Source organism: Amblyomma americanum, chromosome 6 (assembly GCF_052857255.1).
Source record: "Amblyomma americanum isolate KBUSLIRL-KWMA chromosome 6, ASM5285725v1, whole genome shotgun sequence".
NCBI classification, from domain to species: Eukaryota; Metazoa; Arthropoda; class Arachnida; order Ixodida; family Ixodidae; genus Amblyomma; species Amblyomma americanum.
Window position 1 is genome coordinate 56,083,739 of NC_135502.1, and position 144,179 is coordinate 56,227,917.

The 144,179-nt window shown below is 46.5% G+C and overlaps 4 protein-coding genes across 16 annotated transcripts; 3 read left to right on the plus strand and 1 right to left on the minus strand.

The window, feature by feature from the left end:
* Positions 1 to 47,774: 47,774 nt before the first annotated feature.
* Positions 47,775 to 117,687, minus strand: row (zinc finger domain-containing protein relative of woc). Of its 11 annotated transcripts, none has more exons than XM_077626956.1 (20): positions 117,530 to 117,687; positions 115,835 to 116,234; positions 112,795 to 112,995; positions 110,256 to 110,459; positions 108,317 to 108,391; positions 104,025 to 104,121; positions 103,845 to 103,942; positions 103,348 to 103,495; positions 103,063 to 103,231; positions 89,240 to 89,555; positions 83,761 to 84,106; positions 80,139 to 80,324; positions 75,718 to 75,860; positions 73,391 to 73,561; positions 70,509 to 70,685; positions 65,959 to 66,190; positions 60,746 to 60,968; positions 58,412 to 58,596; positions 54,706 to 54,960; positions 47,775 to 48,310 (listed from the first exon to the last, which is right to left on the minus strand). In XM_077626956.1, the coding sequence occupies exons 2-20, from the start codon at positions 116,174 to 116,176 to the stop codon at positions 47,847 to 47,849; spliced, it is 4,032 nt and encodes a 1,343-aa protein (XP_077483082.1). In that variant the 5' UTR covers positions 116,177 to 116,234; positions 117,530 to 117,687; the 3' UTR covers positions 47,775 to 47,846. The 11 variants fall into 11 exon arrangements, with proteins under 11 accessions (XP_077483082.1, XP_077483076.1, XP_077483085.1 ...); XM_077626950.1 differs by having other exon boundaries at positions 80,124 to 80,324; XM_077626959.1 differs by having other exon boundaries at positions 112,795 to 112,983; positions 117,530 to 117,671.
* Positions 117,688 to 126,288: 8,601 nt separating this feature from the next.
* LOC144093507 (uncharacterized) lies at positions 126,289 to 130,057 on the plus strand. Its single transcript, XM_077626964.1, has 3 exons — positions 126,289 to 126,440; positions 127,306 to 127,510; positions 129,128 to 130,057. The coding sequence occupies exons 2-3, from the start codon at positions 127,315 to 127,317 to the stop codon at positions 129,313 to 129,315; spliced, it is 384 nt and encodes a 127-aa protein (XP_077483090.1). The 5' UTR covers positions 126,289 to 126,440; positions 127,306 to 127,314; the 3' UTR covers positions 129,316 to 130,057.
* Positions 130,058 to 130,932: 875 nt separating this feature from the next.
* On the plus strand, positions 130,933 to 134,151 carry LOC144094717 (uncharacterized). Its single transcript, XM_077628631.1, has 3 exons — positions 130,933 to 131,118; positions 132,025 to 132,235; positions 133,277 to 134,151. The coding sequence occupies exons 2-3, from the start codon at positions 132,034 to 132,036 to the stop codon at positions 133,462 to 133,464; spliced, it is 390 nt and encodes a 129-aa protein (XP_077484757.1). The 5' UTR covers positions 130,933 to 131,118; positions 132,025 to 132,033; the 3' UTR covers positions 133,465 to 134,151.
* Positions 134,152 to 135,618: 1,467 nt separating this feature from the next.
* Positions 135,619 to 140,697, plus strand: LOC144093505 (uncharacterized). Of its 3 annotated transcripts, none has more exons than XM_077626963.1 (3): positions 135,619 to 135,772; positions 136,893 to 137,073; positions 139,174 to 140,696. In XM_077626963.1, the coding sequence occupies exons 2-3, from the start codon at positions 136,902 to 136,904 to the stop codon at positions 139,359 to 139,361; spliced, it is 360 nt and encodes a 119-aa protein (XP_077483089.1). In that variant the 5' UTR covers positions 135,619 to 135,772; positions 136,893 to 136,901; the 3' UTR covers positions 139,362 to 140,696. The 3 variants fall into 3 exon arrangements, with proteins under 3 accessions (XP_077483089.1, XP_077483087.1, XP_077483088.1); XM_077626961.1 differs by having other exon boundaries at positions 135,766 to 135,898; positions 139,174 to 140,697; XM_077626962.1 differs by lacking the exon at positions 135,619 to 135,772 and adding an exon at positions 136,257 to 136,277 and having other exon boundaries at positions 139,174 to 140,697.
* Positions 140,698 to 144,179: the final 3,482 nt, after the last annotated feature.

Here is a 144,179-nt window from a genome sequence, read left to right on the forward strand (position 1 = left end):
AGCACGAATTGGTACTGCTTGTGGTCGTGCATTAGCAACGCGAGCCAGAACACGCCACAGTCCGTGGCACGCGAGACCTGTGAACGGGCAACAAAGCCGTCTTCCTCGCGATGGCAAGGCGCCGGTTCCCGACAAGCCGAGGCAGCCGCGGCCGGGTTACAGAGCCACCGCCGGGCCACCTCCTACTCTAGCCCGGCCATGATGCAGCATAGTCTCCCCTGTCTCGGGAAAAGAAGGAACCGTCTCTCTCCACCTCGCCTGCAAACAACTCCGACGCTGGGCTGCGTCAGCTGGACACCCTGACTGCGACGGGAGAAACAAATGCCCCAATCCTGTTCGGTACTGAAAACACCGTGGCACCATTTTGTTCCATAAACGGTTCCAACCAACCAAAGAAGCGATGACGACTGTGGGCCTATTGACAAGTTCACTGCACGGGCCTCATTCTGATGCCAGAGCCCGGCCCTAGCCCCAGCCTCAAAGGCCGAGCCACCTAACGCCAGCCTAAGGCGTGAGTGAGTGGATGTGAGTAGGAGTGTGAGTGAGTGGGTGTGAGTGTGAGTGGTCATGAGTGTGAGAGTGAGTGAATGGACGTGAGTGTGAGCGGAAATGAGTGTGAGTGAGTGGGTGTGAGTGAGTGAAGATAGGTGGTGGGTGAATGTGAGAGGTGGGCTGACGCGACAGCGAAGTTTGGCGGTTATCTTTTGCCTTAGTTAGTTTCTTCTTGTTAACACCTGAGAAACCGGATTAGAAACTGGAAATGAATGGAAGTAAGTCAAGTTAAATTTGTCCTCATTGTGAAACCGATGAATTCAAGACGGATAGGAACTCGCTCTGCACATGTGCGGCGTCGGGTAATTTTGTTGTTGGCCTCAAATAAAGATGGCACATTGCACCATACGGGAGAGTGGCCAAGGCACAGGCGGTGAATTGCAGGAGGCAGAAGCGCTATGATGGAAAAAAGTATTAATAGGTTGTTGACAGATTGGAAGGAGGAACCATAGGGGACCTATTAACTAGGAGATTGAATGCGGGACAATGCTTTGTGAGAATGCGGATATATTGCATTTAATGTTTCGAGTTCGCTTTCACTGGTCTGGAAGAGAAAAAGAAAGTCTCATAATGGGAGTCGCTGTTTCTCTATAAAGAAATTTTGCACAGCAGAGCGCACACTTCTGTTGCTTCGTCCAAGCAAATAAGCGCCAATCGAAACACAGGCAGACCCAGCTGTTGAAACGGAATTTTTAATAGCGCATTCTCAGAAAGAAGAAGCGGTGGCAGAACAGCAGGTAGTGATCTATTGTCTCAGGTTTGGCACAAAATGGGCAAAACATTGAGGCCACCAGAGCAGATCTGTGAAGGTAGAAGTTTAACAGTGGAACCCGGCAACGTAAACGCATGAAAGAAGCCTCTAGTCTGCGCGAACGCCGGCCTTTGCTACTTCAAAGATGCAGGAGTTGCTGATATTCGGGAGATGATGTAAGTACTAAGGCAGCAAATTCCCGAAATATTGTGTAGCTGCGAAACCTCATGGCAGCTGTATATTAACGGGTAGGCAGGACAGCAATAAGGGTTGATAAAGGTCCATGCGCCCTATAGTACCCAAAGCAATCGTACCGAATTTATGTGGAGCGGGATCAGGAACTTAAATACGCGCAATTCCCGAGACTCTATGGATGTTGATAACGAAGTACAATAAGACAGAGCCCGTCATAACCATGTCTTGGGAAAGGTATTATCTAGTTTACGTAAGGCTAAGATTACTGTCAAAAATTCGGCCAGATAAATTGGAGTGAATTCGGGAAGACTTAGCGAAAAGGACCGATCCGATAAAAAGGAAAAAAAAATTCCCACACCTGCTTTTTCGCAACGCTGCGAGACATCGGTAGGAGTAAGGGTATAAGAGGGAATGGACCTCAGGTGGGCCTGTAACAAACCGTGAATGAGAGAAACGGGCATTTGATTTGCATTTCTTGGGAAAATACCAAATACAATCTTGACAGGAGGAGAGTTGTTGTACATTGGGAGGAAATCTGTGAAATGAATGTTTAAGTGATCAAGGAGAGACTGCACGAGGCAAATCTGTGGAATATGCAGAGAGACCATATGTCGGGTTTTTCTTTTTACAACCCTTCCCTCGTCTTTCTATTATCAGCACGTTCCGCAAGTCTGTTTATCTTTCTATATAGTCTTCCGTATTTCGTCCAACGTTGTGCACAAACAGAAAGAAAACTTGAAACGGTCAGATACAAACCTGCAGGTTAAATACGTAAGGAGAAGAAAGCAACCCTGCCTTACAAATATGGTCTATAGACAGTCTGTAGAGTTCTTATAGACTCTATTGCCTTCCTATGGATATTTCTTTTTGTCTATTCAGAGTCTCTAGACTGTCTATAGAAATTTGTATTGCCTATAGACTGTTCTATAGGGTTTATTTTTTTATTTATTAACATTTCCTGCAGTGCCCTGAAGGTATAATTGCAGGGGGATAAAAACATACAATCTTCAAAGATACATCTTACAGCATACGACATGGGCTCAACCTCTGGTACAAAAAAGTTATGTAAAATGAAAAGAATCGTCAATGTGAAATCACATCAGTCAAAGTAAGAAATGGAGAAAGCGAAATATGAAGAGCGGGAAAGAGTTTCCAAGTACATAAAGCACATCAGAGGTCCGACAACATTGCACGAAATTTTGCCTCGGACTGGCATTCGATCACAGAGTGAGGCAGCTTGTTCCATTCATTGATGGTATGTGGTAAAAAAGCGTTTGTAGGCATCAGTACGACACGTCATTTCACTTATCTTCTATTCGTGGTCGCATCTTCTTGGTATAAAATGTGGTGGAAGCAGATAAGTTTTAGAGCTAATCGCAGTTTTATTGCAGTAAATCCGGTAGAGAAGTTCTAACCTAATTCGCAAACGGCGCTTTTCTAGCGAGTCCCAGTTCAACCCCTGCTTGATGCAGCTACTACGGACATTAAAAGAGTCTTTGTGACAAATCGCGCTGCACGATTCTGTACACGCTCCAGCATAGCACAATGGGTCCAGATTTGAGGATCCCAGACTGCGCAGGCATACTCCATAATAGGTCTGATATTTGTGAAATACAAAATTTCCTTAACCTTCTGAAGAGCATCTCGGAAATTCCTCTTTAAAAAGTTCAACATTCTTGCTGCCTCTGACGATATATATTCGGTTTGTTTTTTTTTTCCATATCAGGTCAGCAGAAAAATAAACACCAAGATATTTGTAATCGGTTATTTTCATTAAAGGTTCGTTGTTTAAAAGTTAGTAAGACAAAATTGAAGTGCGCCTGCGCGTAAAATAAATACAGTCACATTTTGCAGTATTCAAACACATCTTCCATTTATCGCACCAGAGTTGAATTCGGTCCAAGTTTTACTGAAGATTATCTGAGTCACATGGTGCTTTAATAGAACGATACAAAACACAGTCGTGCACGTATAGCCTCACCTGGCAAGTCACACTTTCCACTATGTCACTGATATAGATTAAGAACAGTAAAGGCCCCAACACAGATCCCTGCGGGACACCAGGAGTGACCGCTGCAATGTTTGATAAGCACCCATTTACTAAGACGGGGTGCAGGTAATCTTTAATCCCATTGAAACAATTTGCTTTGTATGCAAAGAAACGATAGCTGATGGAGTAACAGGACATGAGAACCTGTGTCGAAGGCATTTTTAAAGTCTAAAAATACGCAGTCTACCTGCTCGCGGCTGTCGAAAGCAGAGAAAATGCCATGACTGAATTCGGTTAATTGCGTTGTGCATGAGCGGCCAGACCTGAAACCATGTTGGGAGTCGGTGAGGAATTTATTGCTTTCGAGGTGTTTCATCACGAAACTGTAAATGATGTGCTCCATTAATTTGCAACAAATACAAGTAAGGGAGATAGGCCTGTAATTAACGACACTATTCTTTGAGCCACCTTTGTGAATAGGAACTACATTAGCCATTTTCCACTCAACAGGAAGAGAGCTGGTTTTAAGCGATTTGTTGAACAAAATCACTAAATAGTGAGCAGTCACATCAGAGCAGGCCTGCAGGACATACGAAGGAAGACCGTCGGGCCCACCTGCAGAACCAGCTTTAATGTGGAAGTACTTTTGCTACACCATTGTGCGTAATAACCAGGTCAGTAGTATCACTGGTTAGTGCCTCAGACACTGGAGGGAGATTGCCAGAATAAGGCGGAGTGAAAACAGACTGGAAATAAGTGTTAAATGAGTAGGCCTTCTTATAATCATAATCCACCAATACACCGTTACAACCTACTAAGTTTGGGATTCCGACGGGCTCTCTTCCATTCCATTTTAAAAACTTCCACATTTCCTTAGAATTAGTTTGCAGCTTATCTCCCAAAGCATAAAAATAGTCACGCTTGGCTACCTTATTCTTAATTTTTATTTCATTGCCAAGGCGCTTTAAGGAGTCATAGACAGAGGGATCACTGCTTCGTTTGTACCTGCATAGGAGGCGGTGTCTTTTTTTTGATAAGCAAACGAGTTTCGCGAGTCACCCATGGCTTATCAGCTCGCCTTTTACAAGACATATTTTTACTAGGGATATACTGAGCAATGAATTTTTCAAGTATGTGTTTAAACATTAACCGCAGCTCATTGCAATCTAAATTTTCGCTGGCCGCAAATAATTTAGGTAAGAAAGATTTAAGCTGAGTGCAGATGGAAGTATAATCAGCCTCTTCATAGAAATAAACCTCTATGACAAAAGGACAAAACCCTTAACCACAACGCAATCAATCTCCCGCCTACGTACGCAAGATGCTTGGGGCGATTACTGCGACGCACTTAAGCTTTGTGCTTTGGGCTTTGCGCCCAGTGAGCAAGGCTTCCGTATGGAAGCCGAAACGTCTTCGTTTCAAACAACAACCGTTTGGTCGGCGTTCCTTTTTCTTCATACATGAATCTTCTACCCGACCAGACGAGTTTTCGTCAGACTTTAGATTTCACTACTATGAGGTACTCCGTAGTGTAGGGCTGGGGTTCTTTACATGCGCTGACATTGCACAGCACATGGACGTTTTTGTATTTCGCCTCCAACGAAAGCTGAACACCAATGCCGCTGAGCTACCGCGGCAGGTTTTTCTGTCTTCTGTGCGTAAATTCTTGCAGAAAGCGCACAAAACTTGACGCTGAGATGCAGTGCAGTTGAAGCCGACAGTGCAGGGTTTTTGACAGGGGGCAGCAGCATATGCGAGGCAAGAAGGGAGAATCTTACGCGGCGCATGGATACTGAACCGGGACCACAGATCAGAGCTCGCACTTGTTCATTCGGCTGCGGGTTTTCCGGAGGAGACCGTATGTCGGCATATCTGCAAAGATAAAAAAGAAACCTTCACCAAGGGGAACCATTTATGTATTTAGCATTCGGAGGCTCACGCTGTACACAGGCTGTACAATCGGGAGCGAATGTGGCGTATACCACCTCAACTTCGACTACGCTGCCTCCTCCGCCCCTTACAGCGGCACTTGGTTTCGATACAGGCTTAGGGGCTGCCGCTTTCATGTGCAGCCATGTCAATTTTGTCGTTTCAATAAGTCGCCGTCCTGCTTATCGAAAACGCAGAAAACTGGACCCTGTGATACAGCGCAGCCGAAACTTGCAACAGTGCAGCGTTTGTGGCGGCAGGGGGTGAACGATGGGAACCTTGCACGACCCTTGAATACCGGGTCAGTCATCCCGGGCTGAACACCAGTACCGTGGAACGAAGGATGAGGATAGGGAAGTTGGCACATCTGTAAATAAAAAAAGGTGATAGACAAGCAAGCATACCAAAGTTGCGCAAACTCACCATGACACCAAAGTGAGCGCGACTGATGCCTCGAGCCGGGGGGAGGGTGAAAAAAAGTTTAGGGAAAGCGAACTGCGTACCTTGGCTGCAGCGGAAACACGATGTGCCGCAGATCGCAGCCAGCATCCGTTCTTCGGAGTTGCTGGACGAAGCTGGCGAGAACTTCCGAGCGCCGTGTACGGCCACAAACCACATGTCGTTCAAGGGCGTGCACATCTATAGTGACTTGGCCGCAACGCCGTTCGGACCGGGTTTTTGTTCCGCGACGCAAACGGCAGCGGCTCGCATATCTAAACCCTTTTGAGGCAGCGAGCACAAAAGTGCACATAAGCAGTTTTCTCGCTGGCTCAATATCTAGTCCTAAAGCCGTACGCACCCCGAATCCTAGCTCGCCGCGCTTCCGTCACGGACAAGAAACTCGATGGCGACCGTCCATGAAACCTATACAATACTGCGTGTTGCTTGCCAAAATTCAATGCTCGCGGAAACAACGCAAGTAAACTTTAAATTCGCTCTAACAGCACACAACAGGCATCACGGACGCGTCACCCTCGCCGCGAGGCCTAGCATCGCACTCACCTTCGATGCCGACGGCCTGGTTCGCAGGTTTATTCCTGGGCAGCCGTCAGTCGGTCGTGAGTGTAACGACTTTTAGGCATCTCCGTGGGGCGGTGAAGATGACGACAGCCCACTGGCAACGGGCACGAAGTGATGTCCAGAAGCACCGCCGCGAGTATGGTGAAAATAAGTTCTCGTGGCTTGTCGCAACACTCTAAATAAGAACGGTGGGGTCTGAATCGACTGGCGACTTGGTTGTTGGGGATGATTTTCTTTTCTGACGCCCTTAAACGGGACACTGCTCTGAGCGGGGGAAAGAGAAATGAGAACTGGGAGCATTGGAGATGGCCGAGCCAAGCAAAGCCGCGTGCCAGGGGGGCCCGTGCGGACGAGCGACGAAGCTTGGTAGGGTAATCCAATGTCACGAATGCAGCAAACGGCACAAATGCCGCGGCCAACCAGATGCGGCGTTGACCACAGTACACGAGCGCAAGGAAGGGATCGAGTTCATCGGTCCCTGCTGTCACGGAGATGCACAGCGAGCTGCCCGCCACGACAGAATAGGTTGAGCAGACAAACAAGCGTAGTAGCAGGAGACGCCGGAACCACGCAGTTCAGGAGCAGACCATCTGCAGTCAAAGCATACCAGGGCGCATAACGTGCGGCAAAAAAATACCTGCGTTTAGCGTACATGAGAGTGCATACGCTTATGGCACGTAGACAGCGTCAATTGTTGTTCTTTTCTAACCGTACGTTGCGACTAATTTCTCTCGCTCTCGCCGCTGAATGCCCAATTATGAACGAGCCATAAAGCTGTACTACGGCTCAAAAGTAAAACGGGGCGTCGTCCGACCACGTTGACATGTTAACAGTGGACGCAAAACTACGTTCACTGGTGTCGCTTCGACAACCGGGAGCACTGTAGCCATCTGTAGCCGGGAAAGATCAGTGTGGTGTTGTTGCCAGACTTGACGTGTGCGAGTAACCTGAAAAGTCCGTGGTCCGCCGCCAGAAGAAAATGCCCTCGCATTTCTCGCGCGATTCGGTCCGCGGACCGTGCGCGGACCTCGTAGACCAGAAGCTAGACCCCACGTGACCGCTAGTCCGTGGGCCGAAACAAGTCCGTTGTCCGTCGTCTGGATACACCTTATGGAGCCGCGTTGCTGCACATGGTAGGGGCACGACGAACGCCGCGGCAGCAGCTACGATAGGATCCAGGCGAAGGACTTGTAGGGATGTGGTAGGACCAACTCCGAGGAGCGGAACAAATCCGAGTGACATGAAAGTCCGTGGGCAGACAGACAGTGTATCTGGCAAGCGATTTCAGTGAGGTGGAACCCCGGCAGGCGAGAAATCAGAGCCTCCGGCGCTCCAGGTAGAGGAGCGACAGGCGGCCCACTAGCGGAAGCTACAGCACCGGAGAGCAGGCGCACCACTGGCGCTGAAGGCTGAAGAGAGACTGGGGTCTCTCTGGAATCGTCACTTTCGGCCACTTGCGCATGCGCGTTACTATCGGCGACAGTGCTTCGTAATACTTATCAGCAGTAGAAAGTTTCCCTTGGGTGCGCAGGCAGGGAACAGCGACAGTGCACTTCGCCGCGCCGCTGCTTCCATGGACAGACGGGCGTCATGGCATTTCTTGCGTCCAGGCTTCTTTTTTGTTATTGTTTTCGTTGTTGAGCAATTTTTTTGAAAATGACTGTAAGGTAATGTGCATTCCTTTTGGAATACTTTTTTTAGGAACGTTTTAGGTGTGTTGTCTGGTACCGCACACTTAGTAGTACCAATTTTTAATAATAGGTTGTGCACCCCAGCTTGAATTACTTCGGGACTAGCCAATTCATGCTCCGAACGGTGATTAAAATGATAATACCAACCATCATTGTGGTTAAATAGTGGAAATAGCTATTAGTCATTATAGACGGCGATAGGATCAGTGCATTGATAATGAATGATACAGAGTCATGAGAAGAAGGAAGTATCGTTTTCCAAAACTTAGACGGGTTATTTTTCATGAACGTTGTCAATGTCGTGCTAAAGTAAAAGTGTTTAGCTTTTGTGCGGGATTATCGGCAATGAACGGGCGGATCACGCTGCCCGCTCAGCCCATACTGACGAGCGCCACGTCCAAATTCCTCTTTCTAGAACTGACGCGGCACGGAAGCTCCGCCTACTTGCTCGGCAGTGCACCGAGTCGCAATGGAATGAGCCACATTTAAGAAATACGCGACTGTACTCACTTGATCCAACATTAAGTCTTCGAGCGCCATCACAGCTTCGCCGTAGAGACGCCACGCTTTTATATCGACTTTGGTTGGGTGTTGCCTTTACAAAAGCCTATGCCTTCCGCATAGGGATGACCGACACCCCAACCTGTTACCACTGCGGCCATGAAGAATCCATTGGCCATATATTGTGCTCCTGCCCGTAGTACAGTCCACAGAGGGCATGCCTTAGCCACGAACTTGACCAACTGGACGACCAACCGATATCCGAAAAAAGAATTCTACAACATCGAAAGGACCTACCGTTGCAGAAGAAGGCCGTGCAAGCGCTTTTGCGCTTCTTACAGTCTACCGGCCTGTGTGAAGGACTTTAACTGGAACGCCGTGTGTGTGTGTGTGTGTGTGTGTGTGTGTGCGTGTGCGTGTGTGTGTGTGTGTGTGTGTGTATGTGCGTGTGCGTGTGTGTGTGTGTGTGTGTGTGTGTGTGTGTGTGTGTGTGTGTGTGTGTGTGTGTGTGTGTGTGTGTGTGTGTGTGTGTGTGTGTGTGTGTGTGTGTGTGTGTGTGTGTGTGTGTGTGTGTGTGTGTGTGTGTGTGTGTGTGTGTGTGTGTGTGTGTGTGTGTGTGTGTGTGTGTGTGTGTGTGTGTGTGTGTGTGTGTGTGTGTGTGTGTGTGTGTGCGTGCGCGCGTTCCTTTTTTTTCGTTTTCCTCTCTGTCATCTTTCTAACCCCAATCCCCCATCCCCAGTGTAGGGTAGCAAACCGGAGACTCACATCTGGTTAACCTCCCTGCGTTTCCTTCATTCTCTCTCTCTCTCTTTTAGCTTTTGTAATTTTTTATTTCAGTTGAGATCTGAGTGAGAAAACAGTAAATCATGGCTATCGTTGCGTGACCGGTTACGTTTGCGCATGCGCATGTTGCGTCTTATGAGGTGAATTGTCTCTTTTGTGAACCAAGGGTGATTTGGTCTGTGTGGCCCATGAGTTGCTCTAGTAGAACTTTCTGACAGCCTAGTTGGTACATCTCTATTAAACGCGTGCGCTAACAGGACGTACATAGGAAACTTGGAGACAGAGGAAAGAAGCGCACTTCTTTCCTCTGTCTCCAAGTTTCCTGTGTACGTCCTGTTAGCGCACGCTGTTTAATAAAGTTGCTCTGTCCCGCACACGCTCGAATTCCTGCGTAGCTCCCGTCAGGGGTGTCGATTCACGACGTCCGTGCGTTCACCGTCGTACTCAATGTCTTCTGAGCCGGAGAAGGTATAAAATTTCCACGGGATCTATAGGACATGAGCCAAGAGGTGAGTCATTCGTTTCCTGCTCGTCGGCTTGAATCTCCGGGTCTGCCCACTGCAGACAGCCGAGGCGAAGAGCCAGCCACCATCGCTTAGCACGGTGAACCCAGCACAGATTTGAGCAGAAACAATAGGCGAGAAAAGGAACGCGCAACAGCGACCAACACGGCCAGTCTAGAGCCGCCGAAGAAGAAATCGGAAAAATCGAACGTAAAGACCTATATTGACACGCCGCGGTGGCTCAGTGGTTAGGGCGCTCGACTACTGATGCGGAGTTCCCGGGTTCGAACCCGGAGTTCCCGGGTTAGAACCCGACCGCGGCGGCTGCGTTTTTATGGAGGAAAAACGCTAAGGCGTCCCTGTGCGGTGCGATGTCAGTGCACGTTAAAGATCCCCAGGTGGTCGAAATTATCCCGGAGCCCTCCACTACGGCACGTCTTTCTTCCTTTCTTCTTTCACTCCCTCCTTTACCCTTCCCTTACGGCGCTGTTCAGGTGTCCAACGATTATGAGACAGATACTGGGCCATTTCCTTTCCGCAAAAACAAATTATATAACACCTATATTGTCTCGCCACATGGATGCATAATGCACAGCCGTCTTCATTGGTCTCTGGAGGCGTTTCGTTCACTTTTCGGAAGTTAGAACCCATTAGGTTGTAACTTCTAAGACGCGCGAAAATGATCCCCAAGCTTTAGGTCCGCTTGCTTAAAGTGCAGGAGATGAGAGGCACGAAAAACTGCGCCCAAGCTCTGGCACGTACTACATGCATGCATGGCGAAACTTGCGTGTCTAAAGCAAGGTCTTGTTACTATTTCACCTAGCCGGGCTAGAGGCGCCCTTTGTGACTCCCAACTGGCTTTGTGACGGACACAACCATTAAACATTGTTTCTTTCAGGCCACACACTGACTTTTAAATTTTCTTTTGTTCCACTGACTGTTGTATTGTGGAATAATCTAGATGATTCACTTCGCTCATTTCTACCGGAAGAGTTCGCTGTGTAGTTGACTATCAATATGACCTGTTGATCTGTTCTGAATATATATCTATACTTATTTATGCTCTCATTTTGTATGGAATCTGTACCCACTCCTGCTATGTCTCGCGCATTTATAAATAACAAAAATTAAAAGAACAAATACACTCGGCTTTTCCTCCTACCGTCCCATGTACCGTGCGCTATAACGCTGTCGCTTTATTGTACCACGTGACAGCGTGTTCCGTGCTCGCGAACGCGTTCAGGGTGCCTCGATGGCCAGTGGAGGCGAGCGGGACATCGAGGCACCATAGAACGATGGATGGATGGATGGATGGATGGATGGATGGATGGATGGATGGATGGATGGATGGATGGATGGATGGATGGATGGATGGATGGATGGATGGATGGATGGATGGATGGATTGATGGACGGACGGACGGACGGACGGACGGACGGAAGGGTGGGCGGGCGGGCGGGCGGGCGGGCGGGCGGGCGGGCGGATGGATGGATGGATGGATGGATGGATGGATGGATGGATGGATGGATGGATGGATGGATGGATGGATGGATGGATGGATGGATGGATGGGACGGACGGACGGACGGACGGGTGGATGGATGGATGGATGGATGGATGGATGGATGGATGGATGGATGGATGGATGGATGGATGGATGGATGGATGGATGGATGGATGGATGGATGGATGGATGGATGGATGGATGGATGGATGGATGGATGGATGGATGGATGGATGGATGGATGGATGGATGGATGGATGGATGGATGGATGGATGGATGGATGGATGGATGGATGGATGGATGGATGGATGGATGGATGGATGGATGGATGGATGGATGGATGGATGGATGGATGGATGGATGGATGGATGGATGGATGGATGGATAGATAAGGCTGAACGCTTTAAATCGGGCGGTGGCTCAAGTCACCTAGCCATGACTCGTGAAATTTCACTCTTCTCTTGATTTTAGCCACCAATCAGATAACCTTCGCTTCGGTGCTTCTACCCGCTTAAAATGTATTTTTCCTTCACTGTACTTAAAGCTCATTGCTTTGAAAAATTATCCCTGCAGCTTTCCATTGTAGAGTGAAGCCCTTTACAGAAAAGTATCAAGTGTTCAGCCGTTTCCTCCTCCACTCCACACGCACCGCATAACGTGTCTATCTCGTGGTGCCTGACTCGATATGTCTTAGTCCGCAAAACTCCTGTCCTGGCCTCAAACAACAAAGAGCTTCCCCTATAATTATCGTAGATATTTTATTTGGCAATTTCCTGCTTAAAGGTCCTGTAATGTCCCAATCCCGATTCCGTCAGCATCCCTGTTTTCCACAGAGCTCTCTCTGTTTCTTTAACCTTTTTCTTCACCGATAATCGCTTATTTTCCCCTCTACTGCTGTCCAGATATTTGCTTGTCAATTTTATAGTTCGCTTTCTTCATTTCGTGTCAAGATTCCTTATGTATACAGGCATCTGAAAACTTTCCTAGCCCACTGCATTTCCACCATTTTTCTCAATCGATCCTCAAATCCTATCTTACTGCTAGCTTCTCTGCTCTCGAACGACGCCCATCCCATATCACCCTGTGCCCCCTGATTTGGTGTACTGTCATGTGCTCCCAAAGCCAGCCTCCTTACGCCGCGTTGTTTGATTTCTAACCTTGCTTGAACACCTAGTCTCATGCACAAGACCGCATTACCGAAAGTCAGGCTAGGAACCATCACCCCTTTCGAGATCCCTCTAACCACTTCGTACCTATTGTAATTCCACAATACCCTATTTTTCATGACAGCTGCATTCCTACTAGCTTTAGACATTACATATTTTTCATGCTCTGTCAGATACTCAGCACCCCAAGATCAAGTTCACTGCTGCTGGGAGAGGAATGTCATTGCGCAAATCATTGCCTATGGACAGAAGCTGCAATGGCGGTCCGGGAACAACAGCGGGAAAACTGAGAGGAGCGAGAAAGTCCTATGTGTGCAGCTAGGACCGCTGCAATGCCCGCAAGTTCATCACAGACAACACCCCGGAGACCCGGGACGTGAAATAGCCGAGCCGAATCATATAGAGCGCTGCAGTCTCGAGTTAAAGATGTTCATGTTGGCGCTATCAAGCCGTTGCACGTCATCACCCGGCCTGCTAAAAAGCGAGAAGGGCGTTTTAAAAACCTCCACATGTTAAAAAATACACCCATCCTCCCATCTTCTGTTATTCCTTTCTAAAAAGTTAGCAACCCATTAGCACGCGGAGTATTAGATGCGAACGAATTTCGCGGCAGTGGCATTTCTCATCACGAAGTATAGGCCTCTTAAACCCCTTATCACTTTTATTAAGTGGCGCAGGTGTTATACTTTTTATTTCTGCATGAAAGCAGGGAATCAAGCTTGAGAAAAATGGTTGAGCACAACACATGCTTCTAAGACAGACAACACACATGGCTTTCCGTGACGTCTCACACCATGCAAAACCAGTTATTTGGTCATATCTAAATGCAGAGCTATAAGAGTAATGTGTCAAAAATATCAAGCAAGAAAAGAATCATTTATTCAATTTATTGCAAGTGAAAAATCACAGTTACGCCACTGTTTTAAAAATCAACGAAGCGCAGGCAAGAACATGGCTTTTTCGCAAGGCGTTTCTCTCGCCGCCGCATATTTACATACATAAGCGCATGAGTTGTCAGTCACACAAAGTTCTGAAGTTTGCAGGCATACGGTGGGTGTAGCTATCAAAGTGCATAGTTAATTGGAGATACATCGGAGAGACCTTTGCCCTGCAGTGGGCGTAGTCAGGCTGATGATGATGGTGGTGATGATGAGTTGTCACACAAAGTTCTGAACTTGAAAAAACTATAGTAATGACTAGTGTAGTGCAAAACTGGCCTACCCCTAGCACGCACTTTCGGTGTCTACCACATGCCTTACCCGCAAATACCGCCGCAAGATCCGCCAGCAGTCGTAGGGTATTGTGTCCAGGCAAAGACGGCCTTCGGCGCTTTCTTGGCAAACAACCCTCTCCCTGACCACACCGGCTGCGCTCATGAAAACGTCCAAGTCGTCCAGGTCGGCGAGCCTGCTGTTGATCGCGTCATTGGCTTCTTTTTCGTCCACTGAAGCCATTTCTTGGACCTTGGCGACGAGCATGTGGTCCGAGCCCAGAAGCTCGAGAGCCTCTGCTCCGCTTTTTTCCACCGCACAGCCGGTAACGTATTGCGCGGCGCGGACCAGGAGCGTGCTGTTACATGCCACGACTTCCTGGATGAAGTTCCAGTATTTAGCTAAGGATTTCAGGCGATAAGACTTCACCGAAATGAGTGTGCAATTGCCTTCAATGTGCTTGGCGAGCGCCGAAAAGAACGCCGGCGAGGGATTGCAGCTGGTCAAGTTGTAGGTGAGCGCCCGAATCATCTTGCTTGAGCAGATGATGTCCGCGAGAATTCGGGCGGTGAGCACACTCTCACACCAGTGCTCCACACCGAGCGTCGTGATGCTGGTGTTGTCCGAGAGTGCGTCGAGCAAGACTAGTGACTCGTTGCGGCGCGCGAAGAAATTCAGCGTAACATCGCTCAGCAGCCGCGTCTTCCGCAGGTACTGTGCGAGCAACTCGGCTGTCTCGGCGTCGATGGCACCTTTTCCGTGCACCGACAGGGATGTCACAGAGTTGAACGTCGAAAGCTGCGCTAAACATCTATGAACTTCACCAGGGCGTACCCTGCCGTCAAGCACGAGGCGGACGTCTCGAATATGCAGTCCCTTCGGGGCACTCTCCAGGCTCCTCTCGTCCATGCGAATAGTGTCGATCTTCACCCGGCTGCCGGTGTCGGTCTCGCAGATAAGGGGGCACAGCTCGGGAAATTTGTGCGGATTCTGGATGTTCACCTCTTCGATAAAATCGTTCGCCGCCAGTGCCTCGAAGAACACCCGCTGGTCCTGCACGCGATAGGCATTCATACACACCGTCAGCTTCCGCAGTGATGTCGCCTTGAGCAGCATGTGCACAAGGGGCTGGATGCGCCAGTGAGCGCCCTTGTACGAGTCGTCCCCCGTGCACGGCACACTCACCAGGTACGTGAAGAGCGGCATGCACGAGATAAGTGCCAGCTGCTGCACTGCTCTGCTGTGGGAAACGGAGAGTGCCAACGCCCAGGCCTCACTGGTGGTGATGAGAAAATGGGATAGCTCTAAACTGACCAGCGCCGTCAAGCCTTCCGTTGCTCTTGCGATCGCAGCCACACTCAAGGTGTGCTTCCGGCGTGATCCGACCAGGCGCAGCGACTGGAGTGAGGTGTTTGCTTTGAGAGCCTGCGTGAACAGGTCGTGCTCGGTCGCTTTCAGGCAGCTGACGCCAATGCTGAGGTCGGTAATGGTAGCATTCGTCGTCAGCTCTGGCGCGATGTCCGACATGCCCGACATGTTCCACATGTCCGACATGTGCGACTCGTCGATAAACTGCTCAACCGCAAGCCGTTCCGACTTGGCGTTTCTAGCTACAACATTGCAGAGCGCGGACATGTCCCTGGAATAGTCGTCTACGTGCAGGATTTGACTGGCGAACTCTTCGAGGTGGCGTAGGTCGCACATCGCAGCCAGCGGCCGCTCGTGTTCGGTGGTTTTTGGATGGTGCACGCTCAACTTCAGGCTCCTCAGGCGACGGCTCTGGCGCAGGCAGTCGCAGAAAAGGTCAAAGTACGCGGGACACTGGAGCACGCCCCATTCGTCCACTCGGATGGCGGTCACGCAGGAGTGTGTGACGAGCAGCCAGCGAACGAGAAGGATGGCGCGCTGGAGGCGGCATGCGCTGTCCGGCTTGTCGCCGGGCACGAGGAAACAGATGACCTCCAGCTCGCCAGGGGTGTTTCGTTCCCTCAGCTGAACGTTGATCGCGGCCAGGACGCGGTTCCACTGTTTCAGCTGGCGCGGCAACTCACAGGCGTGACGGCTGCCTCGAGCGCATTGTGCTCTGAAGTTGGCTCCGCTGTTGCGCAGTATCAACTTGATCTCTTGCAGCCGGGCATAGGCTTCGCTCGCCGAGGAGAACAGCACCGGGCCACAGAGCTTCGGGCACAGCTGGTACACGAAATTCGAGTACATCCACAGATCCCAGTCCTTTGGAGCCATAGCCTGCAGCAAGGAAACATGTGTACGTTAGAACCGAGCTTCCTCAAATGCAATGTTTTACGTTATCTTCGTTCTTTATTGCGAGAGCGTTAGAAGCACCACAGGACCGAAATGCGTCTTTGGTCATAAAATTTGCCCATTGGCTGGAGGGAAGTGGCGTCCCCCAGACCGGCGCGTTCACAATGGGTGAAAAGAAATCACGTCACTAGGCCCTAGTATTTCCATTTGCTGTAAGGTAGGGACGTCGTCAGACCAGAAGTGACGTGACTTCCGGCAAAGGCATAAGCAGCTTCTAATACCATCGCTTTCCCAATCATAATGAAATTAGGTATCCCGGTGATCTTTAATGGGACAGATTAGAGTTGACATTTCTCTTCCTGCGTTAGTCAAAAAAGTAGCTGATTGGTCGAGAGGGCAACGACGTCACAACGTCACGTGACCAACTACGCGAAAATTCAAAAATAAAAAAAAAACTGCACCACTCAACCGGAAAAGGGCGAAAGAAGCTGGTTGGAACATGCTCTCCGCGGCCTCCGCGTCAGTGTGCAGCTAATCTTCGTTGAGTTTAGACGTGGTCAAGGCAGTTCCAATCGGCACGGATCCACAAGCTACTGTAATTCGCTCGATACAGCCGAGGGGAGTGGACTTGCTCCCAAGTACCTCTACAGCAGCAGTTCTAACACTGTCGCATTCTATTCACAAGATGACGTAATTAAGGGGTCCAATATTTTTTTCTGAACTCATTAAAGAAAAAATAGATTAGTGGGAGTTTTTTTTTAGAAAGGATATTGCGCCATAACTGTCTCACTGCTCGGTGGATACCTCAACAGCGTCGTGAGGGAAGGAAGGAGGCGAGGGAAGCAAGAGAAAACGAGGTGTCATAGTGGAGGGCTCCGGAAATAAGCTTTGTCACAGGGCATGCATTTGATGAAGGGTGGTAATTTGGGCCTGTTGGTTCATCACAGGAAAGGAAAATATGTAGCACAAAAACTCATAGACGACAGAAGAAAGACAAACACAGCGCTGACTGTGCATTTCTTTTCGGTATGCGGACAGTCAATGTGAAATCCTTGCGGTGTATTTCAGTATCCCAGGTCAACAGCCGTTTACTGTATCTACTGCATATTCCCCGTCAGGTGTGCATGACACTCGGCCACTTAACTCTCTTATGTCTAGTAGCCGATTTCAGGTTTTATTAGTTGAAGACTTCACGTCGCACCCGTGAAGTGGTGGTTTAAAACAGCTTCGGCTCTGGACTATCTTATTGGGTTTGTGACAACAACATTATCTGCAACAATTCAGGATTTCCTACATTTGTACATGGTCAATGCCGCTCTGCCGTAGACTTAACTTTTCCCTCCGTATACTATCGTCTCTGTTACGTCTTAGGCGCCTGTTGACTGTTCAACAAACAGTGATCATCTACCGATTAATTTCAACGTTGCGTGTAAATTAACGCTTTCCGAACGACAACAGCGCTCCTTCATAAATTACAGTCGCTTTAAAGACATCCTAAAACCAGCTCTCACAATCGCTTCAGACCCAAGTGCTGAGACAAGTGCCGAATGCAAAGCTACACATATATATGCTCACTGTTGGAAAGGTTCAAGGCAAAAGTGAATTTTTTTTCTCAAGGGAACCAAGGGTGCAATCGCCAATAATTGGCGGAATTCTGAGTGCACGCGTGCATATAGACGACGGAAAGCAGTCTGGGAGAAACTTGTGATAAATCAAGGCCCAATTAAATTAGTTGGAATATAAGTGCGTCGCAGCAACATTTAGTCGCACTGTGTAACGAGCACAGGAGGAGTAAAATACAAGTCATTACGATTTTCGTCCACAATCAGGAAATAAAAGAACTTTGTTTAATTTCATGAGGAGTAGAAAAGTGCTTCTGCAGGCTGCCAACATTGAATCCCTCGTTCAGTCCCCTGCTAACATCACCAAGGCCTAGAGCGAATTGCGTGTGGCCTAGAGCGTCGATTTACATCTGCTCTTTTTTCTCCAGCTATATTCACATGCACCTCGAGTGATTTTATTGAGGTCTTTATGCCTGAGCTATCGCAAATTGTTCTGCGCCTATTCATAGCGGCTCCTGGCCTCGACAATTTCACTTCATCTAATATCAAAATTTTGTTTAACGAATCTCCTGAAGATCTATTGGCTAGGTCAGGCATGAGAAGGCACACACTTCGGCTGATTTATAAAATGTACGTCCGGCCAATTTTGGCTTTCTGCTGAGTTTTATTCTCAGGAGTTCCTGTCTATAAACTGCGCCCTCTTGTGCTCTTGGAGAGCGAGGCTTTACGCCTCTGTCTGGGGATTCCAAAATATGTCTCTAATGCTCTTCTGCGCCTTGAGGCGCGAATCCCATATTTATCAGCTATAGGTTCCGCCTTTTGATAATTCACACATTTTTAAAACTGTGCGACTCACCTCTTCACACCTCCAGTATATTATTACTTAGTCACCCTGCTGCCTTTTTTAACGCCACCTGGTCTCATTTGCTTACTTATCAGATATGTTTCGTGAAGTCTATCCTTGATCACTTAAACATTCATTTCACAGATGTCCGCCTAATGTATACCATCTCTCGTTCGGTCCATATTGCATTTGATGACATTTTCCCATCGAATGCAAAGCTTCAGCCCTTTCCTCTCCATCACGGTTTGTTGCAGGGCCACCTAAGGTCCTTTCTCTCACCTATTCTTATTGCTACCGATGCCTCGCAAGATCGCGAAAAGGCTAGTGTGGGCATTTTTCACCTTCATTGTATTTGTCCTTTTCTCTCCGTCTTCCTGACTTCACTCCAATTTGTCTAGCCGAATTATTAGCAGTAATCTTAGCCTTGCGTAAATTAGAAACTACCGCTTCCTAAGCCATGCATTTTATGACGGACTCTGTCTATTTACTCTTCATTATCATCAGGCATTAATTATACCGCTTCATCTAAATTCGGTACGGCTGCTTGAGGTACCGGGGCACATAGGCTTTCACTTAAATGAGGTTGCAAATTCGTTAGCAAGGCCTCTCTCCGCGGCCCAATTATTGCTGTTCTGCCAACCTGTGCATATGCTGCTGCAGTGAGGTTTCGCAGCTACACAATATTCCAGGAATTTGCTGCCTCGGCCTTTACATCATCATATCAGCATCTTCTGCATCCTTGGAGTAGCAAAGACAGGCGTTCACGCAGACTGGAGGTCTCTTTCACGCGTTTGCGTTGCCGGGTTCCTCTGCTAATTTTCTTCCTTCACAGATCTGGTCTGGCGGTTTCCCGACTGTGCCCTTTTGTGCCGAACCTGAGACAATAGATCACTACCTGCTGTTCTGCCGCCGCTTCTCTTCTTGGAGGAGGCGCCTATTACAAATTTCGTTCCACCAGTTCGGTCTGCCTGTGTCCTCTGCGGTTGTTCTTTCCATTGGCGCTTCTTTGCTTGGACTTAGCAACGAGAGTGTGCGCTCTGCTGTGCAAAATTTAATTCTAGAAACGCAGCGGCTCCGATTCTGAAGTTTTCGTTTTCCTCCCCGCTCTCAGTCAGTGCGAAATTGAAACATTACATGCGTAGTACTCGAATTTGCACTAATGCATTGTCCAGTCTTCGATCTCCTAGTTAACAGGTCCCCTGTCGTTGAGTCGCCCAGTCTGTGAGCCTGTACCCTATAACTACTCCTTTTCCCACTCTAAACACTACTGTTTCCAGCAATTCACCGCCTGTGTCTTGGCCACTCCCTCGTAGTGGGCATGTGCCATCTTTAATTGAGGCCAACCAACCAACCATTCCGACCACCTGGGTATCCTTTCCTTAACGTGACTTTCCATTCCTGTCAAAAAAAAAAAGCTAAAATCGCTACACTGAAGATTTTAGTGGTTAATGGCGAATTTCAGGAAATATATGCAGGAACTGATAAAATTTTCCTTTCTTACGCCGCATCTTCTGCAATGTGCTTGTAAGCTTGGCCTTAATTTCAAGTTTGTAACAAAGCAAGCAAAGCAGGGGCATTGAGCTTTCAAGGAGGCAGAGCAGCACCTTCACTACGGGGGACATTGATAACGACGGTGCGTGCTTAACTAGAAAGAAGTATATCCAAAAATAACTTTGAAATGTGTTTTAGTTCACACAAAGTTATACGTTACACTTAACCGGAGGAAACTGCTTTTTAACGCTTATGCTGGTTATGAGAAAACGAAGTTGCTGAACCTGAGAAAAAGGCTGCTTCAGCTTTGCTGTATGAATCCCGCCAAGACATGTATACTCATTTAAACAACAGGAAGGATGTCTGAAACGAGGAGGTCTGACTTAGAGCAGCACAGAGAGAGAGAGAGAGAGGGGGGGGGGGGGGGCAACCTCGTTTACTTTTTGAAGTAGATCGCACTGTCCTGTAACTGTTTGCAGTTGTCTCGAAATCGGCAATTGCGAAGTGTAGTCAGTTTTTTAATGTTGTTATTGGTGACAACCACTATTGTGCTCTTTTTCTGAACTACGTAATTGTAATTTGCGTGCATACGAGAAGGATAAACATCGAGACACAAACTGAACACCTTCAGCGTGAAGACCTTCAACTTATATGTAATGACAATTGGCGCACAAATGAGCACTTTTAGATGACAACGCCTCCTGTTGTTGCTGAGTATACGTAATGCCTTCCCTTGCTCCGCTGCGGCAATAGTTACGTTCAGCCTTTGTCATAAATATAGAGCCCCAATGGATTTACTCATGAGTCCGGCTGCGTGTTTCGTTTCGCATGCTCAGCGATGATATGGTATAGGGGTCGGACTTTTTGGTTTAAACCGACAAAAAAAAAACGATAAGTACGCCGAATTTAGTTCCTGAAATTCTGTTTTAACCGAAAGAGGTCAGTATTCTTGGCATACAAGGCATAGCTAGCTGGCTTCTAAGTGTGAGTTACGCTCAATAAAAATTAACCAAGTAGGGAAGCCAGGGCTGTGATGAGGCGGTGGTATGAAGGCGTAAGCCTTTCTTGGCTCACGAGTGGCTTGGACGGAAGAGGTAGACGGAATCTGTCGACGCAAGTTTTCCGGGAAAGTGTCCGCACGAATTGTCAATCATAAGTTGTATGGTAATGAAAATAAAATGTACAAATTGATTAAGCAACAGTTTATAAGCAACATATATGTAATGATAGTAGTTATAGTTAGCAAATAGCGATACATAGTGATAATGACGACAACTACTGATAGAGTGACAGTGCCAGAGATAGATACTGGTAGTGTTAGTGGTAGAAAGTGATAATATTGGTAGGTAGTGGTAATAGTGATAGTGATAATGATGACAGTTACTGATAGTGACAGTGCCAGAGATAGCTATGGTAGTGATGGGAGTGATAAGTGCCGATAGTGATAGTGCTATAGATAGTGATGATAGCGATGATGATGATAATGCTGGTAATGATAGCGATAGATAAAAGGATAAAAATTAAGGAAAATTAAAAATAACAAAAATACTCAACACCCATGTGCAATACTGTAATTTTTGTTGGGGCACGCCGCGCAGTTGTGCAATTTGAGGCATTTTCCCGCTTATTTACGCACCTTTGCAGACCGGGAAGCACCACCACCTCGCCGTCTGCTATGTAAGTATACTTGAATACATATTGTAACCACGCGAACGACAAGGGGCGAAGAAGGAAACAGTCCTCTTTGTCCCTTGCCATTGCCGCAGTTACAATATGTGTTAAAGTGTACGAACCACCAACTAGCTTGCCTTTCCATGTTATATTTGCTATCTAAGCACTGTTTGTTCACTGTCATCACCCGCTTAGAGCAGTTAGTCGGCTAAGTATAGTCTGCATGAAGGACATTGCATATAGGACATTAACACGAAACTGTACATGGTCGTCATCAAAACTATTATGTTCGGGCTACCGCGGTGATTGAGCCGCAGTTTCCTCTCTGCCATCAACACCAAGACCAGGTGATGCCCCGCCCTCTCGCTCAACCCAGCGCGACAACCCAAAGAAAACCTGCAAACCTTGTTCTTTGAAGTAAACTTCCACTTGAGTTCTGGTCTGCTGGCCATCTCATTAAACTGCGTTACTTTATTAATGAAAGCAATTACAGCCACCGAGCTGGATCAGTGGTTATGCATGGTGCTCAGCTGCTGAACCGAACGACGCGGGTTCGGTCCCGGCCACGGCAGTTACATTTAGATGGAGGCGAAATGCTAGAGGCCCGTGTACTGTGCGATGTCGGTGCACGTTAAAGAACCACATGCGGTGGAAATTATTCGGGGCTCTTCACTACGACATCTTTCATAGACTTAGTTGTTTTGGGACGTTAAAAACCATAAATCCACGAAAAAGAAAGCAATTCCTTTTACAACGACACCTCCAAGTACAAGATTAGTGGTAAAATATGTTAATTACTGGCAAACGAACTGTTGATGCTGAAAAGGACCGAGACAAACTCTAAGTGACTTTTGACCACACAGAATTGCTGCATTAAATCACCTAAAAAGTGAGTAATTATTTGTCGAAAAAAATTTTCGCCGAAAAAAAACCGAAACTTGCGTTCTGAAATGAACAACGAAAAAAATACAGCCGAATTTTCAAAAAAATAAAAACCGAAAAGGCCGACACCTATAAATGAAGGATAGTTTAACTATGACTTTACACATTTTTTTTAAATAGGCTTTTTGAGTTAAAACAGCGCTTCATTCGACATAGCATTGTCCGCGCTAAAGTGCATCAGAATACAGCTAGGGCGTGCTAACTAGCGGGCTGGATAACTTATAGTGAATAGTTAACTTTTTAACTATAACTGTGAGGCATGTAGTCCACAGTACGTATTATCCATACCAGTTTTTACAATTTCAAAAACATGGCACCCTTGGCGCCATGGCCCAACAAATTCTGCCTACATCGCGCCAAAATATATGCGTTTTCGAGAAGCTTGCAGGCAAAGTAACCTTACCAGTGCAAGTAACTAATCGAAATAGCTTACAGTAATAGTTAAAAAGTTATGTATTCAATATTGGTTAACCAGCCTGCTAGTTAGCACGCACATATTACCTGTATTCTGATGTACTTCACTACTGACACAATGCTATGCCGAATAAAGCGATCTTGTAACTGAAAAAGCCTATTTTTTGAAAATTGTGTAAAGCTTTAGGTGCAACACCTCGTATACCCTCCCAAAGGCGAAAGGCACTCGCGTCACCAACCCTCCCAAGGTTGCAACTGCCAAATGAGAGCCCAGATGGCTACACTACTAGGAAGCAAGTCTCTTTTCACTGCATATTTAAGGCAAAGGCTGCACGCTGAAATGTAGTCTACGCATTTCTCGTTGCCGAAAGGCTGTTCGGTGACTTACCGTCTCTGGTGTCGACGATTGTCCTGGACGAAAGGTGTTTCTTGGAGAAGTCGGAGGTTGCGACCGATGAACGTTGACTTCAGCACTGCTCAGCTCGTCGTCGGTAGATGCCAGGGCTTACACTGGCCGGTGTCGTCCTTTTTATCCCGACCAGCCTCCAGGAGAGAAGTGAGGACCGCAGCTAGGTGGGTATCCGGATGCGTCAGCATGCCCTAATTTCCGCTGGTGATTCACGTCTCTCTCGAGTTAAGCGTTATCACTGAGCGCTGAAGTCGAAGCCAGCTGATTACAAATGGCCCAAATTTTGCGCTGGAACATCTCAGATTTCTTTTTAAAAAGCCCTAGTCTATCCTGCCCTTGCGATAAACGCTCTCCTTGAGTGATTTTGGTGAAAAAGATTATTTAGCATCGTGCCGCCATCTCAGTTCGTAGTTGAAGGTGGTGTGACAAAAAAAAAAGAGTTTAAAAAGTCAAATCTCTTACATATCACTGCAAAGATTTTTGAGATAACTGTAAGAGACTACAATGAAGGGAGCGGTGCCGCAATGGAGACAGGAGTCTACCGCTGACCATAGAGGGAAGAGATTATCTCCTTCGATCTACCACTCCCCGCTTTGTCATGCCAGCAGGGTCATGAGAATCGGCCGACGCCGTTCCTTGAAAGGGGGTCCTTTGGCGGGGAAAAGCCGCTGCGTTCTTCAGTTGTATCTTCCCGCTTTTTATCGGAGACCAATTTCCCCGTGTCTGAGTCCGTATCCTCGTCTTCTAGCCGATAGGATCCCTTCAGAATTTAAAAGGAGTCTTTGTTGGATTCGATAGTCTCAAGACTTCTTGATACCGGAGTCCTTTAGAATAGGGTGACGCTATCGCTATCGGTCATGGGCATAAGGGTACAGCCGGGGGGGGGGGGGGGGGGGGGGGGGGGGATAACGTTGGAAAATAACGCTCTCCCTCTGGTTATTGTCCTGATACTGCGCACCGCACTCCCCCCTTCCCTGCTAATCACCTAAGCCCATAATCAATAGCGTCACCCTATTCTATAGGTCCCTACTAAGGCGGAACTCACACACGGCGGCCCCGCCCGCAAGATAGTGCGGGCATAAAATGGCTGCCGCGGACACGGGACAGGGTTAATTGGAGAGATATGACAGATATGCCTTTGTCCTGCCATTGGCGTACTTGGGCTGGTGCCGATGCTGATGAGCAAAGGCGCATGCATTTCTGCAGTGGTCGTTTCCAGCAATGCTGCTGCTGAGCCAGCTGGCGCCAGTACGTTAAATGTCAAGTAGAGCCCATAACCGAGACTAAAGACTGATAAGTAGACTATAAGTAGAGACTGACGATGAACATAATGATGATGAGAGACCAGCCGCGCGATAGCTTAATGGTCACAGTGTATGGGTTCTGAGCACGAGGATGCTCACCGCCCACCTTTCAATGCAGGCGAAACGCAAAAGATTCCCGTGTGTTGTGCGACGAAATGACCGAAAAAAAGGGAGTGGGGGGTGGGGGGGAGGGGGGGGGGGGCTCATTTAGGCTCCATCTTCTGTGGCGCAGAAAAAAGCCGGTGTTGTGCTGCCAACGGCACGGCGGGGCCGAAAACTTAGGAAAAACTAGTCGATTACTTATTCTCTATTTGTACATAGTGTATATTACCCCGTATACCCCTTTCCTTTCTCACTATCGCCCCCCATTTCTTTCCGTCTCCCTGTCCTTTTATTCCCGCTAGTCGCAGCTCAGGTGCTTCACGTTTCGATGGCAGATGCCGCGGCTAGCAAAATATTTCCTTCCATTGTTATTTTATTGACATACACTAACAACAACAACATAGTTGATTACAAGAGGCTCCCATAGATAGCGCCAGCCACATCAGCGGCAAACCGGAAACCGGGTTGTGGGTCACACGAGTAAGACACACTAATAATAATAATAATTGGTTTTTTGGGGAAAGGAAATGGCGCAGTATCTGTCTCATATATCGTTGGACACCTGAACCGCGCCGTAAGGGAAGGAATAAGAGAGGGAGTGAAAGAAGAAAGGAAGAATTAGGTGCCGTAGTCGAGGGCTCCGGAATAAATTCGACCACCTGGGGATCTTTAACGTGCACTGACATCGCACAGCACGCGGGCGCCTTAGCGTTTTTCCTCCATAAAAACGCAGCCGCCGCGGTCGGGTTCGAACCCGGAAACTCCAGATCAGTAGCCGAGCGCCCTAACCACTGAGCCACCGCGGCGGGTCTCAGACACACTACTGCTACGGCGTACAGACACGTTCGTACAGTCTGTTTAAAGCGGGGCTTTACATGCATGCCGTATGGTCTTTCACATAATGATCGTGATTGTGAAAGAGGAAACTGTCCTTGTCACCGTGGGTACAGCGTTGGCAAGAGGAGCCGCTGTCGCGTCATGCTACTCGACGAGAGCTCTGCGCTCCTCCCCTGGCGGCAGAATTCTGAGGCGCTGATCGGGCACCACCATTACCTCTGACGACGCCGCCGCTGCGCTTTGACTGACCAATGGCCATCTCTGAACAGAATTACGTAGCAGTGTGCGACGGAGGAGAGAGCGAGCATGAAAAAGCCGACGGAAAGGACCCCTAATTTTCGCGCGCGATTGTGGGTTCTCCTTTGCGTGTCCGCCAGTTATAGTTACGCGCAGTGACCGAACGCTCTGCGAGTTCTTCCTTGGACGATTAACAACTGGACGCCCCACTCCAGTTGTAATCAACATAGTGCTGTGCGCGTGTGTTTTATTGCTCCATCATGAACTAATCACGCGCACAACCTGTGCACATTTCTCAGTGTGTAAATAGTTTGCGTATATTACCTCTCCCCCTGTCCTCTCTTTCAGTCCCCTCACCTCTTTCATCTCATTTCTCCATTCTTCCTGCTATCCTTTAGTTCCGCTGCCCCAGCTCAGGTGCTTCACTATCGATGGCAGATGCCGGGGCTAGCAAAAATCTTTTCCTTCCTTTTTATTATTATTTTAATAAAACCACTTACTAGTTTGCATGTACAAGTGCACTATTTGACTCAGGTGTTCGTGACGAGAGAACGTAAGAGAGTTCATGTACTCTCCTAAGAAGGTGTTTCGTAAGCTATTAAGTGCCTCCTTCAATTTTTTTTTCATGTCCATATTATGCTCGCTGTGCTTTCTTCCACCTTGTGTACTGCTCACACCTTTCTATTAATGTTTTTCTTTTCCATTTCAGTGCCTTTGGCGTCAGGCTGCTCACCCCAAGATCGCAGGTAGAATATTGAAAATTGTTTTTTTTTTTGGGGGGGGGAGGAAATGGCGCAGTATCTGTCTCTCATATTGGAGGACACCTGAACCGTGCCGTAAGGGAAGGGATAAAGGAGGGAGTGAAAGATTAAAGGAAGAAAGAGGTGCCGTATTGTAGGGCTCCAGAATAATTTCGACCACCTGGTGATCTCTGAGGTGCACTGACATCGCACAGCACACGGGCGCCTTGGCGCTTCGGGTTTCGATGTGGGCGAAAGACGAAAGCGCATTTCGTGACGTCAGTGTCCGTTAGAGATCCCCATTCGGTTGAAGTTGGGATATTTAGCACGGGCGTACGGCTGGTGCGACCATTATAGTAACGCACTGCCGTTCGTATACCGTATGTCTAGCCGCTTCTGCCGTACGGGTGTAGTTACCAGAGATGGCGTACTTACAATGCAGATACCTAAAAAATCGCTTAATCCGGAGCCCTCCGATACGGCGTTGCCCACACTCTACGCAGAGCCTTAGGGCGTCAAACTCGCAACCCGCTAACCCGCCGCAACTCTGATGCGCATCGACGGTGCACGCGGCGCTATTGCGCGGCCGTCCGTCGTCTACAGTCCGTAGTCTCTAATCTGCAGAGCCGCGTGTGTCCGGCTAGCTCCGATATGTGAAATGGCATCTGCGCTTTCGCAGTTTTACGCGCTGCCAATTTACAAAGCGTGTGCCGAGTAAATGCACTTATATTGAGGGCCCACCGGCGCGCTCTCCTGTTGCCGCAGGCGATGGATCATTAGTATTACTTTCTAATCACAACTGTAGCGCCCGATATTGCACCGATATGCTCGCGGCCTATAGGGCGCAGGGCATACTACCAGACTCCATCAAGACGCTATTGTGGCCGCAGGGCAGTGCGCGCACTCGTGAGCGAACTTTGGTGAGCCTCTGTGCATTCCTCGAACGCACGGGCTTGACGTCCCGTCTGTTCTCCGTCAGGTAGTTACACGCAGTGACCGAACGCTCCGCGAGTTCTACCTTGAACGATTAATAACTGGACGCCCCACTCCAGTTGTAACCTACACAGTGCTGTGCGCGTGTGTGATTTAATTCCTCTAAAATGAACTAATCACGCGCGCAACCTGGACACATTTCTTATTGTGTAAATAGTTTGTACATATTATTCTCCCTCTGTCCTCTATTCCTGTCCCCTCACCTCTTTCATTTCATTTCTCCATTCTGCCTGCTGTCCTTTATTTCCGCTGCCCCAGCTCAGGTGCTTCAGTATCGACGGCATGCAGATGCCGGGGCTAGCAAAAATCTTTTCCTTCCTTTTTACTATTATTTTTAATAAAACCACTACCACCACCACCTTCGTAGATTTCCGTTGACAGCAAACACGCGTGTAAGCAAATGCTTCATTTGAGGGAAGCCCGCTTCCCCTTCCCCACCTTTAGGCATCCACGGCGCCGCTTCGGTCATTGCTATAACTTCCAACCATTGAACATAATCGTCGCACTGTGTAGACGTCGGGCGTGGTGGTGGTACCCTTGACATATTGTTACGGGGAAATACTATTTACATTTATTTACAAGTGTTGGGGGTTAGAATAAAGGGTTCCTAGCAGGGAGCACCAACACGAACAGGGAGCTGCATTCACCTCTTCTTCTTCGTTCGTCCTTTCACGCGAGAGGCCACTTCATCTTCCACTGCCACTTCGTCGTAACAATATTTTGGTGAGGCGGTGTTGGACGCGGGTTATGTTATCTAAAATCGTGGGAGCACTCTTGCGTCCAAGGGAAGGGGGATAGGGGACGAGGGAGGGGGTGGGAGCACGATGTCGCCGTCATCGCTGCGATCTTGTAATCCTGGGCGTTTACATGAATGCGACAGAAGTCGACTCCAATCCACTTTTTGAGGGAAAGCGCAGAAGCGTCCAGGGAGAGGGTGCAGCACGAGTCACACCTTTCCGGGGGCTGGAGTCGACTTCTGTCGCGTTCATGTAAATAATAATAATAATATTTGGTTTTTAGGGAAAGGAAATGGCGCAGTATCTGTCTCATATATCGTTGGACAGCTGAACCGCTCCGTAAGGGAAGAGATAAAGGAGGGAGTGAAAGAAGAAAGGAAGAAGGAGGTGCCGTAGTGGAGGGCTCCGGAATAATTTCGACCACCTGGGGATCTTTGACGTGCACTGACATCGCACAGCACACGGGCGCCTTAGCGTTTTTCCTCCATAAAAACGCAGCCGCCGCGGTCGGGTTCGAACCCGGGAACTCCGGATCAGTAGTCGAGCGCCCTAACCACTGAGCCACCGCGGCGGGACTTCATGTAAACGCCCTGGATCACAACAGCGTAGCGACGACGGCGACCACGAGCTCCCACCACCTCCCTCGTGCCCTATCCCCCTTCCCTTAATTGGACGCCAAGAGTGCTCCCACGATTTTAGATGGCATAACCCGCGCCCAACACCCCCTTCCCAAAATATGTCAAAGGTACCACCACCATGCCCGACGGCTACACAGTGCGCCGATTATGCTCAATGGCGGGCAGTTCTAGCGATGACCGAGGCGGCGCCGTGGTTTCTTAAAGGCACGGAAGGGTCATGCTTGTCTCGCGGGCTTCCCCCAAATGACGCATGCGCTTACAGACGTGTTTGCTGTCAACAGAAATCTACGAAGGTGGCAGGAATCGTAGTATCGGTGCAGTATCGGGCGCTGCAGTAGTGATTCGATAATAGTACTAATGATTCATCGCATGCGGCAACAGGAGAGCGCGCCGGCGTGCCGTCAATATACAAGTGCGCTTACTCGGCCGACGCCGTGTACATTGTCAGCGCGTAAAACTGCGAAGGTGGCAGATGATGCCATTTCACATACGAACTAGCTTTGTGTCGGACACGCGCGGTACCAGTGCGGATCTGTAGACGAGAGACCATATACGGACTGTACACCACGGACGGCCGCGCAATAGCATCGCGTGCACCGTCGATGCGCATAAAAAATGTGGCGAGTTATTTTGACGTTCTAAGGCTCTACGTAGAGTGCGGGCAACGCCGTATTGGAGGGCTCCGGGTTAAGAGGTTTTTAGGTTTCTGTATGGCAAATACGCCATCTACAGTAAAGGCGCGCTCACATTAGCGGGAAAACGCGCAACGCCGGGCGTTTTCCGCGTGCCGCTTTCCGCCCAAGCCGGTTTTTCTGCCGCGGACAGCCTGCTCTGCCGTCCCGCGGAGCGATGGGTTCGGTACCTATTTTTCCCGTGCCGGTGGCCAGAACAGCCAATGGGCGCCGACCGTGAACCGTGACGTCGGTCCCAGCTCAGTGACCCCGTCGGCGGAGGCGGAGGCTGCGCGCGTCCGGCCGGCCGGCCGGGCACTCGGCGGCTGCTTTGCCAGGGCGACGGGAGGGGAGCTAGCAGGGTGCGCTTTCCAGTCATCTCTAGTGTCACGTGACTATCCCCTTCTCTTTCTGCTCGTTAGGGTCCTCCCTCAGCGCCTCCTCTCTCCACATTCCAAGACAACCGCAGCGAGAAAACGCGCGCAGTGTGAGCGTCATTCTGAGGAGCTGCGAGGCAGCGTCGACGTTGACGCTGTGCCGGTGCGGGAAGCTTCCCGCTAGTGTGAGCGCGCCTTAATACGACCATACGGCGGACAGTAACGGCAGTGCGTTTCTATAATGGTCGCACCAGCCGTACGCCCGTGCTAAATATCACCATCTTCAACCGAATGGGGACCTCTAACGGACATCGACATCAAAAAATGCGCTTTCGTATTTCGCCCAAATCGAAACGCGGCAAGATTCGACCTGCGATCTTGGGGTGAGGAGCATAATGCCAAAGCCGCTTAAACCCCGCGGAATAATAATAATAATAATAATAATAATAATAATAATAATAATAATAATAATAATAATAATAATAATAATAATAATAATAATAATAATAATAGGAAAAATAAAAAGCAACAGCAAGGTGTGAGCAGCATACACGGCGGAAGAAATCAGATCGAGCTGAGCAAGCACAATATGAAGCTAGACATGAAAAAAAAAAATGGAGGAGCTAGGCTCCGCCTTATAGGGGCTCCGAAACACCTTCGGAGAAGAGTACATAAATTCGCTCTACCACTACATTCTCTCGTCATGAACACCTGAGCCAAATATACTTCTACACGCTAGAGAGAACCCGCGATCGCGCGCGAAAGTTGGCGAGTCCTTTCCGACGGCTTTTTCATGCTCGCTCCCTCCTCCGTCGCACACTGCTGCGTAATTCTGTTCAGAGATGGCCATTGGTTGGATTCCTTCAGACGTCACATAAATACCGTAGCCGTGGCCAGGCAGCAGTGTCGCTCCAGAGGGTCGGTAAGCTTCGCCTTCCTGGGAATTCGCGCGTGAGGCGCGCCGACCTTTGAGCGTGCAAAAGGTGACAAGAGGGAAAGGCGCTAAGACGCTGGAATTCTAATTTTGACTACGGATAACTCAGCTTCAACAAAACGAACTCAAAAAAGTTATTCGTTGAGGATATTTGTGAAGCGGCGTCCTTTAGCATCCCAGGAATATCGAACCTTTTAGAGTTCCTTCGAGCCCCTTTAAAGGGGCTGCGCATGGGTGTCTCAACAAAGATGCGATGTGCCTAGGATGCACGCTGAAATGTCGGCGCTCCTCCGCCGGCCCCTCGCACTCGCCCCCTCCGCCGGCTGCCGACGCGCGCGAACCAGCGCTAGCAGTCCGCTGCTGCTGCCGTAACGAGCACTACATGACTTAACGAGCGCGGATTCGGGCATGCGAAATCTCCCGGCAGAATTGAGAAAAGTGGAAAACTTGAAATTCAGCATGTACGCGGACGACGTCAACCTATGGGTCACCCAGGGCAGCGACGCGAACATCGAGGAGCGCTTACAAACGGCAGCAGACACCGTAGTGTCCTATGCGGCTGAAAGGGGCCTCTCGTGCGCTCCCCCAAAATCGGAGCTCTTTATCTACAATCCGAAGGCGCTCAGGCACAAACGCCAGATAAACATCAACATAACAGTAGAGGGCCAAACAGTGCCAGAAGTCGAGCAGATTAGGATCCTGGGGCTATTTCTACAAGCGGACGGGTACAATGATACAACGATAAAGAAATCGAGTGCGTACGCCACGCAAGTCATGGGTCTGTTCAGGAGAATCTCACTCAAGGGTCGAGGCCTTAAAGAACGAAGCCTCCTGAAACTAATGCAGGCTTACATCACTAGCCGCATATGCTACGCCACACCATTCCTAAACATCAGATCGGACGAAAAGCAGAAAATAGACGCACTCATCAGACGATGCTTGAAGAGGGCTCTGGGACTCCCCATCTCGACCTCTACTGAACGCCTCCTCGAAATGGGTGTGCACAATAATTGGACGGAGCTAGCGGAGGCTGTGCGCATGGCACAACTGGAAAGATTCAGCAAATCTACCACGGGCAGAACCATCCTTGGCTGGGTGGGGCTGCAGTCAGACAGGGGGACATGCCAACACGCGGACATTCCACGAGGATGCCGCGAACACATAACAGTGCCCCCGCTACCTAAAAACATGCACCCCACATACAACGGGGAGAGGAGACGGAAGAGGGCCGAGACTCTCGCAAAAAACGCGGACAAAATAGGGCCGAAAGGAGTCGCCTACGTGGACGCGGCTAGCGGAAAGTTGGGGGCGGCGGTGGCTGCGGTCGTTGACGGCCGCGGCGTACCCGTCGCCCTTCAATACATCCTTTGATGGCACGTGCCAGTTCTGTGGGGAGGTGTCTGACACCTTCCACATGGTTTGGGCGTGTCAATCTAACCCATCTATCCCCCCCAACCCCAACCCCACCAGAGAGGACTGGGAGGCGGCCCTGCTCGGCTGTCAAGACCTGAAGAGCCAAAAGGCCTTGGTTCAACGGACGCGGGCGGCGTTGCTTGCCAATGGGGCCCCGGAATAGGGGCTCCACCTAGTACTGTGAGGGGAAAGGGCCAATAGGGTCCTACCCCAATCACCTTTCTGTAAAAAATTTATTGCTTATAAATGTTTTTCACCACCACCACCCGTCGCCGCCGCTTCCGTTAGAAGTCGAAACATAGACACGGCCGAAGACGTTGCAATAGCGCTCGCTTGCGTTGGCACGGAAGCCAGCACGATCATTAGCGACCGCAAAACAGCTGTCTGGAACTTTGGAAAAGGGAGGGTCTCGAAGGAGGCAGTCAAAATCTTGGAAAAGGGAAAACTCGATAGACGAGTTCGAATAATTTGGACCCCCGCGCACGAATCCGTCCCCGGCAACGAGGCGGCGCACGAGCTAGCCCGAGCACTCTACTTCCGGGCAGCCGCAGAGCCGCCTGGTTGCGAAGGGATGGACGAGAGGCTGCAGACATACAAAGAGATCATAGAGCACTATAGACTTGGTAGACGGTCCCTGCCACCAGCGGACCGAGCGCTAACAAACAGGGAGGCAGTCGCATGGCGGCGCCTGCAAGCTGGGAACTTCCCGAACCCCGTCTGGCTATACCACACGCAAGTGGAGGAAAGAGCCGACGATAAATGCGCGACATGTGGAGAGAGGGGTACTTTAGACCACATAATCTGGCAATGCCCTGGCTCCCCGGGCGCCAAGGAGAACATAAGAAGTAGAGAAGCCTGGGAACTGATGCTGCGAAGCGAGTCCCTCGCCCACCAGCAGCAAGCCATCCGCCTGGCGGCTAAAGCCGCGAAGAAACACTGTCGCTTCGCCTGTCTTTAGTCGCGGAGACCCCGGCCCCCGTTCTCCAGGCCTGCGTGCCGGGGATGGGGAGTAGGGGGTCTCCTACATCGGTGGAAAATAAAGTTCTTACTCACTCGGGCGAAAGCGCGGGACCGCAGATCGCCGCTAGGCGCGGAAGCTTTAAAAAATGCATTGTAAATTATCGGCTCGCTCTTGAGGCCTTGTACGCGGTATGAACGCTCATTGGCCTGTACTCTACATAATGCGAGCATTTTATAGAAAACTTCAAACACCCTTTTCAGGGACCCTTTAAGGGTATGACGCGATAGTGTAAAAGGGTTAATTCCCATAGAAGCAGGTCAGTCTATACTTTATATTCATAGATCACTGGGAGTCCTCATACCTCTCCTGGCGCAGAGGTGCAGCGGTTTAGCGATGCGCCAGTGCCCTGCGATGGCAGGTCCTCCCAGCGGTGGGCCTCGTGCGGCCCAGGTTGCTCTTCCCGAGCGACCAATCATTGATCTAACTACCACCTGCCACGGTGGACAGGCTGCGATGACGTCGCAAGGTCACGTGACCTAGGTGGCCCAAATGCCTCCTAGGTTGCTGCCAGATCAATGCTCGTGATTTTTCGTTCACAACGACAACGCCGGATTTTCAGGTGAACGGTGCCTTTAAATGGAGTGACCGGCATTAACCTCGAGCCTCGTCATAAAAAGTGAAAACAAGAGAGTCGGTTCCACCCCCTCCCCACCTCTCCTATTCCGTGATCACACCACGTGATACGTGTGGTATTATCACTGCCGCACACGCGCAAGCGTGGATCAGCGCGGCATATTGACTGTAGACCAAGACGCCGGCGCCACAAAGCGCAGACGCGGGCACTAAAACATACCGACATACCCGGGTTAGAGCGGAGGATAGGGAAAATGGGGGACCCCCTTGGTAGTGTGTGTAGTTGGGGTGAGGTTTATTTGGGATAATAAAGTGCGGCCAGCCTCTGAGTTGGATAGGCGGGATATTTGTGCCGTAAAAGTAGCTTCTGTGAGTTCCTCAAAGGGGCTGTGGACACCGAATTTGAAGAGTCCGTCGTTTGATGTGCTGTGGGAAGATGCAGAGCCGTTTTCGCGCAACTTAGCAGGAGTGCATTTACCCGGTCTCTCTCCTTCTGTTTGAGGGGCAGGCATGCAATTGGGCATACGTGGTGCGGCTTATGACGTAAGCGTGCAGGTGAGGCGAGTCGTGTGTCGCTCGCGGAGGCTGCAGCCCGGCGGTTCGCTATGCGGCGAATCAGACGGGATGTCTGTTGACCGTGTGTTTGGAGTGTCCTTATGACTTCTCAGTGCGCACCATGGGAGTAAATAACCAGCCGAAGCACGCGGATTTTGTCTACTAGTGGGATGGGTGGGTACTTAAGCTGAGGGAGATGGGTGGATTGACTGAATCGTGTTGTTTGCGCCGGTAGAGAAAGAGCTCGGATTTTGAAGGGGAGCAGGTCAGGCCACGCTCCCGCACATATGAGTCGATGGTGGTTAGGGCCAATTGTAGGTGTTGTTCTATTTCGGCATCACTGCCGCGGTTTGCCCAGACCGTGATGTCGTCGGCGTAGAGGCTAAAATGAATGTTAGGGATCTGAGCTAGCTGTCGAGGTAGGTGAAGAAGTGCTATGTTGAAGAGAATAGGGGACAGGACGGCTCCCAGGGGCGTACCTCGTGCTCCCAACGTAACACCTGTGCGGTGGTGGTCGCCGAAAGTAAGCGTGGTTGTGCGGTGGCTAAGGAAGTCTCGGATGTAGTTGTACATCCTCGTGCCGACTCCCAGGGTCGTAAGGTTTTGTAGGATAGCTGAGTGTGCAACGTTATTTCGGAATATTTCCCCGGAAACGAGGTCGCCAACCTTTTAGCCCGAGGTTCTTTAAACCGTGTTCAGGTGGCCTCGGATCGGGGATGGCTCAAACTACAGACACACACACTCCCCTCACCCCTGACCCTAGCCCACTATCACCCCTCCTTCCCCACTCCTGCCTGCATCTTGTGCCCAGAATCATTCGCCTCTTCCCTCCACATCCTCTCCCTCTGCCCGGCGGACCCTCCCCCGCTCGGCCTAGAGGACCTCAAGACCTGGGAGGACTGGGAGACCCTGCTGCGCTCGGAGGACCCGGCCGTGCAGACAATCGCCACCGGCCGGGCTGCCAGTGTTGTGGACCTTAGGGACATAAACACTTGAGTGCAGTGGGGTCGTGCGGAGACCCAGGGGCGTGCCCCGACTTCCTCTCCAACAATAAAGTTTCTCTCTCTCTCTCTCTCCCCGGGCAAAGAAGAGGACCAAACGTCCAGCAATTGTGTTGTCTGCTTCTCTTCGATGGCTCCGTTATTTAAGCCGGTGCATTGTTTATAAATCCATGAATATGACGCCATGGCGCTCCGCTGTCATAAGATATATAATTTAATCGTTATGTCGACATCGAAGTTTTCTGTCTTCACTGACGTGAATAGTTTGTCCAGGGGTATTTCATGCGCCGGCGCCATTGTAAAGTGCCACTCCTCATCTTAAATGCAAGCGAACGTGTTACGAGAGCTGTGCTTAAATATGTGGTAACAGCAACAAACTTGGCGCGAAGGTTGCTGCCGAAATCAGCACTTTGAGAGCTTACTGCAACCCCGATAACACTTATCTTAGAACTCGATAGGCTTATCTGAGTGCTCGCTGTACAGAGGAAACAAGATGGTAGGGCTAGGAACGCTATATCAACGACGACGCAAGGAAACGTGGACAGAAAGCGAGTGGTTTCCTCCTCGCTTTCTTTCTCGGTTTTCCAGCTGTTTTGTAGCTTTTAGACCCGCCGCGGTGGCTCAGTGGTTAAGGCGCTCGACCACTGCAAAACAATGCCAGACAAGTACATTCATGTATGATAACGGCGCCTGCAAACAATGCGAAGCACGTTCCTTCTCCTTGCGTGTTTTTCCCGGTGAATAATAATAATAATAATAATAATAATAATAATAATAATAATAATAATAATAATAATAATAATAATAATAATAATAATAATAATAATAATAATAATAAATTGGTTTTGGGGGAAAGGATATGGCGCAGTATCTGTCTCATATATCGGCGGACACCTGAACCGCTCCGTAAGGGAAGTGATAAAGGAGGGAGTGAAAGAAGAAAGGAAGAGGCCTCCAAAATAAATTCGACCACCTGGGGATCTTCAATGTGCACTGACATCGCACAGCACACGGGCTCCTTATATAGCGTTCTGCCTCCATAAAAACGCAGCCGCCGCGGTCGGGTTGGAACCCGGGAACACTTCGCCCGGTGAAGATTACGGTTAATAATAATAATTGGTTTTGTGGGAAAGGAAATGGCGCAGTATCTGTCTCATATATCGTTGGACACCTGAACCGCGCCGTAAGGGAAGGAATAAAGGAGGGACTGAAAGAAGAAAGGAATAGGTGCAGTAGTGGAGGGCTCCGGAATAATTTCGACCACCTGGGGATCTTTAACGTGCACTGACATCGCACAGCACACGGGCGCCTTAGCGGTTTTTCCTCCATAAAAACGCAGCCGCCGCGGTCGGGTTCGAATCCGGGAACTCCGGATCAGTAGTCGAGCGCCGTAACCACTGAGCCACCGCTACGGGTAAGATTACGGTTGCGTTTTCGTGTTGATGTCGTAAGCAAAAGAAAAAAAAACGCCAGGCTAAAAACTGAATGCAAACAGCATATCTCCTTTTAAATCAGGCCTACAGCTCATGTAAATTTCACTTTTCCTGGTTTCACTATTTGTAGAGCTACGTGGGTGAATTTTGAAATGTCGTAATGAGTAATAGAATGCTCTTTTACAGCTTCGCTGTCCAACCAACCACATAGAGAGCGTCCATTAGCAGGCTTTCCTCAACTGTGAACTCCGGGCCGACGCATTTGTGCACTGGTATCTCCAAGCCATATTAAACAACGCTCATAGGACTGCTGAAGGCATCGGGAATTCCTGTCCGTGCAGTTTTCAAGCATTCGTGCCATCGTCAGTTCGCATTATTTATGACAAACTGTTCATGACAGCACAATGAATTGTTATCCTAGATCGCCTAATACGCATCCTACAACGCCTCCATAATTTTTGCGACAGGATTCTGAGGACTTATGGCAATCCTAGGTGGTTCGACCGAACGAAAAAAATTGAAAATTGGTTTTAAGGAAAGGAAATGACACAGTAACTGTCTCATATCTCGGTGCACGGCGATCCGAAACGCGTGTAAGGGCCGTTTCACATGCTGCGAATTTCGCACCAACGTACTTTTTGAATAATTCAGAACTGTTCACTTTAATAAAAACATTCAAAATATTTTTTTGTGTCTAAAAACACGCATGACTACAACAACACGACCACATTCCTTATTGCATCAATGCCACGTTAATCACGAGTTCCATGAGCAGTCATCTAGCAACCCTGCTGTCACACGGAACGAATTCGCAGGTCCTGCGTTGCATGTGAAACGACTGAGCGGCAATCGCATTGCGGCGTCAACGGCGGGACCGAATTCGCAGTGCCGCGCGGTGAAATTCGCAGCATGTGAAACGACGCTAAGGCAAGGGAAAAAGGAGGGCGTGAATAATAATAATTGGTTTTTTAGGGGAAAGGAAATTGCGCAGTATCTGTCTCATATATCTTTGGACACCTGAACCGCGCCGTACGGTAAGGGATAAAGGAGGGAGTGAAAGAAGAAAGGAAGAAGAGGTGCTGTAGTGGAGGGCTCCGGAATAATTTCGACCCCCTGGGGAACTTTAACGTGCACTGACATCGCACAGCACACGGGCGCCTTAGCGTTTTTCCTCCATAAAAACGCAGCCGCCGCGGTCGGGTTCGAACCCGGGAACTCCGGATCAGTAGTCGAGCGCCCTAACCACTGAGCCACCGCAGCGGGGCGAAGGGTGTGAAAGAATAAACTGTTTTTAAGGAAAAGAAATGGCGATTTGAGACTCACGTCTAGGTGGACGCCCGAACCGCGCCGTAAGGAATATTTCCGACGCGGTGCCAACTACTACTACTACTACTACTACTACTACTACTACTACCACTACTAAGACGCCGACGGCTTCTCGACGGAACGAGCTGTATACGCTATCGCGTAAAACATATTTTTAAGAGCACCAAAGACACAGACCCGCCGCGGTGACTCAGTGGTTAAGGCGTTTGTCTAATGAGCCGGAGTACCCGGGTTCGAACTCGACCGCGGAGGCCGCGTTTCGATGGAGGCTAAACGCAAAAGATGCCCGTGTGCTGTGCGATGTCAGTGCACGTTAAAGATCCCCAGGTGGTCGAAACTATTCCGGAGCCCTCCACTGCGGCTCCTCATTCTTTTATTCTTTCTCTCTCTCCTTTATCCCTTCTCCTATGGCGCGGTTCGGGTGTCCACCGAGGGTGAGACAGTTACTGCGTTCTTTTCCTCAAAAAACCATTTCAATTTTTCACCAAAGGAAAGGACACTATTAGTATTCAACTTTTGATATAACGGTGTGAGGCTGCCTTTCGTTCAACTATGCGAGGGAAGAACACAAGCATAACATATAGGTGCGAATCCGACAGTTCAAGTTACAGATAGAATTATTCATTGGTGGTGGTGGAAACATTTATTGCCAAATACAGAGGAGGGCAAACCCCCTAACATGGCACAAGGCAACCCTTAGGTAGCTGCCCTTACAGGGCAAAGGCCAGCCCTTGGAGGGCTATCCGCTTCAGGGCGTCGGTAATTGTCCGGCGCTGGTCAGCAGCTGCGGAGCTGGCCAGGAGTCTCTCAGATGACTCCGCCGTGGTTGGTGATGGAGGGTGTGTGAAGGCAGGACATGTGAGGAGGACATGAAGGAAGTCTCCCGGTTTTCCGCAGAGCATACAATTATGAAGACGTAACTTCAAGAAGTCCGGGATGCCAGTGAGCTTAGCTTTGCGTAGAAACTCTCCTAAGTCATATTCTCGAGGCAAGTTAGTTGTTTTCTTGCCGTCGTCCCCGGACTTCAATCCCAAGCAAGGAGAAAGGGAATCGTCTCGGATTACAGCGTGACTGGAGCTCGCTGTTGGTGGAGTTCCTTCCATGGAGTCGACGATATCAGCTACAGTCCGGCGATGAACACTTGCATCGCTCTGGTCAAATCCGGACTTAAAATCGACTTCAATCCTAAGAAAGGAGAAAGGCAATCATCTCGACCTGCTGTGCCACTGGACTTCACTGTTGGCGGTTTCCGTTCCATGGAGTCTGTTCGTTGTTGCCAAGAAGAAAGAAAAGGAAAGTGCACAGGCCTGCTCACTGGCTCAAGACGAACCACAATCGCTACCACGCGCAGATAGTAGGAGAGTTGAAAGATGGGATAGAAAAACAGGATAGTACAGACGCGCTGAAGACAAGGCCGATCCCGGAGGTAGGGCAATACCGGGCCAACCGGTGGCGGGAGTGAAGCATCCTTCAAACTCTCCGCCACATTTCCAAAAATAAGTCCAATTGGACCCGTAACAGATACTCTACGGGTCCCTCCATGGAGTCAACGACATCAGGCTCAGCTACTGTCCGATGATGAAAGCTTGCATCACTCTGGTCAAATGCTACATCGTTATCAAATGTCACACTAGAATATTCAGGGGTGCAGTTGGTTAACGCTTCGTCACACAATCGCTGACGCTTCGGATGTCCATCATTCGGGACAGCGCGAGACAAAGCTGGCTATGGAGTTCCTCGAGGTCGATATATATATAGTGTTAGAAAATATATACACATTGAAAGGAAAAACAGTTGATTGCGTACGTTGAAAACAAAAAATGGCTATACATACAACGGAAACTTATTTACAGGATAAATGCTCGCTCGCAGCTTCATACACCTCGCTCGATCTTGCTCGCGCATCCGCACAGTCGAGCAACCGCATAAATACTGCTCGCCGCTCTCTCCATTTCCGCCATGTCCTGCAAGGGAAGTAGCACTTCCTACACCGTGTCCACCTAACTCACAGCAACTCTAGCTTTGGCCAGGCAGTGCAGCTCCTGCCCCTTCCTACTATTAATCAGCCTCAGAAACTACTACCTCTGGCCTTTCCTCCATGGACACTCTCTCCTCTAAAGGTGAAGAAGTCTGTTCCAGGTGTGAATGCAAAGAGCCGCATGCCACAGGCAGCACTTCTGCAAGCTACTCTCGCCTACTTAATCGAAGAATATACGCAGCACACCCATATCATCACCGATGGTTCAACTACTAAAGAAACTTCTTCTTGTGGCCTTTATGTGCCCTCAACAGGCCATGCCCTTTCTTACCGGCTGCAGCGGAGGACCTCCTCTACAACAGCTGAGCTTCACGGCATTAAGGAAGCTGTTTCTTACATCCTGCGCCGAACCGCCGGCCGTTGGGTTATCTTCACCGATTCAAAAGCATCTCTGCAGATCCTGGCCAACCTGCTGAAGAAAACGAATCACCAGCCAGTTTCCCTGGACATTGGGTATATCCATCATTTAGCTATTGCCGCAGGCCACTGCATAGCATTTCAGTGGGTACCTGCTCACTGTGGCATTATGGCTAATGAAAAAGCAGATGAAGCGGCCCGTAAGGGCCATCAACATCAGAGATACATTCGAAGTTTTCTCACGAAATCTGATGCGTCCCAAATGGCTAAAAGTTTTGCGTACGAAGAAACGTATCGGCTTTGGAGTTTGCCGACACATCAGTACCAATTTCTTCACTCAATCGACCCACATCTTAGATCAAGACTCTCACCCAGAATTCCTCGACAACTCGAAACACTTTATCACCGACTTCGTCTGAATGCTGCATATACAAATGGCCTGCGATACCCTTTTGGACAAATGAACAGTCCGCATTGTGACAACTGTGCTTCGATAGAAACTGTGGAACATATCCTGCTTGAGTGCCCTGCGTATGCTAACGAGCGTGCGTACTATGAACATTGCATGCAGAAGCTCTGCCCAGTGCCCCTAACAATGGACAAAGTTTTAGGACCCTTAGCCTGCTTCAGGCAACAGAGACTTGCAATGAACTTTCTTTTTACATATTTAAAAGACATTGGACATCTCGATAAGCTCTAAATTCACTTGCAGGTTACCTTCATGCATTCTTCTTGCAGTGAACTTCGTCAGCCCATTCGTCGGACTATGCACTCCATCATTCCATAGGTTACATCAATACTCGCCACTGCATCCTTAGTACCCATTTCATGGCTGCATTTTATCTTCGTTTTTTTTTTCTTTCTTCACCTCTTCCACGCTGCTCTCCTTCAGTCTTTATCTCCCAAATTCCCCTCCCTACGCAGAGTAGCATGCCAGCGATATTGAAACGCCGGCTAAATTCTCTGTTTCTGCATTAAAGAGTCTCTCTCTCTAGTCCGCTGTCTTGGTTGTTCGCAGCTTCGCGTTGACAACCGGCCACTTGAAAGCACCGAAGCAGAAATAAACACAGAGGCGCGCACACGTGCAAGGGCTTACTTGCCGCAATGTCCCCGAGTGCACAGTGGTTAGGGCGCTCGACTACTGATCCGGAGTTCCCGGGTTCGAACCTGACCGCGGCGGCTGCGTTTTTATGGAGGAAAACGCTAAGGCGCCCGTGTGCTGTGCGATGTCAGCGCATGTTAAAGATCCCCAGGTGGTCGAAATTATTCCGGAGCCCTCCACTACGGCACCTATTTCTTCCTTTCTTCTTTCACTCCCTCCTTTATCCCTTCCCTTAAGGCGCGGTTCAGGTGTCCAACGATATATGAGACAGATACTGCGTCATTTCCTTTCCCCAAAAAACCAATTATTATTATTATTATGAAAGGAACGCCGCGCGACTTCCGAGGGGAAGGGACACTCGCCACTCCGGTCGTAAAATTTTTTTGTGTGTTCTTATGGGGTTTAGATTCCCAAAACGACTCGGGCTATGAGGGACGCAGTAGTAGAGAGCTCCGGATAATGTCGACCACCTGGGTCTCTTCACCGTGCACTGACATCGCACAGTACATGGGCGCCTTCTTCACTTCGCCTCCATCGAAGCGCGGCCGCATCGGCCGGGATCGAACCCGCGTACTCGTGCTCAGCAGTCGAGAGCACTACCCGCTGAACCACCGCGCCGAGGCTCCGGTCGAAAAATGTAAAGGAGGCACTCACAGAAACAAACATATACGCACGGAAAGGACGCCATGTAAAGGGCGCTCGATTACAATAGCGTTCATACGAGGTGCATGGGTCGCGGGTACCACCAAACATTAGAATAATGGCAGTAACGCTAAATGCCGCATTGGAATGTTAAATTAATGTTGAACATTACCAAATAACAGTGTGTTATAAAAAAGTATTAGTTCAACAATGAGAGTAAACATTATTTTGATATGGTGACTTCTAAATGTTATATTGTTAAAAATTGCCACACAATGTTATATGTTGTGCCAAAAAAATTAGTTTAATGTTCCAAATGAACATTGTTTTAATATAGTCCTCTAAACTTTATTATAATGTTGGAATCATAAATATAAACAAAAGTGCAATATGTTTGTCCCAGACCTTTTAGCACTGTTCCTACAGTAAATATAATGTTCGACTAGCTGTACGTTGCAACTAAATCTCTTATATTGTGCCTACCATGCATTCTATACACTGCTCCAATATCTTGCTAGGAAGTTTTCTTTATTACCCAATCGTCACTATTACTCACCAGCCACCTGTTGGTAACGGGTGTATAGGCTTGACACGATAGTACACGCTCGGAGGCGAATGTATGATTTGCATGCTGTGCTGTGTGGAGCTCCACGTGCCGCCTCTACTTCGTCTTTGAAAAGTGCAAACTTGTGTACTGTAACAACTGGTGGACCTGCATGCTCGTGGAAGGTTGCTTTAACATCTGAGAATTTTGCATTTATTTTTTATTGATTTTTATATAGTGCTATAAAAACGTTAAATATATAACATTGCAAAAACATCAGAAAAAGTGCATCAAGAGCTTACAATTAACTCTCGACTAAAGCAAGAAAAGTAACATTGTTATAATTGTTTCGGCCCTACATGGGATCAATATCAGTGGATATGGTGCAAAGATGTGGCGGGCAGTAGCTTACGATTTTTTAGTGCGCGATAGCAATTGCCTCATCTAGCTTTGTATGTTTGTCCTTCCTTTCCCAGTTTTCTCCTATCATTTTTCTCGTGTCCTCACTTTGATGATGACCATTTGTGAATTTTCCAGGTAGCACCAAAACATTATAGGAATGTTACTTTTTGTTTGGTCGAACATTAATAAAATTAATTCAATGTTCTTAATGTATTTGTAAGGCCGATGCTTGTTTGGGCTGCATTCATTTTTATTACTGTATGACGCCTACTCCGCAAAAGATAGATAGAGCGGCGCCACTCTGCTGGAGATGAGCCTGCCAAGGATCCACCCAAAGGGTTTCTCATTGTAAAAAGATGCACGTGCTGGGAAACACGAGGAGGCCGTGTCGGCTCCTCTTGTGGGAAGATGGTCGGAATCATTTACTCGCTGCCGCCGCTGTGGCGAGACCTCATACGCCGGAGGGGCACTCAGCCAAATGCACATTGACAATGGTTGCCGGTTCGGTGGCTGGCATTCGAACCTATCCTGATTATAGCGAGTGACGAAGGCGAAAACAAGATGCCCTGTGCACTGTCTGCCGCCGTGTCGCTATCTCTCTAGAGATCAAAGAAACAGACAGCCATCTCAAGACGGCTCGAAACACATGCTCGCCGGTGCCGCTGTATGTCTGCAACAGGTCGCCCTCCAGCAGAGCTAACGATGGCGTCGTCTGAAAACGGCGGAACGACGCGTGCCCAGACGCGGCACTTCACAGGTGTGACCCAAAGCATGGATGCGGGGCTGCTTTTACCCTTTTGGCTGAACGCACCGCCGCCCCTGGCGTGTGGCGCTTGACCCTATGTTTTTGCCATTGACGCAGCCATCACTCACAAGTGAGGAGGCACGTCGCAGTAGCACTTAATGCGAGCGTGACGGCGGCGATGTCTGGGGGAGGGGTGGGGGGAAGAGAAGGCTCCCGACAGGAAAGGGCTCGGATGCCTTTTCAGGAAAGAAGGATCTTGTATTTAGTCACAGTGTACGAACATACTGCACCATGCATTTGGTTTTACTTTGCTTTGTGTTATCGGCCGGGCGCTGGGTTTGAGGCTGAAGAGTGGGGGCCGCTTCGAAAGCAGGATCTGCTCGTTGGCGGTCCCCTCGGCTCCCTGTTAAGTCGCTGACTCGCTGGCCATTAAGAGCATCCTGGCGTTTGCCAACGCCCGTTCTCGAAGAGTGCCAGCTATGTATTATGGCCGTCATTTTCCCTCTTTTGCCGTTTCATATGATTTTACTCGTTCTCTCCGAAGAATAGCTGCGGCGTTCCTTTATCCCTGTTTTCATTACAGTATAGTAAAATCGCGCGGGCTTCCATTTTTGGTGTTTCTCTCGAACACTTTTTATAGATGAGTAAAAATGTTGCCTCCTTCCCTTTTCTCTGGCAAATCATACCGCAGTCGCACTGCAGCCGTTTTCATGGCAGTGTGGCTCTCTGGGTGTTTACACTGTATAAATTCGTCCGAAGCGCTTGACAATCGTTTTCATAGCCAGATAAGCAAAGCAAAGACTCCTCTGAATTACACCCTTCCATTAATAAAAACGCTTATTTAATTGACTATCCTATTTTGATAGGTAGCCATAAGGAAAATTTAGTTGTGGTTGCATTTATCTGGGACCAAAATAATTGTGTGGTTTTATTTTAATTCGTTGAAATGGATCGCATAATGACACTACCGGCCTCAGCTTTCAGTGCACTACAAGCGTACAAGCTTTTTGAGGGGCGGATTTATATAGGCTTGGTTTGGGTGTTCGAAATTTCGTCATTTCGGCAAGGAGTGTCTACAAGCAAATGTGACGCCACACTTTGTGGCGTCACACTTGGTGGTGTCACACCTTTCTTACTTAGTGTGGCGGTCTAGACTTTTTCCTAAATTGAAGCCGGCAGTTTATGAGAAAGCGGAAGTTCTCGCGATAATACTGCGTAGATCTCGAAGTTCAAGATAGAAAACCTCACGCATTCCTCTCAGAATTGTTCGCTATCTTCAGCCTGTCATATTTTCACTGTCGTGCCCTCACCAGCAAGATTACATCATAGTGTGGAGAGTGCAAAGTTTGCTCGCAATCTTGAATGGCGCTTCTACGGATATGAGAAACCTGAGTGCGCTAATCAACTTTTTAGCTCGAGCAAAAAAAATTATCACCCAAATTTCCAGGGGGGTGCAGCCGCCCAGTCTTGCACCCCCTCCCATCTGGACGCCCATGGCTATAGTGAACTAGATAGCCAAGACGCTAACGCTAAATCGGCGAAATAACGTGGCCGGATAGCGTAGGAAACATAGCGGTGTGCATCGAAGTGGGGACCGCTCGCTTCCCCACCGATTCGTTGTTGCCGCTATGCTGTGTCCCATGTTCACGGTCAGCTGAAGGCACACGAAGGTTTCGCTTTGTCAGAACTTGCTTGAACCACAAAATTTTCGCAATAAAACACGCCAAATTTCCAGATTGCTTCCATGTCTACAAAGGTGCTAAGCTTAGTGAGTATGCGTCGTTCGACGTTGGAAAGCGCGGGAGGTCTAAAGAGGCGTGCGCCCCAACCATCCCCAACGCTGCTCTGCGTTCAGGCAACATGGCAGCGCCCGTCGAAGCGGGGCCTCTCGCTTCCCCACCGATTCGTTGTTGCCGCTACTCTGTGTATGAAGTTCATGGCAAACAAAAGGCACATGAAGCTTTCCCTTTGTCTGCAGATGCCCGTACCACAAAATTTTAGCGATGAAATGCGCCAGATTTTGAGATTGCCTCCGTGTTTACAGTGCTGCTAGGCTTATCGAGTACCCATATCGTTGGTCGTCATGGTGATGACTTGGCTGACCGATTTCGCATCGACTTAAAAAAAAAAGGCTATTTAACATATTCATTTGTTATAATTTTTAATCTTAAATTTTAAGTCTGCAATGTGATGAAGAAATAAATGAACATTTTAAAATCTTTTTTTAAGAGCATGCGTTTCGTTTCGATGGAGGTGAAACGCAAGGGCGCCCGTGTGCTATGCAATGTCAGGGTGGTCGAAATTATTCGGGTGGTCCGAGCCCTTCACTACGCCACCTCTTTCTCCCTCTTCTTTCACTCCCTCCTTTATCCCTTCCCTTACAGCGCGGTTCAGGTGTCCACCGAGATGTGTAACAGATACTGCGCCATTTCCTTTCCCCAACAACAAGAGTATCTTTTTGGTTTGCCATAGTAGCGCTGCAATGGATAAACACAAGCCTGGCCCGGCTGCGTAGTGGAGACCCCTATTTTAAAACTCACCGGTGCAGTCGTACATAGCACTGGGTCCCGCTATTTCTTTGGGGTCCCCTATTCTAAATCTCCCTAATGTCTTTCACAACAACTTGGTTGGTCGTTCTGGCATATCTCCTGCAAATATCGAAAAACAAAACCTGCTCTGAACCTTATCTCTTCAAAATGTCTGAAGGCGTGGACTGCGCTACTCTGAAATCCAGTGAAAGTTGACAGTGTGTCATCCGATAGTTGCAACAGCAAATAATTGCCATTTGAGCAGCCTTGATGACGTTATGTAAACCTCAACCTCCCATCACTGCTTATAAAAATGTGCAGCAACAAATGTAACCGGAGAATATGTCACCTGAAAATGACAGCACGTTAATAATGGTTTAGAACTGACAGAAAATGAAAGCAGTTCGAAGCACCCACGAAACGGCAAAAATGAAAAAAGAACTGAAGGCAAACAGTTATGCCGCCAACAGCCCCTGACAGAAGAGAGGGGCATTACTGCATCATAAAACTGGAGGGGACACTTAAACTCCGCCTTAAAGGTACGATGCAATAGCGTAATGGGTTAATTCCCCTATATACACAGATGGTCAATCTCTGTATTACATTCATAAATCCCCGGGAGTCTTCACACCCCTCCTGGCACACTGGTGCAGCAGTTAAGTGACACGCCACAGCCCTGCGATGGTTGGTGCTCCTAGCGATGGGCCACCTGTCACAGTGGGCAGTTTGGACACTATCCAGTGGGCAGGTTGTGATGATGCCGCAAGGTCACGTGACCTGCCTCCTAGGTTGCTCTCTGGGCAGCATCTGCCAGAGTTATGCTCTTGATTTTTCATTCACAATGCCGACACCGGATTTTCCACATAACAGGGCCTTTACAGCTATTGCGTTAATAGATTATTTAGAAAATGCAAATACGTATTTTACATTTGTTGTATTTTTATTTTATACAAAAAAATTGAAAATATATCTTTTTGTTCACTACTGTATGTACAAATAGCAAATCAACTAGCGTTTCAAAAGTGCTGCGCAGCAAAAACTGCTAACTGCACAGGCTGCACTATTATATCTTGAAGGCTGAGTCCAATGTGACAGCATCTTCAGTTCAAGCACACAAAAAATGCACAACATACCAATTTTCAACAAAATAAAATATGAGGCAGATTTAATTTTATCTCTTGCAAGTAAAAAAACAAAACAAAAAACACTCAACTGTCTAACACAACACAAGAACCTAGCGCAGGCCACACACAGTCCTCTGAACCGTTGCTGCCCGTGGGCTTTGCTTCAGCCGTGCACTCTTCACGGACACTGTTCGTGAGGTACTCCTCCTCCTGCACAGGAAGCTTGCTCTCGTCTCCTTCGTTGGCAAGCTCAACCTGAGCCTCCAAACTGGGTGCCTCCTCGAGGCAGTGGCGGGCTGGGCGCCTATGCCTGCTGTTCTGTGGCTCCAAAACTGGTGGTTCAGAGTCCGACCCTTCGTCCAGGATCATGCCCATGGCAGCCCACCGTCGCTTGGCACTTTTGGGACCCACAAAACATCGCTCTGGACTCACTGCTGCTGCCTGTCCAGAGCTCTCGTCGGCTTCGGCATCGTTGAATGAAGAATGCGATGGCTTGCGCATCAACCCGAGAAGGTTCAGAATGTTCGGGCCCTGGCTTTCTTCATCGGCTGGTGCAAAAGTAAAACAAAAATACTGCAGCTGAGAAAGGGCTCTTACTGTTGCAAGCTTCTTGAGTAAGAATGAGAAAAAAAACTGCAAAAGAGAGAAACCTAAAAAATGCACAAAATGGTGTAGGCAAGGCTAGAAAGAACATTACAATATGGCCACACAAAGAAAGCATGCTGCTGTACAGACAGCTTGTCAGCTGTCCCTTGACACACCCAGCTGCTAAGTGGCACAAGACCTGTGATGTTGCAACTAACACCATGTTATGTTCTTTGCACTCATTCCAAATTTAGCATACCTGGCGGTTAAATTACACCAAATTAACCGGCATTCTGGTTTTTAAAAATGCATAAGACAAAATATGCAGGAAGCACAAGAAGTAAATCTTTTTTATATATTTAATTCCTACTATTTTAGGCCGCAAATAACATATGTAATCGTTGTTAAATTACTTTGTTTTCATTCTCTAAAATTTCTATACAAAAGTGCACTAAGGCAGCCAGTTGACAAGCTGAGTTCATCTTGTAAAATAGAAGTATGAACCAACTGGCCCACACCAAGGTCCTCTTAGAAGAAAAAAAAAAAACAGACAATGAAACTAAGGCAAAACAGAGATGAAAAATAAACGAAACATTGTTCAGCTTGTTTTCTTGAGCTACTCAACATCATAACAGTGAAGCAGGCTGATTTACAGTGAACAGCTATCCCTCTAAATGTGCTTGACATATCACCTTTCCTGGTCATCAAAGCTTTACTCCTCATAGCAGGCAGCGAGAGATTTTCATTAAAGAGGTGATGCTTGTGATTACTAGTAAAAAGTTACTTGCATGGCCTAAGTATTAAAGGGACCCTGAAATAAAGAGGTGATGCTTGTGATTACTAGTAAAAGTTACTTGCACGGCTTAAGTATTAAAGGGACCCGATTTGCTCTTGCCAATCACAAGTGGTTGAAGCTTGCTCGATCCATCGACATTGGTGGCGAGCAACACCGATATTCGGGCTTTGTTAACTTTCCCGCCGTGGGACTTATCATCACGACACGCCAGCGTTTTGTTGGGCAGCACTTGCCAGAACAAGGCTGTCTCATCGGCATTAAATATATCGCGGGGATGCTATCCTGCCGTGATGCCGCTCCAATTTCCGTCAATCCATTTCTGCACGCTGCTGACGTCCACCGCGCAGCTTTCGCCGGTGACAGCCCGGCCGACAATGCTGTGGCGCTCTTTTAAGCGCTGCAGCCAACCTGAACCGCCTTTGAAGTCGGGTCTGTTCAGCATGAAAGCGCGATCCTTCGCTTTCTGCTCAATTATGGGGCCAGAAAAAGGGATGTTCTGTGACCTGACATCAAGGAACCACTTGTACACTGCTGCCACCACGTCTTCATATGCAGCCGTGCATACGCGGCGGGCGCCGGTCGCACCAGGCTTCTTGTCCGCCTTAGCCCTAATGTCGGCCTTATTTTTCAAGACCGTACTCAGCGTGCTTCTTGGGATGCTGTATGCTGCGGCGACATCCGACTTCTTTTCTCCACGTTCCGAGGATGCGACTTGCAGCTGAACTGTGTGCAGGCGCACGTGCCACGTGGCTGTGACAGAGCGAGAGATGGGTCAAACCACTTTTTCTAGGAGGGTGGCTGTCTGAGGGAGGGAGAGCTGCGCCACACACACGCAGTTGGGCTAAACCACTTTTGGAGGGAGGTGTCGGCAGCTGGCCCGGCTGCCGCGCGGGAAAGCCAACTTCTGGGGAAATTTTGCAGTGTTGTTCGATATATCGCGTACGGCTGCTATTTTTGTTCGATTTAACCGTACTTTTTCCTATATGTTCTCATTGTAAAATTACGGTGTTCAGAAACTGTTCGATATACGGGGTAATTCAATATAAACGAGTTCGATATAGTCGGGTTCGACTGTACATTATTTATAATAGCATGAAACAAAAATAAATGCATTGGCGAAGCCAAAGCTCTCATGACGAGACAAAAATAAATATCAGCAATAAGAGTGTAAGAGATCAATATTCATGCTGGGAATTGATCACCAAAGCAATTTCTGATCAACAGTGTCTGATAGATAATAGTATCTCAATAATCTGATCCAATGAGATTGTGCCAGAACCCGCCACAATTATTCAAGTGATAATATGGCTTTGCCCAAAGCGAACATTCCCATGCAAACAACAGTAGTTAAACGTGCACAAAAGAGGAATCTGAACTCATCTTTTTACCGTGGGAACTCGATCTGCACATTCCGAGCATTCTTAGAAACTTCAAAGTATATTCCTGTGTGGACAATTTCTCTAATTTAAATCGGATTTAACATCCCGGCTCCCGCCTTTTGTTGAACTCAGCGCAGAAAGTAGGAGGAGTCAACCAACGCGTGGAGTCCCGTGGCGGCTTGCCGCTCTGACATCTGCAGAGTGATACGATTCCGGCCGACAGTTAGGGGAATAAATGGAGGTTTAGGCTAAAGCTTTCTCCCCCGTCATTTTTGACGGGTGCGAATTAGTTATTCTTCTCTCACTCTCGGAGAAATCTCTCTGAGTGGCAGCACTGCCACTCGGAATGGCAGTGCTTCCGGGGAGTGTTGGTAGCTGATGGAAGAGCCTCACATGTAGTCTCTCTTTGGCTCTGCTTGATACATCTGACGACTGCTGGTCCCGTTTTACCAGTTTGTAATGTAGTGCTTCGTCAATCGTCATTTGTGTTATGGGTCCAGTAAGTGTCCGGTGCTCGTTCATGGCTACATTCAACGTGGCTGTCATTGTTTCTGCCGAAGTAACGAACTGCGCGCCGTGCCGCAAGTTCAATGTCTTGGAACTGGCAATACAGGTGAGGCGGCTGCAGCGAGGAAAAAATTTTCAGCTGTTCAATGGGATGCTGTGGTGCGGTTGCTTGCGAAGTGCGGGATTACATGGGACTGCGGCAGTCAGACCGATGTGCTGTGGAACCGCAGCAGTGGTAACAACGGCAGCGCTAGCGAGGGACGATGGTGCAAGTGTGGACGAGTAGTCCAGTGACTAGTACATTTTCATTTTGGAATGTGCCCATGGGCATGCGCTTCCTTTTGTTTCTTCCTGACATGCAATATGGATGGGGGTCGACTTACATTCAAGTTATCTTACAATCGTGTAAATACAGTACGAACATATTTAAATTCTGTAATAGTAGGCCCTGTAACGCTAGGCAGCCTAGCGTTTTGGTAGACTGATGAAGCAAACATGCAGAGCAGTGTTGTTTGCTATGTGGAGGCTTGTGTGACATTAGCCAGCCACAGGCGTCTTCCTCATCGCAGGTGCGTGCCGCGGCATGAACTTCATCCAAGGAGCACTTAGGGGGGAACTCGGAGTTCCTCTGCAGTTCCGCACTTGTAAATCGAGGCGCATCAAAAACGAAATCATGTTGGCACACAAAGCACATAGCTGCGAAGCACCAAAATATACAGAAACTCAACTGGCCCCCTGTTGTGCCGTCAGGTATACGTTTTCTTTTGCTTCCAACATTCAGTTAGTTTTTTTCTGTCTTCCTTATGTGATAAAAGTGCATTAGTGATTTCAAAACAAAACTTATATATGTACTTCAATATCTAAAACATGTAACCTTCATGCATGTCTATCAGGCCCATTTCACATGCTGCGACAACAGTTAAACCTGGATGTAATGAACCTCCATACAGCGAATTCCTCGATGTAATGAAGCTTTTTAATTCCCCGACATCGCCCCCATTGGAGCGCGTGTATTTGAGACCTCCGTGTAACGAATGCGCAGCGGCGGTTGACCTCTATATAACGAACTCATTATCCATCCGACCATCTGTTAGCCTGCGCTGAGTTACGAAATTTGGGAGAAAGGTTTAACGATGATAAGGCACGAACTGACACAAGACGAAAGCCAAAGATTGCAACGAGCGACCGCAGTTGAGCCAACGCGTCGTGCTCCAGCGCCGCCAGCACATCTCCATTGCTTTCGCTTTTGGAACGCCATACCGTATGGCACAACAACAGTTCATGCTCAAAAGCAGTGAAAAATGATAGGGCATAGCAAAAATGAAACGGCATAAGCAGTGCGAGCCCATCACCGCCGCGCGGCCCGTTGGTTGCTCGTGTGATTTCAGCGCTGATAGCTTTTGCATGTCAAGAGTCTGGAGCGGGGATGGTGGAGAGTGCCATCAACAGATGGCGAAGGGTCCATTTCCTGGAGCAACAGCGCTGGGCAGACCGAGAGAGGGAACATGCGGGAAGATGCACGCGCCTCCACGGCCGGTCTACGGCTGCGGCTCAACCGCGCTCTCGTCTAAGAGCCCACTCACACTTGAGAGTCACAGAGGTCGCATGACCAACTGTCGCCTGCGATTACACCACAGCTCGACAACACCAATGTTTACACTTGCAAGGGCGACCTACGGGTCGGGTCGCCTTCTTGTTCGATTCTCGTTTGAAATGAGAACTCTTGGGAATGGCGCCGTTCGCGCACTTTCGAGAGTTTCGTCTGCTTTGGCCGTGTCTCCTGCACTCCCGCTTGGCCCTCAAAAGTGCTCTGGTCCTTTGATATTAGCAATGAACTACGACGACCTGAACGAAGAGGAAAATATAGCGGCCTGCCAGCCAGTCTGGATCGATGCCTGCCGCTAGTGTCATAAAAAATCGCTAGTATATTGTTTGTTCGCGTTCATACCATGCTCTGGGAACCAGAAATTCAAAAATGAATCAATTTTGAGGGTCGTTGGCCAATACTGAGCTGCTGGATACAAGCAAATTTCTTCTCATAGCCGTTTTGCTGCTGCTGCCCAATGCAGCTAGATCACATGGTGTCTGCTTTCTCCGCTGCTGAAGGCGTTGTGGTAATCGAGCAGCAAGCGACTGGCCCGCGACTGTCGTTTTTCGACCAATGCAACCGTTGCTTTTAGACCAAAACGGTCATACGACCTCTGCGACTCTCAAGTGTGAATGGGCCCTAACTCGTCTGGTGCACCCTCCTCGCCCTCTCTCCCCACCCCACCCGTAGCGGCGCTGCGTGGGCCACGACAAAAGTGGCGGTGCCAGCTGCGGCAGTTGTGCTATCAGCACGGTCACAGAACGTTTCTACACATTTATGACTTCGAGTAATGGGGTTTTCTGTAAACATTTTCAAGGTGACTTCATCTACATTTATTTCTTATTATGGTGTCCGTTTTGCACTGTTCTTCGGGTCTCCTTGCAAAAACTGCATGTAACAAAAAATCCCGCACTTTTCTCAACTTTCTTATATCCAGGTTTAACTGCAGAATGAAAATAGTCGGCCTAGTCGGTGGCGCAATAGTGCAGTTTTTGGTCGCTCCTTTCACATGCAACGCGTGCCCAGCAAATTCGGTAGTAGGGACTAGCAAGGTTGCTTGATGTTTGCATAGGCAACCCATGGCTAAACGTGACAGAAACGCTACACGGAATGTGTTGATGATGCTATGGCCAGAATACTTGTAGATGCAATACGCTACACGGAATGTGTTGATGATGCTATGGCCAGAATACTTGTAGATGCAATCAATATTTCGTATGTTTTGGTTAGAATAAACAGTTTTGCTTCTGCCCGGCAACAGCTCCCAAGTGACCCCACATCGCACACAGTCTAGGCGCTGCGACTGAATACCAACCGGATGGAACTCGATCGCAGGCCGTCTGCGGCTAGTACGGCGGCCCTCCTCGGTCGCAGACAGCCAGAATTCGCGGTGCCACAGGCAAAAATCGCATGCATGTGAAACGGGCCTGAGAGATCCGTGGTCTCCTTTCAGTTATTTTGTCATCGCGCTTGTACTTGCGAGATTGGCCTGTGGTGGCAATATATGCATTTTAGTTCTTTTTCTTTTCTACCTGACAAGAGCTTTGTTTTCAGAAAGATTGGTCTTTTCGGGGTCAGGAGCTGGTATTCTATAGATACAAGTAAACTCAAATTTCTTCTCAGTGTCCCTTTAAGGAAATAAGCAGAAAATTTGTCTTTTTGTGCAAACTGGTTGTTCTTATCCATATTAGAGGAACCTATATGTCTCTGTCCAGTTTTCCCTACTCTCTCTTTTCATCCAATGTGACTTCTGTTACAACACTGAAATACCACCACTGCAGGCTTCGCTGAATAGGAGAGAAACAGAGCACGGCCTAGTAAGTCATCGAGCACTTCCGCACGATGAATTCCGCCAAAGTGAGAATTGTGGCTATAGCATGCTGTGGCTTTGATGTGCACAAACCATGCATCATGTGCAATGCACAAGCTAGTCCTCTACCTTCCAGCATGTAGAAGGAAGGTAGATGCAGCCCTAGAAACAATAACGATAAAGAAATGGCAGCACCAGTGAGTGATGTTCAAAGGCCACTCTCAAATGTGCTGCACAAACGAGAAGGAATGCATAACAGAAGCCTCAGAAGAACAAACCTGCATCATTGGCAGATGAGGTAGATGCGTCGATAGGAATTGAGTGTGCAGTTGCTGGCAGCTCATTGGAGACACTTGAAGAGAACACCTCTGAGAATGGTTCATTCAGGTTGGTGTCTTCATCGTCCAGGTTGATCAGAGGTGGAAAGTAGTTGGCCGCATTGCCTGTCAAACACTTCAACCGCATTGTCCGTGTTGTTGGACCACAAGCAGTCACAGAGGCAGTCGGCTCGTCACAAGCCACAAGATGAGAAACTGCAACAAAAAAAAAAGGAGGTGGAGGAATAGGAGTGAGAACCATTTTGCTGTTGTTCACTGCATACATGAACTGTGGTGCCCTTGATCCTTGGATCAAGGTTACTGCAAAGCGTAGTCTCGCAATAATATGCAGCACAAATACTAAGAATCCTCTCCCAATGCAACACTGTACAGTTCCTGTCCCAATCAAAGTCACATGTGCCAGTTATGTCAATGGTTCAGTGAGTGCTAAAAGCGGCAAGTGACTACATAGTACAAAAATCCTTCGTGCTCTTCAGTTGAAGCTGCTAACAACCCTGATGTCCTCAGGTAACCATCCCCTCAGGGCTTTTTCAGTTGTGCATAAGGTTTCAACTAGGGGTGTGCGAATATTGCAATTTTTGACTACGAATCGAATACGAATATGAAGAAAAAATGGCTTCGAATATCGAATCGAATATCTGTTCAGTACAAAAAAAAATTTCAGAAAATGATAAACAAGCAAATGTTGCTGCCCTTATTTTTTCCAAAATAGCGTACGGTATTTGCTACTAAAATAAACAGAACTAGACTGCCTCGGTACCGTATAAAAAACCATGGTGTGCACAGAAATGTATAGTACTTGATTAGGAAGCATAACAGTATCCAAACTGTAATGAGGTCATGCAAAACAAAATCCATAAAACGACAATGCTGGCAACAAAAAATAACATGACTAGTAAAACCTCATTCGTTTCGGAGTTCAAGGAACCAGAAGAAATGCCCGATTCATCCGAAAACCCCGATTTACCCGAAATTTTTTCTTTTTAAATCCTGCCGTAAATGCGAAGATGCAGTAAGGCCTTATGAGGCGGCTCCATCGCGCTAACACAAGTAAGCCCGTGACAAGCTGTCCGTTTTGGAGTTCTGGAAGAACAACACAAATGCAAGCAAGGGACCAGAGAACACACACACTGGCGTTCGGATGGCAAGACTGTTTCGAAACAGGAAAAAGAAATAACCCGCAAAAAGAAATAAGCCGGGCGGAGCTGGGATTGGACAACCGGTGGATGCGCGGGCCGACAGTTGCAGTTTCCGCAGGGCAGCGGCGAAGCTCAGAAACCGAAACTAAGCAGCCAGGCTATTTTTTTTTTACCTAGAGACAGGGGCTTTCCGACCGTTGTCATGCCTGCTATTACGCCCACTAAAAAGGCACGTGGGTTAAAACGCACCATGCAATAGGCAGTATTTTTACAGGATCGCTTCTCCTATTGTGACAACTCGATGTGCCTTTCAGGAGGCTCCCGCAAAATTCCGCAAGTGGGCTTTTCCACATAGCTAGTTTACAAAATGGGCTGGCGGAGGTCACGCTCTGAGAGTTATGAAGGTGACAGGACGCATTCTTCGGATGTGAGCATTAAATATGTAACATATTACGGAAGGATAAAAAAAAGCGCGATTTTGCGTTGCGATTGTTCGAAGCGGGCCGTCGGCCATCTTGTTTGCAGCACGTGTGATATGTGGGAAAGCCCGCTTGTGGAATTTTGCACGAGGTCAAGCCTGTGGTGTCGGAATGCGATTGGTCCGCGTGATGAACGACGAAGAAGGAAGCGAATAAGACCTCTGTATTGTTTTCCTGGAATTTTTAACTCGATCACTGGCTAATTTGCCCAGATAATGTGGTTTTGCCAAGGTTGAATTTATGAAAGTGTGCGCAGTATACAATCACTGGCGAGTATTTGGGAATTTTCGAATATTCGGAAATTCTCGAATGTCAATTTCTCGAATACGAATCGAATATCAACCATATTCGATTCTTATTCGAAATTTCGAATATTCACACACCCCTAGTTTCAACACATTAAAGGGACACTAAGGCGGGATACGATAGATCAACGTTTCAGTAAAAACACAGGTGCAGTAAAGTGAAACTGTGGCCCCATTTTTCCTTCCATAAACAGCTTTACATTCTTGTTTTAATAAAGAAACAGTAAAGACTATTCAGCCATAGCGACGTACTTCCTGTGGTCTAGGACATCGCAGAGCAACAGACATTTAACGGCGTAATTGCAAGGCCAACAGTCAGAGGCAACTGAATATCGGAGACAACAAAACGGCAATTTTTGAGATGGCTTAACTACCAGGCTCATGGGCTGCGATGAGAGGCCAACTTTTTGAAGACTTGGGGCTGTGTAGCAAAGCACACAGCATGCATAGGAAAAAGAAAAAACGAGAAAATTGTAAAATAGCAGTGAGAAGCAGGGAAGGGAAAAAAGGAGCGAACGATAGCAGCAATGGGCAGCGCAAGCAAAAGCAGTGGCGGCAAAATGGAGATCCTTGGTGTGACACTCCGTAGGGGTGGAGGGGAGACAGTTTGCTGCGCTTCATTGTGTCGAGTGTTGTGAAGATGGCGCTGCTGTGTGCACTTTAGTTTTCATCATCGCCATCATCATTAGCTGAACTACATCCACCATCCACTGCAGGACAAAGTCCTCGCCCATATACCTCCAAATGACCCTGTTCTATGCCCGCTGTAGCCACCTTATCTATGCAAACTTCCAAATCTCATGAGCCCAGCTGACCCACTGACACTCCCTGCTAAGCTTGCCCTCTCTTGGGATCCACTCCGTTGCCTTAAGGGACCACTGGTTAACCTGCTGCAATGGCCGAGTAGTTAAGGCGCTCGTCTACTGAGCCGGAGTACCCCTGTTCGAACCCGACCACGGTGGCCGCGTTTCGATGGAGGTGAAACGCAAAAGGTGTCCATGTGCTGTGCGATATCATGTTAAAGATGTTAAACATCTGTAGGCCATTGAAATTATTCGGAGCCCTTCACTATGGCAACTCTCTCTTCCTTTCTTCTTTCACTCCCTTCTTTATCCCTTCCCTTATGGAGCAGTCCCAGGGTCCACGAGATACCTGAGACAGTTACTGAGTCATTTCCTTTCCTCAAAAACCATTTTTTCATTTTACCACTGATTAGCCTGCCTTTATCTTCCCATTTCTTCTTCTTGATTTCGGCTAACAAACCTGCAGTTAGCTCATCCTCACCAGCTGCTTTCCTCCACTGCATCGCATGTGAAGAGGAAATCAAGGAATTTCTTTGCGACTTTCTCAGTGATGCAGTCCCATTTTCGCATAAAAAATATGCTGGTATCATTCCCAAAGATTAATTCTGCATAGCTGCTTGTTCCATTGACATTTCCCTTTAGTGCCCCTCTACACTTCAAAACTTCCCTTTAGTGCCCCTCTACACTTCAAACACAAGGTGCAACATGCCTGTGGCTTCCCTGCCCAGATTAGAGCAAAATTTCACACCAATCTGCGATTTCCATTCTCCTCACAGCACATATTTCAAAGACAGGCAGTAGGTTTCTGTACCTCTGTCAGTCACATGCACCACTGAAAATGGAGTAACATTTGCCTTATCTGAAATCTTGAAGCATTATGGACAAAGGGTAAACAAAGTAGAGAAAGAATTTCTGCTTACTGAGATTATTGCCATTGTGCGACTGGAAGCCACATGGACAAGTGCCCGGCCTCCTGAGAGTTGGCGGTGCAAGGCGAAAGAGTGACGTCCGGTTCTTCACTGCAGAGTGCCGGCAGATCATGTGATCAGCGAAGGCCTTGGTGCAGTTGGTTGTATACCTGCACTCTCCACAGCTCACGGAACGGCTGTATAAGAGAAGGAAGAAAGTGGACAAATGGTTGACAAGATGTCTGGCTAAAGGCTTAGAAATAAATGAGCTCAAGCATGTGCCACTCATAATTTTGTTTAGAGCAGGATATTATTTTAATGCAATCGTTAATACACAATGTGCAAATAGGTTCTGTGGGCAAACTGGTAGCTGCGAGCCAAACCAGCCAGTTATTTTTCATTATCACGCACAATCCCTTTGTGCACAGTGGCTGACTGTGTCCTATCAGTCAAATGTTTTCAAGTGCCATACCAAGATTTTTATCAGCATAAAATTCTGCGACAATTCAATTCAATTAGGGGATTTGAAAAAGGGGATACAGTGACAATACAGTAGAATCTCAATAACACGATCCCGGTTGATACGAATTTTGGGATGATACAAATTTATTTATTTGTAAATATTTAAAATAAATAAATAGAAATATATAAAATTATTATTAATTTTAAATACTTATAAATAATATAAATAAATTCATAAGACATCCTGGCGAGAGTGCATTGTGAACAATGGACAGAAATTCAAATGTTACGAACAACTCCCCGCCCCACTGCAGATGATACAAACGTGCAAGCCGTGATCACATCCTCGAGCAACAAGTACTTGCTTCTCATACACTGGCGACGTCGGGATCACCAGTCCCGCAGTACAAGCCGTGAGCAGTGCGTGGCGGCATGCGGCTGGTGCAGTTAAGCGAAATTTGAACGTTATCATGTTTGTTCCCGTTGAAACAGACCAGCAAATTTTTCCCGGCGTGGTGGTCATAATAGAGGAATCCTTCAGGTAACTATGCTCATGAAGTGGTTGCAGCCTTCTTGCGAAAGTAAACTCTGTTAGAACCGTTCATTTTGAGTAGGTTAGCCTGAAGTGATCCCATTTAAATCATGTTAGACTGTACATAGTCGATGCTGCGATCGCCAGCCGTGCGGTGCATGGCCAGTACACCACCGACACTGCAATCACCAGTTCTGCATATGAATAAGGGCCCCACGTTGCAGAAAACCCGGTATCGGCATGACATAAAAATCTGGATAGGTCGAAAAGGTGGCTGTTAAAAGAGGCTCCCATAGATGGTGCCAGCCACACCGGGTTGCGAGTCGGACATGCTACCGCTATGCCGTGCAGGCACATTTGTATGGGTTGGTTAAAGAGGGGCTTTATATGTATGTCGTGTTGTCTCTCAAATAATGATTGTGATTGTGAAAGAGGAAATAGTCTCAGTGTCCGCATGGGCAAGAGGAATCGCTCTCACGGTGTAGCTAAAGTGTTGTCCCCCCAACTTTTGTTAGTTTTGGATAATATGAATATTTTCTGTGACCCCGCGAGATGCATATGATATTCTACTGTACAAATATGAATTTCTTTTCATGCATGGATTGCAGGCCTAAAGAAGCAAACATGGTGGTTTTTGCTGCCATGCTGTGCTCATCTTCCCTACGTTAAAAACATGGGAGTTGCTGCTCAATTTTTCACCTGTCGCCAATACAAGGCCCAAGTGGTGCGCTGATGTGTAGATGCACTGTGTCCTTGTGCAACTCTCCCAAAGCTGCTGCATGTGACAAGGTACAGGTAGCTCCAATATGAAAGGGAACACATTATCCTCATTTATCCATGGGTAATAGCTGAAGTATCAGTCAAAAGCACTTTTTTTTTCTTTGTTCTAAGTCAGCTTGTCTCTGAACAGATAATGTACATGAAACGTTTTCACCTTCAGCATAGAAGTAACAAAGTTCATTCCTGTGAGTAAACTAACTCTTCGCTTTCATACTGTAGCCACCTGAATGGGGCAAAGCTTCTAGAGCTCTTCTCTCAGGCTGTACTCTCAGCAGGTATGTTGTGTATGCCTTGTTGTTGCCAGTAGGAATGCACTGTCTATTCTGAGTATTACCTGAACAGGCATTTGCAGGCACCCCTTATTTCTGTCTGCTCATCAGCATTATAGGCAGAAAACATAGATGCACTATTGGTGCAAAAAGTTTAGTGCACATAAAATCCAAGAAAAAAAGTCAGAATTCCCGCGCAGCCCGGGCAGAAAAATAGGACTTAAGAGGGGCTTTATGCATGGCTTTATGCAGACAGGCCACATGCCAGAAGCAAAGAAAGGGAAAGTAATGTGTGCCACACACTTGAAGTGGTCCTCGTCAATGGGCTTGCGGCACTCGAGACAGCAGCAGTGCAAGGCCTGCAGTTCCAAGTGGACAGCGGGCATTGAGAAGCGTGGCCGGCAAGAGGAGTTGCTCAGGTAGTTGACTGCAGGGGCAGCATTGTTCAGTGTGGCTTTACGTGGCTTCATGTGGGGCTCAGGTACAAGGATTGGACTAGCGTCTGTAGTCTTGATTGCTTCTACCCCTGTAATGAAAAATTAATCAGAAAATACTGTATTTGCGCGAATATAACAGTGCCATGAATATAATGCGAAGAGAGAGTTTAGGCTGTTAAATACCATATGGAACACATAAACAATTAGAACCCCTCTCTAGTAGAGCCGGTCGGACCAGCAAAAATCTTTACAGTATATCAGTGTCTTTAGCACATCAGCTGCTGGAAATGGCATAGCACTGAGCATAGATACTGCCTGGTAGATGGCTCCTTACTAAACGCACACTGTTGCTTTAGAAAAGAAACACTCAGAAATGCCTTTTACCCTGCATGTCATCCCAATATGTACTAATGATTCATTTTCAGTAATCAAATCATAAGTTATCGCGTTTTCATATTTATCTAAGTCCTGTGAAGCAGCAAGTTTGCACAGATGAAATGCAAGAAGGGAGTTTGAGCCTTAATGAAAATGAAAGCTCTGGATGATCCCGGCGTCATCTTCCATGGGTTTGCTAGTGTTATTTAATAGAAAATAGTTAAGAAATGCAGCACAACACAATAAAGAGAGGCAAAGATTTAAATTTTTTAAAGCATGTGGCCTCTCACGTGGAGGCAGCTGTTTTATACTTTGTGCTGCTCAGTCCTGCAGCTATTCTCTCTTTTCCCTTTCTTTACTCCTCACAGCTCTTCCACTACCTTCCCTTTCCCAATGGCGTGCACCATCTTTTTTCCATGCTCATGGCCACCCTCTAATGCGTGCATTCTCCGCTTCGCCTCTATGTCACTAAGTTAGTGAAAAGCTGGCTTCTCGCATTTCACAAGCCTAGTGGTTGAACGATTTCGAATCACAGCAGAAAAAAAAGACATCACAGTTGTATGCTCGTTTAAAATATAATGCGAGGTGCATTTTGATGCAGATGATCCGAGGAACAAAAATTCTTGCTACATTCGTGCAAATAAGATAATCTGATCCAGAGAAGGCATTTCAACAGTACAAGTACAGCTTCGGGGGGGACAAAAAAATGACAGGAAGATTTAGCGTGGTTAGACCAAATGTGAATTAGGTGCGCTAGCACTTCGGTTAAGTGATGCGCCCCTGCCCCGATGGACGTGAAGCAGTGCACTGGCACACTGCGTAGGAAGAGAGCAGAGGAAGGAGAAGATACGGACACAACCCAGCGCTGAGTTCTTTCCGTTTCTTATCCTCCCTCACCTCTCTTCCTAAGGAAGGGCGTGTGCCGTTGCACTGCTTCACGTCCATCATGGAAAACTAACTCACCCCAACAGATCGTGCTTTCAAGCCACTTCCCTGTGATGGCAGGTGCTGCCACCGGTGTGGCTTGTGAGACCCAGGTTGCTCTTCCTGAGCAACTTCTCGCGACCAGTCATTAACTGCACTGCCACCTGCCACAATGGACACTTTGATCACAATCTGATGGGCAGGTTGTGATCAAGCCACAAGGTCACGTGACCTAGGTGCCAGGCTTCAAACAAACACACAACAGCTAAATGTCGGGAACGGCCACTATAGGTGCTAGTGCACTAAAAATGCAAGGAAATGGCTTCTATGGTCAGCTCTTCAAAAACATGTACATGGCCAGTGAGAACAATGAAACTCTGTTGTTGTCATCCCTGGGTTAAAAAAATTCACCACCTGAAAAAAAAAGGGAGAGAGAGCTTCACCTAATTTTGAGTTCGCAAAGTGCTACACAGTGGCTGGAGTGGATCAAACTTAGTTGCTGCCCTGCCATGAAATGAGTAACCTATAAAATGTGGACCACTCTTTTAAGTCACCTTATCACATGCTGCACATGAGATATGCATTCCTTGCTGATCATCCTGCTGGCTGCTTGTCTCTATGATGAGTTTCCAGGAAAAAAAAGACAAAAACAAGCACACTGTTTCATAGCGAATATGCATGAATGATCCCCTAAATTGACATGATTAACATAATTCCAGAGGTAAAAACACAAGTTAGCAGACATAGAATGCAAATTTTGTGGTAACAAGCTTGTTTTTATACACCTACAAAGGTTTACATACTTAAATCAGGAATGGCTGGCAGGGCAGCCATTGTAGTATATACGGTGACAAAAATCAGGGCAATGAAGTAAAAACTCCATGTGAAACAAAACAGAAAACGAATGAACAAAGGTTTCTGTAGAAGAAGAAAAACCAAGAATCACAAACAGAAAGGCATAAGAAAAAATCTGCCAGCCCATCCTGGCACTCCAAGGGTCGTATGTATCATTCCTTCCCTACCCTGTTACATGAACCCTCCAAGACTTACTGGAACAAGCCATATGTAGCCAGTGCCACTGTTGTGGCTCTCTAGATGCTCACCAGGAACTAGCAATTTGTGATTAACTTTGTATTTATTGCCACTGTGCAAACAACACAACTGCATAGCACGTTCAGTTGTGCTTTACATGTTCACCCCTCTGTCGCCGACACATGGCGGCAAGCTCCGTTTCTCAATGCATCTGCACGAAAATAAAATCTCCTTCAGTCCATACATGTGCTCTCGAATTAAAAGAAATATTCTCCAATGCGCTGGATTCATTCATGTTGCCTGTTTTGTGCCACTCAAAAAATTTACTTGGCAAACCACCTTCATCAGAATGATAGCACATTTTATGCCAACGCACATTTTATGTTGTCCCAGTTGGTTCAAGTGCTGGCAAACTGAGAATGGTGCACCTACACCACACTCTTAAGTGCTGAATACAGTTGACGTCTGATTTTTTGGACTCTCTATGGACCGCGAAAACGACCGAAAAATCAGGCAGTCCAGAAAATCAAATTTCAATGAAAAAAAACACGAACTTATAACCAATATGCCGGAGGAAGTGGTCAGTTGTATTGCACATGATGCAACATGTGTGCACATGCGTTCGTGCACATGTGTGCGTGCACATGTGCCCGTGACATGTGCATGGATGACAGGCGGCGACCACTTTCAAGAGCTCGGCCTTTCTATGCTGCCCTCGGCATGTCGCCGATGAACACACAGGTTGGGAGAAAGTCTAAATGGGAAAGCGAACATGCCACTGCCACAAGATGGTGAAACAATAAGAAGAGAGAAACAGCTGAAGCAAGCGCTCCATCAGCATTGGCCTTCATCATTATGCCTAGCGACTAGAGCCAAAATCGGCATTGTATCTGGCGATATGCACTCTGCGGTGGCTTGCGTATAATGAGAGGCGTCTTGCCAGTCATCAAAACGCCAGTTGTTTACGGTTTTACGATAGAAAAGTCAGGGCTGTGGTGCGTTTTACCGCGGATACGCTGACGTCGCTTTGAAATGCACCACCATTTCCTCCCGCGCTCGCTGTCTTTGTGAAGCCGTATGCCTGACACGCGCTTCGCTGCTACCTCTTTTCGTATTGGGAACGAAAGACAAGGCACAGGTGAGTTCAGCGAAATCTGACTACTGTTCAAGTTCGTGCAGAGGAAAACATTCAAGAACGGTACGAATTCGAAACCATGCGTGTGCAATGCGCTAACTCGTGCAGAATTTCAGCATAACAAGTTAAGAGGCTCCCTGTAAGTTTGAATTTTGTTTTGTTTGATCAAGTTTTCGATCTCTCGTGCAGTTTGAATGAATGAGGTTCCACTGTACACATTATATGGCGGCTTGGATATTGGCGGCGAGTGAGAATGTGGAGCGAAAAATCGAGCAGTCAGTTGCGGTGTGTCCGAAATTTCGGGCGTTCTTATACATTGGCTCTATGGGCCATGTCGCGGTGCCGCGAAAAAGTCCAAATAATCAAGCATGTACGAAAAATCAGGCGTCCGAATTTTAGGTCGTTGACTGTACTACCAAATAATCCTGTTTTTCTCCTTTGTGTTCTGCATATTTTTACAAGCGTGTGTGTGTGCAGTTAGAGGCAGCCCATATTAATTGGAAAAATAACGTTTTATGAACTGTTGACCTATTGAGCAGTTCTATCAGTCAGCAAACTGCCTCATAATATTTCTTGAAATAATTCTCAATTCTACTGCAAGCGTTTTTATGCGTCGATAAGATTGAGGTACGGACACATACCACAATTGAGATCTTTTTATGAAGTAATTGGTAAAAAGAGGTGTACCCCTTTTTTTCTACCAAACAAGGGGTCCAAATGGCTTGAAAGGGATGTTATTAAATTTCTAGACCCAGAATGAATGAAATTTTACTATTTGTAAGCATTTGAGGAATGCACAAAGCTTGTACCTTACAAAGGGTTAACTGGCGGTTGAGCAGTTCTAACAGCTCTCCCAACTTTTTACTCGTAGATAGGGTTTCTACACCAGCTCTCTACCTAGAAATGAATGAATAAATGAGTCTTTTTTAAAAAGCAAGGGTCCGTGGGCATTGGGCGGGCAAGGGGGTCTGAAATACTCCAGATTGAAGTTTCTACAGATTATTTCAGGTTTAGTAAAGGCTGCCACGGTGACTCAGTGGTTATGGCGCTCGGCTGCTGACCCGAAAGACGAGAGTTCGATCCTGGCCGCGGCAGCCGAATTTCGATGGAGGCGAAATTCTAGAGGCCCATGTACTGTGTGACGTCGGTGCAAGTTAAAGAATCCCAGGTGGTCGAAATTTCCGGAGCCCTTCACTACAGTGTCCCTCATAGCCCGAGTCACTTTGGGATGTTAAACCCCCTTATTAAGCCAAACCAAATCAGATTTAGTAAGATTTTCATCTGGCTGCCATTGGCTTTCTTTATTCTGTTCATTTTGTTAGGTTTCAGTTGGATGCCTGCCTTGGGGTTACATCTAGAATGACTAGCATAAAGCAGCAATCGCTTCAAAATTACCTTTCAGTGACGATGGCACTGACGTCTCAAGCTATCTGGCCAGGATCAACTCCCCAGCGTGTTGATCAAAAATGTGTTGCAGGCAGCACAGCGCCCACAGTGTGTTTCCTTGCACTACCACTCTTGAAGAAGTGACATGCCCCTATGCGGGAAGCCTGCTCTACAACAAGGCACAGGTGTGCGGGCCGGTCCTTGCAAAAGTGCCAGGGTGCGCTCACCTGGTTCATTGAGCATGGAGACATGCTCTCTCTCACGGTGGACTTTCATGTCCAGAGGGCTGAGAAAGACGAGGCAGCAGATGGGGCAGCGGCGTGCAGATGTCCGAGAGAGGTGCTTGAACAGATGGCTATAGAAGTTCTGCATGGCTATGCTGGCACAGTTGTTCGAGAACTTCACTATATACACACGAAGGCAAAAGCGGCACAGCAGGGCATTGGTTCCTAGGTGATCCTGCAACAGATCCACAGAATTGCAACCAAGGTGACACAGGGCTTCAAAACTGCTAAGATAGAAAGGCAATTCATTCCTGATGTAAATAGTACAGGCAATGAAGGAAGGCCCAGAAAGGGCAAGTCAGAGCCTTTGTTGTCTGCTTCCTGTCATCATTTAACCCTTACACCATTTACATAAAAAAAGCGCTTAGCAATGCGATTAAAATCTTCCATGTTAAGCCCACCAGACTGTACTTCCAAAGGTTCACTCTGCTTCTCTTAATAGCAAGAGGCAGAACATGAATGAATGATGCAAGCTCCAGTTGGGTTGGGTTGGAGTGACCTGTTCAACAAAGGAGATAACTTGACCTGGCCAGATTCCTGTTTTAGTATGTTGTACATGCCACTAGAATGCAGACAACTACAAGGAATTTTCACCTTCAACGAAAAGTTTACACGTTCCCGATGGAATACTTGTCACTATGTAACGAACGTGCATGGTAAGGCATGATGGTTTCTTCGGTATTAATTTCACGCCAGCAACGCGTGACCATTCAAATGTCAGGAGACGCTGCAGCGTCCCAAAATACAAGCAGCCTGTTCTGACAAAACGCACAAAAACGTTGCTCCTCTCCTTCAACTAAGTGAAAGCCACATCCTCCAATCAAGGACTCAAGCACGATGGTGAGCAAGTGCAGAAACAAGAGGGGGTGCGTGCGTATGTCCATGCGACTGATCTGTAAGCAGCAAAGGAGGCTTTGCAAGCATGCATAGTGTCAGTGCCTTTCAGTGCCCACCAGAACATCCCTCACTGGCTGTTGCGATTCTCCTCTCTACTCAAGCACTTCAACCATTTGATGCTCTTACGTCACTCTCGGACCTTCTGACACTGTGCGCTGACAGGGCTTGACAACATTAGATCAGTTGTGCGTGCGTATTTTGAGAGGCAGACCAGTAAAAAAAAAAATTACCAACTCCTTCTACTAACAACATGCTGCAACCACCCGGAATAAAGCTTGGGTTCTGTCAAGATGCTAATCTTACGTACTTCATTAGGGGTCATAGGGAGGTCTGATCGTTATAACAAACTAAACTCTATAACAATGCAATTCCGCGATCTCATGCATTTTGTTATACAGTCAAACCTGGATATAACGAAATTGAAAAAAGTTCGCAATTTTTCGTTATATCCAGGTTTTCGTTACATGCAGTTTTGGGTCAAGACTGGTAAGGATCATGCCAAAATGAAATAAAAATTCGACAGATATCAATTCAAGTGAACTCGCCATTCAAAGAATTTATTTAATAGAGAAAAACTGTGTAATTTTCGCTTGCTGTTTTTGCCCGATCGAAGCCACTACTCGGCGCTCCAAGGAAACTAAGGCATCCAGGGCTGCTTCATCGTCCTGCGAGCCGACGAAACGGCGCAGAACGTCCACCGCGTCCATCAGTTCCCTCGCGGTGGGAACAGCACAAAGCGTATCAGGCTCTGTCGAACCGTCACCTTCAAGGCTATCTTTAACGGTTTCGACAAGTGCCGCATCAGTCATCTCTTCCGTAGCCACGGCGCCGTTTTCCACGAACAAAAAGTCGCACAGCTCGACACCGTCGGGCACCCCACCGTTCATGCGTAGTTCATCCCACGCTTCTGCGACCTCGGGTGGGCTTGAAGGTTCGTCTTCAGTGACTGTAGCTTGAATGGCCTTATTTACCTGAGCCTTGGCGAAGCAATTGGCGATCACTTGTGATCCGACCTCTTGCCGCGACGCAGCAAGCATTTCGATTGCTTGGTAGATATCCACTTTTGTTGGCCGTTCAAGGCGGATGTCCAGGAGCATCTTTTGTATCAATCGACAGCGGTAACAGCATTTAAAGCTGTTAATAACCCGTTTGTCTACGGGTTGTACCAGAAAAGTGCAGTTAGGTGGCAAATACTGCAGCTCGACGTTCGAAAGTTGTAGGCCTTCCACATGATGCGCGGAGCAGTTGTCAAGCAGCAAACAAATGCTGCGAACTTGTCGCTTGACGTCTTGGTTGAGCTCCTTCAGCCAGTCGGAAAAAATTGCCCGCGACATCCAAGCTTTGGAGTTTTCCACATATTTTACTGGCATCCACCTTGTTCCTTTAAAACATCTGGGCCAGGCATTGCGGCCAATAACCAATGGGATTCAGTTGTCGCTGCCATCAGTGTTGGCGCAAAGCAAAACCGTCACGCGGAGTTTACTTTGCTTTCCACCGCGGCAGTCTTCTCCTTTTAGTGACAACGTGCGGCTCGGGAACATTTAATAAAACAGGGCCGTCTCATCAGCATTATAAATGTCGGCAGCTTCATAGCGGCTGAAAATGCCGGGAAGCTTCTCGGCCACCCACGAGGCAGCAGCATCACTGTCTGCGGAGCCAGACTCGCCAGATACCACTTTTCCGACAACATCGTGCCGGCTTTTAAATTCTTGTAGCCAGCCGTCACTTGCTTTGAAGTCGTCATGGCCCAGGATGCAAGCAAAATCTATGGCTTTCTGCTGCAAAATCGCGCCACTTATGGGCACGTTTTGTGCTCGTCTGTCCAAAAACCATGCAAACACGACGTTGTCCAAATCAGCATACGTCGACGTCTTCAGTCTTTTCTTCTGGGCACTTGTGCCTGACTCCATCGCACTGCGGATGCTTTGTTCTGCAGCAAGAATGGTTGACAGGGAGCTGGCTGGTATATTGAAGCGGGCAGCGACATCTTTCTTTTTTTCGCCGGCGGTAACCGCATTCAAAATCAAGAGCTTATCTTCAAGGGACAAAACTTTGCGTTTCCTCACAGCGGAACTCATCGTAACAAACCGACACCGTAAACACACACCAGCACACGCACGTCAACACGCTGACGAAGAAGGCTTACCATAACTGCGCCGCAACACCACGAAGAATTTGTCATAGTAGTGCCGCCTAGTGTCAAGCTACAAAATGAAAGCTTAAAAGTTGCTACGCTTACCACGGAGCGGCGATAGCGGCGCTCAACATCATCATCACCGAGGTCTGCTTGTTTGCTGCGATTGCAAGCGTTCTGCTCGCGGTCTACTTTACCTTTTAATATAAAAACTTACTTAAACAATATTCATTAAAGTTGCGCACTGCCCGGTCAAATTTCGGGCAAAACATTACAAGATACAGCTCGATGATCAGAGCCGCGAATTCGTTACATCAAGGTCAACTGCCGCAACGAGTTCGTTACATGGAGGTCGCCTATACATGGGCTTCAATGGGGGATGTGTTGGGGAATTGAAAATTTTCGTAAAATCCAGGAATTCGTTACACAGAGGTTCGTTACATAGAGGTTCAACTGTAGAGGTGTTCAACTGTACACTGTCGTCACCACAGCAGATTATGCTACACTCTTAATGCAGAACTCCAAAAGTATGGCCTCAAAAATTTAGTGCCTACATTCTGCTTTTCAAGTGATCGTATTTTCCATAGTGCTGTGTGGTGCTTGTTCCTTTTTCAGCCGCCTACTGCTTCCATGCGGCTTGCTTCCTAATGCAACATCAAGTCCAAATATCTACCCTTGCGCATGCTACATTATGAATGCAGCACTGGTAAGACATCCAAACCATTGGGGCACAAATTTTGCTTCTCAAGGGAATATTGCAAATGAGCATACATTAAAACCTCGTTAATTTGGATTTCATCATAGTAAATTTATTTGTTAGAAACTTTGTTAGTGGCTACAATGATTTTTTGTAACTTCGTCAAATGTGTTGCTGCGTGTGTGCCGTCGGCAATGTAGAAGACAAAATGATGTAGGATTGAAAAGTCTCCATGACACTGTTAACAGTGTGACGCAGTTGCAGTGCAGACTCCCCACTATCAGTGTCAGTGAATGTGAGGAGGCTTCACTGAACTGTGAACAGCACGCATTTCTGGCGCGACAACGATACGACAACTGGCCTCACGTAAACCCAGCAACACGGACTTATAATGCACAATTCTGGAGTGTTTACAAAACGGGCAGCCAACAAGCAGCAGCAGCAGACAACTTCATGAAAACACAGAATGCCAATCATGTAAGGTGTGCGAAGCAACAGCAGAATGACAACTTGAAGAGTGTCAAGTGAAAGCACTGTAATCGGTGCACATTTCACACAAAAAGATAGAGAGAGAGAGAGAGAGAGAGAGACAGTGAGACTGACAGCAACGGCAGCATGCAAAGATGTGCTGGTCACAATGACTTCTGCATAACAGGCTTTGCCCAAGTGGGCTTGAGAATATCGCCACTGCCAACGTGAACGAGAATGTTCTTTCACTTCGAAGTGAATTAGCACAAAACACGAGAGCTGTAATGGCATACTAACCTGATGAAAATGGCTGATGACATCACTGTGAAACGATGAGCGAAAGCCACAGAGCTGACATGAGTAGGGCATTTCTGAAGGGTTGTGATAGAGCTTCATGTGGTCAATGAGACTAGACACCAAGTCAAATTCTTGACTACAAATTCGGCACACTATGCCATCCGGTTTTAAATGAGCCTGAAAGGGACAGCAGAAAAAGACAGCACAGTTATTTCACTGGCATCGCAGAGAACTTACCACCCCCCAAAAAAATCTCACACAAAGTTATGCCCATGAAAACAATACCGTAATTACTCACATAATCAATGCATGAACGTGCTCATATAATGAACACGCCCCCTACTTTGACAGTAAAAAAATTTTTTTCTCTTGCGTATTAAATGAAACCCTTTCCCTTGGCATACAGTCTGCTGCTGATAATGAATGCTAATGAATGCTAACAAGCGCATTTTTTTTAAAACGCTGAAACAATACACAATACTATCAAGTGGCATGTGCAAAACTTCAAGAATACTACTGTATTTACCTGATTCTAACATGCACCTTTTTCCAGAAAAATAATCTAAAAACGACATGTGTGTTAGGATCGAGTGTGAAAATGAAACTAACTACGCTGGAAACACCCTATTGTCATGCGCATGACCAAAATGATGGCTTGGAATATTTTGCAGAGCTCTTTCTATTACCAGCTGCAAAACTTCCCGTAGAGTCCAAACTGCCCAAACTGCCAAAGGTCCAAACTGCCCAAAATTCATGTGTTTATGAATTGCCAGGACGCCCGTGGTCAATCATGTAAACTGTGCTCCAGCTGTAAACTTCGTGACTGTTTAGAAATGCTCGCGGCGGCTTTTGCGTGGCATGCTAGGCTAGCTAAGCTGCTTTTAAGACGCTACAGAAATCAACTGCATCTTAATTTTTTATGCAAGATTTTTTTGTTTATTGTATACCGGTAACACGGTCAGATCTGCTAGATAGGCAGTGGCTGGTTCCAAACCACCAGCCACTGGCTTCCCTACAGTGCTTAACAGAGCCTGCTTCAAGAGCTGGAATGGCAATAAACAATGTATCAGTGGTTAAAAACAACATGAGAGAAGGGATTCAATTATAATTCAATCATAAACTATTTAGTGGTGGTAGGCAAATACCATGTCGTGATCCATGTATACTGATGTCTTAGGCATCATTAGAGAGAGGAAAACGCACAGCTAGAATAAGATGTCTATAATCCCTTAAGTAAACATTAACATGGTGAGCTCGAACTGCAGCATATTTGTAAAAAAGGGTGTGCAAATATTCGAAATTTCGAATACGAATTGAATATGTTTGATACTCAATTCGTATTCGTATTTTGAAAACTGATATTCGAGAATTTCCGAATATTTGAAAATTCCCGAATACTCGCCAGCGATCGTATACTGCGCAGACTTTCATAAATTCGACCGTGGCAAAACCACTATATCTGGGCAAATTAGCCGCTGATCGAGTTCAAAATTCTTGGAAAACAATACAGAGGTCCTGTTTGTTTATCATGCGGACCGATCGTATTCCGACGCCGCTAGGCTTGACCTCGTGAAAATTTCCGCAAGTGGGCTTTCCCACATATCACACGTGCCGCGAACAAGATGGCCGACGGCCCACATCGAACAATCCAAACGCGAAATCACGTTTTTTTTAATCCTTCTGTAATACCTTACGTATTTAATGCCCAAATCCGAAGAATGCGTCCTGTCGCTTTCATAACTCTCCGAGCGTGACCTCGAAGTTCAGCCAAGTTCAGCGGACTGTGCGTCTCGTCCTCCCTTCGTCCGCCGTCTGCCAGCGCTTCAGTGTTTAGAACTCCGCCATCTCATTTTGTAAACTCCGCTATGCGGGAAAGCCTACTTGCGGAATGTCGCAGGAGCCTCCTGAAGGGGTGTGTCGAGTTGTCACAAAAGGGCAACTGATCCTGTAAAAATCTCGCCTATTGCATAGTGCATTGTAAACCGCGCACCTCTTTAGTGGGCGTAACGACAGGCACGACATCGATCGGAAGGCCCCTGTCGCTAGGTCAAAAAAGTAGCCTGGCCGCGTAGTTTCGGTTTCTGAGCTTCGCCGCTGCCCCGTGGCAACAGCAACCGTCGGCCCGCGCAACCGCCGGTAGTCCAATCCCAGCTCCACGCGGCTTTCGGACGCCCACTGGCGCGCCACAGGTTATTTCTTTTTCCTTTTTAGAAACCGTCTCGCCGTTCCGTGCCAGTGTGTGTTCCCCGGCCCCTTGCTTGCCTTTGTGTTGTTCTTCCAGCACACTAAAACGGGCGGCTTGTTACGGGCTTACAGGTGTTAGAGCGATGGAGCTGCCTCAAAGGCTTTACTGCACCTTCGCATTTTCAGCAGGTTTTTTTTTTGTTTTTTTTTTATGGGGGGGGGGGGGGGGGGGCACAGTTAATTTTATAAACCCAGGCCTTCGGAAGAACCGGGCATTTCTTCCAGTCCCTTGAACTCCAAATGAATGAGGTTTTACTAGTCATCATGTTATTTTTTGTTGCCAGTCTTGTCATTTTATGGATTTTGTTTTGCATGAAGTCATTACAGTTTGGATAATGTTGTGCTGTCTAATCAAGTAGTATACATTTCTTCGCACATCATGTTTTTTCATACGGTACTGAGGCAGTCTAGTTTTTTTATTTCAGTTGCAAAGACCATACACTACTTTGAAAAAAAAAATAAGGGCAACATTTGCTTGTTGATCATTTTCTGAAATTTTTTTTTGTACTGAACAGATATTCGATATTCGAAGCCATTTTTTTCTTCATATTCGTATTCGATTCGTATTCGAAAATTTCAATGTTCACACACCCTTAAAAAACATAGATGGCAAAAAAGCAACAGACACAACCACTCACCGCTTCTGTATGGCACTGCATGCTATAAGGAGTTTCAAATTCTTTGAAGCAGTATTTACAAATGGTGAGATCAGTGAGATCAGGGTTCCTCTGGCGGCTCCCTTCAATGTGGCTGGTGATGTGCTTTACAGTCCTAATATTATCGCTGATTATTTTCTTGCAGACGGGACACTGCCAAGAGGTCACACATGGCATAGGCATGAGGCATGATACACAAGGGTGAAGAATGAGAAAAAGCAAAGCACTGCAAGCAAAGGACGAGGTAACAGGAAGCATTTCACTATGACAATTACAACAGTTCACATCAAACATGACAACGGAGAATACTTAAGCACAAACGGACACAGACAGCTTTAGAGTGTTCAGGATCCAGAGTTTGTTCCAGCCATTTATAACATCTTATTTTGTTCAACTTGTCAGTGGCGCAAGCAAGTGAAGTTAACTAGTACTTGCTGCGAAGTGACACTAACGCCTGAAGGACATTAACGAACATACTCAGAGTACTATAACACAGTGTGAATGCTTCATCAATACAAACTACTTAAAATTATTAATGAAAATTAACACAGCTAAATAATCCGTAAAGCCACACCTTATTTTTCAATGTGCAATGCAAGGCACCCTGTGCTGGTTCACTCTGATGCTGTGATATTACTTGTATGTCACAAGCAATGGCCACAATGCACAGTCCACATACAAAGATAAGCCGGACAGACAATGCACTTGACAGAAAGAAACGGACTGTACCGCTCCAAAGTAATGCTTCATTTTCAGCCACAGTTTTCTGCAAAGTTGCGTATTTATTTCTTTTCAAGCACTAATTTCCGACATTATACATTTGTGTTAGCAGCAAGATGTATGTTTCAAGTTTAAGCGAACAATGTGCTGAAGCTGCACATAGCCTATGAGGAACACCCAAGTGGAGGGCTCCAGATTACCATATTTTAGTCAAGTAATGGACCCGCTTGCACAGTGAGCCCACCACCCCACTTTTGTTATTGAGAATTAAATTTTTTTTAGCCATTACTTTTTCTTAGCAAGTTTTTCTCCGTGTCAGCAGCAGAGACCTTGGCAGCGTGCCAAGATGATGCGTTTTATTTTTTGACAAGGGCCCCTGGAAGAGCGCCAACGTGCTGAGTGTCCACGATAGGAGCGATAGTGGTAGTAGAGCTGTGGTTTGCTCCCGCGCTACTGCGCGCAGCCTGGCTGCACGAGGGTATGCTCAGAAAGCCAGCGAGTTGTCAGAGAGGAGCATAGTAGTTTAAACCAGAACATTATAAAGCATCATCTACACTGAAAGACTATGGAGGAAACAGGACCTTCAGACCCTCAAGGAATTTGGCAAGCTTGAGATTGGGAGCCCAACCCGTCTCAAAACACAAAAATTGCCTAAAAAATCGCATTAAACGCCTAAAACCGTCCTGCGAGTTTTTTTTAACCTGGCGTGAAAATGTGTACCTGACCCTCAGGGCCTGTGTTCGGTACGCTCGCTCTATCTTGCCTTTATTGGCCGGCACCGTCGACTATCACCTTGCGAAGCAAACGATGCTAAACACCGGCGACGTGAATGACAGTGTGCTTTTATTGATGACGGATGAATGGATGGGCAGGTGGGCTGGCGGGTGTATGATGTGAAATTTCAGTACTTGCAAAAGAATCTGTTGAAACTATTTGTCCTCGCATAATGAACCCTCCCCCTCAATTGATATCCTTTTTCGGAAAACAAACGGATTCATTACGTGAGTAAATACAGTAATTTCCACTACCTGGGGTTCTTTAATTAACATGCATATGAGCGTCTTTGCATTTCGCCTCCATCGAAATGTGGCTGCTGTAGCTGGGCCTCTCAGCGGCGACCAAGGGTAGCAATTTTAAAGTATTCACGAACTTTCCTTTTCCCATCACTATCGCATTACTTTCATGACAATGCGGTACAACTTCTCAGGGTAAAAAAAAAAAAAAGAAAGTAGACAGAGGTTTTAACAGGATGGCAGTGACTTTGCAATGTTGAATGTATGGCACAAATATACCACAATTACTTGCATATCACAAACAACAATCATATATAAACAAAAAGATTCCAACAGTGATGTCACTTTAAATTCCCACAAGACTGAACACCTGACTTCGTATTACATAAGCCTTTATCTCATGTGCGCACGGAAGTTGGCCTAACCAGTCTACCTCGGAGCATGTTTTACATGAAGAATGCCCTTCCTTGGTCAGTATAACCCTGTATTACATATTCCTGTGCCTTTACAACATGGCCACTTGGCTTGCAATAATAATGAAGCTACGAACACTGGAAGAATTCGCTGAATACCAACCTTGAAGCCATAGTCTCCTTTTGTTTCTACAAGATGGCTCTCATCAGGACACGGCTTCTTTCTGGCATAATAATACTCGTCCAGGATGACACAGTTCTGGGCACTCGTCTTCTCACCTCTTTCAACAGGCTCTTCCACAGCTTCTGCACAGCACAGATCACAATCACGTTAGTGTAGCAAGCAGTCGGCTTGAGCATCTTTCAGCTGAACAAGTTTCCGTTGTAATGTACATTCGTTTGTGGTAACTGACAGGCTTAGTAGCAGAAAATGCAGCACAGATCACAATCACGTTAGTGTAGCAAGCAGTCGGCTTGAGCATCTTTCAGCTGAACAAGTTTCCGTTGTAATGTACTTAGTAGCAGAAAATGCAGAAAATTCAATTTCATGAGAAACATCAGCATTTGATTTCCTGTGCTTTGCCTGTATTCAACCAACATCTAACCAAGGATCCATGTCCAGAGTTGCCACCATTTTAGTCCTAACAACCGCAGTGTTGGCAGTGCTACAAAGCACAGCAGCCAACGACACGCAACAGATGCATGTCCTGACTCCGAAAGCTGCTGCTGCCTATCCCTGCAACTGCCATCTTTGTTCCCCAAATGTGAAAGCACCTTCCTGATTGAACTGAGCATGGAGAAAGTGTCACAAGCATCTAAGTGCCTAGTATTATGTCAAACCATTAAACTTGCTCTTCAGCAACCTGGTCACTTGAGCACATTTTTGCAACGTTACAATTATATCAGAGACTGAGATGAGCCAAAATGGAGATCTACGCAAAAAAGTCCTTGGGTTCCTCCTGCTGCGACACTTGCCATGCTCAGAAATGTCAGAGACAGACTAAGCAGCATTGCCCTGGTAGTTGTGGCACTGTGGCACTTCTTTGGTACTGCTTTGGTAGCTGTAGTACTTCCCAGGATCTCAAAAGAAAAAGTGTCATTGGCCCGAGCTACAATGATTCAGTCTTGCAATAATACATCTGGAATTTCGCCACTTGATGGGACCAGTTTCTGTTCGTGTCAACAGACCTACTCGCTGAGCTGCTGCAGTGAATGGTAACTTAAAAAATAAAGCTCACAATGGTGCACCAGCTTTCCTAATTTATAGACTAGTCAGTGCGCATATAAAAAGTCCGGAGGGAGTCTGGTATCCATCCATTACAACTCCTTTCTCACCTCTGAACAGAACTTGTGCCAGAATGATTTGATCCTAAGAGGCTTTTCAGTTCCAGTATGCTGACACACTCAAACAGTCAGTTGCATATGTGATGGCAGCATACCAACACACGTCACAGCACGAATTTTCCTCGGAAAACAACATTTTTGTTCAATGAAAGTGATAATTATTGAGAAAAAAATTATCAGCTGGCTTGAATAATAAAAGAATGGCCTGACATTATGTATAAGAATACTGAAAAGCAAGTACCTCACCCATCAAGCAGCCATTTCTTTTTGACATTCTGTCAACTGCAGCAGGTCCTCTGCATTCCTTTAGTGTGGACTCTTGTTTAGGTCCATATACTGTACTTACTAGAATGTAACACGAGTTTACCGAAAATAAAGTTAAATGCCAGCCCTTGCGCTATAACTGAATCTTATCCAAAGGCACAGGCAGACTATATATAGGTTGAACCTCAACCTGAGTGAATGATAAAAAAAATTAGGTATGTCTTAAAGATAGTTGAATGGAAGCTCCAAGCAGCCAAACAAATATTCAACTAAGGCGACCGGCACAGCAGATCATACATCAGAGCAGCAATGATGCAGTGACAAACTAGTCACCAGAGTCAGCACACTTGTACACTGAACATGAATTCTACGCTTTGTACTGAAGAATGCACACGATAAGAGAACAAGAGATGTCATTTCATTCTATTAAATTTTGACAGACACCCTGAATGTTCACAGTGCCGCCGATGTAACGTTGCAAGTTACTGGAAGTAATCCTCTTCAAGTTCATGGAAAGCATGGTGTTGCTGCTGCACACGAAATGGTGCTCTTGCTACTTTCCTTGGTGTCAGTAGCTGATACATATTTCGGCAATATCGAACTCCCATGCTGCTGTGCAATTTTGTGTTGGCTTTGCGTGCAACACGATGGTTTAAACACTACCGAGAATGGTCACCGAAGTTCGGAAGGCATGATTTCCTGTGCCGCTGAGTGCCTGATGAAAGAAGTTTCATATTTACAACTAGGCATCTAAAGCGTATGGTCGACGTGGTGATGGTGCACTGGGATTCCGTGGTTTCTGGGATTCTGTTATTACTTTTGTAAGTAAAAGCTCATTAATTAGACCCCTGTTAATTCATAATCCAGGTAATCTTAACTGCTGGCTTGGTCCCGGCCAACGTCCATGTAAATTTATGGCGCCGGACACTCGCTAATTCGGACGCTGCGGGTCTCGCATCGGTTACTTCGAATCGGCTCCTGAAGGGAGACCGCATCCAGATATGACCAGTGTGGCAAGAGATCTTTGAACTACAGCTGCCAACTGATTTTTCGGACACGGCGAGACCTGACAAATTGTCCGAGTAATTGAACAGTTCGAAAAATCCGTAAACTTCAAAACACTAATCTTTCTGCAAAAAACTAGCTTTAAAAATCGCGAGCTTGGTCGCTGCCCTCAGAGCCACTGTTACCTGCCTTTGTCATGTTCGCACCACCTCGCGTCGCGATAGTCACTTTATGCCAGGATACCAGAAAGTGCGACGCTGCCGTAGGTGATGCTGCCAATGAATGCACGTGTGGCAAGAACAGGCAAGAACAGCCTGTTTCCCTGGGCAACGGCGCTCGCAAAGACTGAGAGAGGTAATCCATGGGAAGGCGAGTGCCTCCGAATGCATGCCCCCTCACCTCACCCCACCCCTCACCTCTCCGCATCGCGGGTTGCGGCGCCCATCCAAGCTGCGGTGGACGCTGCAGCTGCCCCGTTTTCAGCGCAATAGTACGCGATTTTTAGGCTATCTCAGTGGCAACTATGAGTGCGCCATTATATCAAGTGGCAGCTATAAGGAACAGCCAAGCCTATCCAAGTCAGCCCGTCCGATTAACTGTATTAAAAATCCAAGATGGTGCCTTTCACAACGGCGGAGAACCGGTTGGTTGCAACAGCGATGCCCGCTCGCGTCTATATTGAGAAAAAAAAAAAAAAAACGAATTTTTGGTTGAAAAACGATGTCCAAATATTTCTGGCGTCTATTTTAGCCCGAAAAATCGAACCTTTGGACTCCACAGAGTGTGAACTATCGGTTGTGAAAATGTACACATTCTTATGAGATGCGTGACGATACTTCAAAGTGGTCCGAAATATCGCAGAAGTCCGAATTATTGGAGTCCGAAAATCAGTCCGCCATTGTAGCCCTACTCAAAACCTAAGCTTGCGCAGAATTGCCCACGCACTTCTAACGTGCGCACGACGGCAGGCATGACGACGAATGGATGGCCCTGTTTCCGAGAACGGTCAGATTGTGTAGTTTCGGTTTTGCTTTTCTGAGCTTCGTGCCAGCCTGCTGCGACAGCACCTCAGCCAGCCAACCTTACCCAGCTAAGCATCAAGCGCTGACTGGCATGTCGCTGGCATTTTCTGAACCTTTTTTTTTTTCTCACAGCTTCAGCATCATTTCCTTCGCTTGCGTTCGTGCAGTTCCATTCTTACAGAGCACAGAAACTATGTGCTCTTCACGTGCAATTCACTGTGCAGTGAAGCCTCCTCACACGCAACGGTGCCACTAATGATGGGTGTCATGTGGTAGTGGCGGAGCTCCATCATGTTGCATTGCGAAGGATGCCGGAGGCCCTCATGATGGTACAGAAGTTCTGGTTCGATGCTCTTGACAATATGCACACAATAAAGTGTTGATGGAAACATGAAAAACAGCCATTGCCATGCTTAATCAGTCAACCATTGCCCAGTCTTTCAACAAATTAGTAAGTTTTTTCAGGAACATTCGATAATTAGACCTTTAGTATAATTCGAGCACTTGCTACAGACCCTTGAAGTTCAAGATAAGCTTTTATCTGAGAATCTCTTGCGTGGCTCTCCTGAAAAAGAAGGGGCCTGATTTCTTAAGAAAGCACAGGAAAGCCCAATTTTGATGTACTTTCCTTAAATATAATGAGGCTTTGTTCCTTGCATTACATTCGTGTACTTTTTTTCTTGTCCTGTTCCATTTCTGCAAAAGCAACCCTCACATTATAATCGTGGTTGCACTACATTCAGGTAAATACGGTATTGTTCGTCTGTGCTGCTTTAAATCGAGTCCTCCTGCTGAACTATAGTTTAAACTGCAAATATTTAATCCTAAGCACCAGCACACAACAAAGTAAAATGTGCAGACTTTAATAATGCCCAGAAATGTATGCTCTCTGTTCATGGAAAAGCAAGAACATGCAATGGTATGTATAACTCACTGTCACTTGGTTTACCTCCAGCTCTGGCCTGACCATTTCCCTCCTCTGATTCTGTGATGTTGTTGGTATTGCCGTCGTTGTCACTGCCAGCACCCTTTTCATCGTCAGAGCTGCTGTCACACAGAATGATTTCAGGTACCGCTTTCGGTACCTTTATGCCTGGAACTTGCGGACCATGCCCAAGCATGTCTTCAAAGGACACTGGAAAAAAAAAAAAAAGATTGAACAAAAGAGAAGGCAGTGACAGAAGTTATGCTAGCCGAGGTGAAAAAAATCATTCATCAAAAGGTCTTGAATAGCTATGAACATATATACACTCAAATGAAAGGTACACAACAATGTTCATTTACCACACAATTACCAGAAAGCAGACCAAGCTTGTGCTTGATGCTCAGAGCATGGACTTGAAATAAAAAAAGAAAGCTCAAGCAATTTTTACCGAAACGTTGATCTGACAGAGATTAGGAGGTGCTCCCACCTTTGATCCTGCACTGCAAAAAGGTGTATATTGAAACTCCTACACCAATAAGCCAAAATCCATTTTAAAATCCTACTCTGCAACCATAGTTCATATAGCATTTCCTTTTAGGGTCATGCAGTAATGCCTGGGTTTGCAATCTTTTTATCTTCCTTGCCTTGGGGAACCCTAACAACTTTAAAGATGTGCGAAGCAACCCTTCTTAGCTAACATGAATGCAAAAAGGAGCACACAGATGCATATTAAAGTCACTGGAACTCTGAAAGTACCGCAGCCGTTTTTTCTTTGCCGCCGCGTCGCATATTAGCCAGTTCCGATCACGAGATTAGGTGCTGCGATGGATGGTCCATTTGCTCTAGGAGCTGACAGGGCACAGTGCTTCCGAGATGGTTGGGTGGCGTGTTTTACAAAGTAGCTCGTTCAGTATCCAGTCTGTGAGCGCGCGCGCTTGGGAGCATGTGTGCGTATGTGTACGTGCGTGTGTGACAGCTATATGTTTTCGGAGACGTTGCTTTACGAGATTTTTTTTTCTCCCTGCTGGTTATCGATATTGGCTAATGAGGATTAAATTTTAAAATAAACTGTAGAGTTTAACGTCCCGAAGCGACACGTTAGCTATGAGGGACGCCGAAGTGGAGGGCGTTAATTGGATGAATTTGACCACCTCGGGTTGATTAACGCGTACTTACATTGTACTATACACAGGTGTTTTTGTATTTCGCCTCCATAGAAATACAGCCAGAACACGTTAGGCTGCATACCTCACCATCTCCTCCAGTGCCTGTAAGCAGCCGCGAAAGGATTTTATCGGGGCCCCGTGCGTCGATCTTGGGGTTGCCCAACTACCTCCCACAAGCCTCCGACCGGCGACTGACCACACGGAGGGAAGAACAAGCGGCAGGAAACAGCAAGTGTAAAGGAAATGTTTTCTACACATCACACTTCCAAAAGAACTGATTTTTTAAACGTTTTGCTATATCACACTCACATGTACGCAGCCTGCCCGCTTTAAAATTTTCCGGGTCTCGAAAACATGCATTTGCGAGCCTCTCATGAAAGCGTTAGAACAAGCAGCCCGCGCACACCCAGGACTCAAGAAAATGAGAATACGACAAAACTGAAAATTGGTTTTTGGGGAAAGGAAATGGCACAGTATCTGTACCCCCCCTGAACCGCACCCACTCTAAGGGAAGGGATAAAGGAGGGATGGAAAGAAGGAAGGAAGACAGAGGTGCCCTTGGAGGGCTCAAATAATTTCGACCACCTGGGGAGATTTAACCTGCACTGACATCCCACAGCACATGGGCAACTTTGAATTTTGCATCCATCGAAACGTTGCCGCCATGGTCAGGTACGAACCTGGGTACCCCGGATCATTAGCAGAGCACCCTAGCGACAATTTCAAGGCTTTCGTAAACCCTCATCTCATCTAAGCTCTCAATCATGAATACTTTCATTGATTATTTTTTGCGCAAAAAACGATGAACAAGGCGGCCGCAAGGGAGACTCTCTTCGCCTAGCAGACGACGCACTCGCCGTGCTCAACCATGGCAACACCAGCCTAATGTTGCCTGCACGCTGCCCGCTGATTGCGGTACTTTCAGAGTTCCAGTGACTTTAATGCACGTGGTCCCCAAAAACAAATGGAAAAATTCAATGCTGGTTCTTGGTTTTATGGGGTTTGACGCCCAAAAGTGATTCGGGCTATGAGGGATGCCATAGTGGAGGACTACGGATAACCTCGACCACTTGGGGTTTTTTAACATACGCCGACATTGCACAGTACATGGGCCTCTAGCATGGCCGTGGCTTGGATCTAACCTGTCTCTTTCGGGTTAGCAGCCTAGCAGCATAACCATTAAGCCACTGCGGCGGCGATAATAATGACTGGCTGCTAAGAAAAACACTCTGGTATGAGCAATTACAGTTTGGTTTATTGCAAAATAAAGTGGGTAAGTCAAGGGTGGCGGTTGAGGGATGCATGAATATACCGTATTCACGCGCATAATTTGCGCACCCTTAACTTATCACCCGGGTTTACAAAAATTTTTTACTCGCATATTTTACGCACCGCGCTGAGCTAGACCACCATCATGCACGCGGGCTCTACCCTATGGCTCTACCCAGTAGCATTCGGCTATTCCGCGTGTTGTTCGGAAGGCTTTTTGAATCTTTTGTGCACTGGGCGTTCATGGTGGTGTCAGGGGCTGCTGTTACAATCGCGGCGGCACCAGCGGCATCGCCACTCGGAACAGCCAACAGCGCTTCCGCAGAAGATCAGCAGCTGATAGAAGAGCCAACACCGCTGTTTGTTTGGCTGATGCATGTGACTCGACTGCCGGCTACGCTTTTCTTGGTCGCTCTGACGGCTTGTGTTCGGTTGTTCGGTCGTGTCTTGCGATGGGATATCACAACTATACGGCAAGCTTCAAAGTTCTTGTCAGCGCCTTATCACGGCGCGGAGCGTCAAAGCCAGCGAGAATGACCGCGTGCGCATAAGTTTGTCCATAGACGACAATCGTTGTGTCGGCAAGCTTGTGCGCACGGGGCTATTCTCGCTGGCTTCTCAGCTCCGCGCCGTGATAAGGCGCTGACAAGCAGTTTGGTCGACGCTCGCGCGGTACTGTTAAAGAATTGTGTGGTGTGATGATTTATTGATTCGCGGTTGCTTTCCCGGACGAAGCTGCAAAAGCAAACTTACAGAATCCGGAACTACCGAACAATTGGCTGGGCCGCAAGCGATGAGGCTGTTTTAGTGTCTTATTCAGCTTCGTGCATGCACCTTCATGCCATCCCGCAAGGTGGTGGGGGGTGCACGGCCTTTCATTTAGAGTGAACTTTTTTTCGGGGGGCGGCCAGCGTGGGGTGCGGGTCCGGATGCTGACGTATACGCAGCAACATACACTATACCTATATTGCGCGTTATGACCTTTGTGGAGTTTTTTAAGTCACGAAAACCCCACGTAATTTGCGCACCACCCCCTTCTTGGAGCCTTAAATTCTTAATAAAAATTGCGCAAATTATGCGCGTAAATACGGTAGGTGCTCAGGGAACCGATAATCACTCCAAGAAGAACAAGGGCTCCATGGAACCCAATTTGAGAACCCATTTTGAAGCCATACGACTGTCAAAGAAAAAAGAGAAAACTTCAAACAAACCTTTCCATCCACTGTGGTCAAGAACATCAGCCAGGATGCGCCAGAATGCCTCACGTGCATGGTTGGCGAAGCGCTCCCGCCACTGCAGCTCATCCAAGAAGCCCTGCACGGTCTCCAGTTTCAGCTGGTTCACCATGAAGTGGCCAAAAACGTCTGTGAGTCGCCGCAGTAGGTACGAGTGAACCAGGTCAGGGCCTGGCCGCACCCCGATGCGGACAGGGAAGCCTTGCTCATTCAAGCGGCTGAACTTGGCATCTTCAGTGACTACCACAGTGCCAGGACGCAGCCACAGCTCCAGGCTTTTGAGGAACACAGGTGAGTTCCAGCCCAGGGACACCGACACTGCCTGTGAGGGAGCATAAACCATCCCAATGTCAATGCTGCAAAGCACAAGACTAACATCCAGGCATAGTTGAACTGAGCCAATCGGTACGTGGCTCATAAAAAATCGGCAAGGGCACAGAAAAGGGAAAGATGCGCACAAGCAGTGAGTTACATACAGTAAACTCCCATTCAGATGAATTCTTAGATAAGATGAACCTGAGAACGTTCGGTCGGTTTCCTATAGGACTCAGTGCAAAAAATATCCACTTGAGGGGGGAGCCTGGTTTTGAAAAAAAATTTTATTAATGAAGCTACAGTTAAGAAATCTTCAGGGAACATGCAATTTTGTGTGCCGATTCTACGAAAGGTCTTTAATTTCATGGAAACCAATTCCTTGAGCACTTATGTAATTTTTATGCAATTATTTTGTGAAGAGCTTTGAAAAACATTTGCTGCGGGAAACTTGCTGAAACTTACTTATGTAACACCCTTCTTTTGGGGCCTTTAAGGTAATAAAATGAAATGAAATGGAATGAAATATGTATACCATTGAGTTCTCTATATACCAAGGAATCCAATAAGGGTGGGTAAAATCGTCTTCCTGCCTATCATAGAGCTTAAGTTATAGGGCTTTGAGGTTTTCACTTCAGAAATGCGAAGAAAAGTGTGTATTCCCATTTCTGAAGTGGCAGCTTCAATACCCTCTAACTCAAATTCTATGATAGCCAGGATGATAATTTTACCTTTACTGCATTCCTTGGTATCAAGAGAACCCAATGGCATACATATCAGCAAGTTTCCTGCAGCAAATGTTTTTCAAAGCTCTTTGTAAAATGCTTGCATAAATCTTACATAAGTGCTTAAGAAATTGTTTTACATAAAACTAAATGACATATTTAGAATCAGTGTGCGAAAATACATGTTTCCTGAAGATTTCATAATTATGACTACATTAATAAAGCATTGTTTTCAAGACCAGGCTTCCCCCTTAAGAATAACTGTTTAATGTGTCCTTCGGTCAAGATGAACTTTTGCAGTGACCACAGACCATGGCGATGCCACAAACCGGTACTCAAGCAGCGTATCCCTGTGCAGTCCAGGAAATAAAAATAAGATAATAAAAAGTAGCAGTGTAATCTGTGCTATGTCTAGATTACTCCCCTGCAGGAATGCATGCGTGCTTAACCACATTTCCACTTCAAAAGGCATTTTTTCTCTCGCTTCTGTGGTCAAAGATCTTGCCTGTCATTTCCAAAGGAGATCGCGTTCTCAGCAATTGGAAGCAATACTTAAGGAAGGTTCCACTGATGTAGACACCAGTGTGTTAGGTCATAGGAGCACAGTGTGCGAAAGTTTCAGAGGCAAGTCAAAAAAGGCCGTTCCATCTCAAGGACCATGTGGTAGATTTTGCGCTGCCAGAGTAAACGTGCCAGTTGGTCCCAACACAGCAGGCGTGTGCCCACCTCGCCACAGGGTGCCATCTGGTGCCCTCATGCTGATGTTCATGCAGGGGACTCAAGAGAGCCTAGAGTCACTAGGTGACCCTAAGTGCGTGGGTGTGCTGGAATGGCACTGCCTGATGTAATGACAATTTCCTCCTGGATGCCGAGTGTGTGCGTTCTTAACATTGTTATTGTAGGTGATATTTAAAATCATGCGTAGTTGGCCCAAATGAAATCGATGGTATCATGAACTAACACTTACAAGAATCGAGAATTTTCTAACCTTGTTTAAACAACCCTTTGTGCACTTATGCAGGTGCTAGAAGAGTGGCTTTGGATGGACAAAAACAAAGACAAAACTAGCGGACAAACAGCTGTGAAAACCTACTTGTTATATGCATTCCTGCACTAAAATCCTTCCACGCAAGAAAGTGCTTCCCCATATGATAGCTTCCATACACCTTCGCCCAAAGTGAAGGGAGCTGTCTTGCGGGGGTGCACTTTCTTCGGAAAGAACTATTTTGCTGGCGTGGGTAAGGCAGGGCACCTGCATTCCTGTCCGTGCATGAAGCAGAGATCTGATACGGCGAGATCTCGGCGTCACGTGTGCTAAGTGACATGTCGCTTCCGGTGACTGTGAGGACGTGTACGGCTTCCACCAGCTCATTCACTTGGGGCTGAATATTCAAAAGATGTAGAGCCGCAACACACATTATCAAGGCACAGAGATGGCATCATTATCAAGGCGCAGAGATTCATCAATCCAAAATATACACCTATCCAGCACTGCACTTAAACTAGTGATCAAAGAAGCAAGAATATTACGGAACTCTACCTGTACCTGCTACCTCAATGCAGTCATTGCACTTCAACAAAAAACCTGCAACCTTGATATTGGCATTTATTACAGAGACCTGCAGCACCCAAAAGCATTATTTCAAGGGGGGGGGGACACAATTAACTTTGGCTCGTTTGGCCGAAAGTACACAGGATAACGAAAATACAATGATAACTAATAATAGATGAGGAAAGCATGCACTGAAGGAGGACAACTGCGCTCCATAAATACAATGACACTAATGAAATGAAAAGACACACACAAGAGAACTGCGCATCACGTCACACATCAGATAAGAATGCACGGAATTGATATTCCGTGGAAAGAACGAGGTTTTGTAAATATCTGTCATACATTTAATCTCTCGGATCTTCCACTGATGATCACGTCATCTAGAAAAAAAGTGAGGCTGAAGCAGATACCGGTCTTTGTCAATGCTCAGCTTTCCAAAATAGATGCGATGCATGATTTGCAACCTCAAATGTTTCCTACGGTTAGCTAAAGATCCCCAACCAAGGTGGTTTTTAAGAGACATGACACTAGTTGAGAAGCTGTAATTATTGGATACAAATCTCGCAGCATAATTCTGGACGCTCTCGAGCATGTCAGATAAGTAAGCAAATTGTGGGTCCCATATAGGGCAGGCATATTCAAGAATTGGTCGTATGTAAGTGTTTGACAGGAGTTGTTTGACATTAAACAGTGCTTTATTGAAATTTCGTTTTAAGAAATTAAGCATTCTGCAGGCTTTGGATGTATAATGTACTCAACTTGCCTTGTCAAAACTAGGCTAGATGTAAAATAAACGCCGAGATACTTATATTCAAGTACTTTTTGCAAGGGAACATTATGGAATGAGTAACTTGTTTGTAATAGAGAACGCTTTCGAGTGAAAGAGATAAATTGGCATTTAGTAGCGTTCAAAGACATTTGCCATTTTGAGCACCAGCACTGGATGGAATTCAAGTTTCGCTGAAGTTTTAACGCATGAGAGGAACTTTCCACAACATGGTAAACGACACAGTCATCAGCATATAACCAAACTTTGCAGGTGAGATCCAAAACAATATCATTGATATAAATCAGAAAAAGAAGGATTCCAAGAACGGACCCCCGCGGTACAACTGAGGAAACATTTACATAATCTGAGTGTGAACCATTAATCAAAACATGCTGCACGCGACCCTGAAGATACGAATGAAGCCATCTGATGACAGTGGGGTGCAGACCAAGACAACTAAACTTATGTAATAATAGTAAATGAGGTAGAGTCAAAGGCTTTCTTAAAATCTAGAAATACCGCAAACTATTTGAATGCCACGGTCAAAGGAAGAAAACAGATCATTACTAAACTCAAGCAACTGAGTAGCACAGGAAAAACCTGACCTAAAGCCATGCTGAACTTCTGTAAAATACTCATGAGAGTCAAGGTGCTTTATGACTGCACTATATTATGTGCTCCAACGTTTTACAGCACACACTGGTTAAAGAAATCGGTCGATAGTAACAACAGAGCTTCTTGAACCACTTTTATGCACTGGTACCACATTAGCATTTTTCCAGTCATTTGGCAGAGACACAGAGCTAAGAGATGCTCGGAACAAGATGACTAAGTAACGAGAGATTTCATTCGCGCATGATTTTAAAACAAAGTTAGGAACACCATCTGGACCACCGGCAGAAGATGAATTGATATCACTAAGCAATTATAACACACCTTGGTGAGTAAAAACCAATTCAGACATGGTTTCAGTGACAGATTCACGAGTTGACGGAAGTTCTACGATGTACCTTAGCGCAAAAGTAGACTGAAAAAAAGCATTAAAGCAGCATGCCTTATCACCATCATTAGTAATAACTTCACCATCGTGGTCTAAATTCGGGATTCCGACTGGTTCATGTCCGTTGCGTTTCAAGAACGTCCACAATTCCTTGTGATTATTACGCAGTTTTGATCCCAAGTCATTAAAAAAAGCTATTCTTAAGAGCTTTAATTTCAATTTTTAGTGTACTGCCAAGAGCACGAATCGACTGCAATACTGCAGGGCACCGATTTTTTTTGTATGATTCTAGATGTTTTTTCCTGATAAGCAGTCTGGTCTGCCATGTGATCCACAGTTTGTCGCGGCGGCGCTTTCCAGAAAGACTTTTAGATGGGCATTCCAATTAGGCATTCCAGCTTATTCTTGAATACTTCCCAAAGAAAACTACAGTCTAAATTCTGGCTAAGATTAATAAATATCAGGAAGGAAAGGCACAAGTTCGTTCTTCATTGATGTGTAGTCACCCTTATTAAAAAAAAAAACCTTTCGAGGTCGACCTCTCGGATTTAAATGAGAAAAATGCCGAACATTAGCAACAACACAACTGTGGTCGCTTATTCCTGGTATGATCACAGTGTCACACACGACTGAAATCCGGTTGCAGAACAGTAAATCTAACACTGAAGATGAGTGCTCAGTTTCCCGTGTAGGCTCAGTGACGTATTCATATATGTCATTAGTAGTAATTATTCATTTATTTATTTATTTATTTATTTTACAAGTACTGCCGACCTTATGCAAGGTCTTGGACAGGAGTGGGTGGCCATGAACATACAGAATATATGTACGTGAATTAGAATGCATGAACTACAGGTTCAACAAAGAGAATGCTAACGTGCAAAAGGTCTTCTCATTTAGCATGGCCTTCCACGCAGGAGTCAATGCCAGCAAAAGTAATGAATGATGCGATGACCTGGTCAATGCTGGTTCCTTCCCCAAAAATGATGCCATGCATGAGCAACAAGCCCCATTTGGTATTCAAAATTGCTTCTGTTGCACCAATTGCGCAGCCTTTTGATAGCAGTGCATGACACATGCATAGCTCAACACACCTTGAGTCTTGTTTCGAGTGATGAGCGGTCTAGAGCGCCCAGGACGAGGTACCGACCCATCTGGGCAGTTGCAACTTCGACGTGGATGCCAGGTCCCCCAAGTTTGGCACGCCGCGTGGCTACGGCACGGGCACATACTTCCTGCAGGCCACGCCACACGTTGCGCACCATAAAGCTGTCCGAACCAGCCTCTGACAGAACAGTGTCCAGTTCTGACTGGCGTGCCCAATGGTACACAAGGCAAATGAGTTTCCAAAGGGGTAGCCCAAAGCGCGCAAAGAAGCTTGGCTGCAGCAGCAGGCTCTTGCGTTGACAGCTGCAAATATGGGGACCAGCAAGCGCATAGCGGCGTTATGAAACAAAGCTTTCAGCGAGGGTTACTTCAACAATCACTTTCAACTCCTGCGTGTGACTAAGCACCACTTAGGAAACTTCCATTGTATTCAAATCAGCTACTGTGAGCATGCCCAGGCACTTGCGACTTTAACAAAGAAGTAAACTCTAAGCACATATGTACAATAGGCTATACTAAAGTTTCTGCAAGAAAAACTCGCATGTTGAAGATTTATTCTATCTTGTCTCAAAGCCCGTTTCCTAGCACCTAGCAACAGCAGAAAAAGGCAAAGATGTATTAGCTATGTAAAATAACAAGCAGGAAAACAACCCCACTGGAGCACAACAAGACAAAAAAGTGCTTGACATCACTTTCTACCTGTGCAAACCTACATTAACCATGCAGGCTTACTGCTCACAGGCCAGAGGTGTCTGCTATTGCACAATCTGGGCACACATTTGAAGCCAAAGGGGGCATAAGGACAGGATAAGCATAAAGCAAGTTTCACATGTACCCTCTGACCTTGCAAGTGCAGTGCTTTGCAGATCAGAAAACACACTAATTAACACAGCATTAAAGGAGCAGGGATTTCAAGCTTTCACATGATCCCCCCCCCATAATGGTGCAGAGGGCCTTTCTAATGACTGATGATGATAAGCCCATGTGTTCTTTTCAAATAATTTATTACAGTGCTGCTTCTTGCCAAGAGTTTTGACTTTGATTTCTGCTGGCTGTGGCGACAGAAGAGGGCACTTGTGCGAACCACGGAACAGTTATGAGTCACGTGCATTGACAATAAGCAATGCAGCAGCAAATGTGTCACTCTTTGGAGAGCGTACTTGTGGCAGTTTTTTGTGCAGACTTTAGCTCTAGCTGTATGCCACAGCTGGTGATGACGTAGAGGAATTCGTTTCTCAGAGGAATCTTCACAAGGTTAGATCCCCGGTGCACTGTTTATGCTTTGTAATGTCGACAATGAAATCAGCCAGCAGAACGATCCAACTTTGACTCTGCAACTGAAACTTGGTCGCAAAGTCGTTTAAATTTCCCTGAGTGTGCAACAGCATGCCTGGGAGCAGCTGCGTGATCAACTTGCAAGCCACTGCAATAAGGGGTATTATAGTGAGTGCTGTGCTGGCGCTAGGCCAGAAGATTGCACGTGTGCTTATCCCACAGCCCAACGCACAGCAAAGGTGTTGTGCGCCCGTACAGATGGCCAATGTCACGAAACTGTCTACGCGATCGATGACATCATTCTTGCGAACACGGAACAGTGCAAATCCTGCCAACTTTTTATAGAGCTAGTGCTGTGAAACGTAACTACAGAAATTAGAGAAATTGGAGAAACTACAGAAATTCTTATGGTATGCATCACTGCCGAAACGATAAAAAATCTCGGCAACCAATTCTGCGTCACCTATTAGTCAAAAAGGCTGTACAGCTAGCTAACAAAAAGTGCACTTTTACATAAAAACAGCATTTCCAGTGCTAGCACGATAAGAACAGCAAGCCAGCCACTACTGCTACTAATGATGCAGTGGATAGAGATGTATGGTAATGAAAATAATACCTGTCAAATAAATTGAGTGGCAAGGCAAAACTGGGTGTAGTTACTTGTGGCATCATCACAGTCATGGGACATCAAGAAAGAAAAGTTTATCTGCCTGATCAATATGCAACCACACACCCAGAGCCCAACTACTATGTGCAGAAGCCACTGGAGCGAGAATCGCCCAAACCAACCAGGCAACTTTGTCAACAGAAGTGTCTTTGGACTACAAGTTACGAAGTCTAGCATATATAGATAAGACACATACTGACAAAGCTGTTACCATGCTTCCAAAGCCATTTCAGTTGTGTGTACAATTGCCAGCAGAGTGCTTCACTATCAGTAGCACAACTTTTTTCTGAAGACAGTCATCATCAGTAGCATACTGTTCAAAAGAACAGCACCAGTAGCATACAGCACCATAACTTATCGCATCTCTTTTGGGTGCTTTAGTGAGGCGATGCAAGAATCCCAGGTCACTTGAATGACTATGTGACAGCACTGAAAATTTGATGAATTTAGCAAAATGTGGTCATACTTGGCAGAGATAGAAGCAAGTAAAGCCAAAAAATGCTGCCACTAACGGCGTGGATGTGGATGCTTCGTAATGGATGGACGCATTGTAATCTTGTGAAGCAAAATGAGCAAGCAAAGTCGTGGTGTCGCAAAGCACCAGCGCCCTCACAACAGCTAAGCCTCGTGCTGGCAGCAGCGCCACTTGAATACCACTGGCGCTCTCTGCAAATTGCACACCTCTAATAAATAAGCAATGAAAACATATTCAACACAGCCTTCTTTACTGCAGTACTACCTCTCTTTCAATGTGCAACAGTGACTAAATTAATATCCAATACTGCTTTTACCAACCTGCACGAAACCACAACTGCACCTACAGCACCCTGGCATAGTGAGCAAGTGCAAAATAAGCATGTGATACTTACTGGGTTTTCATTCAGAACTTCATTGGTTTTGATCACTTCATTCTCAAACAGAGCTTTACATGCATTTTTTTTTTTTACTTGATGCAGAACATGCCGCTGGCATTAGACTTGAGCGTAGCACTAAAGTGCTGTACTGCTCTGCAAACAAGGAGACACCTAGTGGCAGCTGCCAAGTTCTAGAGGCAATGCTTGCACAGAAGTAGAACCAGATATATTTAGAAGCCAGGTGGGTACAAGTAGGTCCCCTGAAGACCATCAGTTGTCTAATTTGGCTTTTCCTAGCTTGATGAGCACTGCTTCAGCCGTACAAAAGTGTGACGCCAACTACACTGCCCTTGTTATAAGTATGCAGGGCCACAGCCCACAGGACTGAAGTTGCCGCTAAATGATGTGGTGGGCCTCTTGGGTGACCTGCCATGGTCGCTCAGTGGTTAGGGCTCCTGGATGCTGAGCCCAAGGATGCGGGTTCAATGCCAGCCGCAGTGGCTGCATTTCGATGCAGGCGAAGCATAAAAGTTGCTCGTAAGCTTTGCAATGGCAGAGCACGTTAAAGATCCACAGGTAGCCGAAATAATTATAGAGCCCTCCACTACAGTGCCTCTTCTTTCGCTCACTTCCCTTATGGCACGGTTGAGGTGTCCACTCAGAAGTGCGACAGTTGCTGCACCTTTCCCTTCTCTCAGAACCATTTTTCTTTTATAGGGGTTTAATGTCCCAAAGCAACTCTGCCTATGAGGGATGCTGTAGTGAAAGGCTCTGGAAATTTCGACCACCTGGAGTTCTTTAAAGGGTCCCTGAAAAGGGTGTTTGAGGTTGGCTATAAGATGCTCGCATTATGTAGAGTACAGGCCAACGAGCGTTCATGCCACATACAAGACCTCAAAAGCGAGCCAATACTTCACAACAAAATTTTTTAAATTCCCGCTTCCGCGTCTAGCGGCGACCTGCGGTGCTGGGCTTTCGCCCGAATCCGCGCTCATTATGTCAGCAGCAAACTTCTAGCATAGGTTCGCGCGCGTCGGCAGCCAGTGGAGGGGGTGAGTGCAAGGGGCCGGTGGAGGAGCGTCGACATTTCAGCGTGCAAAAAGTGACAAGAGGAGAGAGAAAGGCGCGAAGACGGGAAAATTAAAATTTTGACTACAGATAACTCAGCTTCCCCAAGACGCATCTAAAACATTCTTGCTGGAGGAGGATATTTGTGAAGCGGCGTCCTTTAGCACCCTAGGCACATCGCATCTTTGTTGAGACCCCCTTTCACAGCCCCTTTAACGTGCACTGACATCGCGCAGTACACGGGCCTTCAGGATTTTGCCTCTATAGGAATTCGAGTGCTGCGGCCTGGATCAAACCTGCATCTTTTGGGTCAGCAGCAAAGCGCCGTAACCCCCAAGCCACCGCAGTGACTCAAAACCATTTTTCATTTTCTCTTCAGCATACCTGGCAATTTAGGCTCTGCACAGAAAAGAGGCATCCCTTGGTGTGAACGGTCACCACAAAGCTTTAGGAGCGCCAGGAAAGCTCTACCATATGGCTTAGCAACAGCTGTAATCAGGCATGCGATGACCGGGGAACTTGACAAAGGCTGCATGCAGCAGCAGCCTTCAACCTGTTCCATTGAAATCCAAGGTCATCAGCTTCAGAATGCTTACAAAGCTGCCCTTGACTACCGTGATTTGAACAGGAAAAAGTTTCCAATGCTTACTAAGAGCCTCATAATTTCACTTCGCCTATATCATCCTTTCAGCGCAGATGCACTAAGTTGAAGACCTTGTGCTTTGACAAAACTGACAACCAAACAGCCACTTGTTCCCAATATGCAAATGACAATGCTGTTTCTCTTTTCTTGAAAAGAGCCCAAATGTGAACACAGAAAAAAATTGGATATCAGCATGCACTGGTGATTATAGTAATTCAAAGAACACATCTCGAGAAGATGGCTGCAATGTCACGACTATAAGCTGTGCAAATGGTGCTCAATGCTGATGCTAAGGACAGCATTCAATTGCATATCAAGACCAATCAGCTGCTAGTGGCCAGGTGAAAATAGTTCCTTTGTGCTTACGTAACCAGCACTACGAACTTATGCTTGGTACCTAGGTATCGGACGCAATGAACACAAAACGCAGTGCCAGTGAAAACAATAACAAGAGTTTTATTCCGCCACTGAATGTAGTGGAGATGAAAAGTTTTACAGTATGTGCCTTACCAAATAGCCAAAGCAAAACGAACAAGCCAGAAGCAGCATGATTCTCTTTTGAATTACTAGTGTAGAATAAGCCACCTGAGCAGAAGCTTACAGTCGTGAAATTTCAGTTCACATCTGTACTCACAGTAGCAAAGTACAATGAACAAATGCATGACTCATGAAGCACTGCAACATGTCACGTCAACACATAAACCAAAGAACAGTGCTTTTTCAGAGCAACTTGCCACTTCTTGCTAGTCTCAAGAAACAACATGCAGACACATTGCAGGGATTTAGTTCTTCTCTTCACTGAGATCTGATGCACAATCACCCTCATTGTTTTTCCAATTCCAGATTATACTAAGACCACTTACATACTTGCAAAATGTAAATGTTCAGTGCATACAAAGCAGCTGAAAGCATACAAGATCATTTAAATGAGCAAGTAAGTTAAATATATAGGCTGCATTTTGAGTTCACATCAAAAATGTAGTTTCACTAAGACGATCTCATTTCATCACAATGCCATGCACATTATTTCTAGGAATCACTGAAAAGATATCATTTACAACTCCCAATCCTCTCATAATGTGAGAGCAGGCTGTTCATGACACTGTCAAAAGTCAAGACGTAATGCACGTTACATTCCCTTTAGGTGCTTGTTATTATCCAATGAATGAAAAAAGCTCATGTTTTTGGAATTCTATAATGAGCATATCACAACTGCGCAGAAAAAATTCTTATCCTCCCACACATTCATGCAATTTCTGCCAAGACCTCATAGCTCCACATCCTGCCTCATAACATGTTTCAGGGTCTCAGTTTTACTTTATTGAACTTATTCCTGATAAAATAAGTCATTATGTAAACAAATAAGCACATTTCAGGCATTTTGAAGTACTCAAGCATGGAAAAATGAGAAAATGTGCACTTACTGGAGTCATACCAGAGCTAATCCAAATGCATAGGCATCATCTGAACAATTTTTTTTTTGTTCACCTTGCATGCCTGTCTTGAGATGATTAAACAAAAGGTTTTGTACATTTCAGCACTTTTAGTATCCTCATTTGTGGACACTGCACCTTGTATACAATAATCCGACAGTGTTCATACTGAATGTAGACATGTACCCACAACACCTGAAGGGTATATAACAGTGCATTCACAAATATGTAGGAAAGTGAAGGCTTGAGAGGATATTCACATTGTAAACACTGCCAGCAAAAAGCATACGTACATGAAATTAATATCCGTGCCACATAGCCAAATTTAATGCCATTAAGTGCCTAATGTGTTATGCCATTTGCAAAGCGCCATGCGCACAAATCTATCGGCACTAGCCACTCGCAGCCTAGCAAGTCTGCCAAAACCCATTTTCCCATGAGCTTTGTACTCTCATCCAAATTTCTCACTCAGAGCAGCATGCAACTTTGTTAAAAAACAACCTATTTTCAAACAAAAAATGATTTCTTAATTTTCAGTCAAATGAGGTATCTGCACAACATTTTCATTGTGACTGCTGCCATGTTAACCAGTACTCCTGACTAACAATTTTGGCCTGTGTGCTGACATCTGGCTACCTTTCAGACTTGTCAACCAAAAACAGCAGCATTTTCTGATGTTACATATGAACAATACTGACAAGATTTTATGCTTATGAACACTATTTATAATTGGGTGAATATTTTCTAGTAGTTTCCAGGTATTTTCATCACCGTGACATAGAATGGCATTATGCAAAACTGGCTCCAAAAATAATGCATGTGGCACAGGTATAACACACTGGTTCTCTAGGATGGCATGATCATAGCGCACTATACCAGTGCTGTTGGCAACACAGCCTTCACGACGCTTGCAGCTCTAAGAACATAACACCTCACAAGCAACTAAGCAGCACACATATGCTACAAAGGTAAACAATAATTGCCAGTAGCATGAGATATCACTGCACTCACAAATTCCAGAAAAGTACGTAAAATACGAAGAGCAACATTACGGGCTTCCAGGAACCAACTCAATGTTCTGCACTAGAAAAATCTGCCCGCTCATAGTCTATATACAAAGAGCTACATTAACGAGGAAACCATGAATAAAACATGCACTGCATGAACATATCCTTCCGAAAAGCTCCGTGTAATATGATGTCCAAAGAGACATACATATTAGGTGTGTGCAAAATGAATGAAGCACCTACCTGCACTTAAGTGAAAAAGCATCATATTAATACTACTTTACTTAGAGTATCAATATGATCTAAAGCACACCATGAGCCAACGTAAAGTAAAATGACCCAAACAATGAATGGCAATCACTGTGAAAAGCATCAATGCTTTGCAAATTCAATGCAGGGACAGCTTTATGAAAAGAAATGGTATGCCTGTGTTTATGTGTCCACTCACACAATTCCGTTCTCAACAGTACACTGCCCCAGCTTCCAGTTTCTCATGCCAGCTAGTCTGAAATTTTTAAGTGGCGATTTTAGCTTAAAAGCATCTGAACGGAGAGCAAGGGAGACAAACAATTGGAGTGCTTTTAATTCCTGGTATGAAAAGAATTATCTTGAGCAAGGGGATTTGAACTCCTGTCCTGTGCATTCTAAAGCGCAGCACTAATCAACTGCAACACAAGTTTTTTTCTTTTATTTCTTATTTAGACAAGAGGGCAGTATACACACAGACACTGATAACTGCTCAGGTCTCTGCTCACACGCCCACATTAATCTTTCGCGTTGCCAAGCAACTCATGAGAATGAGCGCTCTTAATTGCATACTCTTATCGGTTCACATAAAACTTAGTATTTGCCATTAGGTGGCACTGATTAACCCACAGAACTTCTAAATATTACCTAGAGGGAAAGCAGGCGGCACTGCAATTTATCCAACATGGAGAGGTGCAGGAATGCCGGGAAGATGAGGTTTCACATTTGACTTGGCTATTGTTGGGCGTGAAATGAGGATTTAGCCATAACAATACAACCCCTCTTGCGCCAAACCTCGAAGAATGCTGTCAAATTTTCCATACCAGCGTAACACTCAAGTTAAATTTGTTGAAGTGAAAAACACACTATTAACATAAATTCATCTGCGTGCAGAAGAGAACATCGTGGCGCAGCTGCTGATTCAGAGGAAGAATCTACATTTTCGACCAAACACCAGGCAAGCCAAAATATGAAACGTCACCTTCCCCGCATTCCCATTGTGGATGAAGAGCTTTTTGAGAAACGCGCATGGATGGCGGCCCCAGCTTTCCGTATAGGCAATACTGAGAAACTGTATGGCTTAACCATAAGCTCCAGGGTGCCCTGATGCAGTATTTCTTTGGTAGTGTGGTGAAATCTCCACCGTTTTGGAGCACGGGGAGTCATTTGGCTATATCAAAATAATCTTGACAGAAATGAGCATTTCCACGTCTTTGACACACGAGAGCATCCAATACTGATTCCAGACATCAAAGTATTATTTGAGATTAAACTTTAGAAGTCATCTCTGTTGCAGGGGTGAGCGCAGTGATAAAAAAGTGTTTTCTCCCAACTGAACAATAGGTGTCACCATCCTACCAAAGGAACACTGTATCAAGGCATTCTAGGAAGCTCAAGGACTGTACTGTTGAGAGAACGGAATTGTGCATTCCAATGCATGAATCAAACATGGGCCATCCCTTTTCTTCAATTATTTTAAATGGCATAAAAAAAAAAAAAACATTTGCGGGTTATGTAAATTTCTTTTGCTTCAGATTCACTTTCAACAAGCAGCATAAGCTGAAAACAGCCAAGCCTACTTCTAGCTGTCCCACTTAACACAAGCAAATACTCTTTCTAATGAAGGCACTAACAGCCAAAAAGAGGGAAAGCTGATGCACCTCACATGAAACAAGCACCGTCACACCTGAGGCAGAAAGCACACAAAAAGCTCTTGGCGATAATATGTTATGAAAACTGATGCAATCTAAGATAAAGCAAACACTTGCCAAACCTGACACAGAATGCGCACATAGAGCTCATGCTGACATGTGAAAACTAATGCCACCTCAAATGAAGGAAGCACCTACAAACCTCAGGTGGAAAGCACACACAGCACACACAAAGCCATGCTAAAAAAATGAGGGGTCTAGCCAGGCGCAAAGGAATTATTACCGTAACAGTATACCACTGAAAGAAAAAGGAAGGTAAGGAAAGGGTGCTGCGAACACGCGTGCTCTTAGAACCCTCAAGGCTACAGTGTGGCAAAGTAAGGATAACCACCACAAGTTCAGCTTCTGCAAAGTACAAGCTGAATCGGGAGAATAAAAGGCAAAAGCAAAGGAGAACAAACAAAAAAAGAAGGTTGAAAGGAGAATGGCCACACCATCTATTAAAACCATATCTCCAAGGGTACGACACACGATGCAGCAGCGCTGCAGTGTCAAACAGAAATGTGCTTCAGCGAGTGCCACTTGTCCACTATCACAGTGTTGAACTATCCCACCTGTGAAAATATTCTTCAAGTGTGTACGCTTTTGTATTCATGAGAGTAAATTCCTGGCAGTTTTTCTTTTCTGTGACAAAAAAATAAAAAGCAGTTGCATACATCACAGTACAGATAGCCAACATTATTATCTTGCTCAAGTAAAAAGGAAAAAAAAGGGGGGGGTGAAGGGGAGGAATGAATCTGCAGCAAAAAAAAAAAAAAAAGACCTCTATCACACAACTTCTAACACTCCAAGGAACATCTCAACAGTAAAAATGTCATTGTCATGCTACCTGCCATACACAGATTACAAATAGCAAATTCCAGGTGCCCTATAGCAACTTCTCCTTTGCAAAGAGAGAAGTGACCAAAGATGGAAGGTTGGCAAGCTACCAAGGAAAGTAATGACATTAATGGTGAACTTTCACACAAATATAACTTGCATACAGATGTGTATAAACTGCAGGTGTCTCCTCACCAGAATCGTTTGGAAAGACCTGTCACCAGAAGGTACAGCTGCCTAATTCAACATTTTCGTACTCTCGGGGCACAGGTACAGTTGGCTGCGAAAGTTGACACGAGCATATGACCTGCACACCTTCTTTTTCTGGCGCCTAGGCAAGAAGCCTCAATCCAAGATGTGCATTGTTTGATCAGGAAAACGTGCAAATTTCACGACCCTGTTCTAGGCTGCAAAAAAAATTGAAGCTCAATTCATGCCTCCTGTAACACGTCAACTTCTCTAGCCAACAGTCCACGTATGGCATCCAAGAAAAACCTTGTTGCTTGCAAAACATTGGCATAAAATTTGCACCTGTTTTACTTCAAGAAAGAACAAATTATAAGCTATTAAAGTGTTAAACAGCAAAGAAAGGCAAAGCAATGGAATGGAATTACAAACCGACACTTTACACGCTTGATGTCAACAGTCAGAGGACAGTGCAATTAGTTTTTGTGGCTGGTTGCGAAGTACTACCAACCAATGTAGGTAGCCTTTACAGACAACCTATTATTAACATATGCATTCCGTCAAACCACAGCTTACATAACCCAACAAGAGTTGCAGACACTATCCAGCTTTCTTTTTTGCATACTACAAAGGTATGTTCTTCAATGCACGCTAACTAAAAAGGAAAATCCAGCATCTGTACATACAGTACCAACATGAGAGATGCAATGTGTGTTAACAACCCAAAGTACACAAAATTATAGAACGACCTAATGCTTCACAGAGCTTGTTCTTCCCTCCTGCCAACAAAATGGCTGACAGTGAGAGGATACTGACATACAAACAGAAACACAACTCATTTACAGGCGGACAAATACTCTTGGCCATCAAGTAGGGAACGTGATACTAGCTGTTAGAACTACTGGGCATATTGACTACATTTTCAACACGTCTCGATGGACATAATTATGTACAGTAGATCAACGCACTTACTTCACATTAACTGCGCCCTAGTACTCACAAACATCACAAGCCGTCAAAGAACATCTAAAAATCCATGAAGCCGGACACATGAGTGTTCACCAAGTAAATGTAGGCTCCCCACAACTTGTACAACAGTGAATACAGGGTGAAATGGTCATGAACATGTTCTTTACACATTATGAAATATCCGGACCAGTTTATGAGCCTCTTTAGACAATGTGAGTAATCGATCAGTGAAAGCATTTCTACTGAGATGATATTGTAGAATTTAATTCTTCAAATGTAAACCGAACGCAGCAACTTAAGCTTTCATATGCAATACTTTGTTCCCAATTTACTGTTCACTTTTGGATGCTCGAAACAGGCTCCACTCTTTTCACAATAGTTCAGCTGGCTCCACCTCAATCTTACATGCTTACCTAATGGTGGAACATGTGAACATGGTTTCCATAACAATAAGACATGCACACAACGAGCACTGGCATGCATGTTCAATGCCTTATCTTTGACTCGCTGATAACCAGCGATAGCACTCATTGCAGAAGAAGCAACGAAGGAAGCTGAAGAAGCAAACTACAAAACTACCAACTATAACTACAATTATTGTTAGTTACACTATATTTTTCTGTAGTATAACAGCAAAATAAAAACTAAAAATTCTCCTCTTTTCCTCATCTGGCTCAAAAGGAAATTTGGTAAAACATACAACTTTGCTTTCCCAGACATTTTTTTTGGATCATGAAGTTCTTGTGTTCAGCATTCTGATATCATTGCTTTTCAGCTGAACTCATGTAGTATACGGGCACATGTAGCTTGGGACACTACTCCTTTGTTTCTGAGCCCTTCGTTGCCAGTTCAAAAAGCGGGCGGTAAAAATCAGGTGCTACATTTCAACTAAAAAATCGAGTACAAATTGAGTTGCTCAGCAAAAATTTTCATCATTCAGGTTTTTTCGGGTTATTTTTCCCAGCAAAGGCAATTGATAGTAGTGCTCGTTTTTCTTGCGGAGCATAAAGTGCTGTGTCTATGTTCACAATTTTCACAAATACAGAAATGACAGGTTCCACCAATAAACCATTTACCAAATCAGATATTCCTTTTTTTTCCTAATTTAGTACATTCATTATACTGCCCATAAGCAGCACATGGCCAGTGTAATGCTAGACCTATCTATGCTAGACCTACAAGCCTTGGTTTGCACAATGTGAAAACATTCTTTCAACATCAAAGCGGCCATTTTTAACGCAAAGCAGCCTTGCACAACCCTTACATCCTTCCCTCTTTCTCTCTATATCTAACAATATTCCCACATAGGGACAATGCCTGTGTACTGTCATCTAGCTTCTGTAACATGCTTTTCGAACTTATCTTCAGAATAAGCTGAGCAATGGGTCACAATTTGAATGTTAATCATAAGAATTAGATAATAATTAGCTAAGGACATAGCTCTGGAATACGTACAAGGCATCCGCTAGTTCCCATGTAGTGCCGTCAGGCTTTTGTGCAGCGGCAATTACATTTTCTTAAGGTGCAATTTTGAGTAGAAATTTGGTGCAACTTGATTTTTTCAGAAGTCATCTCAAGGTGCAAGAATAGGGTGAAACTGGATTTCACCCGCAAGCAAAGGGCTCTACTTATCTTGCAAAGCTGCTGATCGTGATATTACAAGCTATACAATTATGTTGTCACTAATTACAACAATTAGGAAATGGCACACGCATGTTCAAGAGTGACAGCATTATGAATCGCCACCAATCACCATTGTGGAGCATTTGAATCAACTTAATAAAATACTGTCATTCTCATTCAACACAACTACATAAAACTTGTTTTTACCTCAAAATTCACAGCAGTGCGACTTGGTTAGGCCGCATGAAAACTAAATTAAAAAAGAAGTCTTACAGAGGCTAATCCGCCAAGAACATGGAGCCCTGATCCAGTGCACAAGCCCCACCCCCTGCCCACACGCACACACACTCTCTCTCTCTCTACATGCAGTTATTTCCTTGCAGCACTGTAAGTATAAAGAAACTATCAAAAACGTTACAACTGTACAGTTTATTACAAATGTGTGAGATGATGCCATGCTTTCTATGGTGTCCCTATGTTTACGGGTGAATCCACTTCACTTCTTGGTCCATGGATCACACCAGGAACACACCGTCAGCCTAGAGCAGTCAGCTACTCACCACGTGAGCTGATCATCAAGATGGCTAAAGTAGGTGGCAGGACAAGACTAACGGTAACTAAAAATGGAGTGGAGTCAAGCGCCTCGGTAGCCACGTTGCAACCAAAGGAAAGGTGTGGCTTCCCTTTGTAGCCGCATGGAAAATAAGTCACCTTCGTACGCCCCTTCTGACAGAAATAGCAAAGTTCACAATGTTCCAACTCCATATGGCCAGGTGCCCAAGAGGAGACTACAGAGTGAACAAAGCAATGTGCCGCTATGAGAAACAATCGAATTAAACAGGAACACCGCTGCCATTGTGCAAAAAGCAAAAATGGACACCGGTGTGACGGCAGCACGCCTAGCTGCACATCTCGGGTACGCTTTATGATCCATAACACTACGCACTGAGACCAAGAGACAGTAGGAGTGGCGGGCGGCAAGCAATTGGTGCCCTTCTTTGCACTGCCTTTCCAACAGCAGTCAGTAAGGTTCCAATATTTCTTGTACATTCTGAGAGTGTATGCTGCCACACTCAGTGCTTGGCTCCTCAGGGGTGAGAGCACAGCTAGGAGTGTGTACGACCAAGATCTCAACAGCATGTTGCAAAAGCGTTGACATCGCTCCACGTGCACATGCTTCCAACTTTAACTTGAATCCGGCACAACGCATAATTTTTGCCTTTGCCCCAAGTGACACGTGAAACAAGGCCTAAACTGTCGCACTATTTGATGAAGGCACAGAGCAGGAACCCTGGGGTACAAACCCACCTGGCCTGGCGACAGCGCAAGCTGTACCCGTTGATCGCGCTGGAATCGGGCTGGAGCAGGGCTCTGCCATTGCGACAGAACTTGCACGGCATGTCAGTCTGGAGCACCCCGCGCTGTGCCAGCCAGGGCACAGGGTTCTGCCCGTCCACTACCCTGCGGTACTGGGCGTCTACACAAAGCAGAGGTACACATTATTGGACCCATCCGGGCCTGCCTGTGGCGGCACCACCACGCTGCTGCCGCCACCATCGCCTGCGGAAGGCAGGGTGGCGAGGCTAGTCGTACCCAACTGCTGAGTCTCCTCCTGGAGCACCTTGGACGGCAGCACCTTGCTGGGCATCACCTTCACCATGAGCAGCGAGCTGGCCGTCACCGCTGTGCTGCCACCCGTGATAAGGGGCACCTGGCGTGCCACCGGACTTCCAGTGGCTGGCTGCCAAGGGAATAATGAAGCAGCGCCAAAATTTGAAGGCTGCAAAAGCTAACAAGGTGTTGTAAGACTATGCAAAAGCAATATAAAGTATGGGACACAATAGGCAGAGCACTGGCTACCAAAGCAGACGATTAAATCGTGCAAGCGAGATCAAGGAGGACAACACCTTTGGAGAAAAGCTTTAGGATAAAGGCGCCTTTCTCTTCCTTGTGCTATATGCTCATCACAATGGGTCAGAGTAAATTATTTACTTGAGAAGGTGAAGGAGAGCACACTTTCACGGTGCGTTCACACCTCAAATTCACAATATGTTGCCAACATGCCCCTGGCATGTGCAAAAAGGACGCACCGATTTGGTCGAGCGTGGCTGACCAATTTGGAACGGTGTTGTGGAAATCACTGGAGAGGAACTAGGTGTTGCTGCCATGGTACCAGGAATGCCCTTTACTGTAAGACAGAAAGTTGTTCTTCAATATGAGGCAAGCACTGAGGCAAGATCTGCCTTAGTGAAGCAGTTGCACCTACATACCTGTTGCTGCATTAATGACAACTGGTGCATTTCCCGGTGACAGCAGCATTCCAGTGCGTGGATCATACACCAGGTTTAGCAATGCAGTGCCAGCTGCCTGCAATATAGAAGGCAGTGACAAATGCCATGATGCATAAACAGACGCACAACACCATTTACTTAAACGACTGCAAAGGTGATATGTTTCGTTCTTGCTCTTTTAAAATAATACTGCAGAGAAACACATGGAGAGGCCAAGGGTACCTTTCCTAAAGCTCCATAATCTCCCCTGGAAATTATTTTAATAAGTCCAAAAATAAATGTTAAGGAATGTTAATAAGGCATTCATTATTTAAGTAAGTATTCCAGACAGCAGGTGTATGCATCAATTAAGTAGGCAAAGCATTTCAATGCTAACAATGTTTTTTTCTGCCCAAATTGTCTACTTGCAACTACTTGCAAATTGTCTACTTGCACACACACATATATATATATATATATATATATATATATATATATATATATATATATATATATATATAGAGAGAGAGAGAGAGAGAGAGAGAGAGAGAGAGAGAGAGTTACTGCAGTAGAAGGAGAGGAGAATTTGACTTTCTGGTAACACGCAAGAAAGAGTAGTGAATTGGATAATTTATGGCCACGCACTTCACTTTATGCATGCATTTACTCACAACAATGAAAAGATCTGCCATGACCCTAAGAAGGTGGAAAAAGTTCATTATGCCGTGCAGCATTTAAGCATTGAGCCAGACTTACAGCGACTCGCTGCCAAGGGAATAACACAGCAGTGCTAAAATTCAAACACTGCAGTGGCTAACAAGGTCTGGTAAGACCATGCAAAAGCAATAAAAAGTATGGGACACAATAGGCACAGCACTGTCTACCAAAGGGGGCATTTATTTTCTTGTAAAGTGGGAGTGTGTGCAACCATAACACCTCTGAATATGATGCACTCTGAGCAATAAAAATTAAAAAGTAAACTATAAATTGAGCAAGGCACCAGTGGAGAGAGGTCTCCCTGAATCTCTAAACACAGAGACAAAAACAAACCAACTACAGTTAAACCTCGATAAGTTGATAAAATCCGCATTTTGCTTAGTTACCGTCAGGTATAAAGTGCGGGACTGGCAGCACAGCTGACGGTTATGACAAAGGCCCTGACTCCTTCAGTCCTTTTACCTAGCTTCAGAAATCAATAAATGCGATAAACACTGTGCACTGCCAGTGCACACAGAGGCAGCGTGCTGGGAGATGTTGAATTGATTAACAGCTCAAAGTGAAGAAAGCTGCTCAGATTTCCTTTTCAAGTTGTGTGTCTATGCTCAGTAGCATACAAATGAAGGAAGTCAACAGCCACCGAAAACAAGGAAAGCACAAGGAAATTATTTTTGTTTAATTTGTGGTGTTTATCAATGGACAACCGGAAAGTACAGTCTCGTTACAACGAATCCAGTTACAACGAATATTCGGATATAGCATACCGATCTGCCATGTTTGACTGATCTTTCTATCTTTGCTAGTGATTGAACTTCGGTTACCGCGGATTCGGTTACACCATACATTCGGATAGAACGAACTCAATTATGTGACCAATAAGCTAGTTAGGGCTTTATTTCAGCGGACTTTTGTGCAGCAAATGGCTAACTTCAGGGATTCTTCAGTACGTCTTGATAATGCACACGTCAACAGCAGCAGCTACGATGGCTGCGGCCGTTTCATTATAACAGCGAATTTCCACACATGAATGGTCTCCAACTAAATGTCGACCGCTGTCTAACTCGCAGGCCTTGCTCAAAGAAAAAAAAAGTCAATATGTGCGTGTCTGCTTATGTTCAGTGTCAGCAGGCTAGAGCTGCATGCAGTGAAGAAGCTCCCCTCCTCATTCTGCAGCCCTAGTCAGAAGAGAAAAGATAAGCTATATGTCCGCAGCATGCCCCTCGGCACATGCATGGGTTAGGACAAACAAAGCAATGCTAACGTAAGCGGCAATGTACGTATTTGCAAGATTGTAAGTCGATCTCTTTTTTTTTTTTAAATTTGAAAATCCAAACTGGGGGGGGGGGGGCGACTTACACTCAAAGCAAAAACATCGCAGTAAAGGCGAGACAAACGAGATATCAGGCATGCTACAGCGTGGTTGCAATTTTGCTGCGCGGCTCCGTCGCATCGCTCTTGGTGCTGCCCTTGAGCAGCAGCTGCTATGTCAAGGCGCAGAACCGGTCTCCCCACCCCGACAGAGGCCACCGATAATGGCTGTCGATAAGCAGCAAACCGGCACCAGCCCACTCACCACATGTGGTCGCAGATTGTGTCTGCTGACAGCCCGATAATGCATTCGCATTTTACTCTTAATAGGCGTCATCCAAGTTTCTTTTTTTCTGTTTACTTTCAACTGCGCACTCGGCGCTCAAGGGAGCGTCGATAGTTGATGGAAGGGCCGCTGTTCCAATCACGGCGGCACCTCCACTCGGAACTGCAGCAGCGTCAGAGAGTGTTGGTAGCTGACGGAGGAGCCGACGCCGCTCACGCGTAGTTTTTCTTTGGCTCTGACGCATTTGACTTCTGCCGGCCACGTTTCACAAGTGTTTAATGTAGTGCTGCGTCATTCGTCATTTGCGCCCCGGGTCCGGTAAGCGACCGGCACTCGTTCGCAGCTGCGTTCAAGATGGCTGTCATTCTTTACGCCGAAGAAACAAACTGCGCGCCGAGCCGCAAATTCGACGTTCGCAACAGATGATACAGGTGTGGCAGCTGCAGCAAAGCAAAATTTTCAGCTCTCGCGCGCGGCAGCCGATAGCGGCTGGCGATAAGCGGAGGCCGCAGGACAGTGCCATCGCGTTTTATTGTTAAAGGCCAACGTAAACGACATCCCCCCCCTTTTTTTTCAGAAATGTGATGTGAGGGGGTCGGCTTACATACGAGTCGACTTACAATCATGTAATACGGTTGTAATCACAAGGGAAACTGTTGGGGCTAAGATCGAAGGCAATAAAAGAGCACATCTTCCAAGACTCACATGTTCTGACATAGCAACAGATTATGTCGGTGAGCGGCAAAACTATCCAATTGAACGAATTGGCCGAACCACCATCCACCATCAACAGTCCTGCGGTTGCTGTGGTTTTAATTTCAGATTCCAGCACAACGCATGCTCTCGAAATGCGAAGTTTTCAGAGGGGTCACCTATCGCTCGTTGAAAAAAGACGACTGCCAGGATTACCATAACGTGTAGGCAGCAATGGCGTGCAAATTGAAATATTGCCGGCGGAATCGATTGCATCACTAGAGTCTGGGAACCTGGTGCGGTGGCGCCAAGTGTCTACCGCGTCCGCTGTAATGAAATGCGGTTACCACAGCAGAGACTGGATCTCACGATGTTCGGATCACATGCATAACGCCAAAACTGTTAAATTAACGAAGCTGTGTAAGAACTGTGCACACAAGGGGCCTGCTACTACCTGCAAATAGGCCAAACTGTCTTTGGCTTCACAAATACAGTGCAAATAACAAATAAGTCGGCTCTAGACACGGGTAACTCCCTTCCCCCGATTCTGTACATTCATTCTCAATCCCTGGCTTGGCTGATGTCACCTTGAGACTGGGTACTCAAATTTAACATCAAAGCCTAACAGTTATGCAGCTGCCTTCTCTCAGAGGTGTGTAGATTGAATAAACAACATCTTGTATGCAGCTTTGTGCAACATGAAATAACTCTGGCTATAACAGACTCACCTACAGTTATGATAAATGTCTGTTGTAATAATATATTTGGATTCTGCAGACTTCTCTTGCAAAAAACTGAAATCTTGGACACTATTGCACTCTGTTGCAGCATGATTATACTGTAGTGTAATCATTCTTTACCTGAAAGATAACTGATTAGAAAGTAGAAAAAAATAATGATCACATGTCATCAGTGGGATCCGAACACACAACCTCCGTATGTTGTGTATGGTGCGTTACCAACTGAGCTATGGCGGCAGCTGTCCAAGCTTCTAGTATTCTTGCTGCATATAACCTAACCTGGAGTGTTCACCAGTGGCACCCTCATCAATAGCGGCATACACAGAGCACCTTGTGGTTGTTAACTGTACTTATTTCCAGATTTAAACCAGCTTTTCTGTCACCCCAACAGACTTCAACAAATTACATCAGTCTAGACAAAGGAGTTACACTTTTTGCTGCAATTTACTACTGAGTAAAAAAAAAGGCCTTTGAAGCCATCAACAGATGAGGGTTCATAGTAAAACAACATGAAAACATTCCTTGGAAGGCTATGGTAAGTGACCTACCTTCAAAGGGGCTGTTGCACTGCTGGTGCTGTAGGAATCCTTTGGACAGCAGTAAATGAGCTTGGCACCTTTTGCCTAGCAGGGAGAACATGAAATAGTGCTAATAAGTTTTCCAAATTACAACTGCTGTTTTTCAACCCCTCCCACACCCCACCACATCAAAAAAAAAAAAAAATTCGCCCTTTCTCTACTGTTGATTCCCAGTTGTAGCATCGTATAGCAAAATTCCACCTTATTTTTGGAATCGTACCTCAAGGATGGCTGTAGGAATATTCACGTTTTGAACTAAAATAGAGCAAAAGACTTGAGTAATATAACCATTTTCGAATTTATATAGTACATATTTGGATTTGTGAACGATGTCTTGCAAGCCTGGCTGCCAAGATTTGCTGACAGTCATGTTTCACAAGGGGCTCGCATTCGACACAGCATGTTAATCAATCTGCACAGTTTCAGCCTGTTAATCTCAATATCTGCTCCATACACTGCCCATTTTTTAAATGCAAAATGGGTAGTGCCATGAATATAAAGTATTTGTACCAAAAATTTATCAAGCTGACACAATTACACGGCTCATGCACAAAAGAATGCATGATTGTCAGTGTTAAACTTTCAGTGTTTCATTTCAGTCAGCGTTCAATTTTGCCGTGTCTTTGTTTTAAATATGTCCACTGACCATCACGAATGCTCCGGTGCCCAAATTCACGCTTTTAGAGTTTACAGCAAAACTGGCATCTGTCCTGTGTGCTAGTCTTCTTAAAATTTCAAAGTCGCTTTACAATGCTTGAATGGTCTGCACCAAACGAACCAAGCAGAACCAGATGCAAGTTTTTTCCCTTCATGTATAGCAGTCCATTTTACAAGGACGACAGAAAATGTTTTTGTGCTGGCCCATTTCCAGCAAAGCAACTTCATCCTCCCATACGGAGCTATTTAAGCAAGCTCTTCCAAAGATCAAATATCATTGTGAGGGCAGGAAAAAATACGAGGCAGCACTGTGTACAGTAAAAGCTGATAATTTAAAATCTCTTGGTACTACAACATCCAATTGTACAAAAGACAAATTATCAAAGGATTAGCAAAAATGACATTAAAATGAATATGCATGGCCTACCTCTAGTTTACGAACTACGGCGTGCTGGTCAAACATCTTTCTTCTAGAATCCCAGCAGCTGTGACCATGTTTCTTATTTATGACATACATTTAAAGGAGTAGACACACCAAAATTTTTGCAGTGTATTTTTGCTTTCGAATGATGCGTAAGATATTAGTAAACATGAGTCACCATGCTACGTTTGCCTACGCTCAGTAATACAAAAATATTTGACAGAGACAATTACAACTGCTTACATATGGGCTGCATTCTGGTTTTGCACAATGATGCCACCAGCTTTCCAAGTAGCTCGGAGTGACTGCACCCTAGTGGCATGTGGTGGCCAGAAAGCACATGATCCCACAAATTTGTATTCTTTTTTAAGAGCTGATTTTTCCCATAAAGCATCTCATTAGCGTTTATAAGCACAAGAAGATTGAAATTTTGTATAGCCTTCAGCAACAGTAAAGAACTGAAGAGGTTTTCTTGACAGCCATGCTAAGTGACTCGCTATGCATAGCCAACACTTCAAATCTTCTGGAAGGTGAGAGAAACTCGCATCCTAAACTCTCTATACACAGCTTAGAAGCAAGCTCCTTGGGCTCAATACTTCTGACAGAGGCTGTACCCACTAAATTGTTTTCGGTAAAGCTCCCACAGCAAGGAGTGGCATGAGAAACCTCAAATTCACAGCTCTAGCAAACACTGCCTTTGCATGCGTCTCCAATAGCATGCTCTGTTTAGCTGTTCACTCGCACGTTCGCCAACAGATATTTTTGTCTCGCAAGCTCATACTCCATGGCCTAAGGTCAGAGGATGTCCCATATGCGGCAAGCATGGCTCACCTTGACCTCACTGATGCGGCGCACACTGCGGTTATAGGCATTCACAGCCCGTACGTGGGACTCTCGTTGCACTGGTGTGAGCGGTTCATCCTCACACTCGAGCACCAGAGGCAACGGGGTGGACGAGCTGTTCTGCTCCAAAATATAACGCACCACCACCTTGGCAGGCTGCTTTGCAGGAGGTGGAGGGGCCATTTTAGGAATCTGCAGGCAAAAAAGGCCAAACTCAAGATGTATCATTCACTTCAATGTAACGAAGTCTTTTCCTTGTTTTTTTACTAGTGATAAATATGAAAACTCACCATTCGCATTATACAGTGGACTCTCGCCAATTCAAATTCACTTAATCCAAAGTCTAGCTTATTTAAACTGGCAATCCAGCCCCATCCACATCAAGTGCATAAAACAGTTCCCCTTAGTTCAAACGAACTTCCAGTTCCCCTCAAGTTAAAATTATCAAGAGTTAACTAATTGAATAAACATTATTTTATAACAATCATTGTTACCTGAACTGCACCAATAAAAGCAGCCCTCGCAGTATCAATCTAGTTGTGCTACATGCGGCTGAATACAGTATCACAATATGCCAGTCGGCCTTCACAACAACCATCGTTGCACAATTGACCAGACTGGTAAGCTGCATGCACGGTGGCTGAGACACAATGCGCAGGCAAAAGCCTAACGGGCGAAGAAGCCTCGTACTGCACCAGTGCTCAGTGGAACAGATGCCTACTAAAATATGCGAATTAAACCAGAGAGGACAAAGTACAAGTGACAAATTAAGCTGCCAAGTGACCCACTAGACCAAAAAGGAGCATAGCCCATGATGGCGACGAAACGTTGGCTGTGGTCAATCAACTGTACTCGGAATAAAAAATAACGTGGGGACAAAACCAATGTATATAACAACATATATGGTCAAGACAACTTTAAAAAACCAAGCCTGTCCAGCACCATGCACTTGTTTTATTTCAATGTTCGCAGGCAATGCACTAAGTGTAAGGTGGAGATCCAGGGTGAGTTTTTTTTTTTTTATGCAATATGTGCGAGTAATGTCTGGCCTAATTAGGTTTTGATTCCTGTGGATGCCTTTCTGCCATCCTGCCCATTTCTGTGTCAGCTGGAAAACAATGCACATCCAAGACTGACAGGGTGACCTGCATTACTATTGATTCGCAGTAATTCTGAGCTGCATTTCTACAGGGTTGTATAAGCACAGGTCAAGCACTCAAAGGTCACTTTTAAATTACAGCACAAAGTCCACTAGCTATACATAGGTTCCATCCCTTTTCACCTTTCCTGGAGTGTGCTCGTTTTCCCACATAGTATGAATTTCCCTCACCAGATGGGTTTTCGTCGAACTCTGAATTATCTTTTTAAAGCACGGTAAATTTTAGCAGTGCGCATCTTGGAAATGTTTAAATAACCAGACCAGATAACATTTACTGGACAACAATATCAAATAGTGCCTAGTGACCACCTACCATTAACAAAGCTACAACTTAAAACACTTTTCTACCCCGCATTATACTTATCATTCCAGAGATGTTAACTAATAAATAGACCTTCACATTTTGCAACGGGAGCGCCGCAGTGCCATCTGGGCATATAGAGGCATCAAAAGAATGCGGCCACCTCTGAAGGACTTAACACTCTGCGAACACCACTAAGATTAAGCTACATTGACTAATACATGAACTATGAAATGCAATGCCCAAGATCTGCTACTACGTAAGCAAGAAATGCAGCAACAACAGACTGTCAATTTGTTCTAGGCTACATTCATAATTTTGTCAATGATTGTATAATACATTCAGCGACCAAGAGCTAGTATGTGATATGAGCGGGTTGGGCCTGGGGGCACAAGATCAGTCTAGTGGCAGAAGGCTACTAGGGCCGCTTTCCACGGTGCAAATGTGCTATGCGGCAAAGCACCCAATGGCAATGATGGCGACAACAAAGAGGTCCCGACTACAATCGCTGCTGCTATCACCGCATTGGTTACGCTGCGGTTTCTCTCCCACTAAGGACAACATAAATGCTGATAAAAGCCTAGAAGAACAGCTCTTCAGATCATCTGCCAACAAATGTTCACTGGCTCTTATAGGAATCGAGTGTTAATAAATGCCTTTGTACTTCATTCTTGAGTAACATATTTCAAAACATTCATGATTTTGGATCACATCTTTTCCTGGATAATAAGCTTTGCCCCTGAATTTGCATTAGAAAACGCATTAACGAGGTTCCACTCTATTCTAACAAAAGCAGCTATGATTTACCACTTTTGCTAACAAATGAATTAACATCAATATTACAGCAACATGAATATCCCTGCACTTCTATCCTCACAATAGCCTTTTTTGAAGCAACTGATGAGAGGTTACTCGACTATTTCGATTAAGACAGCATCAAATAGCTTCCAGTCACAGGTGCAAGCACTGTATCAGGGAATAAGCAGAGGCCAGCCACCATGCAGTGTGTGCTGAATGCACAAACTAAACATTACGCAATACTGCAGTGCAATGCACATGCAGCTCACCAGGTTTGTGGGTGACACAGGCAGCCTGGCCAAGGACCCTCCCTCAGCCCGCACTTCTGCATCCAGGTCAAAATCTTCATCAGAGTCCGACCCTTCAGCAGCAGTCACAGCCAGGTTGTACTTGCGAACTGTGTCCGAGATTTTCAGCGCGGCCACACGGGCAGCCCGGCGGGAGGGCCGACTGCTGGACTGCAGGGAGTCCTAAAATGGGTGATGTGGACAGGAGCTCAAATACCTGCTCCATCCAACTTTCAGTTCTCTTTGAACACTACCTCTTTACAACAGCACTTTAAACAAGACTGCTCACTTACGTCCACACAAACATATAGGCTACACAACTCAGAAACTTAGTGGATAAATTCATCCCAGTTCGAGGTGAATTGCGAAGTGTCCGAGAAAGCTGTAAAGTCTTATTTGTAGCCATATGGCTGAACTCGGGTGGATACTAATAAGCAAATACTACCCTATTTCAAATCTACTCCCTTTATTAGGATTCCCCTGGTCACGTACATATACACCCCCTCCCCCCCTTTATCGCCTTCTAGTTCTTTTAATTGCTAGCAGTCTGGAACTTTCAGGAAGTCAAGTACAATCATGTTCAGGATACTAAAAACCAAAAGCAATCAACTGGTTCTGTCACAAAATGCCACATAAGCTGCCAGAGATGGTACTTCAAATGGTGTTAGTGCCAATATTGAGATGAAAAGTATTAAAAAAGAGGTGCCTAGCAGCTGCATGCAGCCAAAACAAGCATGTGTGACAAATATCAATGATGCTGTTGTAAACAAAAAAAAAATTAAGGAATAGTGCAAGAGCAGACAGACTTAGTTTTGCACGCACACACTTTTCAGACTTTAAGGACAAGCACTGTTGCTTTCAAGGATTAACCAGGTTTGTTCACAACACAAAATACCACTAAGCCACCCCATCAACGGTTGCTGTGTCAACCGATTCGGATGCAGCTACTGCTCTCTATGTCTTAAGAATGCCTTAGTGGAGGGTTTCGGGTAATTTCAACCACTTGGGGTTCTTTAGCATGCACTGACATAGCACAGTATATGGGCCCCTAGCATTTCGCCTCCATCGAAATGTGACCGCCGCGGCCGGGATCAAACCCGCATCTTTCGGGTCAGTAGCCGAGCACCATAACCACTGAGCCATCGCGGCGGCTGATTCTGAATAAAATTCATTCCAAAACAGCAGTTACAGATGTTTAACACATGCTTCACTTAACAGATGTAAAACTAGTGTCTAGAAATTTTCCACACTATCACAACTATCGAGTGGCTGACACCTCTCCAAGCTAAAACATGGTGCAGGCAAACAACCTTTAAGGTGCACTTTTTTTCCACTTCATCTTTGCATGTTGCCACCATGTAAACATTGATACCATGCGCAGGGCAAATATTGAAACAGATCACTTGATCTTAATGCCAGAAACTTCTAGGGTAAGAAAAACTGAAATTTATGTTTTTTGCACTTTTGTTAGAACCGAACGTAACATACGCTATAATTCACGTTCACAGATGAACTGTCCAAAGAAACTTAAAACTGCACCTAAACTGACTTTCAAATTTGTGTTATATGTCCGCAAAGCCCCTAGGGTGATCCTCCAGATGCACTTCTCAGCAATAATTGGTGCAAACAAAGGTGTACTGAAGTGGTCTTGGAATGCAGCACCAAGTGCAGCTTGGATGCAGTGAATAAAGTTTGGAAACAAGCTCCAAGAAAGGTACTACAGCTAGAATATAGCACATCACTTCCGAAGTGGACAAGAACAGGAAAGAGTGAGAGGTGCCATCGCAGCTCAGTTTATAGCACCACCACACGCAACAAGTGGAAGACATTGATTGGGCACTGACAGCAAATTATGAAATTATGAGCTACTGCAAGAACAAAACGAGCAACAGGAGTAATGTTTCCCCACCATATCCACAGTTTCAAAAACTTGGCTTCTTTCATACACACCATGTTTAGTGGCACCCCATCAATGTTTAATTCTGCCCAAATGTACAAATGTGTCCATTAAGATTTATTATCTCTCTCAGCTTTGAGGCTGCAAAGACAAAGTATAGGCACTGAAACGTTGTGGTGTTAATGTTTCTTTTTTTTTTAGCTGCAAAGAAGAAGAGAGGCAGGTATGTAAACAAAAATGTGCTTCTCACATGCTTCGCAAATGTGCTTCTCAAACAGCCCACAGACCGATTTCTAAAGTAGCTGGGAAAAGGCAGCAAGCAATGTTGCCCTACAAGGGTAAAAACAAGAGGGTAAAAATTTATGACGATGTGAAATGCTATGCTCATTAATTTAAACCACTGTGCCAACCCTGGGTTGAATTGCATCTAGCTGCATGCACGTATTCCAGTTTCCTGTGGTAGCGTGAGACAAGCATGCAATGTTGCAGTTCAATTACACCGCAAATAACAGAACACAATATGTCTGCCTACGGGATGACTAACAAGAAAGAGTGCAGGTAACGCTGCACATTTTATACGCACGTTTTCACTGGTTCCTGTATATTCGCTGCTGACGCAAAATGTGGGTATTGGCTAAGAGCACTGACAAACACAAGCCATCTGACACACCAATCTTCAATGCAATTCATGCTCCACACAAGCCCAAATAAGAGCCCTAAAGCCGGGAAAAAAATTGTATGTTATGGTATCTGGGTTTTAATGTCTCAAAGCTGTGCGTGGGCTGTGAGGAATGCTGTAGTGCAGGGCTCTAGACTGAAATAAAACCATCTGGGATCCTTTAACATGCCCTTAGGTTGCACTGCAAATGGACTTTTTTGAATTTCGCCCCTAGTGAAGAGCAGTGATCTTGAATTTCGCCCCTAGTGAAGAGCAGTGATCTGAGCAAGGCTTAGATCTAGGGGCTTTGGCTCAGCAGCTGTCTGCCAAAGCCACTAGAGAAGGTGGACAATGACTAATGCAGCTCTCTGAGAACGAGGTCGCCAAACAATCAACGTGCAGCATGGCATATCCCAAACTTAAGTGCTCCCAAGGAGGTGAGTATTAAGCTTGGTAAAAGAGCTCACCTCATCAACAATAACGTTGGAGGCCTCCAAGTGGTCCAGCTCCCTGCTGGCGCTTTTCTTTCTCTTCTTGGGTGGGCTCGTTTGAGTCGGGGCAGGAGCAGTCTTTGAAGTGAGGCGCATGGAAGGCACTGCACCTTTTCGCACCACTCCCTTCTCAACAAAGTCAAATGGTCGGAAGTGGCGAGAACAGACGTGCAACTCGTCATCGTCCCCAATGTCATCCTCTGCCAGGCCAGTAGCGGTGAACCACCTGGCACGCAGGTCGTCTTCCCCTTTCCTGGGGAATGGGTGGTACGAGCTGGCAGTGCTGCCATCACATCCAGGTACAGAACAGGACGGCATTATCAGGAGCACTCTGCAATGGCACTAAGCAGCTCCATGGCTCAGGGAAGCACTACGTCTGGAAAGGTGAAACAAGAGACGAAAATGTTGGCAGACCACATAATTTCTCCACAAGTGTATGAGAGGCTGTTTTGTGTTCTAATTCTCCCCTCTGCTGTAAAGTCCCGAGAGGCTATGTAGGACATCTGAGTAAAAAGTTGGAGGGTAATTTAATGGATAAATCAAACTGTTTCCTGCACCCTATGCTTTAATGCATAGGCTTCAGTGGGTGCCCATTTCACCAACACAGACGACTGAGGAGCATCCAAGTATTTACAAGTGCAGTCAATATCATAATAAATGGGCCTTTATGGGAGTTCAGTAATGTGAAGAGCAGCAAAAAGATATACTGAATTAGGGGCCACCATTAAACAGCGCAGCACTGATAGCCTCCTGAACAAGACTTTTGCAGATCATAATGAAATGGGTGTGTGAATATATTATTCTGCGAATGACTGCACCAACCCTGCTAGTTGCTGGCAAGATAACACAAGAATTCGACCATGAAGCTTTTCGTACGCTTTGGACGCATCAAGGGAGGTCAACAGTCGCCTAAACACGGCTATCGCCAAAAGCGGTCGCTAAACAACAGCTGACGAATTGTGCAAGGCGAAGTTAAAGGTAGGCAACAGACTGCGCGTCAGAAAATTGACATTCAGAATCCCACTTCTAACGTCAAGTCGGTACAGGAGAGGGTAACAAACAAAAGAGACGCCGGGTCTACAAAGCTGTCCAGCAGGCGTTGTAAGAGAGACGGAGTGTTTCCCACCAGTACAAAACAGTGACTCATCGCAAAGGGAAAAAACAGCTGCCTTCACCCTATTCAGCACAGTCTTTCATTTTTCCTTTCTTTTTCTGCGTAACAGATATAAAAAGTATTAGTCGCACGCAGGCGCTTAAGTGGGCGTTATCAGAATTCACCACCAACAATCGTCTCTCAGCAGCGCAACTGAAACTGCCACTGCGCGTAGCGGTCGACTTCACAAAACAAAGCGCCCTCAGATATCCATACGTTCCGCACATGCAGCGTGCAAGCACTTCCTACAAGACAACACATGTTCCGAAGTGTTTCTGCCTGACGCCCCTCAGTCGTAAATACTCTGCGGAGTCGCAGTATATGTCGGAGACCTAAATTAATATTTCATTTGTTTTCTTGATTTCAATGGGCTACCATCAGTCACGAGGGTCGGTCACGGGGTGTTCAGTAGCTCGGGAGACCCTTCGCAAAAGAAAATGGCGTCGCGAGAGCAGTCTTCCTCCGCTAATATCGTAAAAGAAACCGCAGTCTGAACAAGGGTCAGAGGAGCGCCATACCTCGCCAAATACCAAGCCGCTACCTTGGGCCAAGAGAGGCAGGTTAAGGAAAATAGTACCAGCCACAGAGCAACCCAAATACTAGTGACGACGCCACCCGCCACGGATAGGACGGAGAGCGTCCATTCCTGACCGCATAGTTGCCAACCGGGGTACTTGCAGGTTGCCATAGCACCCTCAGAGCATTGCCCCACCTTTGATCTTTCGCATTGTAATAGTCCTAAATCTCGGAATAAAGCATAAAACACAGTTTTCTCCGCCAGCATATTTAAAACCATGATTTTCGACAGTCAGTTGTCTCAATGCGTTTCGTCTACTGCCCTTTTGTTATTATGCCTTACTTTTTTCCCATTCTTTCGCGAGAACACGAAACAAAGGCACATGTCATCGCATATTACTTCTCCTAGGCCTCTGTTACGCAGCGAAGCCTTTGCCAGGTTCGCATTACCACTACAGACGACTGAAAAGCAAACACGCTTCAGGACGGTGAACATAATTGGTTTTGGGGGAAAGGAAATGCACGGTATCTGTCTCATATATCGTCGGACACCTGAACTGCGCAGTAAGGGAAGGGATAAAGGAGGGAGTGAAAGAAAGGAAGAAAGAGGTGCCGTAGTGGAGGGCTCCGGAATAATTAATTTCGACCACCTGAGGATCTTTAACGTGCACTGACATCGCACAGCACACGGGCGCCTTAGCCCGTGTACTGTGCGATGTCAGTGCCAGATACTCCGAAATTTCATTTTGACGACAGTGAAGCTCAGAGCAGTGGAACGTTGGAGACGCAACACCGTCATTCGTACTGACAGAGAGAGAGGGAATGAAGGAGATGGAGAGGAGGAAGCGTCGCTCTGAAAGGCATAGTAAGTGCGAGGGGTGCAAGCTCGAAACCCAAAAGGAATAGGAAGTTAACGGCACTACTGCGTCTTTTTTACATTATCGAGTGAAAATGTGCCATATGTCACGTGGGTATGTGCCCGTCGTGGGTATGTGCCATATGTCACGAAGACAACAACAACATTATCGAGTTTAATTTTGCATGATCTTATGTAATTGATCAATATGCTGCCACCTTTGTCAATCTAGCCAATCAAAACAGTTGGCATGAGCCATTCTTTTTCAGCGCTGTCATCAACATATAGACACCAACTATCGCCTTTGAATCTGTTAATTGGAGTTGGGGGTTAAATTCTTGCAGTGAGGCTACGAGCTCTACGTGACAGCTCGCGCGCTCGTGAGCCTACCACACACGTCGAGAAGCAAATCAGCTGCAAAAATGGCGGAATGGAAGATCGAGGACCTTCATATCGATACCGTACTAAGCTGCCGACTTGAGACCAAGCGCTTGGTTTTCGAGGCCGTGGAGAAGTGACTGCCATGGATACAACGATGAACAATTATGGGAGTGCATGACCTGCCGCGGTACTTGGCATGCCCTCCTGGTGGGACTGGTACGTCGCGAGTCCGGTTCGCGGACGGCATGCAACAGTGAGTTGAAGAACAGGGACGCGCAGCACAATTGAAAATTGGTTATGAGGAAGGTGGACATCTAAACCGCCGTTGTGAGAAAGGGATGAAAGATAGCCGCAACGGCGCTGTGCAGGGGAAGGGTACGTTTAGCGTCACTTAGGGTTTAGACGGTTAGTTGCGGTCGATTTTCCTGTAGGGCATGACCCGATTTCCGCCGAGACGGAGCTGACGCATCCGACGCGTCCGGGGGTGCTATAATTCTCGCGTGTGGAGTATGTATCGAATAGCGGTTTTCCACGGAACTATGGCATGTTGCACGCATCTGGGAATGCCACGCCATGCTTACTGACGGCCTGTTTGCGTGCCGCAGTGCGTGTTGCGTGGCCTGACCAGCCGAGCATAGCAGGCACTTTCGGACGTCGGCGAGATTGTTACGGATTCTTCTTCTTCTTCTTCTTCTTCTTCTTCTCCTCAAGTAATACGGATTCTTCGAAAATTATCTTCGTCGTCTTTCAAGAATTTTCCACGTGTGTGCACGTTACTGGCGGACGAGAAGCGGTGTATGTAGCATGGTATGGCCGATGGCGCCACTGGCGGGCCTGACCAATGGGTACATGAGAGTGATGGGAGAAAATGCTGGCAGTTTTTCTTTTTTTTTTGTAATGCTTCGCACAAAATCCCTGCCTTCCTTAACGCTTGGCAAACTGGTTTTTAGGTAAGGGTAGGGGGAGAAGGAACTGGGAGGGTTAAGCAGGTTTCTGGCGGAACACCGCCTGGACGAGTTTTCTTTTCTGTTGTTTTTTTTTGGGGTGGGGAGACAGAGGGAGATAGAGAGAGAGAATGCCGCGGCAGGAGGGAGGGGAAAACAAGGCCCGCTTTTTCCGTTCTGGGGAAGAAAAGACGGAGAGGAGCTTCCGGGAAGAGGAAGCGACCAGGGGTAGCCGACAGCCAGGTTGACATCTGAAAAAAGGGAATTTGGCTATGAGGGAGGTGAACGAATATGCGCGCTCTGAGTCAAAGCGGAGATAAAATTTTACTTTCACCAATTCTGGCGCTCTAGCCACAGCATGCTTCGGCCTTTCGGCCGTATCTCTCCTAGCGGTAAGATTTTTGCTGAAGTCAGGTGGAACAGATGTAAAATATTTCACACCTTAGAGTTTTTGTTACAAGTGCAGCTCCTTTTGAAAGCCTCAGAGATCGAGAGCCAGTTTTTTTTTTTTTTAGCAATAGAGGGGAAGTGGGATAGGAAGGACAGAGTAAAGGGAGTGCCGTTTGTGTAGAGTTTGTCTAGTAACGAAAAGCAAAAAAGAATACTGGTTTATTGCAATCAGCATTGTACTGCTGGCAGCCGGCTAACGACGGCAGACTTTTTTTTTTTTCGTAAAGGAATTTACTGACTAGGATTCATCCCATGGCCAGTAGAGAAGCGCCTGAATTTTAGTGAACAACTTATCAAACTTCGGCAGAAACATTATCATTAACAAAGCTATATGTTGATAATTAGCTTTCCCCCGCTTTTAACCAGTGATTTGTGCTTCTTGTGATGGCTTTGCTTTTGTCGTTCGCGCCACCCTAGTATCGTAATGCCACAGGTATAGTGTTTCACAAGTACGCGAGGCCCCACAGGCGCTGTAGGCCGCGGCTGCTCGTGCGGCTGGTATCGAATGCAGCTGCGCAAAAGCGTGCCGCCAGGCGCGGGATTTTTAAAGATGGCCACGGCGGCAGGCATCTTTTGTTTCGCGAATGCTTTGTTCCGCGGTGTTCGGCATGTGAAATGTAAAATGTTTCTGCAGCAAAGTCCTTATAGAAGAACTTGCCTCTTGACATCAGTAAAAAAAAAAAAAAACATTGCAATACAGCCATGATGTTGCGCAGCCGGTTGAGGAGCACCTGCAAGAGGTGGCGCCAGCGATATCGGGGAAGAGAAAAGTATCGTGCGTGGTTTCGAGGCGGTGCATCGGCGGAACTTTCGAGCCCACCGCGCCAGGCTTGAGCTGCAGAGAATGACACTCTCGAAAGCTAGGCTGCCACCAAGCGGAAGCCGATCAGACAGAACGGCATATATCGTAGGCCCTGCTCGATCACTTCTATCCAATCCGCGCTTGGCGACAGCCGCACCGGATGTCTATTTTTAGTCGGGGAGCAGAGAGCAAGGGGGGTTTGGTATTGAAACGTTGCAGCCAGAATGTTGGTCTTCTTCACATCAGCACTTGGGAGTCGAAAGTGGAAAGGTTGTAAAGAGGGGGAGGGGCTGCTTCCCACTTTTGCCCACTCTCTACGGAGTGCCTACTTGACGCGTCTATTTCACACTCAGACGTGCTCGCGCAAAAATGCGTACCTACGTGACGACCTGGGAGGTGTTGCCAGAAGCACGCAGCCCGAGACTAGAGTCGGTCGAGAGTGACAGACGTAATGGCCGATTCACACGACGGATCGTTCGCCCGCGGCCCGCGCATTACGTGTTCGTGCGTCACCAAATTGAGAGGCTTGCTGTCAGCCCGCGGACTGGCAACCACCGCTCTTGCTAATGTTTCGGCTGCCGCATTTGCTGAGTCAACGTTACTAGACAGGTTGTGCTGAGTGACGTTGAGCTGGCGCGCTGTTTGGACAAGCTGCACTGCGTTCGCTACCATGGAAAATCGATCGACTGGCCTAGTAAGACGGCCCAGGCCGTTGAGGAATTTGACAAATGGCCGCACCTGCACCATTCAATCGCAGCCATGGGTCGGGAGGAAAAACCAGTTTGACCAGCGTTGCCAAATGCTTTAAAATAATCTGGCAACAGTGGTACGCCCAGCGCGTCGTCTGCTCTTTTGGTCCGTCGCATCCGCTTGACGTCATCGGATCGCAGGCCAGTTTTTAGTGGCGCATGAACACGTGATGCGCGGGCCGCGGGCGAACGGACCGTCCTGTGAATCGGCCATAATCAACGTCTCGCAGGGTTCCTTCGCCGAAGAGGTGCAAGCTTTAGAATTTAAGTGGAAGTAAATCAGGCTTGATGGTGTTCCACACAATTACTAATACAGAGGTACCAGACGTATCAGAATCCAAAGGTAAGAGAATAAACAAAATCGGCAGAGGCATTAAAGACTGCTTACGTGTGGTAATGCGAAAGCATTACTGCCCCTGAGTACAATGACACCCACCAACACACACACCACCTACACACACAAGTGCGCGCGAATGACATCGCCCAGAACGCTGTACGAGGAACGGTTGCATCACAACTTCGCGACGAAAATTGGTTTTTGAGGAAAGGAAATAGCGCAGTAACTGTCTCACATCTCGGCTGACGCCTCTAATGCGCCTTAAGGGAGAGGTAAAGATCTAGTCCGGGGAGGCATACAACTGAAGTTGAATATGTCGTCGGTTCGAATCCCTTTGCAAGTTAGCCTCCAATTTGACTAGCACATGTAAGCTATATGCAATGAAAAATCGTATGACCACCCAGAACGCTGGACGACAAACGGTTGCATCACAATTTTGACATGAAAGTCTGAGAAGGCATATAATTAAAAGTGCATATGTTGTCGGTTCGAATCCCTGTCGCAAGCTAGCCAGCTGTATGCAACGAGAAATGGTATGACACCGCCCCGAACGCTGTAGCACAAACGGTTACATCCCATTTTTGGTTTGAAAGTTTGGGAAGGCACACAAATGAAGGATGCGTATGTTGTCGGTTCGAATCCCTGTCGGAAGCTAGCCTCCAACTTGACTAGCACATGCAAGCTATATGCAACGAGAAATCGTATGACACCGAACGATGTACAAAAAACGGCTTCGTCGTGTGTGTGTGTGTGTGTTCTCTGCAGTTTTCCCGGCATTCGTACCAAAACAGTGACGAAGACGTTTTTTGTGCATCGAACGTCATACGATTTCTCGTTGCATATGATATAGCTTACATGTGCTAGTCAAGTTGGAGGCTAGCTTCCGACAGCGATTCGAACACACACACACACACACACACACACACACACACACACACACACACACACACACACACACACACACACACACGCACACGCACACGCACACGCACACGCACACGCACACGCACACGCACACGCACACACACACACACACGCACACGCACACGCACACGCACACGCACACACACACACACACACACACACACACACACACACACACACACACACACACACACACACACACACACACACACACACACACACACACACACACACACACACACCGGTTTTTCAGGTAACGCGACCAGGAATGCCTTCGCATTACAACACCGAATAGTAGGGAAGCACAACACAACGAGCGGTGTTCTGCGTTCCTCAGTTCAAGTGGTTCTATTGTGTTTTAACGCAGTAAATGGCCCTACTTCCTACACGTCACACATTTCGAGCTAAGTGCGTGCTAGCACTGTCGTGTTCATCTTTTCAGGGAACCAGGGAAGAATATGGGGCGAAATTTCCTTTGATAAACTAGACCTGATAACACTGTCTAATACAGATATTAGGTAGTGTTATCAGTGTTATCACGTAGTGTTTATTCAGCGCTTGCCTCATCCTAGCAGACCCCGATTAGAAAAAAAGAACAATCCTTATCTCACGCCTTACACAGGAAATTCTTGAGTTTTCCAGTTTGTCGGCTTTCACTCTACGTTGTATAATTATGTGAATATCATCATCATCAAGTGAATACGCCTACAGTTTGACGGATCACCAAGTGAATGCATCATCATCAAGTGAATACGCCCACGGTTTGCCGGATTTCCGTCGCAGCAACGGCTGTCGCTGTTAGAAACTGTTAAAGCTTAATGGCACCTCCCCCCCCCCCCCCCTACTCATATACCATACGTCCACTCATCCAGCTGAGAATGTGGGCGGGGTGGTGAGGGTTGACTCCAAAATATTCCCGCTCTTTGTTGGTTTTGTGAAGCTGTTGTGAAAACGTTTGAGGGGCAGGAGGAACCGTGGCAAAGCCATGGCTCGTAGATGATTTGCAGGGAAAAAATATTTAGCTAATCAGTTCACTCAAAGGAACTAATTAACTGACACAGGAGGCAGACTACGGTGACCTTACCTTGCTTTTAATTTTTTATTTCATGGCACGGCTGCATTCGTCCTTGAGCCAAAGAAACAGGGTTTACATATGTAGTTCACGTAACAACGGTATGGAACTGCGAAAAAATACACCGTATGCGTCGAAAATAGAATTTGATACAAATAAATAAACGTAGGGCTAATCAGTGAGACTGTAGCACAAGCGAGGTTGACAGTGCTTATGAGCATGCCATGATTAATGTAAACGCTGCAACAGTAACTAGAACGCTGCATGGAAGCGACTGCAGGTAGTAGCGCTGTAAAATTTGCTGAACGCCAGATATTTACGTATCTAATCCAAATAAACTGCAGCTGACTCTCAATATGATAATTTCAACAAAACAGCTTAATCCTGTTGCAGCTAAAAAAAATAGACAAATTGATTCCATTTTTAAGCTCTCTCTCCGAGTCAGGCAAGCCACTACAGCAACAACAACAAAAACAGGGAACGGTAATCACGGCTCATCTGCTTCGATGATAAACAAGCGTCGCGTTGTCAGAACGTTCTTGAGCAGATCCGACCACGATCTCGATCTGCGAACGCCTCGCCGGTGCGCTATCACTGACCTTCATTCACAGACCGCCTCGCCTTCGATGAGACCGGTGGAGGTAGCCTTGCCGCCAAGGAACTGCGTCCCCACTGGTTGCAGCGACACCTAGACTCTCGTGCGGCCACTACGTGTAGACCGTTCCTCCGCTGGTTGAATGGACACGTAATGCTCTTCTTTCTATTTGGAACAGCACAGGACACCAAAGCTGTGTAGAGAGCTTTGTTGCTTTATTGTGCCTGCGACAGGGATGGTTACAAAGGTGGCTATGCGAACCCCTGATAGTTTAGCCCCTGATGGCGTTAGTTACTACTGTAACGTTGAAGTGCTATTGCCAATGTGATCCTATGCGGAGAAACATTTGGCAGTGTGAGGCTGGGAAATGCTGTAGCAAGGCACTAAGCTGGTGGCTGCCAAAAGTTGAGCCATAATCAGCTGCCGCGGCAACGTAGGCAAACAATATTCCAGGATGTTACTTCGAACGGGTCATAAACAACGCGTGTTCATGTCATGGCAACATACTAGACAATAACTGGCCATGCCTTCCGTGCTTCCGGATTTGTAGTAGCACGTTCTAAATGAAGCTAGGTGTCTGGGAAAATGCTGACCACCTGGAATTTTTTGGTGCATGGATCAGTGGCTACGCAAGTAGATTTATATGGGCATCACTTTAGAGCAAATGCCAGCATGTATTCTTTTTTAGTATTTCACTCTTTCTTTCTGCCTCGTCTGGTTACGGCTCTTACTTTCTGGATTTTTTCGGTTTAATGTAAGGAGGGAGTCGCCAGACGCAACTATACATTTTGCGCTTTCATGCATAAACCTTCACGATACTGAGTATTGTAGAGCAGTGTGATTCCTCAAAGCCACTAAACAGAAGTGTTATCGAACTTTTTCCCATTGTCTCCTTGTCAGTACAGAAGGTGTAAAATACGTACCACAATGAAATAAGAAATAAATTGATTCCCATTGACCTCATAGAAATTAAGTAAACATAAAGGGCATGTGTGTGCATGTGTGCGCGTGTGCGTGTGCGCGCGCGTGTGTTTGTGCACGTGTGTGCGCGCGGGCACGATAGCATTGCGTATTAGACACAAGGCAGGCAACAGATAGTACTCTGGTATCATCACTTCCTATTTTCGACCCTTACTTTTTTTCTGTCGTTACGCGGATGAGCAAGCCAGAATTATTGCCCATCCGGCTCATCTGGGCACGTTTCCGCAGGTAAAAGTTTTTTCTTTTTTTTTTCCGCTGCGTCTAAAACTCATATAGAACAAGACAATGTTTACAACGCTCGTCCGTCTATTGATGACAAGATCGGTAGGACACAGCTAACTTTCCGATTGTTCTCGGTGCGCGCTTTTGTAACCACTCCTTTAGGTGCGCACATCAGGGCTGATTTTCAATGCAAAGACCCTTCCACACAGGAACATTAACGGACAACGGCCCCCTGCCCTTTTCCTTTTTACATCACGCCCCATTGATAACTCTGCGCGTACGAGAGGTTTGGAAGAGCCATGCTGCTGACGTTTCCGCTCCCTCGCCGAGTTATGCTCTCCTGTTAAGGACGGGAAGGCTGATGCAAGGGTTCAGGGCAAAGTGGAAAGGGCACCGCGCTCTTGCTGTGTCTCCATCGGTGTCGAAGAGCGGCACTGGTGACCTTTACGTCACAGGGATGCAAGAGAGGAGGGTGACCACACATAACCCAGGCCTCAAAAAACAGGGCCGAGGTGGAGCTAAGTGGAGACTGCGCTGGGCGCCTCGCGCATTCTTGGTGCGTACGGCGACGCGTTTTCTAAGGACAGCTGCGTCTTAAACGTAAGTCGGCATGCATACAGGTCCCTAGAGCTCAGTCAAGCAACCTGCGACTTCTATCGTTAGGCCATAAAAACAGACCTTAAAAAGAGAAAAGAAAAAAGAACGGGGTGGTCTACCTGTCGTATGTTTTTGAGCAAAAGCGGAAATATATTTTTCTTTGCGAGGAGCACCAAAGCGGAATTTTTAGTCAATGCATTCCTTTTTCGCTTACGCTCGATTAACCCACCCGAAGAGGGGAGCTTGGAGGTTATGTTGCGCTCTTGCTGTGCCTCCATCGGTTCAGAGACTGCGGCAGTAAGATACACACGCGCTAAGGAATGCGCGTGCCAGATCGCAGTTAGCAATCTCTTCAGAGAAGAGCTGATGGCAGATGATGCTCCAATTTAAACACATTTTTTTAGTAATAGAGCGTGAGTATCAGTTTAGAAAGCAAGAAATAAATTTCCGCAAAGTGCCAGAAGTATCAGTTAAGCTCACTAGGCCGAACTTCAGGGCCCAAACACAGTGACATTTCGCTTCATTTATCAGATTTTTTGTTTTCCAGTAAATGCCTTTGATCACTCAATTCTTTCATACAGCCCATTCCGCCGCTGTCTACTGAAGACAAAACTTAAGTCACAAACTTCAAAGACGCAAACTGAGATCTATTTAGTCTGACTGGCACGCAACAGCGCGATACGTATTGCACATATCTGTGAAGTTTGACCCCGAACGTGAGTTTTTGCGTTCCTGTTGAGAAGGACAGAGGGCACGGCTTCAGAATACGCATTACAGTCTGATCATGCGTAATCTCGTCTAGGCGCCTCATTACGAAGCTAGGGTTAGTAGATTGAAGTTAAAGGATTGGAGGTCGGGTCCTTCGCAGTGCGGAAGCATGGTTCACAGGCTGAACCCGACTGCCCTGATCGTGCTGCTGCTGCTCCTTGCGTGTGCGGCCGTGAGGGCGGCTCCGCCTCCCAAGGGTGGCTCGTCCAGGTCCTCGGGCAGCTCCTCGTCGTCCTCCAAGCCTGCCGCCGCCTTGCCTCCGCAGGACTCTTCCGGAGGCTTCCTCGACGCCGTCAAGGCAGCTAGTGAGTGAAAGAAATTTTATCGCGTCCGTCCGGCTCGCCGCACCAGAACCGAGCTTTGTACAAAAAAAAAAGAAGAAAACTCGCAAGGCTATAGGCATCGCGAAAAACTGTGAATGGTGATGATGGATGCTGTTTTTAACGGATAATCACCATCATCGACAGCCAGAATACGTCCACTGTATTACAAAGGCAGCTCTCACTGACACTCCACTTACGGCTGTCCCGCACCTATCAGCCTAACGAAAGAGCGCCTTTCGTTCATCCTTGCTTTCTCGCGCTGTTTCTGCAAGCCTATCACATTTCAGTTTACTAATCCCGTTTCCTAATCTCATCTACCTGTCTGCACTACCCGCTGCCCTGCGGTTTCTTCTCTTGGATCACCCTTTAGTACCCTGACGGATCATCCGTTATCTACTCTTTGCATTAGATGCCCTGCCTGCACGGCCATCCCTTTATCTTGAATTCAGCCACCGTATCACTTACTCGAGTTCTAGAGCCCAAGATGCTCTCTTGCTGCTTCTTAATCGTACCCCTGTCATCTTCCTTTTCACAGCTCGCTGCACTCTCCTCAATGTAATAGCAAGTCTCTTCATTAGTCTTCAAGTTCCTGGCCCATAGATGATAATGGAAAGGCAGAACTATCATATTTTTTTCTCATACACTTTATGGTGTCATGTATTATAAATAATGACAGCTGATAAAGAGCTACTCGATCTGGCGAAAAACTCGAGGTGTGGCCGTCTATCCACGAGTTGGGAAAACGTTTGCTGTTGCTAGTTAACTGCGATAGTTTACGGTTGTTTGTTATTCGCGGTTGGTGCGCCTTGCCAGCGCGGGCATGCGCGTAGGCAGAGACTCCGGAACGTTTGGTTGAGGGGGGGGAGGCAAGATTTCGAGTTTCCTTTGATGGTTATTTAATTTGTTCCATGGTTTATTTAATCAAATATTGTTCTTCTTGTTTATATTTTCTCATTTTGCAGTCTTCAAAGACGTATTTGTTAATGCTTATCGAACTTCATTTAAATTGGGCAGCTTTATAAATGTGTACAAACGACGAGTGATCGGCTGCGTTGGAAAAAGTGCGCCTAGTCTGTTTCAATTGTGCTAATCATGCTCATGAATAGGCTCAGATAATCAGCGACATCTACTGTGACATGATTGGTTCAGGTGTTACTAGAACGAAATGCTTTACGACTGGCTACGAAGTCAACTATTTCAGCCGCACTATAGTTTACATTAATGACGTTCTAGAATTGAAGCGTTTGTCAGAAATCTGATCTGAGTGCGAGTAGTTGGAGAACAACCGGGGGGGGGGGGGGGGGGGGAAGCGTGTACCCTGTCCGGGGGGAAGTGTTGGGGGGGGGGGGGGACCCTTTTTTTCCCCATGTCCCTGCGCTCAGGCATCAAACATCCACAGTAGCGTTGTGTCAGACACTCGCACATGAATGCAGGCCAGTGTGTGCTCAGAGCCCTGCTATTCTGTGCTTAAGAAAAGCCTGATCTCGGGCGCTGTTTGCCTTAGATTGAAGTCAGATAACCGCTATCTCATCTCATCCGCGGCCATCCATAGCAATGATCTTGAGCACCGCTCTCTCTCTCTCTCTTTCTACCTCACAGGCGGCCAGGTGCAGAACGCTACGGACAAGTTTCCCGTGAGCTACAACATGGCCGCCATGCGGTTCCAGAATTGGGCCCAAGAGAACAAAGCCACCATCTCCAAGACGGCCACCGACATCTTAAACTTCGCTCGAACCATTTTCCAGCCCATTGAGACCGAGCTGAGGAAGAAGCCCTCCAGACACTGAGCTCGTCTAACTCACACTCAATGTATCCACACACTTCGCTCCATATTCCCTGCCGCTAAACATCGATACGAGAGAACGAACATCCAGGAAACAGCACTGACACAGGTGCGCATCGACAAATTTCCAACAGCTCGTCGCAAAAAAGCTTGCAAGTGCCCGAACACTGTCGCGTTGCTTAAAGTCGCTATCCCTGAGAATTGGAGAGAATCGGGTACAGCTGCAGCTACTAGGATGGCGTAAAATGTTCGCGAGCAGCTGACGCGAGTTGCTTCAATTTGTATGAGGTCACACAGACGAGGGATGTACGTGATTTGCGCTAAAATTTCCCGTTTTAATGAGAAACGAACGTTGTTCGCGAAGTCAAGTCAGGTCAAAGCTAACCGATGCTGCAGTGAAAGGCCGGCGTGGTTCAATAGCGCGACGCCGATGATTTATCTGAAAAAAGTTAAGGTACGGCATCCTAAACGTCATCTCTTGAATACCGCGAATATGAAGGTTACACAGAACGACGTCATAATTTTGAAAATAACAAAATAAAAGCCCTTTATTTTGTGAAAATCCAAGGACTGACGGGGTATATGTGAGGGCATATTCATGCACAAGACGTAACGAACTAGGGAGTAGTGTCTCCTTCTTACACCAGTTAGAAACATCGACATGTTGCTTCTCTTTGCATCCTTATGTTAAGCGTGCTGGTCTCTGCAATTTGTACGTTTCTGAATAAAAAAATATCCGGAGCCCAGCGGGTGTCTTTGCATGCAGTCATTCTACGCGATCGTTTCAAGTTTGACATCAAATAAATGTCGATTGCGAGTGCACTGCACTCGGTTTTCGATTCGCAGTTGAGATTCCACCGTCAGTGAGTGTAGAACCAACAGCACTAACAGTAAGTCCACGGGCTTAATTCGTCAAACTAGAGCGCTGCGGGTTTACTGCGGTAGGTGTGGTAGCTCAATAGCGCGACACCGCTGAAAGCACTGTCGAGTGCTAACCGCAGCAAAGAGGAGCCGTGGGTTTCACCACGCCACTGCTGCGCTGCCATCGGCTGTATCATGTTAAGGTTACCTTTGCACATTGTATTATGGCATCACCACCTTCCATTTTAGACCCATATTTTTTTTTTGTCGTTCACGCTTCCCACATCTCAGAGGAAGGTAGCACTCCAAAACCATGCACACCCGGCCTGCCTGTTGACATTCCTGCGGATAACAGTTTTATTTTTTTTCCCCTTTTTCTGCTACATCTAAAAACCACAAAAAAGGCTGTGCTTACAACCCTTTCCCGTCTAGTGATGACAAGATCGGCAGGACATTGATAACCTTCTTAACCACCGTAATGTAGTTAAGAACCACTCCGTTAGGCGCGCACGACAGACCTGATTTTCAACGCAAACGTCCTTCCGCACAGCAGCATAAATGGACAACGACCCTTCCCGTTCCACCGTTACTTCACACCTCTCGTTGATAACATTGCGCGGACGAAACGGTTGGAACAACCGCGCTGCAGACGTCTGCGCTAGTTAAGCTCTAGTTAACCTCTCGGTAAAAACGCGAAGGTTTATTCAAGGGTTCCGGGCAAACTGGAGAGATACTTCGCATGGTTAGGACACCGCGCTCTCGCTGTGCCTCAGTCGGCGTCGGCGACTCTTACGTCACAGGGACGCAGGAGAGGAGGATGACCACACAAAACTCCGGAATCGAGAAACGCCGCCGAGATGCAAGCTAAGCGAAGACTGCGGTCGGCGTTTCTCGCATTCCGGGTGCGTGCGACGGCGCTTTTTCTAAGGACAGCTGCGCTCGAAACGTAAGTCGGCGCGTCCACGGGTCTGCATTGTTTAACCAAGCAACCTGAGACTTGTATCGTTAGACCGTTCAGTTGAGCCGTCTCGTGTTAGACGTTAATAAAAGGAAAATGGTAGATACGTTTTGAATGGTGCAGAAGATATTTTTATTTGTGCGGAGCACCCATTTAAAATTTTATTTGTTGTATTCATCCTTCGACTGTGCTCGATGTGTCCACTCGGAGAGGAGAACTTGGCAAGGTTACGTTACTCTCGACTCACCATAGGAGAACGCATCATTAGAAAACTGCTCCAAAGTACCGTTATCTCAGATGAAGAAAGATACTCGCGCGCAGGTGCAACGACCGTGCCAATAAGATATACGCTATAAGTAATGCGTGCCAGATCGCTGAAGGCAAATCATGCTCCAGTTTAAACACATTTTCTTCCGAAATAGATCGTGGCTATCAGTTTAGACAGCGAAGATTAAATTTCCGTAAAATGCCAGCCATCTCAGTGGAGCTTCCAAGATAGCATGTCGGTCCTAAACACATAGCTATTCTTTCTTATTTATTGTATATTTATTCTTAGATAACAGGGGCACCGATCACACAAGTTTTAAAAGTCGGCACCTCTTTCCGCTGTTTTCGAAGCACAAACCTTGTGCCAACAAATTCAAAAACGCAAAATGAGATCTATAGTGCCAGTGGAATGGGAGCGGTTTGCGGCCACGCGGGTTACGTGTTGCATGCATCTGTGAAGTTTTCGACAGAATGCGATTTTAATGTTCCTGTTGATAAGGGAAGAGCGCATGGCTTGAGACTACACATTCCAGTCTGATCATGCGCAATCTCGTCCATGTGCCTCATTACGAAGCGGTGGTTAGTAGTTTTTTGAAGTTAAGGGAATAGGGGCCGCGTCCTTCGCAGTGCAGAAGCATGGTTTACCCGCTGAACCCGACTGCCCTGTCCTTGCTGCTGCTGCTGCTGATTGCGTGTGCGGCCGTGAATGCGGCACCGCCACCCAAGGGTGGCGCGTCCAGTTCAGCGGGCAACACCTCCTCACCGGCCTATAAGCCTGCCGCCGCCTCGCCTTCGCAGGGGTATTCCGGCGGTTTATTCGACGCCATCAAGACGACCAGTAAGTCAAAGAAATTTCATCACAACCATCCCCATACTCAACTGCAAAAAAAAAAAACAACTCGAAAAGCCACCTTTCTACTGCGTGAAATCGTGAATGATGATGATAGATATTGTTTTTAACGGATAATCATCGCCACCGTCAGCCCGACTGCGCCCACTATATTACAAAGGCAGCTCTCACTGACACTCCACTTACGGCGGTCCCGCACTTGCTGCGGTCGCCTTATCAGCGCAATTAAGATGTGCCTTTCGTTCGTTCTCGTTTTTTCGCCCTGCTCGCGCGAGCCTATATACCACCTTCAATTTACTAATCTCGTTTCCTAATCTCATCTCTCCATCAGCACTACCTGGCGCCCCGTACATATTACCCTAACGGAGCATCCGTTATCTATCTCCGCATTACATGCCCTGCTCGCCCGTACATGCCCATTTCTTCTTGATTTCAGCTTATAGGATATCATTGACACCAGTTGGGCCTCGGACCCATGGTGCTCTTTTCCCGCCCCTTAACATTCCCTCTATCATTTTCATTCCTACAGCTCGCTTCGCCGTCCTCAATGTAATATCGAGCCATTTTGTTGGGCTCCGATTTCTAGCGCCATGTGTGATGCTGGCAAGATACAACTAGTATATTTTTTCTCATTCATTTTATGGCATCAGGTATTGTAAATAATTCCATTTGAAAAATATAAAGACAGACTCTGGCGCAAGATTCGAGGTATGGCAGTCTATCGACGGCTTGGTAAAACGTTTGTCCTTGCTAGCTAACTGTGATAGTTTATGGCTCTTCGTTGTTCAGTGATGTTTAGGGGTTCGAGTGCGGGTATATATGCGTGCAGGCATCAAGCATCAGCTGTTGCGCGGTTCAAACACTCGCACATGAATGCAGCCAGGTGTCCGCTCAGCGCTCTGATATTCTACGCTCAAGCAAAGCCTGATCTCGAGCGCTGATTGGCTTAAATTCTTGCACCGGCTATCTCCTCCGCGGGCTTCCGCAGAAATGTTCTCGAGCGCCGCTTTCTCTCTCCCCACCTCGCAGGCCTTCAGCTGCAGCACACTTCGGACAAGTTTCCCGTGACCTACAACATGGCCGCCACCCGCTTCCAGAGTTGGGCCCAGGAGAACAATGACAGCATCTCCAAGACGGCCGCAGAAGTCTTTAACTTGGCGCGCACCATTTTCAAACCACTCGAGGCCGAGCTGAGGAAGCGGGCTGACAGTGCATGAGTTTATGCAACTCGTAACCAATGCATCCGCATCCTTACCTCCATATGCCCCGTGGTGAAACTTCGAGACGAGGGAACGAACATCCGGGAGGTAGCATTGAAACAGATGCGCATCGCCAAATATGAGGCAGCTCGTTGCAATGTCGTCTGCAAGTGCACAGACACTCTGGAGATGATCGGGTATTGCTTCCTCTAGGATAAGCGTAAAATGTTCGCGAACAGCTGATGCGAGCTACTTTGATTTGTATGAGGTCACGCAGACGAGTCATATGAGCGCGGTTTGTGCTAGAGTATTTCGTTCTGAAGAGAGACGAATGCTGTTCACGAAAGCAAGCCAGGCCAAAGCTAAGCGATGCTGCAGATAAAGCTCGGCGTGGCTGAATAGCGCGGCAGCGATTATTTGTTCGGCCCCATACGAGTTATCTCCTTCATACCATGAAAATGCAGGTTACACAGAACGATGTCCATGATTATTAATACAATAAAATAGAAGCCATTTATTTTGTGAAGAGCCAAGGACTTGCGGGGTATATTTGGGGGCATATTCATACAATACGTCACGATTTATGAAGCGCACAGTAGGGTCTCCTACTTTAACTAGTTCAAGACATCGACGTGTTACTTCTCTTTACACTTGTGTGTTTAAACGCGCCGGTCTCTGCAATTTGTACGTTCCTCAATAAATAAATGTCCGGAGCCCAGCGGGTGTCTTTGAAGTCATTCTACGCGATCGTTTCAAGTTTGACCTCCAATAAATATTGATGAACACGAGGACCAAGCACTGTGTTGTTTCCGATTTGCGAATGAGATTATCCCAGCTTCATTGAAAGCAAAGCCAACTTCACTGACTGTAGACCACGGGATTAATTCGTCGAACAAGAGCGCTGCGGTTTTACTGCCGTCACTGTGGTTTGAATGCACTGTACTAACCGCAGCGAAGAAGAGGCGTGGGTTTCACCATGCCACTACTGCCTTCGGTAAATATCGTAATATAGTATAATTAGACATTGCAGAATGATGATGATGATGATGATAGCGGATTTTTATGGCGCAAGGTCATTTGTGGCCAAAGAGCGCCATGGCACAAGGTATTTTACTTCTACTCAAGGTAGGGTCAAAGACCCATTTCCCAAGCATTTCACCCTGAATAAGCCGAACACCAGACCAGGGGAAAGTTTGTACCCATTGTATCACCGGTGGGTACTCAGCGGCACTGGGGATCAAACCCCGCACCTCCCGCATGCGAGGCGGATCATCAACCACTTGGCCACCGCTGCGGTCACGGTATGTTATGCTATCATCACCTTCTATTTTCTACCCGTCGTTTTTTCTGTCGTTCTCGCTTCCCGCGTCTGAGAGGAAGATATACCACTCGAGAAGTATGCTTATCCGGCACACCTGTGCGTATTTCCGCAGATAATTTTTTTTTCTCGATTCCTGCTGCAACTAAAAAAACAACAACAAGGCAATGTTTACAGTACTTTATCGGCTAGTGATGACAATATCAGTAGGAAACTGCTTACTTCTTATCGATCGAAATGTGCGCTTTTGTAACCACCGTGTAAAGCGCGCTGAACAGCTCTGATTTTCAATACAAAGGTTCTTCTACCCAAGAGCATATACGAAAGAACAGCCACCGGCCGCGGTGACTCAGTGGTTAGGGCGCTCGGCAACTGATCCGAAGAACCCGAGTTCGAACCCGACCGCGGGGGCCGCGTTTCGATGGAGGCGAAACGCAAAGGCGCCCATGTGCTGTGCGATGTCAGCGCACGTTGAAGATCCCCAGGTGGTCGAAATTATTCCGGAGCCCTCCACTACGGCACCTCTTTCTTCCTTTCTTCTTTCTCTCCCTCCTTTATCCCTTCCCTTACGGCGCGGTTCAGGTGACCGCCGAGATGTGACACAGATACTGCGCCATTTCCTTTCCCGAACAACCAATTTACAATTTTCAAAAACGGCCCTGCCCGCTACACCGTTATGTCACGCGCAGCCAACTCCCCCAGCCGAGTTATGCCCTCCTGGTTCAGTAGTGCGAAGGCTGATTTAAGCGTTCAGGGCTAACTGGAGAGATATACCGCGCACGGAAAGGGCACCGCGCACTTACTCTCCCTCCATTTCCGTCGTAGAACGGCACAGGCGACCGTTACGTCACAGGGACGTAGGAGAGGAGGATGGCCACACAAAACCAAGTCCTCGATAAACGGGGCCGAGGTGGCCAAGGTGGAAGCTAGGCGAAGACTGCGGCAGGCGTCTCACACATTCTGGGTGCCAACGGCGGGGCGTTTTATAAGGACAGCTGCGCCTGAAATGTAAGTCGGCATGTTTACAGGCCTTAACAGTTTAACCAGTCAACCTGCAACTTCTGTAGTTAGGCCGTCCTGTCGAGACTTCTCGTGTTAGACCTTAAGAAGAGAAAAATGAAAGCGAAAATAAGGGTAGCTACTTTTTATATGGTTTTTGTAGAATCGAAAATTTAATTTTGTTTGCGTTTTGGCACGCATGTGAAAATTTTGGTTGGTGCATTCCATTATCGATAGCGCTCGAAAATTTCCATACCCGCGGGGGAGATCTTGGCGGTTACGCCACTTTCGAGCCATTATTTGAGTCATCGGTAATAAAACGAACTCAATTGTAACGTAATCTCTGAAGAAAAGCTGAGGAAATATGCTTGTGTACAGGTTCGACGACCGTGCCAATAAGATATACGCGCTAATAAATGCGTGCCGGATTGCCGTTACAAAGTGCTTCAGCGAAGCGCAGATGGGAAATCGCGTTCCTGTTTAAACACGTTTTCTTCTGAAATAAACCATGAACGTAAGTATAGACAGCGAAGAATACATTTCCCTAGAGTGCCAGCCGTCTAAGTGAAGCTCACCAACCCGAATTTCAGGGCCAAAACACAGTCAAATCCTTTTTAATTTTTTGTCATTAATTCATCGATAATAGGGCCGCTGATCACTCAAATTTTAAAATTCAGCACCTCCCTCCGCTGTCTTCGAAAGAAAAAAATTGCGTCAAAAACTTCAAAAATGCAAAACGAGATCTTGTGTGAGTGGAACGAGAGCTTTGTGCTGCCACGCTCGTTAACATTTATTTATTTATTTATTTATTTATTTATTTATTTATTTATTTACTGTACCCCTAAGGGCCCTCGTGCAAGGGTATTACATGGGGGGGGGGGGGGGGGGCATAAAAGTACGGCACAGGCACTTGAAATAAAACAAATAATGCATGTAATAACGAAGAATAAACAAATTGCATATATCCGTGAAGTTTTCAGCCGAATGCAATTTTTAACGTTCCTTTTTCTAGGGAAAGAGTGCACGGCTACAGAATACACATTTGTCTAATCGTGCGTAATGCACCCCCCATTACGAAGCTGGGGTTAGTGGTTCGATGTTAAAGGAATGGGGGTCGCGTCCTTCGCAGTGCGGAAGCATGGTTAACCCGACTGCCCTGCTCGTGCTGCTGCTGCTTGCGTGTGCGGCTGTGAGGGCGGCTCCGCCTCCAAAGGGTGGCTCGTCCAGGTCCTCGAGCAGCTCCTCCTCGTCTCCCTCCTCGCCACCGCAGGACTCTTCCGGCGGTTTCTTTGACGCCCTCAAAACGGCCAGTGAGTGAGACAAATCTCATCCTTGCACGTCCGGCTCGCTGGACCCAACAGGAGTTCTAAATAACAACGACTAGGAAAGCTAGTTGTACCGCGCGAATTCATGAATATATTTTACGCACTAATTTTCCTATATTTCTCAATTACGTTTTTATTCACTCTGTCACTAATTTAACACGACGATGGAGAGTGCGCTATGTAAGTGTGGATATGACATTATGTGTAGAAAAAAAAAGATCAGGCTGCTAAAAATATTTGATGAATATTACTGCACCAACCATTTCCTTGGAGAAAGATTGAAAAATACTGCGGCCTCCTACCGTGTTTTATTGGTGGGCCAGGCTTTCTGGAAGTTCGGTATATTAAGAAGCATGTAAATATTTATAATATCAAAACTAATAAATATATTTCACTGAAGTTTTGTGTTTAAGCATTCAGTGGACTTCCAGATAAGCTTGCCGAATTTAGTTGCTCTACACCAAAAAATGAAAAAAAGCAAAATTCACTAGGAAGGACTCGGTTAGAGGCAGGCATCGTAAGGAGGTTCTCACGCAGCTGCCGCCCTGACCGCTCGATCACGTGCCATGTTAGCCCCGTGGTAATACAGGACGTACTACGTCCGCCGCTATGGACGAGGGTGGCGCAGGCGAACACTCTCAAGGTTAGGTTACACGCAAACATAATCCCAAAAGCAGAAGATTGGACAGCCGCCACCGACCGTATGCGACATACGGAGGTCGCGGGCTCGGATTCCGCTGGCGACGTGGGGTTGTTTTTTTCTTCTTCCTTCTAATCAACTATATTTGATTGCATAAAACGTTTACGCTAATAATTTTTCATTGATCTTGATGACAAAACAAAGGACCATTCCCCTATGCTTTCCTTGTTTTGGGTATTCCGGAGCCCTCCACTACGGCACCTCTTCTTCCTTTCTTCTTTCACTCCCTCCTTTATCCCTTCCCTTACGGCGCGGTTCAGGTGTCCAACGATATATGAGGCAGATACTGCGCCATTTCCTTTCCCCAAAAACCAGTTATTATTATTATTATTATTATCTGTTGGCTTCCTTAGTATGTATGCTATAAAGAGCTCCTCATTTTCCTACCCATGTCTTCTGAGCTTGTAACGAAATTACACAAGAGCTTGGATAGCGCAACGGTTTGTGCGGATGAGGGTCTCCCTCGTTTTTCTCAGATTCTGTTTGGGCAGATTTCGCTCATTTCACAAAAATAAAACTCATATTGTTTGTAAAGCATCATCACCATCAGCTTGAATACATCCACTGTAAGGCAAAGGCTACTCTCACTGACCTCCGCTTACCCCTATCCTGCACCTGCTGCTGCCAACCTATGGCCGAAACTAAACTGTACCCATCGTTCGTCCTCGTCTTTTCGCGCTGTTTCTGCACAGCTCTAACATTCAATTTATTAACCTTGTTTTTTAGTCTCATCTCCCGCCTAACAATATCTACCTTCCTGTACGTACTTCATTTTATTCTCTAGGATCTCGCTTCAGTACCGTAACGGACGGAACAACCCTTATCTACTCTCCGTATTGCATGCCGTGATAACGTTCATCTCCACTTCTTGATTTCAGCTCGCATATCCTTAACGCGAGTTAAATCTAGAATCTTATCGTTTGTCTCCAAGTTCCGGTCCCACGGGTGATACCGGCAAGATAAAACAATTATATTTTTCACATACACTTTATGGTTCCGGGTAGTATAAATAATGACAGTTGATAAAGATAAAGAGTTACTCTGGCGCAAGAGCCGAGGTATGGAAGTCTATCAACGGCTTGGTAAAACGTTTGCCCTTGCTAGCTAACTGCGATAGTTAATGGTTGTTCGTTATTCGCGGCTGGTGCGCGGCGGTGCGGGTGCGGGCATGCGCGCAGGCATTCAAGCATTCGGAGTAGCATGATATCAGACAATCGCCCATAAATGCAACCCGGTTTCCGCTCAGCGCCGCGGTATTCTACGCTCAGGCGAAGCCTTATCTCGTGCACTGATTGACTTAGGTTTATGTTTTGTATCCGCTATCTCTTCCGCGGGCCTCCACCACGATGATATCCAGCGTCGCTTTCTCTCTCTCCAACTCGCAGGCGGCCAGCTGCAGCACTCTTCGGACAAGTTTCCCGTGAGCTACAACTCGGGCGCCATGCGGTTCCAGAGTTGGGCCGAGGATAACAAGGGCAGCATCGCCAACACAGCCACCAACGTGTTCAACTTCGCGCGCACCATCCTCAAACCCTTCGAGACTGAGCTGAGGAAGCAGGCGGACGGTGCCTGAGTCCCTGTGGCTCGCAACCAACGTATCCGCATCCTTCGCTCCACATTCCCCACCGTTAAACTTCGAGACGAGACAACGAACATCCAGGAAGCAGCCCTGAAAGAGAGAGAGAGAGATAAAACATTTATTATTTCATTGAAGTGTTCTATACGAGTAAGGTAGGCGGACTCCTCAGTTCAGGACTCCGCTGGCTTGGGCGGATGCCTGGACCAGTCTGATGATGCGACACTGGTCCTCCAGACCATTGCTGGTCAGGGCTGCCTCCCACTGCTCGTTTGATGTCTGTAATGTTTTTAGATGAGGTGGTTTTTGGGGACAATTCCAGGAAATGTGAAACAGCATAGGCTTTTCGCCGCACCATGGACAGAAGGGGCGGTATTTGGAAGGGTGAATGAAGCTGTACAAGTACAGGTGAGGGAAGGTATTCGTTTGTATTCGCCTCCAAAATGTGGCTTCTTCTGTGGTGAGTTTAATATGTGGAGGGGGGTATGGGGGCGGGGGGGAGGGGGGGAGGGTACAGATGCGCATCGCCAAACCTGAGCAAGCTTGTCGCAACACAGTCTGCAAATGCGCGAACACTGTTCGCGCCGCCAACAGTCGCTATGCGTGAGATGCTTCCTTTGAGTGAGAATTGGAGACCATCAAGTACAGCTGCTTCTAGGATGGGCTAAAATGTTAGCGAGCCGCTGACGAGAGTTGCTTCGATTCGTATGAGGTCACGCAGATGGGTGATGTCCGGGATTTGTGCTAGAGTATCTAGTTTTAATGAGAGGGGAAGGTTGTTCACGAAAGCAAGTAAGGTCAAAGCTAAGTGATGTCGCAGTGAAGGGCCGTCGTCGTCAATAGTCCGACCACACAGGTTTGCCTGGAAAATTTTCAGGTTCGGCCCCGTCAAAGTACTCTTGACTACCGTGTAAATGTAGATACACAAAAAACGTTCCCAATTTGGAACATAACAAAATAAGAGTCGTTTATAAGGAATATTTACGTGACGTCACGGGCGCCATTTTGTTGTCCAGCGCGTAGCTTCAGCAGTGCGGCCGGAACAGGAAGCGATAATCCGTTTAAACGTGCCGAGGCCTGTCGCAGTGATCCACAGGCAACAAAATGGCGGCCGCTGTGACTTCGGTGCCTCAAGGGGGATATGTGAGGGCATATTTATGCACACACTGTCACCATTAGGGCGCTCGAAGTGATGTCTCCTTCTTTCACTGGTTCAGAACATCGGCGTGTTACCTTTCTTTACACTTGTGTTTAATGTTAAACAAGCCATTCTCTGATATCTGTATGTTCCTCAATAAAAAAAAAAAAATTCCGGAGTCCAGCAGGTCTCTTTGCATTCATTATACGTGGTCGTTTCAAGTGTGACCTCATATACATATCGCTGAGCACGATGACACATCACTGGGCTGTTTTAGTTTTCCGAATGAGATTATTCTAGTTTCTTTCAGGGTAGACATGAACACATGAGAGTAGGCCAATGGATTAATTCGTCGAAATAGAGCGTTGCGGATTCAGGCCCGTCACTTCGGTTTGGAGTCATTGCCGAGTACAAAATACAGCGCAGAAGAGCTGTGAGTTTCACCTTACCACTGCTGCCGTAGGAGAAATGGTCAAATCGTGGTTGCCAGAGGGTAATTGAATGACAGCTGAATGGTAAGAAACGGCGCAGATGACGGAGGTGCGGTAAGTTTAATGCTAGATCAAGTTTTGTTTGTAATTATGAATTAAATTATGATGGAATCGACTTCAGTCAAAAGAACTGTGCGGAGAGTGTCAAAAGAACTCTGTCGTTTTTTTTTTTTTGGTACGCAAATTTGCCTTTTGACATAAATTACTTGAGACAGAAAGGTATAGTCTAGTTTCGGCAATGAAAACAAGGTCCGGTGTTGAAGTCCATGTGTCCTGGTGCTTGTGTCTGGCGGGCGGCTGAGGTGGTAGCCCTGACTGCTTAAATGTCACTGGCATTGTAAACAGAAATTTTTGTAGTGATATTATCTGACAGCGCTACAAGTACAGCTCTGCAATTTCTAGTAATGTCACGTGACCGTCATCTAGAGAGCTATTCAGCGTCTAATGCAGGAACGCAGAGGCAAAACGGACGAGAGTACGCGCATGCGCACTTAGTGCTTTCCAGTTGAAGCGTCATCGGCTCGGCTGTTATGCTGAAGTGATACAACCCTTTCTACTCGTCTACTCACAACAGCGCTTCCTATATAGTTTTTGCCCTAGCAGACGACGCCGCAACTGGAAAGCTCTCTGTGCAGATGCGCGTACTATCGTCCGTTTTGCCACTGCAGTCCTGCACATGGGGCGCTGAAAGACCGTCTGGTTGACGATCGCGCGATATATTGCTGAAATATTGGAGAGCTGTACGTAGGAATTTGACCGGAGCAGTTATCGCTGTCACGTCTACAATTCGACGAATAGCATTCTCTTGTTTAGTAGAATCTGCGCAAGAACTGAATCTGTCGCGATAACACAAATGTTCTTCCCGCGACAACCGGCAACAAACGAAACGACAGAATTTCTTGTAGTATTCGGGAGCCAGACATTTCATAACAACAGAGTTTTCTGCAGTTATATTTAACTGCAATAGTTCGACGGTAGATGTGTTGGACTTAACTGCTTTGGGTTCACTTATACCGGGCTTGACACAGGCTAAAGTTAGTCTGAAGTGTGTAAGAGAGATTTCAATTTAAGTGATCGCGTGTTATGGGCCGTCCTGTAAGGGTTAGAATATTTCATTTCAGGTAATAATTACTCATTAACATCAAGGAGTGCTTCTTTATTTCAAATCTCACTCCACGTTGAAGCATTTCCTTAAAGCAATTGAACTAAGGCAATTTTAGACTTGATAAACTCGGCCTCCCTTTGTCATCTTTTAGCCTTCGTGGCTAGACAAGTTTATTAAGAGATTGCCCTGAACAGGCTGTGTCTCGGGTTGCATGGAGCTCCGGAAAGGGACGAATTCTTCCCAAAATGCGAGGATTGTGAGAAAACTGAGTAGCTTCATTCTGTATCCGGATGGCTGCTCTTAGGGCGTGTGCCGATTAGTAATTCCTGAATTAAAAGGCTAAAATAATTCAATTTGCCACTCCCCCCCTAAGGAGTCACAGGTGGCAAGCAACTGCTGGTTGCTGTAGTTTGCTCTAGCGGTAAGCAGTTGCCTTTAATTAATAATGTACCTTATCCTTTCAGTTTTTAACGTCTTCCTCTTCAAAGCATGCTCCCTGGGAATGTTTGCTGGCTTGTAAGTGGTTTTTCCTATACGGGGATTAAAATCACGAAGCTGTTGACTGTCTATAGACCTCTATAGTCTATAGATCTATAGACTGTCTATAGACTTCTTATAGGTTCTATTATTTTCCTATGGATATATAGTTTGGTGAATTCATTGTCTAAACATTGCACGCACGTATCAAACGGGGGAAGGCGAGGGCCCCCTCCCTCCCGAAATCGCGCTCAACTTCCCCTCCCCCCTGTGCTTCGCCCTATACAACTACTTCGGGCTTCTCCCGAAAAACATTTCTGGCCACGTGCCTGACAGATTGTTTATAGAAAAAGTCTACTAAAAGAATATGGCATTAAATATACAGATTGTCTATAGACCGTCTATAAGTATTGTATTGCCTGTATACTAGTCTATAGGATTTGTCTATGAAAAGTCATCAAACTTTGTATACAAAAGTGTATGGACAGCCTATAGACTGTCTAAAGAAAATTTTTAAGGGAGAGCTGCATTAGGGACGCTATAGTGGTGGGCTCCGGACTAACTCAGACCTCCTGGGGTCGTTTGACATGCACTGACTTCGCACAGCACATAGTTTTTTTTCATTTCGCTTAAATCGAAGTACGGTCGCCCATAAAATTCGATTCCGCAATCACACGCTTACACAGTGAACGCCACAACCTCTGAGCAAGAGTGGCGGGTTAAGAATGCCTTTAATATAGCCTCGTAAGCCTTCAACAACTCGCTCCAGTTTATACGGCCTTTGAATGTCAGCTGAGAGGCCGAGATGCGACAGAGGTGCAATGTATGTGCCTTTCAAGTTCACAAGGTATCAGGATGCTGAGTGGGTGGAAGCCAGAAACAAAAAAAGAAATAGCACAACAAGGCCCTTCTCCTCCTCCCCCAACCCACGTTCTAAGAGATGTCCTTGACTGCTCATGGATGGGTAATGAAGAGGCCCTCAAACGAAATAACATTGTGGTAGTAGTAGTAGTAGAGAGAGAGAGAAACAGCCTTCAACTTTGATAACTGTGCTCACGTCGACGGCCGTCGACACATCGGTATCTAACAAACTGTTCTGAAGACTTGTGAAGATAGTGAACATTAACTTTGAGTTCTCATGAGTTCGAAAAAACAACTATGCTGAAGTAAATAAAGCAAACGTGTAAGCACCTCTAAGCATTCAAATGCGTTCAGCATCTTTCTTTTTCGGCCTTCGCAGAGCTGCAAAAGCAGGAAAGAGATGGCCACGTGACAACGAACCGTAATAAGACTACATAAACGCAAAGCCGAAGGCGCGCGCTGTTTTCTGCTTTTCTGGCCAGCGGCCGTGTTCGGGGTTGAGTGTTCTGCTCTTGGAGGCACATCTGATCGACGATCGCAATCTACAATCGCCCTCGAGGTGGCTTTACGCCGTGAATGAAGGCTACTAGAAGGTCACCTCTGAGTGCGTAGTTCCTCTATATGGCCACGCGAGTGATTGTATCTTCAAGTCCAAGAAGGCGTTGCGCTACTGCGCGCAAGATCAAGCACCGTGTTCCAACGTGGTGATCTCACCTGTTATTTAAGGTTGATGTGTATCGCGA

Bases quoted from the DNA above. Each gene is read 5' to 3' on its own strand.
- LOC144093505 (XM_077626961.1), top strand. The intron at 137,074-139,173 runs GTGAGTGAGACA...TCCAACTCGCAG, and splicing joins TGACGCCCTCAAAACGGCCA to GCGGCCAGCTGCAGCACTCT.
- LOC144094717 (XM_077628631.1), top strand. From the start codon at position 132,034: ATGGTTTACCCGCTGAACCCGACTGCCCTGTCCTTGCTGCTGCTGCTG. The intron at 132,236-133,276 runs GTAAGTCAAAGA...CCCACCTCGCAG, and splicing joins CGACGCCATCAAGACGACCA to GCCTTCAGCTGCAGCACACT.
- LOC144093507 (XM_077626964.1), top strand. From the start codon at position 127,315: ATGGTTCACAGGCTGAACCCGACTGCCCTGATCGTGCTGCTGCTGCTC. The intron at 127,511-129,127 runs GTGAGTGAAAGA...TCTACCTCACAG, and splicing joins CGACGCCGTCAAGGCAGCTA to GCGGCCAGGTGCAGAACGCT.
- row (XM_077626950.1), bottom strand. From the start codon at position 116,176: ATGCCGTCCTGTTCTGTACCTGGATGTGATGGCAGCACTGCCAGCTCG. The intron at 103,232-103,347 runs GTACGACTAGCC...TGCTTTGTGTAG, and splicing joins GGAGGAGACTCAGCAGTTGG to ACGCCCAGTACCGCAGGGTA. The intron at 75,861-80,123 runs GTGAGTTATACA...TGTGCTGTGCAG, and splicing joins TGGAGGTAAACCAAGTGACA to AAGCTGTGGAAGAGCCTGTT.